At 35.7% G+C, this 144,179-nt stretch overlaps 1 protein-coding gene across 5 annotated transcripts; it reads right to left on the bottom strand.

The window, feature by feature from the left end:
* Positions 1 to 40,458: 40,458 nt before the first annotated feature.
* Positions 40,459 to 124,691, bottom strand: Nrip1 (nuclear receptor interacting protein 1). Of its 5 annotated transcripts, none has more exons than XM_076868182.2 (5): positions 124,625 to 124,691; positions 106,349 to 106,430; positions 84,905 to 85,022; positions 54,451 to 54,643; positions 40,459 to 47,703 (listed from the first exon to the last, which is right to left on the bottom strand). In XM_076868182.2, exon 5 carries the CDS (start codon positions 47,359 to 47,361, stop codon positions 43,888 to 43,890), a length of 3,474 nt encoding a protein of 1,157 aa, XP_076724297.1. In that variant the 5' UTR covers positions 47,362 to 47,703; positions 54,451 to 54,643; positions 84,905 to 85,022; positions 106,349 to 106,430; positions 124,625 to 124,691; the 3' UTR covers positions 40,459 to 43,887. The 5 variants fall into 5 exon arrangements, with proteins under 5 accessions (XP_076724297.1, XP_076724295.1, XP_076724296.1 ...); XM_076868180.2 differs by lacking the exon at positions 124,625 to 124,691 and adding an exon at positions 123,897 to 124,074; XM_076868181.2 differs by lacking the exons at positions 54,451 to 54,643; positions 124,625 to 124,691 and adding an exon at positions 123,897 to 124,074.
* Positions 124,692 to 144,179: the final 19,488 nt, after the last annotated feature.

Below are 144,179 nucleotides of genomic sequence, written 5' to 3'. Positions count from 1 at the left end.
GATTTTAGAGGCATATTTGCAATTTCTAATATGCATGCCCCATTTCTGGCCTTACCTTAGCAATACAAAGTCACCAAGCAGATGGTAAAATGTAACCAATGATTGGGATTCCATTCTTAATCAGTGCCCCTGTGCCAGCAGCACTGCTGGGAGCGTCCTGGGGCTTCTATGACAGCGGCATCCCTCTGAGCAGAAATGGAGCATCCTGGGAAAAGATGGATAACTTGGGAGAAGGACAACAGAAAGTTATTTTAGTAGGACAGAAATGAAATTGGAAATAGAAGAACCCTAGGTCCTATCCCTCACATTATTTTGGGTATCAGGGATTGAACTCAGAGGCACTCAACCACTGAGACACATCCCCAGCTCTATTTTGTATTTTATTGAGAGACAGGGTCTTACTGCATTCTTACTGTCTTGCTGTCACTGGGATTATAGGCGTGCTCCACTATACAGGCCTTTCTTCTTCTTCTTTTTTAAACCAGGGATTGAACCCCAGGGGCGCTTAACCACCGAGTCACATCCCCAGCTTGTTTTATTTCTTATTTTAAGACAAGGTCTAGCTAAGTTGCTTATGGACTCTCTAAATTGCTGAGGCTGACTTTGAATTTACAATCCTCTTGCCTCGGCCTCCCAAATCGCTGGGATTACAGGCATATACCATGGCACCTGGCGCTCCTCTGTATTGACTGTTATCTAGTATGTGTTAGTCACTTGAAGGGGAAAATGTGTTTAACTTCTTTCTCCACAGGCAGAAAACCATTTCTACAATATTTTTAGCAATGAGAGGGCAGTGTGGAGAAATGGTGAGTTTTCATAAAAGCTTAAGGTCATGATGATACACGCAAAATCTGGGGGGGAGTCGGGGAGAATGGATACCATCCTATCACAGCAGATTACTTATTCAGAAGTACTTAGCATAGTGCCTAAAACATTATATTTTTTCAGTACATATTTGACTAATGAATCAATGAATGAAAACCTAACAATTGCTAGTAGAGGCCAGATCCTTAAAACATCTGATGTCTTTAAGCCACTTGTGCCTACATGCACTGGAATCTAAATCTCTATAGTCTGTGAAATGTGACTCACATCACACCCTGACCACAGATGATTGGTCGTGAGGGAAACACATGACCAACAGCACAGCTCATCTGTAGACAGACAGCAATTCCTCACCCTTGTGGCCTGGCCAATCAGATTCTCCCTCTTAGGAATTAATTCTAAAAGATACAGAGAATTGTGGCCAAAGAGCTGTTAGCACTGGAGCCTGAGGCCAGGCAAAATAAGGGCGGGAGCAGCCATCTGGGCCCTGTGAATAATGAATAAAGCAGAAGCAGCCAGTTGGGATAAAGGGTTGGAATAAAAGCAAATTATGAGGGAAAAAAAAAAAAAGGCAAATTAGAAAGCAAAGTCTAAAAATCATGGTCCTGAAAAGCGAGACATTTTGGAAGAGGAGAAGTCTGTTATGAAAGTAGGGTTGATCCTGGCCTATGGGTTTGGTGTTCAGTTTCATCTCAATTTCTGTGGTCCTATTTTCTCTCAAATTACTTAGAGCTATTTCTATTCCTTCTGACTAAAAGGGCCCAATTCAAACACTTTTTAGAGTAATTTATTCTGTTTTCCATTGTATTTTGTCAACATTCACATTTTCCTATCTTTGGATAACATAAATATTGGTTTAGAAGTTATTTTTAAAAGTCATTTTAGCTATTTGGTTACCCTAAAAGGGCTCACATACTTTCACAAGAATTGCAAGAGAAAAGATTGATGTACAGTTCTTGTGAGTTTCTACCCAATTCAAATTTTAAAATTCAAGAGTTTTAAATTGTTATCAACCAGACTAAGAGTATTGGAATGCTTTCTGGAACTTTGAAGAAAATGTTTTGATTTACACTAAAAATATTTATTTAAAAAAAACTATTTTGTTAATGTTAGGGAGCTTTTCTATGTACTTAGCAAAATTAGCATTTGTACAAGGCACAAAAAAACATTGAGAAAGTATTTAAAAAATAGCTATCTGTTTGTTTCATGTTCACAATGCAAGGACAAAGTTGAGCATAATTTTGTTCCACATAGTTGATCAAACTGCTGGGTGATTTTCTTTCTGTGCTTTGTTGAAACAGTTTAGGAGCTCTGATGTTTGAAAGTTAACCCCTGGTACTCTGGGCTGGTGGGTGTTGTGTTTGTTTTGTTTGCCAACGGGTGTGTATGGTGCATTCTGCACATCTCAGTCACATGAAGTAGGTAATCTGAAGTGGCAGTTTTCTGTAGGACACCCAAACCTTCATCCCAGGGATACTTGGAACAAGACCAAACAGGATGAGTCACTTCGGGAAGAAGCCACCCTAACTCTGCTGCCAGTGGCTTACTGTTCTTTGCTCCTGGAAGATCTCATTAAGAAAAATTGCCAGAATGCATGCTTGATGAGGAGACCTTATTTATACCTGGAGTGTCTGTGTGACAACCAAGAACCTCTTAAGAGTGCCATGAGACAGGCTAAAAGGAAGTGAGATTTAAGTGATCTTTTTGTGACCTCATTACTTGTAGAAAACAGAACTCTGGTAGCTCTATTTTTGGAATACTTCTACTGAGATTCAACAAAACAGTTTGACCAATAGGTTGTAAAGTTTCCCACTGGGATACAAACAAAACAACAACAAAATTATCCAAAAAAATAGAAAATAAAAATAAACAACCCCCAAACAAAACTCTCCAAAGGTCGAGCAGGTTAAGAAATTTATGCTACAGTAAAAAATGGGTGCTTATGTCTTGCTTAATGATTATATATATTAACAGAACCCAATCAAATTTATACTTTTCCTACAACACATCAAATTTGACCCACCAAAAAGTCAACCTGTAGAAGTTACAAAAAAAAAAAAAAAAATCCTTGAAAATTTAGAACTATTAAAAAATTGGATCAAGAAATTGAAATCCAATTTCAAAGTGAGAGGATATGCAATGTGTTTCTGTGGACTTTTTGTAGATTGATAAGATTTTTTCAGACTCTTTCCTCTTGCAATGGACCCAACACTATTGTCATTTTCATGCTGGAGTTCAAACCCAGAGCTTCAAGCATGCTAGGCAAGTGCTCTGCCACTGTTCTACACCTCCAGACCTATCTCCTTCTTTCCTTAACTATGGAACGCCAATATTCTTAGGCCTATCTGCACTTTAATATATGCAAGTGAAATTAAAGCCCCCCACCATCACCTGCTCCTCAAGAGCCTTCGGACCTGAGGAGTTTCTCCCACCCCCAGGAAATTGTGGCATTTTCTAGAGAGTGCCTTTAGTATTGAGAAGCCAGCTGGTCCTGCTGGTTCAGGCACTCTTTGTTTTTTTGCCACAATCCATGGGGCATCAGGTGTCTGGCTGTGTTAGGCCATGGATCTTTAAGGAGAATGTTATCTTATCTAGGACAGCTCCTGTGTCCCCAGCACTACACAGCACAGAGGCACCCTCATGACACTATCTTTTTTTTTTTTTTTTTCGTGCAAGGAACACACTAGATTCTGCTCAGAAATGGGGAAAATATAAAAATTACTGAGTTTGTAGGGCTCAGAACAATTATTTGCCCTCACCCCATTCAGGATGGAGACAACATATTATTCTCAGCATTTCCTATGTTCTCATTTCCTGCGGGCCTTCAGACAGAAAAAAAAAAAAAAAAAAAAAACTTCCTCCTTTCTTCTTTCTCCTCCCTTCTCCAGATGCAAATAATACATGTAAATACATGTCTGGGAGGATTGCTGAATCCCAAAAGCTGTTCTCAGTTTAGGCTAAGAAAAGATCACTGTCTCCATCTACATTTGCTCTGTTTGAACACCAGACTTTAGTTAATAAAAATGAGATACAGAGTCACCTTTAGTCTTTTGTATTTTCAGTAAGACCAACATCAGGGTTCTTCCTACCTTGCTATCTGAATGAAAATGTGCTGAACTAAAGGTAAAACGTCAGACTGTCTAGGTTAAATGACATGTGATGTAATTCACAGGAAATACGGAGAACAGAAAGTTTCCACCTTGTCAAACAAATGGAATAGGCTTGGATGGAAAGAAAGAACAAAAATGGCAGAATAAGCACCAGTCAGGAACTTCATTAAAAGAATCAGTAGATTTTGTATATTAAAGAGATGGGCTGCAAGAATGTAATGTATTTGAACAATGTAATTTTAAAATTATTATTATTTTATTTGTTCTAATTAGTTATACATGACAGGAGAATGCATTTTGACACACTGTACACAAATGGAGCACAACTTCTCATTCCTCTGGCTGTCCATGATGCAGAGTCACACTGGCCATGCCATCATACATGGATATAGGGTAATAATGTCCATCTCATTCCATTATCCTCCTCACCCCCACATTCCCATCCCTCCCCTCACTCCCCAATGCCCAATCCAAAGTTCCATTCTTCCCTAGCCCCACCTCCCCTTTATGGATCAGCTTCCACTTATCAGATAAAACATTTGGCCTTTGATTTGGGGGGTTTGGCTTATTTCACTTATCGTGATATTTTTCAGGTTCATCTATTTACCTGCAAATGCCATAATTTCATTCTTCTTTAAGGCTGAGTAATATTCTCTCTCTCTCTCTCTCTCTCTCTTTCTCTCTCTCTCTCTCTCCCTCTGTGTGTGTGTGTGTGTGTGTGTGTTTGTGTGTGTGTAGAGATATATTTTTTAAAACAATGTAATTTTAGATCATTTGGTATTATACATGGTATATACAGTGCAAAAATTTTGAAGTGAAGAAAAATAATTTTCTGATTGAAGATCTGAGTTGGCCCATTGATTCCAAGTATGGTACCAAATAGTGAGATGAATCAGGAGAGACCCAGTAGAACGAGTGAGCCAACAGAAGACTTGCAAAATGGTAGCTAAAAGAGAAGAAAGGGAGCTAGAAGCTTGAATGAAGTAAGATCACAATAGTCATAGAAGGAGAGAGGGGTATTGAAAAGGGATGATTCCTTTTCCCGAAAGAAAAAATTATTTTAGAAAATAGCATGTGTGTTCTATAATCCTCAATTGTTACTACAAAGAGGAAAATATTTTCTAAAGCAATTAGAATATTTTCAGATTATTACTTTCAAAGGAGAGAAAAATCTCTACTCCGAAATCCAAAATCTTTTGATTCCATTCTTTCATCAGGCTATCAATGTGAGACTTATATACTATTTTCAGATGCATAATTCTGCTCATTTGAAGAGAGATGTTGATATCTTCAGCACAAACTGGATCATCTGGCTCCATTGCTTCCATGAGGTCTGAATCAGTACCACACCCTTTTCCAGAATCAATACCTAAGGATGTTTCCAAGGCTTCACAATATTATGTTGATCTAATTACAAAAGAATTGTCCTTTCTAAATTCCACTTGTGCGTGCTTGCAAGCATGCCACTGGTAGAGCACCTAGCAGCCTTTGCCTATAAAGGTTCCAAAGAAAGAGATGCATGACTAGCAACATTTCAACTTTATTATGTACATACTTGAGTCTCATATTTTTTCAATTTGTTTTTTAAAATATAGAGTATATGTTTTGAAAGTCAAAGTCCAAAGTTATAGAGATACTACGATTGTTATAAGGCAAAAATGTGCAATAAGGGGTCAATTGTTAGCATAGAAATAGACACGGTTGCAATAAGAAAAGGCACTTATGGGGCAAGTTTTCTTTCTTTCTTTCTTGTATTTAATGTAGCTATTTTCCCCAAAAGAAATACAAGGTAGTCATTTCTCTGGTAAATAATCTTTAAAACAGTGTTTCTCTATTCAGCATTGTTGAAAGTGAAGCTGGATGATTCTTTGCTTACATGCAGAGTTATGGGGTGCAGCTCTGTGCTATGAACTGTAAGATGTCTAATGGCATCCCACCTTGGGTCTTTGCCTACTTGATAACACTAACATCCCTCCTCCAAACCGTGATACTCACAAACTTTTTTAGACATACCCAAATGTGGCCTGGGGGACAAAAACTCCCCCTCCAACCACCATCCCTCTTACTTAGTTGAGAATTACTACTTGAGCATAACCATACCAATCTTTAGAATGTTTCTGACAGTGGTGTTAAAGAAGTGGATTTACATCATTGTCATTTATTAGTCATATTATTTTAGTTTTAGTACAAGTAGTTTAAGGTCAAGGCAATATATCCCAATTTATGTAATATAAATTCTTATCCAGTATGTCCCTGTTTCTTTTAAACCATATCCCTACAGTTGCCTGAAATATTCACAAGAAGAAAAATGTACTGATTATAGAAAATAAAAAATTTAATATGGCCAAATATAGCATTCACTAACTTTGTAAAGTACATCCCAAAGTATATTTGCAGCAGTTCACAGCAACAAAACTTGCTGTTGGATAAGTGGGTCAGAATTACCATGGGGGAAGCAGCACTCAAAATACCTATGGATTATTATGAGCCAAGGCAAAGCAGGAAACATTCAATCAGACTTCAGAGGTACTCCTTCCAGGCGGCTAAAGCATCACTAGTCAAATAACATTTGCAAGAAGCACAAGTCCAAATTAACCCAGTAAGCACATAGTAATACCTCAAGTGCTCTGAGAACCAGGCTGACTGTATTTAGGGCCAGCAGAAGTTCCAGATCTATTTTTGATCAGGCGTAGCTTTTAGTAGACAACTGACAAAACAGTTGAACCTTCAAATTTCACTCCGAGAAGTATGGAATATAAAATATGGTCTTTATGGAATATAAAACTAATTCCAGAGCAAGGAAAATCTTGAATAGTAAACAAACTCTGATAGAAAAATGAATAAAGGAACCCATAGTTGCCTTCCAATTTCCGTGTCAACCAAATAAGCAACCAATGAGTTTCAAAACTCATACATATGCTTGATACTTGCGAGTAATAAATAATAAAGATGATAATCATGCTGAGACCAAGTACAGATAAACTCACTCCAGCTTTCCAAGTGTAAAACCAGTTTTTCTACTCTCAACATTTAACAAATACACCTTTACACACATGTTAAAGAGGACAAAGTTTATGGGACCTTGAGAAATGGAAAATTGGCCCCATCAGACCAAACTTGTCTACATGTGTGAAGCCTGGCAAACTGTATACTCCTGGAGAAAGTGGCAAAAGGGGTATCCTGCTTTGTCAAAGATTAGGAATATGGGAATAGAGTGTGAGTGAAAGCAAACTACATGACACAGGATGACTTTTGCAAACCAGCTGTTGGAGAGGCATGACACCTAAGAGATGTTACTACCCACATGCTCCCCAGCTGCTTAGGTTTTTTACTCTAATTCATTTGAATCACAATCCCATCTTATCTGCAGTGGAGACCTGAAAACCTTTTTTCACTGACCTGATATTTATTTTCCAACTAGTATTTATTTTCATGTGGCATTACCCACCTTCCCCCCGCCTTTTTTTTTTTACTAATTATTCTTGGATGTGGCATATTTTGTAACCACCTAAGAACACACTGATCCAAAGCTGCACATTATAAATAGTTATAATCACACACATCAAAAAGTTGAAAGTAAGAGTGGGCTGAAAGGAAAGTAGGAGTTAGAGTAGGAGATAGGATAAAATGATAAAATAATGAGGAAAAGAAGTAATTTTTATGTCTAAAGTAGGAGAGAGAAGCTATTTCCTAAGGCTTTGGAGGAGGTGAAGTTCCCACACTAAAGGGGGCAGTAGATTGGAAAGCTGGATATAGATTATTTCTTTATTTTTTCTGGTAACTTCTGAAACTAGGCATTCACTGAGATGTTAAAGGTGTTAAAGCTTTTCTGTTCCTAAGTAAATTACATTGTTTATTTCTACAAAGTACAGCTCAAAACTCGAGCAATAACCTTTAGTAGCGGGAAGAAATTAGCTTCACCAACAAGGAGGCAGTTCAGGGCAGTTTGAAAGAACATATGGAACCCACAGGATAATGTCATTTGGGGCTTCATTTAGAATTAAATTCCAAAACATGCTCCACTCCTGCCTGCACAAACCAGCCTTCCAATTTCCCAATCCTGTGCCCATCCTTACTCCCTATCACCCTTCACACACAAACCTTTCCAGCCTCTTCCTCTGGATGCTTCAAATAGCTCCAGGTTAAGAAACTGCAGAGACTCCTATGGCCACCGAGAGCATTGTGTTTTGCTGATCAATTTTCCGGAATGCACAAATGGAACAAAAAGAAAGACAGAAGCACACGTTTCTTTGAAATCTCAAGTTATGCGTAAATCATTTTGTGGTTAACCCAAATTTGATGGTTTTGGAGAATTAAAGACATGGGTCAATAATCCACCATAATCCTACCTTAAAAATGCAATTTTCCAGTTTGAACATATCGCATACTAATTTGTTTCTTTTTCTGAAAATTCTGCCACATGTTGCTATTTCCTGAAATTTAACATATTTTATTTATAATTTCTATCATGTGTAAGTGGCATTTTCAAATAATATGTGCAGCAGTTTTAGTCTGTTTCCACAAATATCCTTGTAAAACATAGACATTCATTTTAAGACATAATTTGAAGATTTTAATGGTAAGTTGATAAGTAACAGCTACTGGACAACTGAAGAGCCTAAGTACAAACATATTAAGTCTTCCTTTTGGGTTTGATGCAAAATATTAACTTCTCACTCATGGTGGCTTCTTACAATAAGTTTCTTGAGGTCACCAGACTTCAGATGCTAAAAGGACAAAGGAAATAGACAGATGAGAACAGCTACGAAACCGTAGAGAAAACATATGGTGTCCATCTTGTAAGCATAAGGCTCCCTGGTATTGTTGACGCTTTCCCTGCGCTCAGAAAAGCTGGAATGAGCCAGCAGGCAATCTGGTGTCTGGTCAGGAGAGTGCCAGAAACAGGGGGTGCTGACCCAACCCTTCTGCCACAGAGAGCCCTGCAAATCCTGCAATCCCCATCAGAGTGTGGCTTTAAAACACAGTTCGATGAAATCCAAGTGTAGATAACATTTCATATCACAATGCCTGAAAATATTGTACTTTCTTTTTTTCCTTCTATACTTTTTAAAACTGTATAATTTTAAAATTCACCAATGTAACATCACCCAAATAAACTCTAAAACGTTTCAAGCACTCCAGAAATTTCCTTCATACTCCTTTCCAATCAAACTCCGTGTTCTGATTTCCATACCGTATATTACTGTCTTCTTTGAACATAATATACTATATATATTCTTTTATGTCTGGCTTCCTTTGTTCTCCATATATTTTAGAAATTTGGTTATGTTTTTGCATGTATCACTAGCTCATTCCTTTTTTAAAAAAAAATTATTTGTTTTAGTTATATATGACAGTGGAATGCATTTATGCACTTTGATATATCATACATAGATGGGATGTAATTTCATTTTTCTGAGTGTAAATGTTGCAGAATCATATTGGTCATGTAGTCACTTTTGTTGCAGAGTAATATTGATTTGTATGAATATACCTCAGTTTGCTTATACACCTTTCTGGATATGGACATTAAGGTTGTTATCAGATTTTCTCTGAACATTCTTACACAAGCTCTGTGTAGAGATATGCTTTCATATCACTTGGAAATATACATAGGCTTTAAAGTAGGACAAATATTTCTACAAAACAGTGGTAGCATGTTATCTACCAACAGTGTCAGTATTTATGTTCCTGCACAGCCTTGTCAGTATTTGGTATTGTCAGTCTCACAGCCATTCCACTGGGTGTGAAATGCTGTCTGGTCATCATTTTAAATTGCATCTCCCCAATGGCTTAACATGTTCCGTAGCTTTCCATGTGCTCATTGGCCTCATCCTGTGTAGGATGTCTTATTCTCAAATGTTCTTTTGATAAGTGTTTGTTCAAGATTTTAGCTTTTTTTTTTCTTTTTCTTTTTCTGCTATTGGGCTGGTTGTCTTTTTATTGTCGACTTGCAAAACTTTTTGTATGTCTTCTGGATATGACTTATTAATGAAATATAAGTCATAAGAATATTTTCACAATCTGTAACTTGCCTACTCATTCTCTAGTCTTTTGTGTGTGTGTGTGTGTGCGTGTGTGTGTGTGTGTGTGTGTGGTGCTGGGGATTGAACCCAGGGCCTTGTGCATGTGAGGCAAGCACTCTACCGACTGAGCTATATCCCCAGCCCTACTCATTCTCTTTTGATAAGCAGAAATTTTTTATTTTGATGAACTTCAAATATTCTTTATAGGTGGTTTCTATTCAATTCTATCTAATCTTTGCATACCCTGGGGTCTCAAAGACAGTCTCATTTATTTTCTTCTAATAGCTTTGATTGTAGATTTTATATTGAACTTTATAATTTATCTCCAAATAATTTTTGTGTATCAGGTAAGATAGGGTCAAAGTTCAATTTTTTTTTTCCCTCTAAATGGACATCTAGTTTCTTCTGCATCATCTGTTTAAACAGATTTTCTTTTTCATTAATTAGCTATTTTTTGCACGTTAGGGATCAAACCCAAGGCCTTTTGCATGCTGGGCAAGCTTACTCTACCACTGTTCCCCATTCATTTAATTTGCCTCTATAGTCAGTTATCAATAAATCTGTGTATGTGTATGTCATATATGTGTGTATATCATATATGTATATGCATATATTACATATACATCTAGGTGACTATTTCTGGGTTTTGTATTCTGATTATTATGCCCAATAATCTACACTGACTTTGTTTCTATAGCTTTATATTAAGTCTTGAAATCAAGTAGTATAAATCCATCAACTTTGTTTTTCTTCTTTTTTAAAAAAATACTTTTTAGTTGTCAAAGGATCTTTATTTTATTTATTTATATGTGGTGCTCAGAATTGAACCCTGTGCTTCACACAGGCTAGGCAAGCACTCTACCACTGAACTACAACACCAGTCCAACTTTCTTCTTCTTTATTAGCAACTGTTTGGGTGATGCTTTGCATTTTTAGATTCACTGTTAAAAAAAAAAAAAGAAAATGCTTTTAAGATTTTCATTGGGAGTGCATCAAATCTATAAATAATTTTGGGAAAAATAGAACTTTAATAATAATGAGCTTTCCAACTTGTGAATATAATACTTGTTCAAGTATTTTGAAATTTCTGTCAGTAATGTTTCATACGTCTCAGTAAAAAATCTCACTTAGAAATGTTTGTTCATCTTTGTTAGATTTATTTCTAAGGAGTTAAGAGTCTGTGGTGCTATTGTAAGTAGTAGTTTTTTTAAATTGCATTTTGCAATTGTTCATTATTAGCAATTAGAAATAGAATTCATTTTGAAATATCCTATATCCCGAGGCCTTGCTAAATTCACTTATTAATTCCAGTAGTTATTATTGTATGCCTGTGGAGTACATGGATTTTTTCATGTACACAAATAAGACCCTATTGAATAATAACGCTTTCATGTGTTTCTTTTAAATTTTATGCCTCCAATTTCTTTCTCTAGCCTCATTTCACTAGCAATACTTCAGTAACAATGTTGAATACATGCAACAACATGTTTTACTCATGGATGTTCCCTTTCTTATGCTTTTTTTTTTTTCTTTCCTGTAGATCTTAGAATCCATGCGGTATAATTTCTCTTTAGTTCAAAGAACTTCTTTTGATATTTGTTGTGGCCTAGAGCTGCTGCACACAAAGTCTCTCAAACTCTTTCCTCTGAAATTATTGCAGCTTCATTTTTGAAGAATATTTTTACAAGACATAAAATTATAGGCTGACAATTTTTCTAGACTTCATTGTTTCTGATAAGAAAGCAGTCATTATTCTTATCATTGTTCCCCTAGAGTAATTGTCTCTTTTTGTCTATTTTTAAGATTTTAAAACATTTTTATTTACAGCAGTTTGGCTATGTTATAACTAGGTAGATATTTCTTTTCATAAACTCTACGTAGAGAGGATTGGTTGCACGTCAGTGTCTTTCACTGATTTTGGAAATTTTTCACCAATTATATTTTCAATATTTCCTCTACCTCATTCTTTCCTCCCCTGGTATTCCAACTGCATACATTTTAGATCATTCGATTTTTGTCCCTTAGGTCTTACATACCCTCATCATACCCTCTGTGTTTGAATTTGGATAATTTCTATTGCTCAGTCTTTAAGAATACCAATTCCTTCCTCTATTTAGTTCAGTATTCAATAAACACACTGAATGAATTCATTTCTCATATCATGTATTTCATTTCTATAATTTGCATTTGGCTTTTGTAAAATGTTTGTCTCTAATAAAATTCTCCCTATATTATCTATTACCTAACTTTTCTACATATTGATCATATTAAACTTCCTGTTTGATAATTCTGACACTTTGGAAACATCTGTGTTTGCTTCTATTGACTCTGTCTTCTCTTTAACATGGCTTATATTTTTGTCTTTAATCACTTGTCTAGTAACTTTTTACTGTATGATGTAAAAAGGAACAGTAATGACTAGAATAAAAAAACATTTTTCCACACACCAAAAAAAGCCCTGGTATGCCCTGTCTTCTGAGTGCAAGAGTGATGAGCTACATTAATCTTAGACTGTAACCAATTTGTGTTTGGAAATTTTTTTCTTGTTTAGTTATAATCAATTCACCTCTGGCTTCAAATGATGTGAGAATAGAATAAGAAATTCCTTTTCAATGGTGTTTGGTAATTTAGTATCAGTGTTACTCTGAATATTTCTTTGTGATTTTTATTTAGTCTCCATATTTCTGAATCGTGGGATATCTCTTTTGTTTATTTATTTTTTAAAAAATATTTATTTTTCAGTTATAGGTACACTATCTTTATTTTATTATTTTATTTTTATATGGTGCTGAGAATTGGACCTAGTGCCTCATGCATGCTAGGGGAGCGCTCTACCACTGAGCCATGGCCCCAACCCTCTTTTGTTTATTTATGTATAAATATACTATACTTTTGAGTCTTTGAGAGTTCTCTTCACATTTCTGCCAGGTTGCCTGAATTTTAGCCACGGACCTTTGAATGTCTTGGTTGTACTACCTAAGGGATCTTATTGAACTCTTCCATCTTATCAGTGAAATAAAATAAAAATCACTACTCCCATGTGTATTAAGGAATAATCTAAAACTAAACAGCTAGAATGCATGTAGGAGCAGCACATATGTTCTGGTTTATGGATATGAAGGTCAGTCAAATTTGACAGGAAAATCAAATATTACTTTTAGGCTTCTTTCTATTATTGGTGTTTTTTACTCCAAAACTGTTGAATCGATTGTTAAATCAGCAAACTTTCATTTTTCTACTATAGGCCAATTTCCTCATAAATAAAAAAGTAGTGAGTAGGTCTTATTTATTAGACAGGATAGTAACACCACTTAATCAAAAAAACCATAGGGATTCCTGAAAATGATTTTATTATTTGCAATTTCCTAGTGACCTCCGGAATCTTGAAAAATGTGATGCTTTAATGCAGTAAGATACTGAAAGACAGAAAGCATGTAAATTCACAACATCTGTGGTTTAGCTGCCAAGAAAAGTGGACAAGGAGGGAGAGAAGGGAAGGACAAGGCTGTGGAGCTAGCAGCATTACTTTCTCAACCACTTTCAATGGCCTTGAAGCCAGAATTATACAGGCAGTCAGCATAGATAGGGAAAGGTCGGATCTAGGAGGTCAATTTTGAGCGAGTCTGGAAGTTGGAGATTGTCCCTTGAAGGATTGAAATGTTAATTCCTTCTTAGCCCTTCCTCCACCCTTATCAAAAACCTGCCTCTGCTCCAACCTGTTGCTAAGGTAACCTGTCCCAGGAGTTGCCTCTCCCTACAAGGGAGTTCTAAGGTTGTTAATTAATGTGTCTGGGGCTGCACCATCCTGCCCTTCCCCCTTCAGCAAATCTGTTTCCCACCTTTTGGCCACTCCACTGAGCATTTTCCAGGCCTAGTCACTTACTCAGGAAGGAGACAGATAAGGGGAAGAGGGCAGGAGAACAAAAAAAGGATACACAAAAAAAGGGCAGAACACCTCGCCTCTGGGGATACCAGGATACCAGCTATGGCCCCTTTCTCCCTCCCTGGAGAAGTCTGTTACCCCTTTTTAAATAAACCCTGCTTGATATGCTTGCCTTGGCCTGCTTCTCTAATGTTCAAACTTCAACATGTGGGAAAGCAGGACTCCTCCCCCATAACTGGCGGTAGGTATCAGCTTCACATTCTTTATCCTAGAGTTATAGCCATATAGATTGGGCAGAAAGTTCCTGTGCGCTCTCTATTACTGTGGTTTAAACAAAGAAGTTTACACTGTTGAAATTAGCCCATATCCACTGCCAAAAGTACAAGATCCAGTGCTAACATGTAATGATGCTATTTCTGAAAACTGTGTTGTAATTAAATGTCACAGTCGTGCATATATTTCAGACAACTCAGCATTGGAGTCAAGTCAGGTCACTGATAGAAAGTTCTTGGTCAATGATCCCATTAAGCATATGAAGGGATGCTTTCTCTATACTCGAAATGACTTCATCTTCTCTAAGGATAAAACTACCACATGATCCCAGAGGATGTATCCTTGTCCTCATGAGAACTCCATTAAAAATTAATATCTTAACCAATTACAATAAACTGGAAGGATATTTTGCTTTTATTGTGGTTAAACTTTATTATAATGAGAACATTGCTAGGAAGAAACATCCCAAAATAGCTGGGTATAAGGTCAAAAAAAACCCAAAATACAACTGAAGGCACCTTCTCTTCACAATTATCTCACAATAAGACATTAAAAAAAAATGTGGTCCAAGATTGTTTGTGGTATATGATTTACCATGCCCATATTTGTAAAATCCTATACTGAAGGCTAAATAGCTTTTGAATTACAGTATTTCCCCCAGACTTGATGGGGGTAATTCACTTTTGTAAATTCTTTTCATAAGGGTGAATTTTATAATAAGATACACCGAGTGTATATTCATATCTTCCATCTTGCTCCAAATCATACAAAGTAACAAAATAGTTTGTGCCTATAAAAAGTGGAATCAATGTACGACATATTTTGTGGAATTTCAGAGAGTGATCTCATACAATCACGTGTTCAGCAAGATAAAACTGGATGAAATTATAGGCTAAAAAACCCGCAGGAGAAGCCTGTTTTTGAGGCAAGAGCTTTTAAAATCTCTTAAGCCTAGAGTCCACAATTCCAGGAGTGAAGAGCAACCCCCAAAACATTTAGAGAGTCATGCACTGGAAAACTCCTTTTGGAGAAGTAGCCCAGTCTTATTTCTTCCTTTATCTTGGTGCTATAAGGGCTTCACAACTACAGTAGAGTATTGAAGGTGGAGAAGACTCACAGTGCCCGCTTGGAAGAGAGGTGAAAACTCTCCCATTTGGAAGAGAAGCTCCCATTCCAAATATTTCCCCCATTCTTTGGAGGTAGCTTATGCTAACACCAAGGGCACATGAAGGGTGAGTCTCAAATATCAAAGCTGTAGATGTCCAAGAAGACTTCAACATTTTACGAGAATCAATAATATAGAAGCTAGGCAAAAAGAATGAATCCCCTCACCAGTTACTTCGTAGCCCTTCAGGTGACATCTCCTTCCTGTGGAGGAGGAAAGAATAAACGAAGTTAACCAAAAGTCATGATATGTTCAGTTGTACTTGAAAGAGTTGAAAGAGATTTCCTTACATAAATGTATCTCCTAGAGCTCTTAGAATTAAATAAATACATAAAGATATAAAGATAGATACGAGAATGGCAATACTTGGGCAATAATAATGCTTTGTGGTGAGTTAGTTGGTTAAAATATTGAGCTGAAACATATGGACCAAAGGAGGAGGGAAAATATAAGCATAGAGTTAAGTGACATGAAATGTACATCAAGAAACTCCTGTAATTCCATACTCAACCAAACTGGCATTCAAGTCAAAGAGAATATAAATACATATTCAGACAAGCAAAGCTCCACAGTGTTTACCAAGCTAAGCAATCCCTGAAAGACTTTCCTGACGATGTGTTACCGAAAGCTCCGTCCTTGTCCCTGCTGCCAATTCATGCCAATTTAATAATGAGGACACTGATTTGAGAAAAAGGAAAAGAAGATTTATTGCTTTGCTAGCAGAAAAGGGATCACAAGTCACAGAGGCTGTGATTCCACCCATCCGGGAAAACAGAGGGCTTTTGAGGAAGCTATTGAAAGGCTACATTCCAGGTGTGCCCCGACTGGGGGTTCCAGGTGTGCCCTGATCTTGTGTGAAATTCACTTGTTAATTTGAGAGATAGTCACTTCCTTGTTCTTCTGGTGACATCTCCTTCCTGTGGAGGACTAATTACTCAAGGAAATCTCATTCCCCTCCCCGCAAGTTAGGAAGGGGAAGAGGGAAAAGAGAAAATAGAAAAATCCGTCCTTTTAAGATAAGCAGCAAGGGGTATATTCAAAAGGTGAAGGGGACCACTGTTAACAGACGGATACCAACAAATATGCGACACTCCAAGAAAGGGCATCATGCAGTAGGAAGTATACAAAAGAGTAGCAAGCAGATTCACAGTAGCACCCAAGGCAGTCTCTGCAGAAGATGGATGCCAGGATCCCCTGTAGACACCCAAATCTGCGGATGCTCAGGTCTCTTAAATAAAATGGCAAAGTGTTTGCATGTAACCTACACACATTCTCCAACATGGTTAAATTATCTCTAGATTATTTATAAATGCTTAATGCCATGGAAATGGTTGTTAGACTGTACTGCTTAGGGAATATTGAAAAAAGGTAGCAGTTTGTTTTTGTTTTGTTTTGTTTTGTTTCGTTTTCAAATTTTTTCAGTCCATGGTGGAAACCCATGGATGTGGAGGACCCACCATGATTGATTGTCAACATGCAATACACAGCCAAAAATAAATAGCACTGGGAACAAAACTTGCAGTTCAACTCACTCTGAGATGTGGTAAACTTAGTGAAGAAGAAGAAATGGAAAGTGAGAGATTCTTAACCTATTTGGTTAGTGGGTACTAATTAGGCCTAAAGAGCAATAGAACAATATAATTTTTTTAAAGTGTGATAAAAATTTAAGGATATTAGAAGAAAATGATCGATAGCATCTAAATCACAATGTTCAAAAACTGGATCTTAGAAAAACATAGTAATTTGAAAGGCTCATGCTTCCATTCTTTCGCGTATACTTTTGAGGTTGATGCCAAATGTAGTCATTTTCTGCCAAGAATGCACTATCTCTGCTGAAATGTTTTCTAGCTATTTGTCTATTAGTGTATTATTTTACAATATATATGTAGTATATATTGTAAAATAATGCCAAGGATTCCCTGACAACTCACAATTCTCTGATGCTACAGGAGATTATTAGATCTACCCCATCTTTAACCCTCCTCAAGCTGATCAAGTTTAATCAGTGGCTCTACCAAAATGCAGTTGAAAAGCCTCTATAAAGCACCCGTTCCATTCATTACTCACACAGTCATCCAGATTTTGTTCAATCCACACATTCTAGTTTAATCTCCAGACTGAAAAGCATTTCCCTGGATAAGACATGTATCCTATTATGCAGAAACTAGTTTTCTCTTGAGTTCCTTCACACACACATGCGCACACAAACACACACAAGTTCAGCAAAGGAAAATCACAAGTCATTTCATTTGCAGCATATCAAATATGCAGCCATAGACAAAACTAGCTTGTATTTTTCAATTTGTCCAATCAAGTGTCCCGCCACAAGGTTGGACTTGAAAGAAAAACTGGACATCTGGGGTACTCAGAGATACTATTCAAGCATTTTACCTAGATCTAGTTTTCTTTGTTTTTTATTTTCTGCTCAGTGACATAATTAGAGAAAATTTTTTTAAAGGTTTGAGAGATGGTTACTATTTCACAGATTTATGCTTTTGAAGTTAACTTCAGACCATTAGGGATATTTTAGTAAATTTAACTGTTGACTGACTATTCACCTACAATGTGAATGGCAGGGTATTTTCCTCCTGTGTCTCAGGTTTGCATTATTTTTCACTAAATCCAAATGGAACAAGAACGAAAGGTCTGCAGTGGATTTCATATAAGAAATTGAAGAGATGGGTGGTGTCTTGCTACGAATGTGTCAATGAAATCAATCTGATGCTCAATTCTAGATTTTTCTCTTCAGGGAAAGCTTTTCGTTATTTAAATAAAACAGAATACAGAGTTTGCATGAGTGAGGCAAATTCTTGGTTTAATCAGACAGTTCACAAAAAAAAACCCCGTAACAGAAGATTCATCATATATTGAATCCAGTCTTTAAGGGGAGAAAAAAAAAAAAGTAAGATTAGGAACAGACTTATTGATGCTTCCAGCAAGATCCCCCCCTTTTCATGTGCCAAAATATTTAAAATATAGAAAACAATTCAAGGGCACATAGGGGGTGGCACTGTCTAACATAACATAGAGACCTGGACGTGTGCTTTCTTTTTGGTAGCCCCAGGGACTGACTGGGGGATTCAGCATTATATCTCAAACAATCCCAGACATTGAGACCTCTTGCTGTGTAGAAAAGGAAAGCTGAAACTCTAGATGGGGCCCACTAATGTGTGGGAGTAGACCAATTTCACACAGTAAAGGTTTTTTTTTAAGATCTAATAGAAAGGTGAGAGGGTTAAACTGAGAAAGAAATGAATGCACTCAAGCACTTCTCTTTTATAGGGTTTTGCTTCGTCTCAGACATCGAATGTGTCATGCACAGACATACAGACACACACAATCGAACTCGCACAACACAACGATGCCTCCTAAGCGTCTATTTGCAACCCAAATCTATATTGCACAAATTCTGGTGATAGCTCTAAAGCAGAGCAATTATTTGGATCTGACTATACGTCAGATGTTATTTGAAGTGACTTAAGTATATTAACACAGGCTTTACAATGACCCTATTATGATCAATTTTTGCATGCCATGAAACTAAGGATCAGAGAGAGGTTAAGTCACTTGTTCAAGTTCACACAACTAGGAAGTGGAAAGTCAAGTTTTAAACTCAGAAGGTGGTCTCAGGGTCTAACTCATGCCCAGTGTACTGTAATAGCTCAGTATGCTGAACTGCTTCTCAGCAAGATTGTGAAATGACAGAAACACATCCTCTAATTTATTCCTCTAACTAAAAGATGAGAATCAAGACTGGGCTTTTCCCACAATAGGAGCTGCTTCGGTGTCACAGTAGCTGCCAGATGGAGGATCTGTACTTTGCATCTGAGGAAGGGTGAGGACAGTTCTGTGACAGTGGGACATGCCTGGTCAGGATCCACATTATTTATGCTAGGTTACACCATTAAAACTGGTTCTCAAAGTAAGGTGGGTCTGTTCCAAGATGCATTTAAATTTTTATGTATTCATTAGATTTAATCTTTAAAATCATATCTGTCATACTAGAAAATTAGCTAATTAACTTAAGAGCACCCTTGCACACATGCATACTCCCTGCTACATCCCTACTTTCTCTTTCCAACCAACTGGGACTTTTTGGTTGACTATGAAACACAGAAGTTTGAAAAGCCTGGACTCTTTCCCTGGCTCTGCTACAATATGACCTAGGCCAAATCATTTAACCATTCTGTGCCTCAGCGTCATCATCTGAAGACTGTAGGGATTTCTTCCAGATCTAAAATGCTGAGAGTCTGGTTTAATGTGTCCTGTGTCGACATTTCTATAAATTCTATAAACACTAATAGAATTAAAAAAAAAAAAATCCAGCACAGTGACAAACACCTAAACACCTGTAATCCCAGCAGCTCTGGAGGCTGAGACAGGAGGATCATGAGTTCAAAGCCAGCCTCAGCATCAGCACGGTTCTAAGCAACTCACTGAGACCCTATCTCTAAGTAAAACATAACATAGGGCTGGGGAGGTGGCTCAGTGGTCAAGTGACCCTGAATTCAATCCCCAGTAGCAAAAAACCTTCAGGAATGTAGGGACTATATCCAACTTACGCATGATTGCATGCACAGAAATTAGCACTTAGTAGGTGGTTTTAAAATAATATTCATTAAGTAGTCAGAAATGTAAAATTAATGTTTAAATGTCATATTAATCTTTAACTGTAAAAAAAAATCGTCTCAGAAAAAAGTTCCACATTTTGATCACTAAGTGGAGGAATAGTAGAAGTATTTTAACTCATAGCTTATACATTTTCAGAGAAAGATCCGATAATCATCCCTTTTTCCTCTCAAACATTTAATTTCAAAAAGCTTACAAAACCTTTCTGTCTCTGAAACTTTTTCTTTAAGTCATTGTATTAATCACGTTTCTATCATTGTGACAAAATACTTGAGATAATCAAGTTGAAAGGAGGAACCATTTGGTTTTGGCTCAGGGTTTCAGAGGTTTCAGGATTCCACAGTCAGGTGGCCGTATCACTTTGGGCCTTTGGTGAGGCAGAACATCATGGCCAGGGCACATGGTGGGGCCAAGTGTTCATCGCATGGACGCTAGGAAGCAAAAAGAGAGAGAGAGGAAAGGGCTGGGATTCCAATATCCTCTTCAGGGATGTGCCCATAATGACCTCACTCTCTTCCTCAAGGTCCCCTTGGTGCTACTAAAGGATGTACCATCTCCCAATTGTACCACAGGCTGGTGACCAGGCTTTTACCATATGAGCCTTGTGGGACATTTAAGATCAAAGCCATAACATTCACTCAAGACTAAAAGCAGGCCATAAAGACACCTTACACAGAGGAATACATCCTCATTGTCCTTACTCTTATAGCCCAACCTCATGCAATATAATGAAAAATTTAAATGCTATCTGGACTTAATGCATTATCTTTTCAATGGACACCCTTGTCTCACCACTACCTACACTTTATAGCACTTCTTTCAATTTGATTTGCCAATGCTAAAACTTGGGCACACATACGTACACACATTTAGTAGTATCATTATCTTATGAACTCAAAATAACCCCTTATGGAATGCTATGAAATCTTCATAGTTATTCTGTAAAATCTCTAGTTCAAATCCAAATGACTACTATCTACTTTAAACAGATATTTTGAACCTGGAATTATTAACATGAGCGTTCCCTTTTTTCCTTCACCTTTTGTTCAAAGAAATGCTATTGCCATTAAAAGATCATTTAGATTCAGTCAAATTAGTTTTAGAAAATAGCAAAAGAGAACCAGGAGTTCATTTCATACTAGCGTATTTACAAATCGTGCCTTAATAGAGTCTTGTCATGCAAAGTCCCACAACCCTGTCTTGAGGTGACTCGAGAGGATTAAAAAAGGATAATGGGATAACATCTCAAAAATCAATAAACATTTGTTTTGATATACGGTTATTGCCTGCTATATTACATTTTTGTGTTAGATGAAATGTTCTTCTGTATCTGAATATTAAAGTTTCATGAACTTGATTTTGCTTAAATTAGTGATATCTATTTTGTCCTTACTGTGTGTTTACTATCTTCAAATGATAGGGCTTGATAACTTCTACTCAAATCCATGAAGAAATCTTTTTGATGCCTTTAAAATATTTCCGGAAGAAGAAAGCTTTCCTCCCTTACACGCGTGGCTACAATCCGGATCCAAGCAAGAATCCCTTCCCACTGGGTTACCAGAAGGACCTCCTGTTGCTCCCTGCTTTCCCATAAGTCCACTTTCAATAGAGAAAGTCAGGTATTCTTGTTAAATGTTAAGTCAGGCCACAAAATAATTCTGCTTAAGACCTGCAAATAGTTACTGATTTCACTCAAAAGAAAAGCAAAATTCTTACAATGACTTCAGGGTCCTGCATGATCCACTGTGTACACACACACACACACGCACACACACACATACACACATACACACACACACATACACACACACACATACACACACACATACACACACACACAATACACACACACACATACACACACACACATACACACACACACACACATACACACACACACACACACATACACCCATCTCCCTTTTGCTCCAAGCTCACTTCTGAGCCACACTATTCTCCTTCAGGCAAGTTAGATTACGCCTATCTTAGGTCTTTGCAGGGATCACACCCAGTGCCTGAATTGTTCTTCCCTTAGATCACCATGTGAGTCACTGCTCATATGTCACTTTCTCAAACTTTACTCTCCGATTTGCAACTTCACTTGAGTCCCCAAACTGAACTTCCTAGTCCTTAGATCTTTCTTCCTTTCTCCCAAGAATGTCATATTTTCTAATACTGCTTATAATTTACTTATTTTTTAAGGCTAGTGATGATTTTCTATCTTATTTACTACCCTACTGAGTATACCTCTGTGAGGATAGAAACTTCTTATGTTTTGATTTTCTCCTATATTTCACGCATTATACATGGGATAGTACAGCACATCATAAATATTTATTGATGAATGAATAAATGACAATGACCTATTACGTATTAAAAGTCTAACCATTAACATTTTTCACAAAACATAACTCCATAGGTAAGTTGATGTCACTAATTTTGTGAAATTCTCTTGGTCTTCCCCTCATCTTCATTGCCTCATACCTGCAATATGGCTGCTGCTGTTCCAGGTATCTTACCTGTGGTTAGGGCAGAAAGAATGAGAAATGAGAAAGGACGGTTTTGCCCAAGAAAAAATAAATACTTTCTTTCCCTTAAATTCCCCTGCAGACTTCCAAATGGCTTAAATTTCACTGACTGGAACTCCATCTCAGGGTCAACCTCAGTTACAAAGAGCCTGAGAAAGGGCAAGAGAATTCCCCAAATTGGTTTAAACCACTCAGGAATTAAATTTTAGATGAAAACAGGACCAAGGTTTCTACTAAGTTGTGCCTAAAGGGACAACAGTGGGGAGACAATTAAGAAGCTGTCCTAGTCTTCTACTGTGAAAATTGCAATCTGTTCATTGAGTTAAGAATAACACAGAGAGAGAAATAAAACATTATGAAAGAGGATAGGAAGTGTTTATGCATTGAAGTTCAGAGAAAGAAAAAAAAAAAAGCAATGAGTCTGAGATAGTTAATATAAGGTGTCACAGAAGAGGTTGTTCTTGACTTTGTCCTTGGGTTGGGGGAGCCAAGTCAGAAGGACATGGGGTTGAAAGTAGGATGAGGGTAAAAGAGAGAAATCAACGCCACCAAATAGAGACAAAATTCAAATTGATCAATGACAGAGTAAAATAAAATGAGGCAAAGTTTTATACCAGCCCTTAAGGAAATTTAAGCTGCACCAAGAAAACAAACTGCATGTCATTTAATACCTCCCCACAGACTCTAAGGCTTTCGGGGGTGCAGTTGAACACCTTTGACCTATCCCAATATTTGCATTATAACAATGAGGAAACTGAGGCCGAGAGATGTTAACTGATTTCTCTAAATCTACGTGATAGGGTTAATGGCTAAGACAGGATTGAAGAGTCAAGATCTTTCTATTACATCAGTACATTTTCCAAGTTTCATTTTAGAGTGAATGTCCTCCCTTGCCATAGATTTATCACCAAATAACAAGATCCAATTATTTTCATCCTAACCTTATCGTGTGCAACTCTAGCTGAGTTGCTAATGAGTAACAAAAATTTATTCAAGGTTTGGATCAACCATGTTAAAGAAGAGTGCTCAGACATGTATCAACACACTCATGGAGGGACTGGCTAAGAATAGTCAGTGTCTACACAGCTGAGTGTATCTTTCACTGCTGATGGGACAGCTGTTGAATAAAGAGCTTTGTTTCCTAGAAAAAATATTCAATTATCAAAAGGGCACATTCATTTGCCAGCTGTACATTGTTAAGATTTTCTAATATTTGAAAGTCATAAAGGTTGCTATACTTAAAAAAGATATTATTGAACATTACTGTTCCTCCAATGAAATTGATCTTTCACTATTTATTCAACTATTCATTCAATTGAACTCATTGAAGAGAACTGCACTGCAAATATTTAAATGGCTCTTGTTAGCGTCAAAGTGAGTCAGCTTAAGTAGGCTCGGAGCTCCACTGGTACAGTCTGAAAGCAAATATTCAGAATAAAGAGCCCAGTTTAACTAGGGGACACCAGACTCAAGCAGTTCCATTATCGACCAGACTCTAAATTCACATGGTCTGTGCTTGAACACGGATATGTCCCATTTTAAATTTAACAAATGAAGTAACTCATCAACTAAGAAGGTGGAGAGGAGAAGGGGGAGGGAAACGCTAAGTCTGAAGCGTTAGGAAAAGAAATCACAACCCACTTTTCCTTCCTGACCTCAGGCAAATAATTGACTTTGGAGCCAACAATGACCTGCTTAGAGCTCTTTAGAGTGTCAAGTGCCACCTGGTTACATGTCATTGATCATGTAACAAAGCATAGGGAAAAGAAAGGTTAGGTATTAGGGGAAAAGGTATATATCAATTTACATCCTGAAATCTCCAGTCTTTCCCAAACAAATGTAAATCCTGAGATGCATCTGACTCATTCATTTTGAAAACCCAGCAGAGCCTTTCCTGGACAAGTAGGACTGATTAAGGCAACAATAACTCTTGCTTTGCTCAACTGATTTTCTAGATTGAGGTGACAAAACTGCTCTGGCAGAACCCTGGTCTTGCTTCCTTTCACCTACAGAATTAAAATGCCCCTCTGGTTTTGGTGCTGGAGAAGCCAGAGAAAATCCAGCAGAGGTAAGGCACTGGGAGCCTAAAGGTCTGAGCACCACAGTTAATTACTTATGGTGTTATTTATGACTTTTCAGATTTAGTTAATCATCTGCTCACGACCAACTCTACCTGTGACTGTGGTTCATCGCCGATCCACTTAGCCTTCGTGAGGTCCCCTGCAGAACTGCAGGTCCAGTGTCTCTTCACCCAGGAGAGCTGGGCAGGCTGTGCTGGGTCATTGGCCTTGAGAAGTGGTAGAGAGGCAAGACAGGAATTCCAAGCAGGGGAATGGAAGTCGTAAAGGCACATTAGCACTGGAAGTCTTGGTGAAGCACCCAGAGAAGAGTGGGAAATTATGCCTAGAGAGTGGGACCAGCAGGGCTGGAGGGGATGAATGGGTGACCTGGGAGTAGGAGGAACTGAGACTAGTGCGGCAGGTCTCTGTCCGGACCGCTCATCCGCCCACTGGTTCTGGGGGTGACATGCTGTATCCCCACCACTCCTCGGCAATGCCCTTGGTCCTTGGTCGCGCTTACAGCTGACCTGATTCTGGTGACTACGTGAGTCATTTTCAGGCTTCATTTTTCTCATCATTTAGACCATCGTTATACTCAAAGGTTGGGCAGCAAGAACAGTCTATCTTGGGTGCAGCCAATATCGGGGTGCATTGTCTGTAAATATCTTAAAAGCAATAATAAAAACTAACAAAATGGATCATCTTTTTTTGATTGCAATACACCAGCAATTCCAACTTGAGTTTAAAAAACTCTTTCCCAAAACTCTTTTGTGGATCAATATTCTAAGCAATCACTACAGTTACTGTTTCATTTTAAGAATATTATTGTATGTGTATGTCGTATGTATGTGTGAATATATACATAAATGAAAATTTCAAATACGCACATTTTTATTATTATTCCCTGAATAAACATAATATACACCTGAAAGTGAATTTCGGGAACTTGCATTCACAGTCTACCCTTAGACACACAGGGACTTGGCTACATGTGTTCATTTCAAAAGTAAATTAATAATGATTCAGAGTCATTCAAGTTGGCTTTGGGCACAGTTTGTCTCCAACCCTGTGGTATACAATCCTGCAGTAAACATCCCATGTTTAATCAATAGATTCAAAATAAATAATGACAGTGCAGAGATTGTAAAGACAAAGAAACAGAAATTATTTTGATTTTGTCATTTTATGTTACCAGTGGAGGTTTTATTTGAAAAAAGTGAACGAGTACAAATTGCGAGATGTTGTTTATTGACTCAGTTCATAAATTCAAATTTAATTCATATTTGAAATAGTTTTCCAAACGTGAATATAACCTTTAAAATTGAAATTCATTTCTTTAACACTTTTTTTTTTTTTTTTTTTTTTTTGGTACCAGCAGATTGAACTCGGGGACACACTGAGCCACACTGAGCCACATCCCCAGCCCTATTTTCTATTTTATTTAGAGACAGGGTCCCGCCAATTTGCTTAGAGCCTCACCATTGCTGAGGCTGGCTTTGAACAATTGTCTCCATTTGAGTTCATTAACTTCACCTCCTAGTGTATTCATCTGGAAAACGTGGAGCCATCCTTATTGTAATCCTTTTCGTATTTCACAACTTTTTCTCTCAATCATCGAGACTGACAAATATCTCTCCTAAGTATCCCATATTATCCACTTGTCTGCACCTTAACTGTCACTGTCATTACCGCCACCACTGCTCATCCCCGGTTCCAATAGCTGCCTACTACATTATAAACAAGGAGCTTTATTCTGAATAAATCGGATTACGCTACTAACCTGCTTTCCACCTTTAACAATGTTATTGCTTGGATATGAAGAGTTCCCCTGAAGACTTGTGGGTTGAAGGCTTGGTCTCCAAGGCAGCAGTGTTCAGAAGTGGGGGCTTAGGGAAGACATTGGATCATGAGGGCTCTAACCCCGTCAGTGGATGAATCCCTTGAGGGGTCATATCCATAGTATTGTTGGGATGTGGTGGAAACTACAGGAAGTGAGGCCTAGTTGGAGGAAGTAGGTCACTGGAGCATGACCTGGAAAGACAGGCCTTGCTCCCTGTCCCTTCCTCTCATTCCTTGTTTCTGGCAGCCCTGAGCAGAGTAGCTTTCATCTGCCACACCCTTCCACCATGATGTTTCTGCCTTGGAACCAGCCAACCTGGGACTTAAACCTCTGAAACCATGAGCCAAAATAAATCTTTCCTCCTCTAAGTTGTTTTTTCTCAGATATTTTTATCCCAGAAACAAAAAGCTGACTAACACAAATAATTTTCATGGTCTTTATCCACAAGATTCATGTCAAGAGGTCTCTTTTTACCTTTATAGTCTCATTTCTCAGGCACTGTGAATACGATTTCAGTTATTTTAATGTTTGAGGTTCTCTCTTGCTTCTAAACGGTTGCTAATATTTCCATACTCAAAATTCTAAGGAAAATATTATTTCCTCTACCACTTTGGTTTGGGTGGTAGATGCTTTCTTACCACACCCTTTCAGAACACAAAGTGGCAGTTTCTCTCCCCATTAGTCTATTTTCTTATGGAGTGGGTACTGGGGATTGAACCCAGGAATGATTTATTACCGAGCTACACCCCCAGTTTTTGTTTTGTTTTGTTTGAGACAGGGTCTCACTAAATTGCTGAGGTTGATCTGGTGATCCTCCTCCCTCAGTCTCCTGAGGAGCTGAAATTGTAGGCATGTACTACCATGCCAAGTTTCCCTATTATCTGTAAGCAAATCAGATTTTAAATTCTAAGAACATTTAGCAGATCTGTCTTATTCTTTGTAGTTCTAGAGCCTCACACTATGCTGTTATAGACTGGGTGCTAGTAATTTTTTTTTTCTCCAATGAATGAATATATGTATGAATTGCTTTTCCTCTAACTAGAATTTCTCTACACCACGAACCATGGCTGCTTTGTCTATGGTTTACAACATCATTTGTTTCATTTTGACTTATTTCATTCCTAGAGAACTTTTCATATGCTTTATTATTTATAATCACATTAATGATTTATTTCAGAATGTATTGAAGTATTAAAAATGATATATGCTAAATGAAATCTGGCAGGTTCCTTCTCCCCCCGCCACTTTTTTTACACTCAGGAAGAAAATGGGAGTATCCACTTAAAATCCATCCTATGGTGATAGAATAACAACCTTAGAGTTGTGCTTCTTGTTTTAAATTCCCACACCAACAGAGCTGGTCATTTAAAGTGTCTTCTGGTTCTAAGCTTCAAGGGGGAGGTGTGGAGTAGATATTTTTTTTTTTGCTTCCAAATGAAGAGATACACAAAAACTACCAAAATCAAAGCTCTTTCCAAAGGAAATGAGGATGCCTTCATCTCTGAAGAGGCCTAACTGAAGTCTAAAGGCAAGGACAAGAGAGTATCTCGTCATGTCCAGGCAGCAGAGGCTTCCCTTCATGCTTATATCCACAGCAGTGCTGCCTCGGGTCTGATGTTTACATAAAGATGAGAGGCAACTGGATATTCTGGCTGCATGCTGGCCCAAGGCAGAGCTGACAGCAGCAGGTAACAGGCACCTGGACGGGGCTCCCCACGGGCCATCGGGGGTTCTAATCAGCTTCTCTTAGCTGGCAGATTTTGAACAGTGGGTATGTTCCAAATGTGTCAGGGCATATTTTTCAAACATCACTGCAGATTCATTCGTTATGTCTTGCCTTTTTTTAGACCTTGACAATAAAGGGACAGTTTTAACCAAGGAGGGGAAAGAGAAGCTAGTGCACACTGATGTTTTATGACATGCCAGGAGCCACAGTGAGATTAACCTATTTCTTTAGGATCTTTGGGACTCTCTTATCTGTGACTCCTTGTTATTTTCCATTCCATGACTACAATTATACCTCCAAAGTGGGGAGAGTCAAACTATACTTTCATGTGTATGTGCTCTGAATTCCTGCATATTTCAAAGTGCATTTCACAGGGAGGCTTTTTGAGGAAATACAAGGCTCTGTACTCTGCTCCAGCTGTTGATATAGATGTGGTGTGTGTGTGTGTGTGTGTGTGTGTGTGTGTGTGTGTGTGAGTATGTGTGTATGTGTGTGCATGGCATGTGTGCATGTGTTCCAATTTAGAATATAAATACCTCAAGCACAAGGATCTTATCTTTGCTTTATTATTCTCCACAGGACAGTAGACATTCGATACTTAACAAATTTTTACACACACATAAAAAAAGACAAAATATGTCCAATATATTTTGTGTATGTTTCCTAGAGCCTATACCTACCCTAGGAAGATATTGGGAGCATTAAAATGGACTCCTCTGTAGTTCATTTGTTTTCTACGTCGTAGCAAGGAACATTTTAGATTCCTAGGGCTCTTTAATACATCACCACAAACAACAGAAATTTACTGTGGCTTAAAACAACAGAAACTCATTTTTACACTGTTCTAGAGAATAGACTTCCTCAGTTTCAGTTGATCAAAATCAAGGTGTGAGCAGGGCTACGCTCCTGGGAGGGCTCTAGGACACTCTGTCCCTTTCTTCTTCAGTTTCTGTTGGTTGCTGGCATAACTTCTCACTGCTTTTCTCTTTTTTTAATTTTTTTACTCTAATTTGTTATATATGACAGCAGAATGTATTACACAGTTCATATTACACATATAGAGCACAATTTTTCATATCTCTAGTTGTATACTCACTGCTTTTTCCTTACAAGAAGACTTATGAAGGCAGCAGAATACAACAGACACTAGTATGGCAATATGTAAATCAATAGATGTGCAACTGATGTGATTCTGCAATCTGTATACGGGGTAAAAATGGGAGTTCATATCCCACTTGAATCAAAGTGTGAAATATGATATAGCAAGAACTATGTAATGTTTTGAACAACCAACAATAAAAATTAAAAAAAAAAAAAAAAGAAAAGACCACAGGCAAACAAAAAAAAAAAAAAAAAAAAAAAAAGGAAGACTTATGATTGCACTTGAATCTCCCCCATCTAAAAAATCCTAAATGTGATCGTATCTACTAGTTATCTTTTGCCATCTAAATAATATTCACAGGCTGCAGGGATTAGAAGATGGATGTCCACTTGGACCACAGTAAACCTTTGCCTTGACAGTCAACTGTGGATGGTGAAGGCCATGTGAAAGAAAACGTCTTCTGGAGTGCAGCAACTCAAAGGAAACCGAAGATGAGAGACACAAGCTATGCTAAAAAGAATTATGCTCAATAAAAATCTCAGGCTGAGCTTGTGATCCATAAAGCAACGTGGAGAGCGTTCCTGGACTTGAAAAATAATTGTTCTAAATTTTATGAGTCAATTGTTTCAAGTTTGGATTTTAGGTCCCTTTTCTAGAGAAACAATAATACTTAAGATGATTTTTACTCTAGAAAACGAGATGAAGCTCATTAGATGGAATTGAGGTGCATAAATCACTTACTTTTTAATTTTTTTAATTTGTAAATATTTTTTTAGTTACAGATGAACACAATACCTTTATTTTACTTATTTTTATGTGGTGCAGAGGATCTAACCCAGTGCCTCACATGTGCCAGGCAAGAGCTCTACCACTGAGCCACAATCTCAGCCTAAAATCATTTACTTTTGTTTTCTAAGAATCTATTCTATGGCAATAATCAGAAGTGCAAAACTGAAAATGTGTGTGCAAAGATATTTTTAGTAACATGTACCGTAGCATAAAAGGTAATAGGAAGAAAGAACTTGAATATCAACATTAAAAAATTTATGATATGTATGATGTTCCAACATATAAAGTTGATGTGAAATTAATGTTTTTATTCTTTATGTTTTTGGTAGATTATAATTATATATTATGGATTCATTATGCCATATTTGTACATGCGCATAACATAATTTGATCAAGTTGTTGATATAAGATTATTAAAAACATGAAAAATGTGCATATAGCACCTCAGTGAAGTAATGGGAATATTTGTTTCACTCATAAATCTGTAGTTTTTTCAGGGCTTGTTAGAGACACTCATTTCTACTAGAGTTGACATCACCTAAAGCAGCTTAAAGGCTAGAGTCATCTGAAGGCTAGCTCATTCACATGTACAGCCTCTGATGCCAGTTGATGAGAACATCTACACACAGGGTCTCATTGTGACTGAGCTGTGACCAAGGCCATGTTCCCAGGGGTCAGTCTCCTAAGAGTGAGAGCCAGATAGGAGCCACATCACCTTTTATGACCTAGTTGGAGGAGACTGGCAATGTCACTTTTGCCTCATTCTATTCATCAAGGCAATCACAAAGTCTGACCAGTTATATGTGGAGGGAAAAATGAGACCTGATTTGGTATGGAGAGGCAAAGTTTTGACACTAGAAATAATGTGTGGCTATTTTTTAAAAAATAGAATCTGCCACATAAAGATACAACTACATACAGACCATAATCCTGACAATGTTAAACACAAATGAATAATTGTTAGAATATTAGAAGAAAGCAGTAATAGCATTTTATATTAATAAACATAACTGAGCTGGGATTGTGGCTCAGTGGTACAGCGCTTGCCTAGAGCGTGTGAGGCCCTGGGTTCGATCCTCATAAAATAAAGATATTGTGTCCAACTACAACTGAAAAATAAATATTGAAAAGGGGGGGAGTAAAATTTAAAAAAATAATAAAAAGTAGAAGTATAGGACATTTTTATTCCCTTTTCTGTGTATTTTTCTGAATTTCCCATAAGTTTTATGAGCAAATGTAGTTGTGGTGGTTTAAAAATATAAACAAACTTTTTAGAAAAGAGATATATGAATAGCAGTTTATAAAAAAACTCTCATATTTAACCCATCATATGATCCCTGCCACAATCCAGTCAATGAGGGTATTGAACTCTTTTTTCAGACCAAGAACTGAGACTCAGACAAGCTCACACCTGATTTGTAGCGGATCTGGACCTTAAGTGCCAGGAGTTTGATTCCAACGTCTTGTTTTCTACTTTACTCAAGTTTCTGTGGTTTCTCCTTAAAAATGGGTTGGAAACTGTGTGTCATGCTGTATTGGACAATCTTTTCTGCCATCTTGTTCCTCATCCCACAGTCATAGAAAGAGGATTCTTCCTCTATTTTCATGCCACCTCTCTTTTTCCCCCAAGAAGTAGGTGTTGAGAAGAGGGAGAAGACAAACCCTGGAGACGCCTTTGAAAAGGCTCAAAGGAAAGACAGACAACAAAGAATACAGAAAGATGAGATAGGAACTTTGGAGAGTTCTCATCAAGTAATATAAGGAGTACCAGGACAATTCAGAGATCTGCTGAGTACAGGCTCAAATAGTACTGGTAGGGTCTAGGTTGTGGACCACAGTGACACTGAGTTAAGACAAATGATAGAAAAGGAAGCAAGAACAATTTTTCTCACAGTCAACAGTTTAAGCAAGGAAGTTTCTCGAGATGGACTATTCAAGGAGTGAATACCTAGTTCCAGAAGCTGTTCATCCATAAATATAGCATTTTGAGAAGGTGGGATTTTCAGTCACAGAAATTATATTTGTATATAAAACTTATGGGAAATTCAGAAAAGTATGTGAAGAAGAGAAATCTTGAAGAAAAAGTGTCCATTTAGTTTAAAAATGCAAGAGAAATTAAATGAATTAAAATGATCTCAACCAAAATTGTCTTCTGAGTTTTAATTTGCTTCAGCATATGTTTAGGTTCAAATGGAATATCCTGTTTCAGAAATAAAATTTAAAATAAATAATCAAATAAAGTAAAGCAATAAAATCAATTAATAAAATGGATATGTACAGTTATAATAGTCTTACACTGGAGCCTAGATGAAAACAACTCATCCTCAGTCAGCGTCAGCAATGCCAAACCCCAGCAATCACTTAGACCTCCTGCGCATTTTCCTTCCAGTAACTCTATAGAGCTTATCTTACAAACTAAGCTTTTCCTTCTGGACTAGTAAATATCATTTGAATCAATAAGACTAGTTAATTTTAGATTCCAACCTATGGTCTATAGTCTGAGGAGGGAGGGCAAATATTAAAATATAATCAAGTAACATTTGTATAACTTACTGATTAAAAGATCATCATTCTATGTGCCATAAAATCAGATATTACAAGAATCTAATACTAAATGCTATTCAATATTTTGGATTCTTCCTTCTCCGTGTACACTCCATAATGACATTTCCATTGATTAATGTGATGTGAGAAATGTTAAGTCTTTCAAAAGTCATTGCTCTTTCCTCGCTCGAATGATAAACATGTTCAGATACTGGGGTCTCCACCCTCTTGGATGACAGAGTGAGAATGAGGTGGACCAGAGGGTCTCAAGATGGACAGGACTGAGAATATAAAATAAACCTTGTTGTTCTCCCTGAGAGTTTACTGTGTGATACTGCAACGTAACAGCCTATCCTGAGGGATGCAGCCAAAGCAAGGCATGGATTCGAAAATGATGGTTAAGCTTTTCTTGAGTAAAGGAGTGTTGGGAAGTCTAAATTATGGGCGGGGGGATGATAAAAACAAAGGAAAGAACACTTATGTCCACACAAAAATCTGCACAATAATATTTGTGGAAGCTTTATTCATAATAGCCCAAACTTGGAAGCAACCAAGATGGCTTTCACTTGGTGAATGGGTTTCATAAATGGATTACTATTTAGCAACTAAAAAGTGAGCTAGTAAGCCACAAAAAGACACGGGGAAACCTTAAATGCATATCACTAAAGGAAAGAAGTTCCTCCAAAAAGGCTGCATAGTGAACTGATGGAGTCCAATTATATAACACTCTGGAAAAGAAAAAAAAAATACTATGGTGACAGCAGAGTGAACAATGTTTGGCAGGTACTTGTGGTAGGTCAGAGCAGGGGTGGGTGGAACACAGGGCTATGTGGCAGTGAAACTGTGCTATATGATGCTCTAACATTGGGCACACATCACACATTCCTCAGAATCCACACAAGGTATAATATAAAGAGAGAACCCCAATGTAAACAATGGACTTTATTAATAATATATTAATATGGACTCATCAGCTGTAACAAATACACTACACTAATCCAGATATTAATAATACAAGAGTAACTAAAGAGTGTATGGGAGATTTTTGCTCTTTCTCCTCAGTTTTTCTATAAACTGGAAAAAAGAAAAAGAATGCTTTCACTGTACTAAATAACAAAGAATGATTTTCAAAGTGAATATGTAAATACCAGTAGGTTGTTGTATTGAGAGCTGATCTGGTGCATTCAGCTGTGGAATGTTTGATGAGCACAAAGAGTTATGCATCTGAATATTATCTAGGAGAGCAAATGAAAAGATGAACAAAATTCTTGAGCAAAGGAGAACAGAAGATTCAGGGAACTAACACATTAGTGATAAGATGGAGGCAGAATAGGCTTTAAAAGCAGCATGTGATTTAGATCAGAAAGCCAGAAATATGCCAGTCCATGGACAAAAATAATGCCAAATCACAACATTGCTTAAGCAGGTAGCCCTGGAGGAATGTGGCTTTGAGCATACACTCATTTGGTGATCAGCAAGGAGACAAGCAGGGAAGATTCACTTCTGAAATGGGAGTGTGAGGAGCCCAGCAAATCCATTCCAACGAGTGACAGGTAATTGATGAGAATTTAACAAAAATAAACACAACACTGAGAACACTTCCTAAGGACGGACAGCTACTGAAGAAACATTTTATCAGAAAAAAATGTACTTCATTTTGGCAAAAAAAATAAATAAATAAATAAAGTGAGAGTCTATGGCACATTTTTGTCACAGCAATGGAAGGCTAAGAAAAGGTTTATGTTGGTTCATAGTTTGAGGTTTCAGGCCAGGAGCAGTCAGTCACATTGCTTTGGGCCTGGGGCAGCTCATCATGTGAAAGCATTTGGTGGACAAACCGAATACCTCATTTGCGGGGGGGGGGGGGGTCTGGGGACCCAGTGTCTCCTTCAAGGGTATGACCCCCAAATTTAAAGGCCTCTCATTAGGCCACACCTCTTAAAGATTCTGCCACCTCCAAATTGTTCCAACCTGTGACCAAACCGTGCATGGGCCTTTGGACACTTTCTAGATCTAAACTATAGCATTGAAGCTTGTTATTCCTATAGAGTCTGTGGTTTCACATCACAGTTCTGCAAGTCTGCCCCTTATCCAAGTGTGAAGAGATGCTGGAAGTAAATCTGATTTGAAATATTTGGGCTCACCACAAACTCCTTCTCGTCACTGTGAGACTCAACGTATGATTACCCTCCATGTAGTTAAGATTAGATGCCTTCTTGGTTTTCTCAACCTGGAAAGGTGCTTACAGAAATGTAATAGTTTAGGAGTCCCTTTACCCTCAGCAAAAATAAAGACACTGTACTTCAAACTTCCCTGTCCTCTGAAATACATCTAGCTGTTTTCACAGACCCTCTAGTTAAATAAATACCCTCTTGAAAATGTCTGCTTTTTTTTTTTTTTTTTTTTTTTGTAGTGTGGGGGATTGAACCCAGGGCCCTGTGAATGTAAGGCAAGCACTCTACTAACTGAGCTATATCCACAGACCAAAAATGTCTGCTTTTTGATAAAGTCAAGGCCCTAAATTCGTTTTTCCCCATAGCCTTATACCGGGTAGAAATCACAGTGAGTCATGTTTATCAGAACTATTTGGTTAGGGAAAGGACTATTTCTTTATCCTGAAAAAGCTCTAGATTTAAAATCTTCATTGCCATTTTAAAAGATTTAGAGTACAAGAGTGATTTCAACCAATCTCTTGGGTGATAGGGATAAGAAATGAGATTTTAGCTAGTTGTGGTGGTGCACACCTGAAATCCCAGGGGCTTGGGAGGCTGAGACAGGAAGATCATGAGTTCAAACCCAGCCTCAACAAAAGTGAGGCACTAAGCAACTCAGTGAGATCCTGTCTCTAAATAAAATACAAAATAAAAAATAGGGTTCAGTGGGTGAGTGCTCCTGAGTTCAATCCCTCCCCCCTCAAAAAAGAGGTTTTTCCCTACATAAATAAAATGTAATAATTTAAATATCAAATGTTTATTGTGATTAATTTATGGCATCAGAATACAAGAAAATTATATCTATCAGCCCAGCTCCACAGATAAAAAACAGATGAGTTTCCACTTTCACATCCATTTAATCACCAAAACCTGGTGATTTGGTCAAAGTAGGTAAGTTATACGTTCAAAGCCCTCTAATGAATGAATGCTCACACTGGACACCTAGTTAATATTTGGCACTGGCTTCTTGGATTTCCATACCCTCAGGGACCCAAATTTCCTTTAGGGATCTGAAATAGCCTAATGTTAATTTCAACTTCTAACAATGGTGAGGGTCTTACGATCAAGAAATGAGTTTTACCAAGCTCACCAGGAAAGTATATTCTACCTGAATTTGATTCTTGATCATTTGAGAGACTGCAGTACTGCCAAACATGACATATTCCTAAGCCAACTGTCAAGAGTGACCCTGAATTCTAACTTCAGGCCTCTCAGCACAATGGTGGTTGGAAAGGTTGGTACTTGCCTGCTGAGGGCAAATCATGCAAGATGTTCTTGCTATTGTTTGTAGAATGATACAGCAGGTAATTAGATATTTATGGACAAAATCTCCAAAGTTCCCATTCTCCTTTCAAGAACCGGCACCTCTCATCAGAAATGTTAAGTAGAGATTGCATTTCTGCAGGAGATTTGAGAAAGCAAGAGAAAATACCTGTGCTAACCCAGGTAGATTTGAAGGCCCAGGCTAGAGGCAGCTGGGGAGATTTGGTCTTGTTTCTGGAAAATGGATGAAGCCAGACCTTATAAGTTACTTTGTTTCCTTCCACAGACCAAGGAGAAGTTGGGAATTTTTTTTTTTTTTTTAACTGAGTAGACAACACCTTTTCTTTATTCTCTGGACATCCATTTACAAACTGCTGTGAATCAAGACATGTACTAGGTTTTGAGTGTAAAGAGATTAAGAAGACATCCTTTTTGCCTTTAGAAGGAATACTGTAATTGTTAGCCATTCTAATGAGTGTAGTAAGAGTGACTTCCACAAAGCATTATGGAACTCTGGACTGAACAACGCACTGTGCTCTCCAGCAGTGAGCCACGAAGGACTTCTTTGAAGAGTTAATACCTGTCAGATTTTAAAACTGAATAGAAATTTACTAAGCTGAGAATGGGAACAGGGAAGGCAAAGGAAGGAGGCACTTCAGGCAAAGAACATTGCATGACTGAAGGCACCCACGCCAAGAATGCAGGTGTACACAAAAACAGTGAGTTCCTATTCAAAGGTTCTTATTTGCATGATTGAGGATGATGGACAGAGGGTATTAGAGGGTGGGGAATGAGATGAAAATGTGAACATGCAGGCAGAGCAAGAAGACCTTGGAGAACATGGAATTAACTGCCTGAATTAAAATTAGACATCAATAACATATCAGTGTTGTTGTTTTTTTAATTAGAATAATTTTAGCTCCTCCGTGTAGATCAATCATTTCCTACAGTTTTCCAAAAGAAGTATTACACATTTTACTACTTTGACAGGCTCAAAAAGACATCTGAGTGTGAATTTCATAAGCAATGAAAAATCACTGGAGAATTTGAGGCAGATTTGACAGACTCATACTTTAGAATGATTATTCCAGCAATGGTGTCTATTACAATTGGGGAGGAGAGAGACAAAAGGCAGGCCAAGTAGATGCTGGAGCAAGAACAGAGGTGAGGTACGATAAAGCTCTGAGTGAAGGCACAGATGAGCTGGAAATTTGCAACAGATGATAGTGGCTACCATAATAAAGTCTGCTGAGGACCAAAAATTTTTAGAAATGAATGCACCTTCCAACAAAGGGAACACGAAGTAAATTGGGAGGAGGAATGTGTACTGAATTCAAAATTAGGACAAGTTAAAATTCAGATATTGTAGTTGGACAGGATGGATATTCACAAGTGGACAATTAAAAGGACACTTATACAAATAGAAGGAATATGAGTTAAAGTATGGGGTGTGGGAAGACAGGCTAGTATTGCCAAAGATATTGATGGAAAGAAGAGGGATCTGTAATAGCAGAACACAGTTATGGTGAAAGAACCTGTTAGGAGACAATAGGAATGTAGCATTATGAATAGGACTCGAAGATATTGGGTGGTAAAAACCAAGGAGATCACATGTCTGTGACTTACCCAGGCCAGAAGGGAAGGTAGTAGCAGGACTTGCTCCAATTCTGACTCAGGTTTGCCCATTTTTTGAGCAATTCTAATTTCTAGTGATTGTTATATTCTTATTACATACCTTCCAGCAAACCACTAAGATAGGTCGGAAGTTTGAAGCACTGTTGAGCATCTCTACTCCCGAAATAGACACATCAGAGTGGACTACAGCAAGAAATTTCTCTTTCAGGGTGCCAGCTACTCTGGCAGGTGGACCTGACTTAATAGAAAGAGCTGGTTGAAGCAGTTCCACAGCCTCCCCTGCATGCTCATGTTGGAAGATCATGATGATTGTCTTTGTGAATAAATGGCCAGATTCTAATGGATGTATGGAAAGAACACTATACCTCTAAAGAAACACTTTATTGTAGAAGTGGGGCAAGAAAGGCATGGGATTGTGAGGGTAAATGTTTAATAGTAATAAGCACCCAATTAGAGAAAAGACAGAGGAAGGCCTTAGCTGGAAATCTAGAGCTTATTCTTCCCACTGGTATTATTTCTTCAGTCCCAAAGGGCCCAGTTGTATTCACATTTAAATCCCAGCACTCTCAATACTTTTTAAATGGATGACAATTCCCCCAAAAGAAAGGGAACTAAAAGGGAAGAGCAAAGTTTAGAACAGAGGAAATGCTTATCATTACACCTTGATTTTGAAGGGGATTATAAAGTTATGAAGAGGAAAAAGGATGTCTCCCACTTATTCCCTCAAGGTTTAGCTGAACACATTTACAGAGGTGACACTTGGGGATATAAAACAAGGTAGTAAGAAAATTTACTAGATCAAGGTAGAGGCAAAATGGCAGGTAGGGCTGGCTGGCACACCCAATGGCTGGCCAAGGACTTCAGCTTGATTTGCTGCAGAGGCAGCCCTTCAGTTGCGGGAGAAAATTGTAGTTTTCTAATTACAAGAAAATCGTCCTACTATTTCCTTGTATTATCTTATCAATTAATTAAGGGAATATAAAATCTCAGGCACTTCCTTTTCCACATGCATTCTTAAAGGTGATCATTTTTCTGCAAAAATGAGCAAAACATATGGTCCAAAGGGATTGTACACGTTTTTCTCAAAGTTTGGAGCCCATGGTGATTAAGTTTGGTAAAATAAGAGGAAAAATAGCTTAAAAAACTAGGTCTTTTTGTCAATACAGAATCTGTAAAAATACTTTAAAATGGATCAAAAATCCTTTTCTATTTAACTATACTATTTTAGCTACTGATAGAGTGTAGACACGCATGAGATGGCTTTAAAAGTACAACAGAATTTGTGGGGTTTAATTTCCAATTGTTCTGCCACCCACTGAAGAGTACACTAATTTTTTTTTTTTTTTAAAAGCAGGGGTCTTAAACTTACCACAAAGAGGGTATCTTGAAAATAGGAAAATTACTGAACCAACCATTAAGAGAACTGGAGTATTAAATCAATGCTATTAATATTAATATTTAAAAGGTGAAGAATTGTTAGAAACCTTGTCTTAAAACTCTGTGCAGTAAACCATTCCTAAAAGTGAGCACTTCAAACCTATTTTCTGGAGTCAAACAAGTCAAGGTTTAGTGATCCCAAATGATAGAAGGCAGTATTTGTTGATGAAATCCCCACATTGGATTAATGGGCTGCATAGCATGAGGAATTATCTGATTTGATTTTTAAAATTTCTGCATATTAAAGTCAATAACACTTTTATAGTCAAAAATTGCTGTTCTTTCCTTAAAAATCCCTCACAGGAAATGCATTACTTGATGTAATTGTCATGTTTTTCCTTATCATATAAAGAAATAAAATATAGTTGTGCACCTCATTCTGATGGTGCATATGTACATATAGGAGGATCTAATTTTCCAATATGCTAATAATGTATTACAGTGGACTATATTTCTATTACTTGGACATGTTATTTTTTTGAGATCTTAGGGATCAAATCAAGGGCCTTGCACATGTAGGGCAAGTGCTTTCCCACCAAGCCATAGCCCCAGTGTATTTGATCATATTTTAGATGTGTATAAACCTGCTGAGAAAACCTGCATGGATTATAACGGGACTATTTTAATGCCAGAAAATGGAACTAATCTTTGGGACATCTTCCACTTGTTATATTAAGGTCCTAAATATCAGAGCACGTATACAGGCCTTTTTTCCCCCTAAATAAAACAGTCTCCATTACTTATATATGTGTATGTATGCTCAGGCACGCACACGTACATATGTGCATGTGCGCACACACACACACACACACACAAATTCCTTTTGGAAAACTATTACAGACTATTTCTCCTACTTAAAAAACTGTACACTCTGAAAATTAGATAAAAAGCCATCTGATAAAATCTTACCTTAAAACAAAGTATGTCTAACCAACTTTACCTTTAAATATTGTACAAATTCTTTTCTGGTTAAAAATATCTAGTGATCATTCAGATACCGGATAATGGGAGGCTATAGGTTGATTGTCTTTTAAAAAAAATTTTTTTTTAGTTTTCAATGGGCCTTCATCTTATTTATTGATACATGGTGCTGATAATCGAACCCAGTAACTCACATATGCTAGGCAAGTGCTCTGCCACTGAGCTAAAACCTCAGCCTCTGATTGTCATTTTGAGGTGTGCTTTAACTGTCCTGTTTCTAAATGCCCTAACCTCCCACTCACTGTCTTCTTTCCCCACTTAGTTTTCTAAAAAGGGCAAAACAACTTTGAAGACCTACTGTCAGTTTCATGACCTGGAACTTTTCTGTATAGGGAAAAAGCTAAAACCCAGAGAAAGTCAACAGAATAACAATCATTTCAAATCAGAGACAATGCATTTTTTTTCTCATTTATTCAAATTCACTGCAGGAGTAAACACTAAAAGATTAAAAAACAAAACAAAAAATTCACACTGCAGTATGTACAGTTTCATGACATCACATGAAGAAATTAAATTTCTAATAAAAATGACAAATTATATTACTGAGCAGGTTGCATCAAAGCTGGCTGTGTAAACCCCAGATTCTTACCATAAACGGTAATGTGCCTGTATTCCAGTATTAACAAACACTGGCAGACACCTGGTATAATATTATGTTTCCAATGGGATTTAAAAATTCATGAAAGTAGTTGCGTGAATTCTTTATGTTGAAAAGTGGTTGACTCGATTAAAAAAAAAAAAATTAAGACCCTTGGATTCAAAGCACATTCTTTCACAAAGCTTAAGCCACAGAAGTCATGTCCAGAAATGGAATACTGTCATGTTAGGATGAACATCTGATCTGACTTGTTAAGACATTTTGCCAAATGCACAGATGCACAGGGTCCCCCATGCACTTTTCATGCAGCAGGTAATCACAACTTAAATAAAAGGTTTATTCTATACATTTGTCCAGACTTGCAACTGTATACATACATGCACAATTTTTAAACCTGTCTGATTATATTTACACTTATACATGGAATATACAGGAACCAAAGAGATTAAAAGGCTTTTCTGTTGCATTAGAACAATACAAAATATGTATTTTTCATTAAGGAAATCATTATTTACATCACCTTTAAAAACCAATTTTAACATCTTCATGTAACAAGTCAATATATATATATACATATTACATATATATATATATATATAAAATATATACTCTCACCAGTTTACTCTTCTGTAAGATGCAGTAGAGAATAAACAGGTAATGCTACCTTACTGATGTCAACGGGAGCTGTAGTACCCTTTCACAAATGACTTTATTAGGAAGAAACTGCCTCGGTATCTAAAATAGTCCTTGAAAATGTGTGTATGTGCATCCTTGTATCTATATATGCATAAATAAATTGAATTTATGGATGTATGCCCTTTCTTACTGCTCTTCTTTAAAATCATTCTAAACTCAAATTGGGGGACATTCTCTAGTAAATCAGAACAGTGTTCTTTGTGGTCATATTTATTTCTGTTTTACATATTCTCATTCCTTTGTTAACAACAATAGAAACAACCAACCCATCAACCAACCAACCAAACAACCAACCAACCAAACAAACAAACAAACAAACAAAAATAAAAACAGCAATGCTGGCTCTGGATGCTCTTGTCCCTGACCTAAAAGTCACTCCCTTGTAAAAAGTCCATTCTCCCTAAGAGAGAATACTAACATTTTTTTCTGACATACACCTAATGTTCCAGACCTTTCACAATGCCTGAGAAAAATGACTTGCTGAAAAGTTTGTTTCTAAGTGTAGACAATGAGATTGTCACAGAACGGATACAGAATAGACTAACTATATTCACTGGCCAGTGAAATCTTCATGTCAGAATAAGCAGATGCCTTCATCTCCTTGTGATGCAGTATATTTGCTCCTATTACTGTATAATATATCCAGTAACTATTTACAAATCATTTTGAGAAAAAAAATAATCATTTTAGCATTTTAGAACATATTAGGAAATAACAACCTTTTTAATACAAAAATTTTAGAAACAATTTCAAGTAGAACAAGTTCAAATACATTTTCTTCTAATTAATAGTTTTTATACAGTAATTTTTGATGGGTTAGTTGCTAACCTGGCTCACAACTGAAAACAAAAAATATTACCTGGTGAATGAACTGTGGATTATGAAAACCGAACTTAAAAAAAAAAATAAGACTTGTTTTAAGACTAACATCCCATTGGCTCAATTACATATTAAGTCCTTCCACAACCCTTTGGATATCTGCTTTTAATTACTATTTATAACAAATAAATCCAATGGAGTTATTGTGTACATTTTCATGGATATGTGCCTTTTGTACTTTTTTGCTAATAAGTCAATCTGAGTTTAGTTCCTTTCTTGGGTTTGAACTAAATGTTTTAATCTTTGTCAGCACTGTTCTTAGGACAATGGTTTTAATAGAAGATAAGGATGTATTCAGGAGAAGTTTTCAAATCATCCTGGAATCACCTGAGTTTGGTAAGTGGCCCTGTTATTCCATCCCTAAGGCTAATTAAGTAGATGTTACTCATTAGAACACATAAATAATAGATTTTCCTGAGATGTTGAGCCAGATATGAAAGTTGTCCCCTCCACCCAATTTTTGTGTCATAAAAAGTATTCTGAACCCGATTTCCAAAGACATAACGGCAATATAAGAACTATAATATTGCAAATTTTGAGTTGACGTATGACTACTGGGGAAAATATAGGCATCATATAGTTTCTTTACAGACTCATGTTCTGAGAAAAGTCATCAGCAATGGTTCTCAAACATCTAGGGAGCATGTTAAGATGCAGATGGAAGATCCCAAGTCCACTCAGCAGAGATCCTTGTTTTGTAGGTCCAAGATGCTGCCTATGGATCTGCATTTTAAAACAAGTGCTCTAGATGATTCTAATGTAGGTGGTCTGAGTCCAGCTTTAAGAAATCCTGGTCATAAGACTCACAGGTACCACAGAAATGGTGAGAATCAACTTTTACAAGAGATGGCGAAAATTGTCCAAAGAAAAGCCATTTTTTGCTTCTGTTAAAAAAAATTTTTAAATAGTCAACTATTCAGGAAACCACCTGAAGATAAATGTTAACTTTCCTAATTCTGTAAAAGGAGTATTTATTTAGTAAAGTAGTTAAAATACAAAAAATGGAAATCTGCCTTTTTTTTTAAAGGATCTATCAAACTTCCCTCAATTTTAATCAATTTTTACTAAATAGTACAAGGTTTAAAGAAATGTATATTGAAAAGGTCTGGGTGGGGGCTGACACAAAACCCTTTCTAAGTGTTTAAAAATAAATATGTTTTTTAGCAAAAGTGAAAAATGTAAGCATATTTTTTCTGACTTACTTTTGAATTGGATATGAGATGTGAATCATCACTATTTTTTTTATTTAATGATTACCCTTTAAAGAGTTTGAACTTTAAAAACATGTGTTATGCAAGCTGACTTCTGAAATGCAAAATAAAGTACCCTAATGAAGGCAAAAGGCAGCAAAATGCATTAATCCACTATGGATGGAATTTTACATTTTAATGTATGCCTCTTATTTATGATTATAAAAGAATTTCATTCATAGGCTACTCACAGTTGTTTTCTGGTGCATACAGAAGTGTTAAACAACCAGTTTGCTAGTTCAATAGCTTCCTCATGACATCTAATGTTAAGCAAAAATTAGTATGCATATTTAAACATCACCAGTAACCAATACTTTTCAAAATGAAAAAAAGTTTCAATTATACCATGCTTTTCTCAAATCATGCTCTTATTTATACAGATCTCAAGTTCATACTAAGTTTTAAAAAGATCCAAAGCTTGATGGCAGGTTCATTTTATTCTGATTCCTTTTTTATTGTTACCACATTTCCCAGAAGTCCATACACCTCTCCATTTGCACTGTGTGGGTGAGAAGCATTATTTCCCATATGGCTATTATAAGGGCTTCTTAAATTAAAGAAAGAAGCTTTAGTTTCTGCAGCAGGAAGTAACTCTTCTTTGATTGTAACCTGTGAGACACTTTCAGCAGACGAAGGTTCCCTCCATATGTCCTTGTCCTGTGTTTCTCGGCTGGTAACAGAATTGCCTCCTTTCTGGAGCATGTAATACAGTATTGGGTTAGTTTTGGTCAGTCTTGGAGAGTCTTTTTCATACTCATTCTTATCCGCATCTGTGATAACCCACTTAATGGGTCCCTTCTCACTGGGCATGGAACACCCATTCAAAAGCCCAGATTCTGGTCTAGACCCCACACAGCCCAAGTGCTCAGGGAAAGGAGGGCTTACAGGAGATTTTACCATTCCTGGGTATGAAAATGTCCTGTTGTCCATGCAACTGTTGGGCTGAGAGGAACTGTACATCAGTCCATTTAAAGAAGAAAGGCTAAATTCAGGTTTGTTATTGGTCACATTGTTTTTGTGTCCTTTCTTTTTACTGTCAACAACCGAGTTACTCCTGTGTGGGGACAAGTCTCGAACACAGTTTTCTGAGAGAAGCAGCTGTTTCAGAACATTGAAGCTTTTACTCTCTCTGGCCCAACTCCTATGTTCACTTTCGTTGGCTGAACCATGACCAGCAGGATATTTAAATTCAAGATCATTTCTGCTAAATTTCAGCTCCTCCTGGTTAAGCAAGGATCCATAAAGTACTTCTGGAGCACTGTGATTATTTGCAGCATCAACAATGTTATTTTTCATCTTTTTAAATGGACTTTCTAATGGCTCAGTATAAAGCTTCCTTTTCTTAGGGACCATGCAAAGATTCTTTGATTCTAGTGGTGTCAGTTCACTATTTCTGTGACTCTTGTCCAGATCATCTGCCAGATAACTCTCTTGATTCTGTCTCAGCAATCGGCTTAACAGACCATTCTTTGAGAAAGAAAAATCCTGAGGTGAAACAGGCTCTGATTTAAAGTCCTCAGACACTGGTAAGGCAGCTGCACTTCTCTGCGTGGTGGGATTCATACCTAAGAATGGGCTGCTCTTCGCATCATGGCTCAAGTGCACATTTGTATTATGAATATGTAAGTCATCACAAGGCTCAGATTTTATTTTCACCATCAATATCTGTTCACTTAAAGCTCTCTCTGTATGTTCCTGAGTACTTTCATCTCTTACAGGAATTTTTTCTTTCTTTTCACTCTTACCTTTGTTGGGATTTCCCAGAAGCAACTGGAGAACAGTACGTCTTTCTAGCAGATTTTCTATCTCAGAACCAGAAAGTCCTGGTTCCGAAACTGCGGGTGGATTACTGAATGCTATATTTTCCTCAACTGTATTTGTTTTATTTGACAGCAAAGGGCTATTTAATCTATCAATTATACCCACAGGTTTATCTGTGCTTACACTTAACAACTGTTTACTGGGTCTCTGCTCTTCCGCTGCCATGGAAGACTGCATTCCACACTGTGCCAAATTCTGTAACAGTTTACTGGCACTAAAAGTTGCAGAATTTTGCGCACCTTCATTTTGAGCTGGTTTCTCTCCTTGTGATTCTTTGCTTTTTGTAAGGTCCATCAAGTGGTTAGATGTAGTATTTGCCATCTTTTCAGACTGAGTACTGCAGGCATATGGTGGAGAATTCCATTTGATGACCAGAGAGTGTTGAGAAAGATTGATGGGAGACTCTGCTTTGGCCGATGTGAGCAACGGTGGGGTACTCACTGGAGTAGTCCTGTTTGTACTGGGGCTTTCTATCACAGAAGTCCTTGTATAATTCTGAGTACTGAACTTTGTCACATCACTGTGTACTCCCTGAGGGCTGGTGATTTTTTCTACATTTTCTTCATTTTTATGGCCAAGTAGCAATTGAAGAAGTGTTACTTTCTGGTGTGAATTTAGCTTAGAATTATTTGAGGTATCATGATCCTCTTTGACGTCTACATCAGGGACTTTCGGATCCCAAGTGTTTAGCAAGGACTGAGTTAAATTATCGAGAGAAACAGGCTGGTCAGATTCTGGTTTTTCAATGCGGTGTTTGCAAGACAAGTCTATGGGAACACAGTTGGAATAAGAACTTTCATCACCGCTGCTGTCATCTGTAAAACTAGGATTGTTGTCTGAATACTCATCAATAGTTGTGGGAGTACTCCCATCCTCAAAAATGCTTCCCCTCTCATTCTGATTATGTCCATTCATTGGCTTAGGTATGGTCTGGCTTTTAAGAAGATGTAAAAGCAAACTATTATTAGCAGCTTGTTTTATGTTGTTTCTTTCCAGTGAGTTCTTATAACCTGGAGTTTTGGGAGAAGAAGGAACAACACCAATTGGATTTTGAAATGTTGTAGCGTTACTTTTGCTAGCCACTAATTTGCTTGATGTTCGTGCCTGACCATTGAGATGGCTTGACATTCCTTTTGAGATCTGGAAACTGCCTACATCCTTCTGGCCATTCTCTTGTAATCTGGCCATAGCAGCAAGTCTTTCGCTTGCTGCTTGATTTGCATTTTGTGTTTTTAAAGCATGTTCCCGAGAATACTGCTGCAGGTGGGCTTCACTGGAGAGGAGTAACGCCAATTGGCTGCAGGCAACGCTAGGTTTAGGTGAGGTGGCAGGACTAGCTCTTTTTTCCACCATGCTTGCAACAGCCTGTAATCTTGCAGCACATGACAAGGGCTCACCCATGACCTTTGTTCCACTCTGTCCAATATGATGAGGCGACTCTACAAACCTGTCTCTGATGAGGTTTTTAGTTACATCAGGAAGATTGGTATCTGGCTTTTGATCTTTAGCTTTACTTTTTTTCAATAAAGTTTTTAAGTGACTTGATGCAACACCATAGCACCTTAAATCCTTCTCTACTTTTAAAGAATCATGACTGAGGGCATATCCTTGCTCCTTGAGGCTCTGCCTAATTTGTTGTGACAGGGCAACAGTCTGCAGCCTCGAGCTGAATGACTGAAGCAAAGAGGCCAGTAATGTGCTGTCCTGTTTGCCTTTAGGCACATTGTCAACCATGCCAGCTAGCAAAGCTTCCTTCTTTACGTTTAAATTTACGATGGAATCAGACAGCCTCTTCCGCTTTGCTGCATTCCAGTCCTCAGAAGACTGCAACAGTCTGGCTTTTTTGAGATGCAGCATGCCAGATCCCTGGTATGTGTGTGTATTGACAACTGGACCATTACTTTGACAGGTGGGAAATGCACTGCCAGAAATGTTAAAGTTCTGATCTTCTTCATTGTGCCCAGCAGACTTTTTGTCAATGGCAGTACCTGATCCCCCTGCAGCCTGATGCATTAGTAATCCTTCTAGGTAAGTTAAAACAATAGAATCCTGATGCACATCAGAGCCAAGCTCTTCTCCATGAGTCATGTTCAATAGAAGTGTTCACAAGGGCTTGGTTTCTATTTACTTTAAAGGTTGATTTTCTGTAGGTGAGTGAGATTCAACTTTAATAAGTGAGTATCAGTTTATCACCTTCCATAGCAATCAGGTAGAGAGGTACTGTTACATTCTGACCAAGATTTCTTCTGGCAATGACAAGATAAAAGGCAGGTAAATTCCAATGCAGTCTCTCCAGAGTTGATCAACTTCTAAGAAGCAGAATTCCTCAATACACAGGTCTGTAGTAGCAAGCAAGCAGACAATTCTTAGTGAATATATTGCTTTTCCATCTTCATCTTTTGTTCTTCATTAAATGCAAATATCAGTAGTCTAAAAAAATAAAAATAAAAATCATTAAGTAGAGGCAAAGATAGGGTCATGCTATAATACCTATAAGAAAAGAATATAGCACTTACAAGTTTATATGTGCACATATACCTATATAATATGCACATATATGCATTGTAGTTGCTTCTTTAGTAATTAATGCTTCAGTGTTTTATAACTGTCTTCTAAAGTCTGCCAAGCTTTTGATTTTTCATACGCACCTTTCTGCAAAGTAATATGAATGCTAAGTTTCCTTTACAATTTTATACCTCCATTAGGGAGCTAGAATTAGTGTCCTTACATTACTATGCACTTAGGAAGAAACAAAAGCAAATGTGCTGGAAAAGAAAGAGATGTATGTGATATGGATTCATCTGATAAGTATGATGAGTGGCTGAGGCCAACAGAACACATTCACTTCTGACATTATTCCCCAAACACACCAGACAATGAATAACTAATTTTTAGAATTTTTCAAAAAAAGAAAAAAAGAAGGAAGCATTAAGAAGTTGAAGATTATTTTGTGGGCCTGTGTACTTATGACAGTCTTAATCATATTTACCATGACTTTAATATTAAAGAGAGTGATTCTTAAGAAGCTCATTCAGACATAACCAGTGAATATCTGGGCCCAACAGATATTTTCTTAATACTTAAGTCAATGTACAAATAATTCACATAATTATTTATAAATAACTTACATAATTATTTATACACAACCCCATAATTTTGTTCCAATTTTTAATAACAAAAAGCGTCTAGCTTTTCTGTTTCTTATTTTTATACTTTTGAAATTCAAAATGTTACTTTTGAAAATGAGATCATATTTTACATTGAAAAGAGGATAGACTTCTTTGTTCTATAATTGCCAAATATTTTTCACTTTTAGATTTATGAACATCAATTACAGTGATAGATCCAAGAACTATTTTGTTTCCATATCACCTCTCTCTTTACGATCTTCTTTACACCTGCTGTCAGTACTTGTACTTATGAACAGATTCACTTAAATTTGGGTATTCAACATAAAGGATGAAATAATAATTTCATACATCATTCAAGTTAAAAAGGGCAATCAGGGTTGGGCATGGTGGCACACATCTATAATCCCAGCAACTGGGGAGTCTGAGGCAGGAGGATCATGAGTTCAAAGCCAGCCACAGGAACTTAGCAAGGCCCTAAGCAACTTAGTGAGACCCTGTTCCTAAATAAAATATAAAAAGGGCTGGGGATGGGCTCAGTGGTTAAGTACCCCTGGGTTCAATCCTGGTACAAAACCAAAACAAAACAAAACAAAAAACCCAACAAACAAACAAACAAAAAACCCCTATACTGTTCTCTCACTAATTCTTGAATTGGAGAAAATCCATTTAGGATACTGTCATATGAAGATAACACCTAGCTATGCTGCTTATACAAGTCAATGGCAGTGTCATCATTCATGTCTACAGTGCTATTAGTCTCTTTGCATTCACCTTCTGTTTGAAACAGCTCCCCATGTCAAGTTTCTTCTCTAACATTCTGGACAGAAAATAAAAAATTGTGAATACTCAATTGTATTTAATAAAAACAAAATTCAGGCTTTACCTCCATATTATTTTTACATTCTTGAAAGCTGATGCAGCATTGTAAAATATGCAAAAAGAACACTGAAGATGGCATCATAGTGAGGATTCAATGTTTTATTCTATTAAAAACACTTTCACTACAATTTTTCAAAAGAAAATAATTCACATATTATGATCTTTCCTACCAGTTAGAAATGTTCTTTTTAAAAATTCTTAAAATCTCAAGGTCCAAAGAAACCCCGATAATTCATCTCTAACTACTTAACAATATGAAAATTATAAACTAAATCCTTTTATTAGTTTTGAATTATAAGCATAAAAATCTTTTAAATTTGATAAAACTAAGATTTTACTGATTTATTAGCATGAAGCATGTTTGGTGAGACATTTATTAAAGAAACCAAATAATAAAAGAATTCTATGGAATCTTGACCATATATAGACAGATTCTAGGAAAATCTAAGTTCAATATACAGATTAGTTTAAAGAAATTAAATCTTAAACGTCCTGTAATCAGCTTGAATTACAAGAGTGTATTTTTCACAGGGGTGCACTGTATGTCAGGGGGTATGTACTTGAACCATTCAATGACTAACCTATATCCCAAGTCCTTTTAATTTTTTTGAGACAAGATATTATAAATTGCCTATCTTGCTTTGGACTTGTGATACTTCTTTCTTAGCCTCTGGGGTGGCTGGGATTATAAGAATGCCAGCCACCCCACCCAGCTGCACTTAAAAATATAATGAAAGATACATTTACTAGAATTACTATATGTGGGATTGGTTTTGGTTGAGAATAGGTAAATAATAACAAAAGTTTTTCTCTAGCTGCTTTTGGATTCAATCTTACCTGCAATCAAATTCTCCCTTAAAAACACATTTAAAGGATGTCACTTGGAATGTTTGAGGAATATTTCATGACTTCCAATTGTTTCTATGAAATCTTCCCCAATTTTTTTCTGCATTATCAGGTATATCTCTTTGCATAATAAGTTTAAAGGGATTTCAGCAATGCAACTTCAGGAGCATTTGGATTCTTAGTTTTAAAATACTAAAAAATCAGAAGGGTCACTTAATTGTGACACTCAATAACAACTCCTATTGGGCAATATTACATATTATATGTGTGTGTATGTGGGGGTTAGGTACTGGCATTAAACCTAGTACTCACCTATCACTGTGGATTGTTTCATGGATGGTTTTTATATAATGCTTTTATATATAAAAAAGACACTGAGAGATTTCACTTAATATTAGTAGGAAAATATTAAAGTATAAAGAAGATTCCAAAGTCCTAATTATTGAACTTTTTATTTAAATAATAGGGATCCAGGTAAAAACTTTAGAGAATTAAAATCTTAACAGGAAACAGAAACTCAAGATTAATTTAACAGCAGGATATAACACCAAACATTTTACCCAAATGGAAGAATGAGCTTTCCAAACCAAACGACATGAAAAATTAGAATACCTAAAAAACAATACTTCAATTTCTTAGAAGAAAGGAAAAGTAACATTTTAGATAAAGACTCTGAAGCTTCATTAAAAAGTGAAGACTGCCAGGAGCAGTGGCTCACGCCTGTAATACGCACAGGAGGCTGAGACAGGAGGATTGTGAGTTCAAGGTCAGCCTTAGCAAAAAGCAAGGTGCTAAACAACTAAAGTGAGACCCTGTCTCTAAATAAAATACAAAAAACAGGGATGAGGATGTGGCTCTGTGGTCAAGTGCCCCTGAGTTCAACCCCTGTTTACCCCCAACCCCCAAAAGTGAAGACTACAGTGAATTCCTTATTCAACAGACTCACAACAGATGAGCAAAAGAATAAGACTGAAATTTCATTTATTAGAATATATTTCTAGTTTCTTGAAAAAATTAATCAAAATTAGTATGTCTTTTGATAGTTAATACATTGGAATAATTCAAATTCTATCTTTGCAGTATTACCTTCATCAAAAGTATGGTTTTACAGTTTAATGGGTATCAAAAAATTAATCTATTTAAAAACCTTCTGCTAAGGCTGGGGTTGTGGCTCAGTGGCTGGGCCCTTGCCTAGCGTGTGCAAGGCCCTGGGTTCCATCCTCAGCACCATATAAAAATAAATAAATAAATAAAATAAAGGTATTGTGTCCAACTAACTAATATATAAACATTCTGCTCAATTTAGGGTCTCAATATGAAATTTGACTTTGAAAGTTTCTTACCCTCTCCCAGGGGCTCTCATTTTAGGTATATAAATACTCTGCAGAGAAGGTAACATGGAAACCACTGACTGATGCTGCAACAGGTAAGGTAGCCACACAATTGCTCTCCATCCCAACTTGAGGGACTTACATAATTTTGCCCTGGGGAAAATATGCTCCTAAATTCCAAGTCCATCAGCTTTAACTTGCTTATCAGCTGCTACCACAGGAGTAACACAGTGCCATTCACAACCTAGTAAAAAAGATAAGGAGACACTACTGCTTGACTTAAGTGTTCAAAAAAAGGACAAAAACATATAAAGATCTCTTCAACTCCAAAATTTTATTCCCATGATTCCAATTTGGCAAACTGTAGTTATAAAAATGACAAGCATTTTAGCCAGAAAGATGATATACTGTCAGAGTTGTGGGAAGAACCCTCATCAATCTGTTTTGTTGTGTTCTTAGCGAATACTAGAGGAAGCAACTGGTTTTGTAATAGCCATAGACCTTACCTGCCCAATCCTCCAAAAGTCACTTATCATCACTATTTTTTTAAAGTAGGTCATAAAATTTTAAGTACATGTTTATTTAAAAGCTAAATATGTACTTAAAGTCAAACCGGTACTTTTGCTTACTTCATAAGGATTGTATACTGAATAAAATACAAGGAAATAGTAAAGAATTAGGATCCTTAAGGACATAGATAAATGCAAAAGAAAGATGGAATAATTGTCCTGGTGAAAGAAACAAATATCCTTATAGTTGATATAGCAAAATAAAAGTGGAGAGGGCTTCTTTGCTCTGAATTAGTCTCAAAAGGCTTATGTACATACAACAAATTCAAAAAACATACTATTTGCTTTATTCTGCCTTTATAGTTTCTTTAAAAGAATTAAATTAATTTTAACTATATTTTTTTAAACCCAGGAAAAAACTAATTTTTACAGAGAAGTGAGATTCCTCATTAGCATTAGTATCTATTCATTGTCTTCTTTTCTTAATAGTTTCTCTGAAAGAATATAAATTAATAATTATTTTGGTAGTACATAAATGTAAAAGAAAAATAGAGTCTAAATCTAAAACTAACAGCTGCTTTCTATGAAGTTTCAAAATTACAGTATTTTCTAGTCTCTATTAAAATAAAAAATATAATGGAAAATGGTTCTTTCTTCTATTGGAATTGTTTTGAGTGTTTATAGTATATACATACAGGGACATCCTTTGAATGGTGAATAAATCCAATTAACCTCAACTATGGTTTCCCTATCCCTAAAATAGATTTTGACATACAGACAGAAGCCCAAGGTCAAGGTCACAGATCATCAAGAAAGATTACCAGCAGACTGATGTAACAGCTGGCATTTGATCAAAGCTCCTAGGGTTTTTAGTACACTTAGCAGACATTCCTCATTTACTCATAGGGTACACTCTGTTTTAAAAATACTCCTCCCACCTTAAAGATTTTCATTGCTTTTATTATAATGTGAGTTCTGCTAGTACGGAATCATAGACAAAGAAGAGACCTGTGTGTTTGTTAGAATTTTGAATTTTTATGTGTGTCTATGTATGTATGTATGCATGCTATGCATATGTACATGCTATCCATATCTGCATACTTGTAATAAATACTCCTGGCCATGTTGTAATTTTGAAATTAATGTAATTTATAGATCTGTAGAGGATATAGACCATACTCTTTCACATCTTCAAGCCTTTGCTCCAGTTGAGGTTGAAAGTAATAGTATGTTAAAACTTCTTCCTAAACATACAGATTTAACTACAAAGTCCTGGTTCAACCAGAAAAGTTTTATGCTGTATCCATAGTCTTCCATGCCAATTTCCAAACCATACACATAGGGGAAGAAACTTCAGTTATCATCAAGGGATCAAGAACAATAAGTGATTTTAACTGAATATATTATTGAAGAATTCAATTAGCTAACAAAACCGTGCCTTTGTTGCAGTGTTCAAACAAGATAATGAATTTATTTTAAGTTGCACTGTATGATAAATGTTCTTGCTGAAGCATTCTGATCAAGAAATCATTTCCTTTTTTTCTTTTCTTTTTCTCATGATTCTGGGGATAGGATCCAGAGTCTCACACATTCCAGGCAGATGCTCTATTACTGAGCTGCATCCCCTGATATAAAGAAACTATTTTAAGGATTAATAATACTGTTGGGGCAAATTTATACTATAAAAGCTTTCCTTGTTAAACAACTATCACCTGCTATACTTTACACAATTTGCAAACTACCTATGATACATAGACATGTAAATGTTCTCAAAATAAAAAGGAAAATATCAAATCAAATTACCAAATTAAATATCATGAGAAAGAAACTTCCTTTACTATGCAGAAGTAGACTGTAGGTATACTGAAATTACGGAAAATGGATGATAATCTGTACATTAAACTTTGATCAGAAACTCCATTGACATTCTTTTTGAAAACAAACAGAATTCTTTATAAAATACACTACATTAAAGTTTTTTTTTTTTTTTTTAGAGGAATCACTTATCAATTGACAAAAAAATATTCTTTACTTGCTGCTATCTGGGAGAAAATGCTGATTTGCTATGAATGGACCATGTACTTTGATTTTCCAGAAATGATAAACATTATGTGACATCACTCTTGCCAGTACTGGCTCAGAACAGAGTTTTAGATCAAAACTTTCAGCAGGATATGGAAGATAAGTGTCTCTACAGACAAAATTCATGGACAAATGTGCACAGACAGCAACAATATCTGTAAAGGGAAAAAGTCAATAAAAATGACAAGGTCCCACTACAGATAATTAGTAAACAAAAACAAATAATCTTATACACACAAGTTCCGTATCTTTAAATATTAGCAAATAACATTAAAATATGCTCTTCAATTAGGAAGATAAAGCTACTGGTACACCATCACTGGGCCATTACTTTAAATGGTTTCACATATATTTAAGAAATTTTCTTGCACACTTTCCCCTGACCTCTCTTTTGCTCACCTGTGTATATAACCAAGTGTTTGAAGTAATAAACTCAGTTTAACTGAAGAAGTAACTGTTAATCAGAGATCCAGCTTTGTTGTGTCCAGGTTTGACGTGTTCACTCCCTACAGCAGTGATGGCTTGCCACAGCACCCACGACACAGAGATACAGATGAGGTAGTTGGGAGCTTAAGAGGAGGACTCCAGTGAACTGGAGGAGAAACAGGAACAGCAGAAGTCTAAGTAACATAGGTCAGGGCTTTTCTGACTTCACTGGACCAAAAATACTTCAGAACAACATTTTCTTGAACACTTAGAATCATCAAAAACAAATACTTAGTATCTATTATTCATATAATTTCATAAAGTTAGATCATTTTAATACAAAAGAACTAAATACTTTAGCTTTAAAGAAATCTCGCATCGCTTTTCCAGGTTGGTTAGTTTTTTGAGATAGAATGATGGTGTGTGCAAGTATACATATACACTATACTGATCAATACACTGCTTAGTAGTTTAACTCAATATCAATTATTTAAATCCTTGTATCAATTTCTTTCTGTTTATACTCTGTTTTGCCATTTGCTCTTTACTGTATTTTCAATTATAGTATTTATATAAAATGAATATCTATATTTATATCTAGATATTTTAATGGTAAGTAAGGATGTAAGAAAGAAACAAGAGAGAAACAGGGTAATACAGATGAAGAAGCAGATTCATCTACTTACTGGCCTTCCTCCCATTTGTCCATCTAATCCCTATCATTATCATCATTTAATGAAATATATCAGAACAAAAAATGCTTAGAGAATGATTTAATATATCATGATTTGATATATTAAATCCCATTCACTTACAATCAAGCTAAGATACATCCTTTTGGGGTTTTTTTGTTGTTGTTGTTGTTGTTTTTGGTACCGGGGATTGAACTCAGGGTCACTCAACCACTGAGCCACATCCTTAGCCCTATTCTGTATTTTATTTTAGAGATAGGGTCTCACTGAGTTGCTCAGCGTCTTCACCATTGCTGAGGCTGGCTTTGAACTCGCGCTTCTCTGGCCTCAGCCTCCTGAGCTGCTGGGTCTTTTTCATTTCTTAAGTCTTGGCTGAGGACACATCCCCTCTTCAGGAAGCCTTCCCTAAACTATAGACTAGGGGTAGATTGTCTGTGCCTCTATAGCATTCAGGGAATCTTTCAATCATTCCACTTACAAAAGTGCATTTTGGCTTTTGTCTGCCTACCTCCTGTCTACAGAGTAAACTCCTTATGGTCAAGAATTAAGTCTTTGTCATCTTTATGGCCCAGGACAGGTAACCTAGCATTCCCAGTAGAACATGCAGGAATTCAACCTCTTGGAGCCTTAGTTTACAAAAGAGGTGTGGAGGGGAGGGGTTGTGATCCTAAGGTAGCTCAAGATTAACTGTGTGTGTGGTACTGGGGATTGAACCCAGGGTTTTACACATGACAGGCAAGTGCTCTACCACTGAGCCCCTTTATTTTAAGACAGGGTCTCACTAAGCTGCCCAGGCTGGCCTCAAACCTGTGATCCTCTTGCCTCAGGGTGCAGCTGGGATTATAGATATGTGCCACCACCTCCAACTTACCTCTGATATGATGTTATTTCTAATGTTTGGCTTTTAAACTTAAGATATGTTTTTCTCCTAACTAAAAACTAACAAAAATGTACAAAATTAAAGAGTAATAAAGTTTCTTTTTTCATCTACAGGAAGTTCTGTGGATTTAGAAAACATGAGTGACTAATATTCTGGTAGAAAAACAGAAGATTTATATATTTTAAAAATACATATTCTTAAAAGATTTTCTGCTTTAAAAATAAAAATAAAAAATAAAAGATTTTCTGTATTTTAAAAATGCATATTTTAAAGGATTTTATGTTTATGTAAGAGACATTTATTTTAACATTTGTTTATAAAGCATCAATCATATTCATTTAGTTCCTTTAATTGCTGTTTTCCCAGTCAAGGTTAGTGAGATCTAATATACACAGAGAAGGTATCAAGATGAGGAGAGGGGATGGGGGGATAGGAAGGATAGTAGAATGAAACAGACATTTATATCCCATCTGATTCAAATGCATGATATGTCAGGGTCATTGTACTGTCATGTGTAACTAATTAGAACAAATAAAAAATTTTTTTAAAAAATGAGTATGTATATTTCAAAACACTGTTACCATTAAATTTTTCATATACTTCCTCTATAAAGAAGACAGGTAACACATATTTAACACTGAAATATTATTACCTTGTGAAGATTTCCTTTGATAGAGTTATATTAAGAAATTAAATATCACATCAAAATATATTATTCCCTAAAACCAAACATATTTTTAAAAATAATTATAATAAAACAAGGAATGTAAGCCTTTACGAAATAAAGGTTTTTTTTTTTTAAACTGTATTAACCACAATTGATAGCAGGTAATAATTGTGCACCAAAGAGTTTCAACCCTTTATATTATGTGATAAATTCTAGCTAAAGCTGTTCTTAGCATGATTATTTTTCATTTGAACCTACATTTGTTGCTGACATCAAGTGTAAGCTTTCATTTCATGGCTAAATAAGAATAAACGTAAACTAAAGTGATCCAATTAGAAAATGTAAAAGTAATCAAATTACCTTTTATTCTTTTCTCCCTCAAATACTAAAGACTGAGAATCCAGGGGCACTTTACCATTGAGCTACATCCTCAGTTCTTTTAAATTTTTGATTTTGAGACAGGATTTCACTAAGTTGCTGAAGTTCACCTCAAACTTGTAATCCTGTCTCAGCCTCTGGAATAGTTGAGATTACAGGTGTGAGCCACTGCACCTAGCTGTAATTATCTTTTGAAGACTAAACCTGAAAGACTCAAGCCAGATTCAACAAAAACAAGTGTAATCCATGTAGGTCTGCCTTGAACACTAACACAGGACAAGTCAACATATCGCCATGCCTTTTGTACTACTTCTTACCATGCTGGCATGTTGCCATTAACAGAAATATAAAACCAGGGAAATCACTTCTTTGACCTGTATTAAAGATTAAAGTTCAGGTGCACTCTTAGTTCTTGTCATGGTATTAAACATTAGTGTTTCTCAGGTCTGAGAAAGCTAAGAAGTCATACGGGTTTGGAAGAGATCTAACTTTTGATACGAATAAGACTGAGAAAACTCAGTTTTCTAAAATGTATAGCAATACACTCTTTAATATGTATTTAAAACAAAACATTTCTTATTGTATTCCAGAAGCTATTTAGGCATTTGTTTTAAGCATTTGGCTATCAAATCAATATTCCTTGACTATCATTATAAAATGGATTTGTAAGTACTTTATTCACTTGGATTAATAATTCATTTTTAAAGCTAAACAAACATCCCATCCTCCAGAATACTAGATAAACAACTTCGTAGGACTTGTATAAAATTTAAGAACGGCTGTTTTTTTTTTTTTTTGGTACTTGGGATTAGACTCAGGGTACTCAGCGGATGAACCACATCCCCAGCCCTATTTTGTATTTTATTTAGAGACAGGGTCTCACTGAGTTGCTTGGTGCCTTGCTGTTGCTGAGGCTGACTTTGAACTTATGATTCTCCTATCTCAGCCTCCCGAACCGATGGGATTACAGGTGGCCCACCATGCCCAGTAGAAGAGCTAATTCTTATGGAGTGAAATCTATTTTTCTCTAATGGGTCTATCATCACCTATAATTTTCACAACATTATGGCTTATTAAATGATTCTCCAAGTATGACAAAAGCACACCATTTAAAAGTTAGATGAGAGGTAAAAGACAATCTCTTATTAATAAATCAATTATCTCAAATGATGCTTTTTCCCCCTCATAACCTATCTGCTAACTCTGGTTGCCCAGTTTATTTCTGAAAACCTATAGTGACCATCAAGTGTCTTCTAACGTGGTTATCTCTTGGGATAAAATGGTTCTGGGTTCAATTTCTGGCTCTTTCTATTATTGACTAAATCACTTTAACTTGGGCAAGTTAATCACTCTTAAAGTTTTTATCACCTATAAGTGCACAAAAATGAACACTTATTTCATACAACCATCTAGGGAATGTATATGATCATATTTATACAGCTTGGGCATAGGACAGTGCTAATAAGGGTTGTCCCTTGTTCAAATAATTTGCTCTATATTTGTACAACTGTAACAATATAAAATTCTTTCTTGGACAGAGCTACAATGTCTCTTTAGTCTGATTATTGGTCCTTTTGGGGAGTTGGGAGACTAGACAAATCCTTCAGTTGCCTTTCAAACATTATAACATAGGTGCTGTGTTCCACTAACTGGCTCTCGCACCACGATAAGGTTTAGATAAGACAGTTAAAACCCATCGTTGACAGGAGCCTAGCAAAGGGCAAACAAAAGAAGACAAATGTTCCTGGGTTAGTCTGTGGTAGGTGCTGCAAAGATATAAATTGTTGGTTATAAAACCTCTTGGGGGCTCTCTGCATAGATTGCTGACTCCTACTAAATATTCTATGCACTTAGAAAGCTCTGCCTTTTCATGTGTGCTTTAAACCTTAACCCTTCCTCAAATGAAATACCATGTTTTTTTTTTTTTTTTTGTTTTGTTGTTTTTTATTCTCCTCATTACTAAACAAGGGCATTAACGGTCAGAACAATTAAGTGACTGGTTAATCATCCAGTAAGTAGCTGATCCAAAACCAAATCATGATCTTCTGAATTTTAGTCTTTCCTATTAAATTGCCACAGACAATAATAAAAATGGATTTGAAAACATTTGATAGATCACACACGTTTGGAGAACTTTGAGAATTTTAGATTACTTTTCATACTCTAAAATTTTGTCTCTGCTATTTTAAGTCTCTTGTTTTTATTAGAAAGGCCACAAAGTACAGTAGTTACAAGAACAACCTCCGGATTCCTGACACTTCAATCACCAATGAATGATTTAGGTCAGTTTACTTTTCCATTCTGGGACTCAATTTCTTTAGCTGTAAAAATGGCATAATAGTATCTACCCATAAACCTATTTTATTAAATAAAATGTATAATATCTAGCATTTTCTAAGCACTTAATGAAATTTAAGTATTCTGTTATTTATAGACATAGAACTAGATGAAAGAGTTTTCTTAACATTTTTCAGCTTGCTTGTCATCCTATATGTTCCTCGATGGTTAAGACTATTTTTGTCTTTGTATTCCTATGCATGATACTTTAAGTATTTAGTACCCTCTGTGTATAATGTGAAAAACTAAAAAAAAAAAAAAAAAAAAAAAAAAAAATTGGGGCATGTGAAATAATTTACTTAAACTAGCTAAATCTTTAATTTTATAATCTTATAAGACAGAAAAACTTAAAGCATGGAATAACTTCAAAGAACCTGTTCACTGACCCTCAGGGGACTGTATCAACTTTGCGAATCTGACTGAAACAGACCAGTCATCTCTGTTCCTTAGAATTGAAATTCTGAGAAAGACAGAAGACTTCATTAAGGGTGGCCATAATGAGACATTTCATAGGCAGGATAGAGAGGAATCAGTATACTGAGAGGAAAGAAGAAAGCAGGCGTGCAGTGAGAAGCAGAGATGAAGAGGGTAAATGAAAGAGAGAAGAGCAGCAAGTGATTGGGGAAGACTGCTTTCAAGGAGGTGCAGAGCAAGCCTGTCACCGGGTTCCTGTCAAGCCTGTCAAGGGACTGCTGCATGCCTCTATTATATCCCCTAGTATTTAAGCTTGCTTGCGGGGGCTTCTGACCATGTCATCACAACATCATTATGATTCTGTACTAACAATAAGGATGCTAAACTGCACCTTTTATTCATGGTCCTAAAGAACTCTGTAAATATCAATGCTCTTTTTTCTAATTTTTCTATACTAAGCTTCATGTCATGGTTAAAGAGCAACATGTATCTCTGAATTTCAAAGGAGGTAGGCTAAACTCGAAGAGGTAAATAAAATGCCCAAGGTCATTCTTAAGTTTGTAGGGGCAGAGCTGATAACAGAATTTCATATTTCTTATTCCCAGGGGCCTGCACTAACCAATAAACCAGCTGCTTCCCTTGATGGAACTAAAGTATGCCAATTATCCAAACTGTGTAGGAAACATTGACCAAAACAGGGGTTAATTGGACATTGGTTGTTTTAATTCCATAATCAGCTCTTTCCCTGAGCTACCCTGGGAGTGAATAACATATCTTTTGCAGGAATGGGAAGGAGGCCAGCACAGGCCATCTGGCTGAACATGTCCTTTCGTCAAGTTATCCCTACAGCTGCGTGAAACTTACTGAGGACTTGTTGAAGAACTTTATGGTACTATTTTCCCTCTATTCTATTAAATTTAAATGTAGGTAAATTTTTATTTCCAATACTAGCCGACAGTATCACTGATTACGAAGTTGTTACACATACATGAACAGTAATGGTCTGAGCATGGGTGCATGTGTGCACATAGGGACGAGTGGGTGCTGGGGAGATGAAGTCTGAAAAAAAAAATTTTTTTTAAATTGAACTCAGTCAGGGGCATTTGACCACAAGCCATATCCCCAGACCTATTTCATATTTTATTTAGAGACAGGCTCTCTCTCAGTTGCTTAGTGCCTCGCTTTAGCTGAGGCTGGCTTTGAATGTGCCATCCTCCTGCCTCAGCCTCCTGAGCAGCTGGGATTACAAGCTTGTGACACTGCACCTGGCTGAAAGGTTAAAAAAAAAAAAAGTTGCATATTCAAAAGGAGGGCAATTCAGATGATGGCCAATAGAAAAGAAACAAACCAATTCTTTACACATGGAATCTACAACAAAATAATGGTCTTCCTGTTAATCAAGGGAAAAATAAGCTGTGAAACAGCACAGGTACCTTATTTCTTTACTTCTCCCACTTCGTAATTTTGCTAATTGACCACAAATCTGGACTACTAAATTCAAGAATACTTCTTAATACATCAGAATCAGATGCACATCTATAACATGATTTTAGTGCCACTAGCCTAAGAGCCACTCCAGCCCATAAGCGCTTATTTTTTCCCTACTATTCCTTCTTGCTTCCTGATTTCTTCCTCTTCTTTTTTCCATCTTTTAATTCTTAAGGCTTAAATTACTTCTACCTCTCTTACTTATGAACACTTCAGGTATTCAGAACTACAAAAGATCCTGACTCTGTCAGGAAGGCCAAATTCTTTATGTTGGGAATGGTCCAGTGGAGTGAGATGGTGTGACTGCACTTAAACACCATTATAAATGCCCAAGTGTGAGTCAGAGCTGGTTGATCATACAGCGATAGATTGTACAGCTCTGAACAGGGTTCAAGAGAACCTTGAGCATGAATGGATGAAAGAAAAGCAAACTCAGAGAGAACACCTTCACTCAATATACAACCTCAGTACTATGTCAACCAATCAGAAGAGGAAGCAACAGCAAGAACCATACAAGAGGTGATTGTATCTTAAGGGAGACGTTAGCATTTAAGCTGGTATGTGAGCAGTTATGGGAAATGAATTACTAAGTGAAGCCCAGCATAATGGTTGGGTGAATGCTGAAGTTGGCCAGCAAACAAAGACGGGATGGTACTTTCTCAGAGGGCTAGATTGCGAAATATTAGATAAGTGGATCTTGATTCAGCTAACTTCTACCATCCTTAGCCCCTAATTCTAGTAGAAAATGAGCATAGCTTCTAATAGTAAGCAGCCTGCCATCAGAGTAGAATCCAAGTTTTCGGTAAGGTTGAGGAGATTACCCTGGGTCAGGAGAGGTCAGCTGTACCCAAGCCCTCTAGTGCTTCTATTGTTTCTTTTCATGGTGTAAACCACTGCGTTTTCACATCTCCAATTCTTCTTAAACTCTGGCCATCGTGGTCCTACATTATAGCCCTAGCCCAAAATGTTTGAACAACGGCCTAAAAGAAGGAGTCAGAAATACTAATTATTCTATGGTGGAATAATCAAGAAAAAAAGGCAGGAGTTTCTATTCCTGTAGTTCTACAACTACTTCTCACTCAGTTCCTTCCTCTTGTCATTAACAGGAGGGATGGGATCAACAGAGGAAAGATGAAATCTGGCCATGCGGTCCAACTCTTGGCACTCTGAAGCTGTGAGGGATTTTTAAGAAAAAAAAAAAAAAAAAGCATGTGATTTTCTATTTGTGCCTTACTCTACTCATTTGAATGCACACGTTCCAGCAAGATCCTCATTAAGATTCTGCTGCATGATCCTGGGCTCCAGTAATTTTACCTCCATATTTTAGTTATTTTACCACCATGGTATAAAGACCTTATTAAGAATATTCCTAGTACAGCTAAACCTAATCACTCTGCCTTTCTTTGCTCTACCTTTTAGGACTGATGCTCCTTTCAGGACTAAGTATATATCCCCACTGTAGATGGACTTAAGTGTCTTATTTCAACTTCCTTCTTCTCTACAAAAAGAAAGACATTTTCAAGTGTCACTCCAGATTCGTTTGCATTTGATTTTTTACCATGGATAATTAAAAGAAATTAATTAAAATATATGTATTAAATCAATCACATTTTCAAAAAGTAAACTGGATATAAAAAGTAATATACTTTTCTATGGAAAGGAGAAAATAAAAGGAGACAAGGGGTTCACCATTGTATTTACCTACCCTACAACATCCCAAGAGCTCAGATATGACAAAGATTCACAAAGATAACCCCCAATATGAAACTGGAAGATGACTATAAAAATATTGTCCATTTACATTTAAGATGGTAAGAAACCACATCTAGGATTAAAAAGTTGTTTTTCCTTCAATAACTTTTTTCTTTTTTCCCTTCTTTGACTATGTTTTCTCCTCTATTCTGAAGGTCTTACAGAGCCCAAAGGAGCCCCATTTCTTAAATAAACCACAGAGGTAAGGATATCATTTAAACAACATAACCATAAATTCAGTTTGAGTGTGGTTTATAATCTATTGCTTGAAATGGTTGATAAGTTTCTGCCTTCCACTTATATAAAAGAGTATCATTCAAATTTTCACAATCAAAAGCTAACTATTTTCTAAAACAACAATAAAAATATCCCAGTAATAATCATGGGTTTGCCACAAAATAATTAGCAAAGTTGATTTATCAAGAAGGGTGCCTTCCCTCGAAAAAAGTATGTGTATTACAGGAAGCATGACACAAAGGGGAGAAAAAACTACTACCTGATATGTTAAAAACATCTACAGTATATACTAAAAAGAAGTACCTAAATTTGGCAATATTTTTCTTTCACATATATTTAATAGCATAAACATTATGAAGTAGAACTGGTTGGAACCTTTGTTCAGAATAAAAGGCTTAAGTGGAGTTCTACGTAATCAAAAAAAAAGGAAGAACAAAAATGAGATCAGAACACATATAAATTAAAATTTGCCTTGGATCTCTACTTTTAACTATATAATTTTTTAAAAAGGGCCAGCAGATAGCCAATACTTGCCAAATCTTGGCAAAATTATAATTGAGAAGAGTAAAAAAATTGGTTAACTATCCTTAAAAAAAAAACCCCAAAACACTGTTCAACAATCCATTTTTAGTTATTATAAAACTGTTGATATGAAAAAAACTTATGCAATTCCAGAGGGAAATTCTGTATTTGGTACTGTTAAGTATTTATATCAGTGATGAGCCTGGAGACAAAAGATTAGAAATAACAAAATCAAGACCAGTAATAACAACAAAAAAAATGGGGCTGAGAAAACTCTTACACTTGACTTCATAAAACCATTTTCCTGTATTGGTTACTCACAGGACTAGATATCACTATAATCCACCAATTGTCAATCTGAACATTTTTTTTTAATCTTAACAATTTAAAATTGAAATCTAACAATTCAGATTCTCTGCGATTCACTTTTGAAATAGCTTCATTTTATACTCTCCAACAATTTTCACTATAAAAAAATCCCTACATTTTCATTTCTAAAAGATACAGGGAACTTAAAAACCTAATAATGGGACTCCTCCCCCTGCTTTGTGACTGGGTGAATCTGTCTGAACCTCAGTTTAGTATGTACAATATCAACTTGCCTAATAGAGAAGTTGTAAAAATAAAAGATGAAATGTATATACAACATCCAATACAGTGGTCCTTGAAAAATAGTTCACTTTTTGGCTCATTTTGCTACTTATATCTGTGATAGATATCTATAATGGTTTATATAACTGTTTTAATTTGATATCTAAATTAGAACTATGTTATATATTTTATTATCCCTTGGTAGTTTCTTATAAATAAATATCCATGATTGCTGCAGTCCGGCTGGGCACAAAATCAGGAGCCACTCACCGCCTTGTAGATTCAAACAGCAATTCTTTATTCCCGAACTCACACCAGCACTCTACAAACACGTTCTGGGCAAAATCCACACTCACTGGGCTCTGAATCCCAAATACTCTCTGAATCCTGCGGGAACTCAAGGCGCCTGAGGCAGCAGGATACTCCCTATTCCCAGCAGGAATCACCTTAAACCCGGAACACCCTAAACCCGGATCCGCCCTGGTCCTTGAGCAAGGTCACCTTTCATGCAAAGTCACTGCAAATGACCTGAGTCCACCATGGAGAGTCCTTCCTCTAAGCAACATGGGGTAGGCTGACAAAGAAATTGTCAAGCGTCATTCCTACTTGGCAATGGCTCTCAGCACATGATGAAGTTTAATTTATAAGTTAGGCACTATAAATAATAACTTATTTATAATAATAACTTATCATCAATCTTAGCAACCTCAGGATGATTTTTTCCTTTCCTTATTAAAATCAATAACTTTCAATTTTATACTTAAAGGAAGCACTTTAAGTCTTCTTTGGCATACCCAAATTGCTAGCATCACTGTGCTTTGGGGACACTATTAAGCAAAATAAGGATTACTTGGACACAAACACACAATGACAATTTGATAAATAAGATGGCTATTAAATGAATAACAGGAGGATAGGGTATGCAATGTGGACACACTGGACAAAGAAACAATTTGTGTCCCACTTGGGATGGAATAAGATTTTATTATACTACTAAGAAGAATGTGCAACCTAAACTTATGAATTATTCTGGAATTTTATACTTAGCATTTCCAGAACATAAGTGACCTTGGGTAACTGAAAACACAGAAAGCAAAACTGTGTATTGGGGTGTACTACTGTAATCCAAAACCTTGTATCATCACAGAGTAGTGTAATTAACAACAATAACAACAAAAAACAAAGACTTAACAGTTATTCCAATTTTAAATTAAGTGGTGGTACTATAAATACAGCCTCTGATCCAAATAAACAAATGGCAAATTTAAGTCGCACTCATGCATACAGATACATACATTCATACTATATGAAAAGCATTCAGATAAGCAGAAATTCTAATATATACTTGAACGATTTGAGTTTTAGCATAGGATCTATCAGTACTTAAAATATTTACTGTGGTACCTTAGCTTAATTACTCTAAAAGTCTCAAAAGTTTTTTTTGTTTTGTTTTGTTTTTCCATAAAACATTAAAATAAACCCGATTGCAGAGAAGCGTTGGAAGGATTAGAGGCTGGCCTGTATGACAAAGTTTCTTTAACAACAAAATACCAAATAATTACTTGAACCAAGCCATTAAAAACTGTTGCAGTTTGTCAAAACTCTTAAAATTAAATCTTTAAAGTTATAAATGATTTTTAAAGTATTACTATTTCCATGAAATATAGTGTTCTAGATGGTTGGCAGAGATTTAATGTTTTATAAGAATTTTAATATGTCATGAATATGATAAAAAGATAATTCTTACATATATATAAACCCAAACCAACGCATATACCCATGGCTTATGAAATTCTATCAAAAAAGACAGACTACTTTATCTGACAACTGCTGCGATCACTCATTTAGCTGTGTCTATATTTTTATTGTACCAATTTCCTAACTGGCTCCCCTCCAACACAATCTCCAAATTGTAGCCAATGCTATTTGTAATGGTGAACCCCTTGATTAAAAACTCATAATGGTTTCCCTTTTCACTTAGAATCGAGTCTGAATTCCTCTCTAGCCTAAGATCTAGAAGGCATGGCATTAAATGTCTCCAGTGAATCTGACCAACCTTATCTCATGCATTCAGTCTCTTGCTTATTACCCCCTTCTAGTCAGGCAATGCCCAGCAGAAATGCAATGAGATACCTACGTGCAATTTTAAATATTTAGTAGCAACACTTAAAAAAAATTAAGAAGGTAAAATTAAAGTATATTTTGTTTAACCCAATTTATCCAAAATGTGATGGTTATCAATATAAAATTTTCATGGTAATTTATATTTCTCTCGTACACTGGCATGTATTCATTTTACCCTTCTGTGTACTCAGGTAGGGAAAGCCACATGTGGCCATTTTGTCTCCTGAATGGCACAGCTCTAGCTACCTAGATTTCCTTTGATCCCAGAACATGGATGGAGCTTTTGTGCTCTCAGGCCTATGTATATACTTGGCTCTTCCTGTGACTGAATCCTTTGCCTCTTTCCATAACTCAGTTTAAATGTCACTTAAGACAAACCTTTCCCAATGGTCTTTAATAAACCAGTCTCCTGTTTATTCTTTGCAGAGCACCCAGAGAACACAAAACTTCTCTCGTTCAGTAATTATTTTTTCTTGTTTACCTGCTTTTCTTTCCTTTTTAAAAAAAAAACATTTATCACCTATCTTCCACCAATAGACTGTAATACCTATTACATGAGGACAAGGACTACTTTTATTCTATTCACTTTGAGCATGATTGAGCCATTAACTTTTTGCTCAATAACATGTCTAATCATGTTCCTTGTCTGACTACTTATTTATATACATAACTGGGAAACAAGTGGTAGGCAGGCATATACACACACACACACATAAAATTCGTATATATAAATTATGTAAACCAAATAAAAATGCTTATATGGTATAACTGAAAAATCCTTATATTTAAGAAATATGTCTTATAAATATCAAAAGAAATGAGTACTTTGTTTAAAATTATAAGTGTTATCTAATGAAAAAGTTAAAACATTGTTTAAACTGAATTCAAATCATAAGGTATGTTGAATATCCCTCCTCTGCTTTTCAGAGAAGATTATCATGCTATTACTCCATTTGACATTTTCTCCTGTGAAGTCAGGTCACCCCAGTATCCTAAAGATTTACAAAAAATAAATAATAATAATAATAATAATAATAATAATAAAAATAATTGCCAAGAAATTTTTACCATTAAAAGGAAAAAGCAAAATATGGAAACAACTAGTGACACTTGAAGAAAGCTAAAAAAGTTTAGCTAAAATTTAAACAAATTAAAATTTACCCTATCTGTTCTGGCCTCTCATTTTCCAAATCAATTACTATATTCTAAAGGAGGAGTCATGATTCATTAAGACATTTTACCCTTTCAGGTGAAAAGGTGGACAATGAGAATTATGCAGTGTCAGGTACAGGGACATGTTTCTGTAATCCCAGTGAATCAGGAGGCTAGGGCAAGAGGATCACAAGTTCAATTGAAGCCTGAGTGACTTTCAAATAATTGTCTCAAATTAAGAGTTTAAAAATGATGGGATGCAATGCAGAGGTCAAGTGCCTCTGGGTTCAATCCCCAGTAATGCAAACAAAACAGAACAAAATTTTTTTTTAAAAAAAGTATGCAGTTTGATACATATTGTTATAATCAATACAAATAAATTCAATATTAATAAAAGTTAAATAACTAACCAAGATAGTACATACTAAGGGAGAGGAAATCATATTATTAACCACAGAGCATTTGTTAAGTTAAAACTTGTGAATAAATTAATAGGTTCAAAACAGGAGTAAGAATTTTATTTACCATGCTATAATAAATATAAGATGGAAAGAATGTATCAATATTTCTGAAATGCCAAAACACCTCTAGTACATCATATTATAGTGACTTAGTCAAATCCTCTATTATTAATAAAAGGAAAAACAACACGTCAGAAGAGGGAGATGGCTACCTTATACTCACACACATGAACCCACAAAGAATTGTCATATAAATCTAGGTACTATATGTGTCTTCTCAGAAACCTGAAGAGGTAGATATAGCAATCATCCTTATTTTGCATATGGAGAAACTGCACTGTAGAGATGTTAATTTGCTTGTAAACTGTGGCCCACTATTGAACTAAAGGGTCAGGGCTAGAGATATCTTTTTCACTAATGGGGTAGAAAGGGCTAGAAACAGTTGTAACTGCCATCCCTATGACCTGTAAGCTTATAAACTTAGTTGTGAACATGAGACAAGCTCCACCTGTAATCCACACTTCCAACGTTCACTAGTTTCCCCAGAGCCTCCATGTTTGCTCGGTTTGGTTTTTTAAGAGGATCCCTAGCTCCTTATTCATTTCTTCCCTGGAAATAAAATCTAGTCATAATCTCAGCCCAGGTGGATGAAGGCTTGACCCACTCAACTAGTTTTGTCAGCCCTTGAACTGGGCACTAGATTTCTGGATCAAATTCCTTGGATACCTATATGACAATCTGAATATTGCTTGAATTTCACAATTGAGCATTTAATTATCTTTGAAAGAGGTCAAGCCCAGTTGGTATCCCCCACCCCCTCCCCGGAGGTCCCCATGGTTAGCTGCTTCCTTCCTTAGTCTAGTCATGACTAAACTAATAAAGAGAGTATTGCCCTAAGATATAAGTATCTAAAGTAGTTATTTGTGACTGCATTACTCATAAATTTATTTTAGACAATGTAATTCTATATAAAAATCTTTTGAATTTTTATATTATCTAATATTTTGTCACTCATTCTTGGCACAAAAGAATACTGAGTCCACATCCACAGGAAACAATCCACAACTCTGTGTGTGTGTATAATAAATTCTACAGGTGTTCTGGTTGAGTAATGTTAACATAATGTTATTTTAGAAGTTTTAAATGAAATAGAGTTGATACTATGAGGGAAAAATAATCTTCTTTGTTTCCCTAAAACCAGGAAGTTTCTGTTTTGGCTCTGGCTCAGGTACTAACCAGCTTTATAAAAGTGGCTAAGTATAAACATATATAGTGTTCTCATCAGTTAAATGAGCTATTGATACTAATTTTCAAGGTTCCTACTGCTCAAAGGATCCCAGTTTAAGCCTAACTAATGTGGAATAACAAACAATGAAAAGTTTGCTTGTTAAGTGGGCTTAAAAAGTGACACCCACATAGAGTTGTTATCTATGGGCAACTTTAACTTCATGGATTACTAGTCGCCAACGTATCAAATATTTGTTTTATCTCTCCAAGACTCAATCTACCTAGATCTTTCTAACTAATGTTAACATACAATTTTCTCGAATGGTTATAATAACTGCTGATATTGATTTGTTAGCATAATGGATCAAACGTCACAAAATGAAAATGTAAGAAACAGATTTCATAGCTTTAAAAAAAACAACTCAGCATCACAGATCAGCATCTGAGCAAAAAGAATGGGGGCAATTGAAAGTGCAGAACTCTTAAGGTACACTTTTGGAGGAAAAACAATTTCAAGCTCAATCACTTAACTATTCTGGAAAATAAAGTCTATATACCTGGTTCTCAGGTTGGTTTTAAAAAAATGAATTCTTGTCCCACCAATGCCCATAATTCACTTAAATGCACACAGCACAAGCTGAAGTTATAAATGGGGAAAGAAATGTGGGGAGTGGGGTGAGCATCTGTTATTCACTTTTTTGACAAACATTTACTGAGCAACTATTATATGCCAGGTATGGGGTCAAGCATTGTAGGTAATTTGGTAAACAAAATAAAGTCCTTGTCTATTAAAAACATCTCCCATTGCACCCACAAAATTAAAAAAAAAAAAGCCAGAAAAAATATAAATTTTTCTCTATCCTTTATTTTCTCTAGTTAATTAACCCCTCACACACACAAATATACACACAAAATACACATGTCAAGTATTTCTTTTGAAAGGTTGAAAGATTCTAAGGTTTTCAAAATTTTAGGGTAACTTTAAAAATTAAAAACTAAACAAAACTGGAAAGATTTTAATAATTTTTATTTATAAAATAAATATTTTGATTCTTAGTTCTATGGTCTATTTTCCTCCACATTTTCTGATACTTTTTCCCCAATAAGGAAAAAAACCTCATAAAACTAGTTATCTAAACATTACTAATAAATTTATATCTATATTCAATTTGAAACACTGGAATTCAAAAGTTCTTTGAAACACTCAGATCCTTTATAGATAACATGACCTGAAATAGTTAATTATAATCACTGCTTTATGTCAGGGTTGGCATATTTGTATTTGTTATTAACCAGTGTTTAAATTGCTCCTCTATTTGCCCATTTTCTACAAAAGTTATCTATGAGTAAGTCTAGATCAATGTCCATAACTTATGTGAAACCTGTATCCTATCTTTATAATTACTCTATAACGAATAGTCATGTGCATGCTTAAATGAAAGCAAAATCTACTCTAAGCAATTTACAGTTATATATTAATTTAAATATAAAAATAAACAATGGAAAACAACGTTAATTCCTTCAATATATTAATATGAGCTATTTTGCTCTTTCTCTTAAATCAAGTGTTCTGATTGTAATCAAAGGATGGGGACAGGCAGCAAAGGGTACCTGCAGTTCACATGTGGTAGGAGGCTTGCTTGGACAAGAGGAATTTCTTTCTCTCCTCACAACACAGATATACATGCAACCTAAAAAGTGTTGCTACAATTACCTTTCAAGAAATCCTAAAAATGGTAAAGAGTCTAACTCCAACAATGGGTATTTTAATTATTGTGTAAAATGTTAAAATATTTATTCAATTCATAATAGGCAATCCCAAACTGTACACGATTGAAAAGCAGCCACAGAATTAAAAAAACAAACAAAAACTACATAAAAAAAAGAATGCAATTTCTTTCACTGCCAACAGAATCAAATATATAGGGTTTATACAAATCAAAATAGCCAACAAATAAAGTAAACAACACATTTATTAATTTTCTTAATATAGTTTATAAAGTAGTACACTGGCCACCTCTATTCTTTTTTTAATGAAAATCTCTTCTTTCTCTGTACCACATAGGACCTTTAAAAATACGACAAAAATAATTTGAAATGATTTCCTAAACTAATTATATCCATAACCACCTCCACGACATCTCCCATTCTGTAGTTTAAATCTTACAATAATAGCATGAATTTCATCTCTGTTTGACACATTTCAAGCAGGGAAGCAGATTAGTGCCTCAGAACACTTCATAGGGTTTCGTTATCAATCAGGTTATGTTCCCAGTGACGCCTTCAGCAAAATTATCTTATTCAAATGAACTCATGAACTAAAGTAAACAAAGCTGTAGCCCACAGCTGACATACTTTTCATTCATTTATTTCCTTTTTCTTTACTTAGAGTTAGAGCAGCACGTGCCATAGAAAAAGTGCACCTTAAATATTCCTGGAGTGTCACAATATGTAATACAATAAAACAGATTACAGCCCTACCTTTCTTTCACAGCAGTGGTGCCAAGCACAGGTACACCGGAGCAATCAATTTGTTCTGCAGACAGTAAGGCTTTCATAGAATACTAATGCAAAAGCTCTTTTCTTTCTCCTTTGCCTTGACTCCCCAATGCCCAGGTCCCGACCAATACAAGGAGGAGGGCGGTGTGTCTTCTGCTGAGATAACCACAACTACTAATCAAGTATACGTGTACAAGGGCACAGGATTAAACCTCCACCAAGCTTGAGTCTTGAGAGCAGCTAAACACATGCACAGCATGGTCAAAATTAAACAGGCACACACACACACACATACACATGCCATGAAAATACAGATGTGTCTACTTCAGTGAACTAATTCATCACACTTTACTACTCCTCGTTTTTTATCTCAGAAGCATAAAATTACCTCCTGTTGAACTAAAGACTTAGATCCAACAGTACTCAACAACAATTGTTTTTCCAAAAATGAGAATCATGATTCTTTGAATTAAACATTCACTATTTTTAAAACAAAACATTTGTATCAATTGTAATATTTAATACAGTTCTTATAGACTTATGCTTTCAAATATGAATATAGGGTTAATAGACTCAGCATGTATTCTTATGACTTCACGTGTAAAAATGTATTATAACAGCTTCAGTCTACTTCAAAAAAAACCACGCTCATTACTACTCATAAAAAAAATACATAAGGGTTTCCATTTATCTTGAAGTTTTTACACTAAGTGTAATTTTATGCTATTTAAAATTTTTTTAGGTCTTAAAATGATCTTAAAAGCATCTTTAACACTTTATAATTAGGGTAACAATGGTATATTTGATCTAATAAATCTAGAGATTCCTTTCAACTAGATATTTCACTTGGCTTATTTTTCTTCCATTCAAAATATGATGAGAAAAGTTAGATATTTTTTGACATCACACATTATCTCATTTTTGGAAATTAAGACAGGCAAATTAAAAACTATTGAAAAGTACTGATAGTTAAAAGGTTGCAAACTAAGCAATAATTTAAAAACATTCTAACTGAAGAAACTTATTAGGAGGCTTCCTAGACCAACTCTATTTTCATGTAAACAACTGCTTTCCACTGTTAAAATAACCCGTCTCATTCTGCACTCTTCCTTTTTCTAAAAAAAAAAAAAAAAAAAAAAAAAAAAAACCCAAAAAATAGAATCGGTTAGAACAATTAAGAAATACTAGGAAATTCAATGAAGTATTGCAATAATGTTTAATCGATACTGATGTATTTGTCCTTGACACACTGACCATGTCATCAGGCTACTGTCATGTGATATCATGTCATTTCTCCACCTGGCTCATGACCTTGTCCTCTAAATGACCTAAAGCTTCCCTCAAGTAGCAGGAGGCCCCTCCCCGCTGTCTCAGCAAGGTCGAATGGGTCAGCGTGTCCTCATCTGTAATCCACCACCATTTGTCAGCAGGGAGGCTGGAGGAGGCAGGCTTGCTACAAGGGGAGAATGCCCAATTAGGCAGCTGTCACACAAAGCATAGGCTGCAAAATTATCCCCTGTCAAAAGAAAGAGCAGCTGCGGGTGCCAATTACAGCAACCTTTCAACCCTTTAGGTACTGGAAACTACACAGAAGTAAATGAAGAACAATTAGTGATAACAAATCGATGAATTAGGACAGTAAATTAGAAATTACTAGCAGGTGAGCTTGGGTCATACATGACATTTAGGGCATACCAGACTCCAGGCAAGGGCAAGATGCACTGAATCACACTAACCATTTTCTTGCATATAGATTTGCCCTTCAACATTTCCTTTCTGCAAATCTGAAAACCTTTAAAATACCTATATCTAAAAGTATATATCTTAATGTATGCATCCTTTTTCTTTCCATGGATCTAAAGAAATTGTTTCTTGACAAGAGGAAAATCCCTCATAGTAAGTCTAGTAAACCGCTCTTAGACAATCCATCATGTTATCATCTCAGACTTAAATTTTTAAAATATGGCTCATGAATTTAAAATATCAAATAATCAAACTTAAAATACTACACATCTTTATAAAGTACTTGATCCAATTGTACTTTAATAACATTTTCAGAAAATATCTACTTGAAAAAACAACTAGGTATGAATTCTGAGAAAATTTTTCGGCTAGTATCATATTGTTGAGGTAAAATTTATCTACATGATGTGATTCTGTGTATAAAGAAATAAGTGCAGTGTGTTTTTACATGTAATTTATATAAAGAAAATATGAACCATAAAGTCAGTTCTCAGATTATTCAGCTCCAGTCCTACAGAGGTGATATGCATTATGTCTCAAGCATAGAAAGCCAATTCACTTGGATTGTATCCAATTAATGTATTTGGCAGTTAGCACTAGCAGGCAACAAGAGGAACAACATGCCCCACAGCACAGTGAGCCCACAAGGCTATCCAGTGTTTATGGACATGTTTCATCATGCCCAAGAAAGTCACACATGTTCAGAAACAACTTTCTTAAAAGTTTATTTTAAAATAAAATGGCTTTTTCCCCCCCTTGGAAAAAAGCTTTGTCTTCTATACCAATTCTTTGAAAACTCAGAAATCTGAATGATATGTGATGTAATTTCTAATGAAGCTGGGCCAAACAGCTCTACTAGACATCTAAATCACCAACTGGTTAAAGTGAAGAAGAGGAGATAAAGAAGAACTTTACTCATCATCCCCCCCACTCCCCACACACACATTATAAATAAATCACAGTTGCCAGGGGGAAAATGTGTCTGTAATTCCTAGTCCCTAAGTCAATTCTAAATTTCCAGGAGATAAATGTTATGGGGAGAAAACTTTTCCATTAAGTTTATCTGAGAATTCGATTTATAAATTATGTTTAACCCTGGTAAAAACTGGGCATTTGTAAAAATTGTCTTAAGCTTACAATGCCACCCTTTAAAGTCAGACATAAATACATGAAAGAAATGGCAAGCAGACAGGAATGAAGGAGTTAATGCCTTTAGAATTCAGTTTCCATCATACATGGGTGACTATCTCTTTAAATAATTTAAATCCTCTCCATCAACTACAAAGCTGTTTTGAAGCCATTTAGCTTTGTTCTTTACATGTGTTCTAATTAAGAAATGACCTTGTCATCACACACACCAGAAATCCGGGATTATTTCCTACAGCAAAAATGCACAAAGCCCCCAAAAAAAGAAAAAGAGGGAAGGGGGAAAAAAGACTTTTTCCTCAGTTCCTCACTAAGGGAAGTTGTTGGTTGGCTGAACCGCTGAAGCAGTTTCACTGCATAATTTTTTTTGTTGTTGAATGTCACAGGGCGGGTTAGTGTGACCTTGAGCTGCATCAGCAGCACAGCAAGGGTCGAGATGCCTGCAGGCGCCCTTGTACTGGATTTGCAAGACAAAAACCTTCAAACTGGCTGAAGGACATCTTAAATCTCTTCAAAGGTTTTCCGAACTAATCTGGGCTGCTCTTAGCAGGATCTGTGCCAGTGTGAGAAGCAAAATTAAAAACAAGGTCTTTGACAGGATGTTGTCTCCTCTTAACCCTTCCCAAGCAGAACAGAACAAATTACAAGCATTTGGGGGAGATGGTTTACCTAGAAGCATTCTTTCATAACAAATTATGTAAGCAAGCAATCACAAAGGATGAGGCAGCTATTAGTTCTCAAAAGTAAACAACCCTTCCATTATGCTTATTAAAGAACTCAGGTTGAATTTTTTTCTTAACCATATTTTAGAGTAGTGAATGTGAAACTTAGAGCTCTATTTGTATCTTTTAGATCTGTAGCAAAGTGACAGGTTAAGACTAAGGAAATACTCCTATAAACATTAATTTCTAGAATTCATTTAAAAAATAAGCTTTTAGCTGGTAAAATCATGAATATTCTACATATTGCATATAATTTACTAAAGTCAAAAGTAAAATTATATCACATAATTACTAAATTTCCTATTCTAGATGAGATGGATATATAAGGTTGATAAAGGGAAAAAATGATCATAATATCAAAAGTGAACAGAAGCTCCACAGAGTAAAGCAACCTCAGTCTTATTATTAAAAAAATCAGAATAAAATTTTTTTATTATGTTTTTATAGTTCCAACCCATGGGCCAAGAGAAAGTATTACTGCCAGAATAAAGTTGTCATGGTTTGAATGTGTCTTCCCAAAATTCACCAGTCAGAAACTTAATCTCAAATTTACATGCTAATGGTATTTGCAGGTGGGGCCTTAGAGAGATAATTTGGATTAGATAAGGTCAGGAGAGAGAGGCCCCCATAATGGCATTAGTTGCTTCCTAAGAAGAGCAACTGGCTAGCAAGCTTGTTTTGCCACCTGATTCCCTCTACCATGTTACAATGCTGCAAGAGGCCCTAGCAGATACTGATTAAATACCAGCACCATGCTTCTACATTTTGGTCTCTAGAATCATGAGTAAATAAACTTCTATTATTTATAAATTACCCAGCACTAGGCATTTTGTTATAATAACAGAAAATATACTAAGACAAGGGTGTTAATAGTCCAGTAAAACAAACAGTTATAATACTTAAAATGCAATATTCTAAAATCAGCGCGTCTCCATCTATAATATCAGTTTGCTACCATCAGAGGCAAAGTATATCATGAGTAGTTCTAAAGAGTAGTTAGTGTAAGATATTTATTTAGGTTATTTATTAAGGTTCAATGGGTTACAAAATATTCCCCTTTAAAAAATAGAACAAATAAAGATTATATTGAGTTTCAATCACTTTCACACACTTGAATTTATTTGGACATATTTTCCCAAATGGCACAGGAAAAGGGGTAGCATGATAAATACGTAGTGACTACATAATACACGAGCATGCATAGTTCATGTGATCTCTTCTTTAGTCACCAAGTAAAAGGACAAGAAGTATATACTGTGCTAACTGCTATGAATGGAATATTTAAAAAGTGCTCTAGGAACACAGTAGGCTATAACTAGGTTTTAGTTCATGTATGTATGTTCAGGTGGCAGTGAGTGATGGTTGAAGAGTGAGGGCTGGCCAGGCAGAAGAGAATGGCAGCTATTCTAAGCTATAGAAATAGCACGTACAGGACAGAAAAGAGCTCGAGTGATGAAGGAAGGCTGTCCAATGTGACTGCAGATTAGGCTGGAAATACTACTGGAACCAAGGACTTTGAGTCAGGGCCATGCTGAGGAGCTGATCTTTATCTGGTGGGCAGTGAACGACTTGTAAGTAATAATATGATTAAATGCATATTAAAAATAAAAACAGAAGCTGTGGGGTTGTTGATGGCTTAGAGAGGAGAAGAAATTGTGAACCAGTTAATGCAGAGAAGAAATCACATTTGAAATAGGGCAAGGGAAGGAAAGTTGAAGAAAAAGCTTTGAAACAAAGAAGGCTTGTTTGAATGCTTATGAAGCAATTTGTTGGTGCTATTAAATGAGGTGCTATTTAACAAGGAAAGATGAAAATTATTAAAACAATTACCTCAAGTCTATATGTGTAAAACATGGTTAAAATAATTTAATACAAAATTTTAAGAAAAATAATATTACTGTAGACATACTTAACAGAGACAGAGTCATGTCCCATTTAAAATCTGAAGTTTGTACATCCTAAGTATCAATATTCATTAAGTATTAAGTGAGAGTTTTCTTAATAAGACAGCAACATTTACCTTTTCAGAATAGTATGAGGGCTATTTCCTTGGGCTATAACAGCAAGATGCCTGGTTTATGTTATAATACAGTCACTAGAGACAAGAGTTTTATCCAATGCTAATGAGAAAAAAATTAATTCAGCAAACATTTACTGAGCGCCTACTATGTTTAGGACACAGAATTAAATTATAAAAACTCCCAACATTCTGTGAGCACCAGGCTGCTATAGATTATCACTTATAATGATACTAAGTCCTGAAATTCCAGCTCACACCATGACATCATCATATGATAAAAAGACAACGAATAAAAAGAGCTGTTAGTAAATCAAGTCTGACTAGCAGCCATCTTGGTTTTCCCATCCCGCTGACAGGTACACAATGCATTCCCAGAACTCTCAGGGAAGACCCAGTACCCATGTAATTTGAAGAGTCGTTAAATACCCTAGAGACTGACTGTCCTGCTAAGACCTCACAAAGAATTTAACAGAGTATCAGCCAAGGTAAAAGGGTAGAGAGTGACAAAGAACTGGAGTCACTAGGGCCAAGTAAATATCTGCCAGAGAGCAGACTGTACTCTCAGAAAAGGAGTGCCAGCATTGGGGATCAGGTTGAGGCAAGTAGAGGGGAAGGTCACACAAAGGAGAGAAGAAAAGACTTGAAGGCAGACTTGAAGGGAAGCCTGTCATGCCCCCAAAAGAAAATATCAACTTCATTATGTAAAATCATTACAAAAATAACCAAAGCTTCAAAACCTCTGAAGTAAGGAGTCTTATCACAAAAGAAGGATTTAGAGCTCCTAAGTCATAAAAAAGGGCTAGCACTTGAAAGCTAGGGTTACTGACAGAGCATAACTAGGAATGACCTTACGAGTATCCACAAATAAAATGACTTCTCCTTGAGTAAGCAAAACCAACACTAGTAATAAGTTCCAGTACATTCTATGTATAGACATTAATAGAAAAATGGGTAATATGATAAGGCTTGAAGATGTTAAAAAATATTACTAATCTACATATATAAAAACTAGATTATTGAAATAAAAATATAGAAGATTCCGCTGACAATTAGAAAAAATGAATTCCTATAAAACAGCAAGTCTCAAAGTAAGGTCCTGGGACCCCAAAAGATTCCCACAATCCATTCAGGAGGCATAGGAGGTCAACAATAGAATATTAGAATACTAAAATGTTATCTGCTCTTTTGGTATCTTTCTCTCCTGAGGGTACAGTGCAGTCATTCAGAGGTTATAAATGTGTCACTGCTTTGATGGCTAATGAAATGCATCCTTGTTCATTCTTGAATTTTTAAAAGTTTTTTCTCAGTTTAAATTTCTAAAACAATGTCAGGTAATGACTCTCATAAACAAAAACGCTCTTGGATCCTCCATGATTTAAGAATAAAACCCTGAGCTATATCCCCAGACCTTTTTAAAATTTTTGCTAATTTGCTAAAGCTGGCATAGAACTTGGCAATCCTCCTGCTTCAGCCTCTGGGTTGCTGGAATCACATTCCTCTGTCACTTCACTGGGCTATATTACCTTCTACATTAAAGTTGGAACAAGAAAGTAAACATAACTACAGTTTAAGAACTGTTCTTGGTCCATTTAATAATCAAGAAGTATAATTTTGTTTGTCTTTAAACAATTGTCAATTTCATGAATTTCTACTATAACTATGTAAGATAATAAATGCTCTTAATACGGAAAAGTCCCCAGGATCCAGCTGAGGAAATTTTTTTTTTTTTTTTTTTTTTTTAGTAATGGGGATTGAACCTGGGGGCTCTTTACCATCAAGGTTATCTCCCCACTCTTCCCCTCCCCACTCTCTGACATAATCTTGCTCAATTGTTGAGGGTCTTGGAGTTCCCTAATTTGCTGAGGCTGGTTGCAAACTTGCAATCTTCCTGCCTCAGCCTTCTGAGTCACTGCTATTAAAGGCATGTGCCACCATGCCCAACTAACCTTTCAAAAAGATTAGGTGGGTAAGGACAACTTGAAATAGCTTTCATTTTTGCACAGTCACTATTCTGAATTTACCATACAAGAAATAACAAATCTACAAATTTGTTGAAAGAAGCAGCTACAAGGGTAAGTGATAAGCTAGCGTTTAGTGGGTTTAATAATATTGTCAGGAAAAAATACAATCAACAACATAGTGAGATACTTCTTAAGCCAAGACATGAACAAAATGAAGAAAGCAAATGAAGCACAAATTTTTTAGGAAAAACATCAGGAGACAAGGCAGAAAACTGTTTTTAACGTATATACTGTACAGAGGTGGCATGTGAATTGACTGGAAGAACAATCAAGGTTTCACCAACTGAAAAAGAAGCTTTAGCATTCATTGGGGAATAATAAGAGGAGCATCACTCTAAAAAAGGAAGCATGGCAACATAGTTTGCTATTGAAACTTTTTGTAATCTCATAGGACTAAAATTTTCAGTAATTAGAAACTTTTATGGAATGTGACAAAGTAATTTGATGTCTGTTGAGTTTAATGAACAATTTGGACTTATATTCTATGTCTTCTGCTTAATTCCCAATCTGTCATAGATAGAGGCTTTTAAAAAGTACAGTAAAAGTGTACTTTTTAAAAGTTACTAAAAATAATGAGTTACTAAAATAATGAAATGAAATAAGAATTGTAAACAAAAATTGAACCTTCCTTTTAGATATTTTGAGATGCACTAACTTAGACAGTCCGCAATACAGCAGGGAGGGTGCAGAGTGGGGTGCCAGGATATTTCAAGTTAGAAGTTTCAAGGTAGAAGTTTGCCCTGGTGTAACTATGAACAGTCCTATACATAAATGCAAAAACAGACTTCAATGGGGGTTAAAAATTATCAATGTATTTATCTCAAATCCAGAAAGGGAAGATTCTAGTTACCTAAATAACATGCATAATAAGCTCTTCCATTAGAATCACACCAATTGCAGATGTGCAAACCACAGACCACATGGATGAAGGGCAAATGTACAGAGAGGAGAATATCAGGTTTAGCACTGTTAATTTAAAGTGAAGGACCAGGATCTATGTAAGAAGTGAAAGTAAATAGTCAGTTTGATCAGCAAATTTTTAATTATTTAAATTATTCAATTTGAAACCATTCATGAAAGAGAAAAAAACATGAGTTGATAATGAAAGTATAGTAAGGATTTTCTACCCAAAATAGTAGTTAGATTAATTTAAATATTAGGTAAAAGACTTAAAGAGAGTCCATTCTTTAAAGATATCAAATTGTGAAGAAATGCCAATCAGGTCAATGCTTCCCATTGTAAGGGTAGGTTAGGATTGACTTAAGGAAGGCCTGTTGTCTATGCGCATTTTGCTATTGAAAGTATTACATCATTTTTGATTAGAGAAGTTACTCAAATAAATTGGACTTTTAGGAAGATCTGGTGGCTGTGAGAGATGTGGGCAAGGACATCAGTTAAGAGGAAATCACAAGGCTGTGAAATAAGACAGTTGGCTGTGAGAAAGGGAATTAGGAGGGGATGGAAGCAATGTTAGAAATTGACAACACTTGGTTTCAGCCAAGCATCCAGATTTTCTTACCAAGGTTGTCTACGAAGCCAGGGAAACACCAACGAGACAGCCAACTTGGTTTATGGCAATTAATTCCAACTGAGGTGACTTAATAAGATTAAGGATTGATCCTGGTTTCTCTAGTACCATGGTCCCCCTGAAAACTTGAGTTAGAAGTTTAAACACTTACTAAAAAGTGCTATTTCTTAAACAAATAATTTTACACAGTCCAATTATCAGTGGTTTTCTTTCCACACTTTTATTCCCTTGTTAGTACGGTACAGTAAGATATTTTGAGAGAAAGACACACACATTCATGTAACTTTTGATATAGTATATTGCTATAACTAGTCAATTTTACTCTTGTTATTGTTAACCTCTTACTGTGACTAATTTATCATAGGTACATATGTATAGGAAACATAACTATAGGTATAGAATGCTGTATTATCTGTGGCTGTAGACAACCAGTGGGGGCTTGGATTGTATCCCACGTTCTTTGAGAAATATTTTCTAAAGTGTGGGGAAAGCATTTCCATGAGTTCATTTACTTGACTTTATCAATGTGGCAACACAATTGTTAAAACCAGTTGAGTCACTGGTTATTTTTTTATCTTTATATAGACAGATAACTCTATGTGGAACATAAGTTTTAACACTCAAGATATTTGTTAAAATAGTTATCAACAGGCTGGGCACAGTGGTGCACGCCTGTAATCCCAGCAGTTTGGGAGGCTTTGGCAGGAGGATCAAAGCCAGCCTCAGCAACAGTGAGGCCTTATGCAACTCAGTAAGACTCTGTCTCTAAATAAAATACAAAATAGGGCTGGGGATGTGGCTCAATGGTTGAGTGCCCCTGAGTTCAATCCCTGGCACCCACCTCATCCCCCACCACCACCAAAATAAACTTATCAACAATACAAACAAGCTAGGGAAAAAAAAAAAAAAAAAAAAAGTATTATAAAGAATTCTCTGCCATGTGTGGTAGTGCATGTCTACTCAGGATCACAAATTTAAGGCCAGCCTCAGGAACTTAGCCAGGCCCTAAGCAACTTAGTGAGACCCTGTCTTAAAATATAAAACACAAAGGGTTGGGGATGTAGCTCAGTGGTAGAGTGCCCCTGGGTTAAATCTCCATTACCCACGCCCCCCACAAAAACGGAATTCTTCCCAGTGAAAACTTATGGCACATAACCATAAAAACTCCTTTCAGTGGGAAAAAATCAGTATATTCAAGAATTTAAGCTAAACTGATTCATGGTCAATTACCTAATTCTACCCAACTTCTTTTTTGTCATCAATTTTTGTCAACATTGGCTAATAAATATTATACACTGAAACAAAGAGAGCACCAAAAAATATGAAAATAAAATAAAGGGTAGAATTATTTTGTTAGTTACTAGACAGGTAACTATTTCTTTCAAGAGGAGCTAACAAGGAGCAAGGGAAATCTGGCTACCTACGATACTCAAAAGCTATGTAAACACTTCATATTTTATATGGCTTGTAATATTCATTAACCAAATTCTTTTCTTTTTCTCCCCCCAACCCTCCCCTATGTTCTCTCACTCAAAAGGATATTACTGTTCTTAAAAATGAGTGTTTTCAGAGTGTGACAATACAACAAACTATAGAAAAAAACTCATAAAACACATTAGTTCAAAGTCTTCAATTTGTCAGAACCAGTCTACCAGATCCTACTTTGGGGACATGGTTCACTGAATATTAAAAAACCCACTGAAAAGACATATTTGCCCCAACATCTTCCATGCTTATTTGAATATGGGCCTCCTCATTCAAAATGAGGAACTGTTTAACAAAATTCGTTTTACAAAAAATACACTTTACCTATTCATAGCTTTTAAAATCTTGAAAAATTTTGAATATACCTAAAGCATATAGAAAAATCAATTCATTTTTATGTCTTAAACAATCCTTTTTATCTAGAAGAAATATCTAAATTTGATTATTTTCTAAGAGCAACTCATTGGCTATATATCTTTCCTGGATGACTATCTATGATTTATTTATCCAACTATCACTAAGTGATTGTTAGTTACCATTCTGGTTATTTGGTAAAACAAAGGTAATTACAAATTAAGAACAAACTAATTATATCGGCTCATGGGAATGCATGTTGTTATAATATTCACTTTAACAAAATTTAAAGTTGAGAAAGGAGATTAATATTCACTATGTTTCATCAAATATATAAAGCAGGGCTGGGGTTGTGACTCAGCGGTAGAACACTTGCCTAGCACGTGCGAGGCACTAGGTTCAATCCTCAGCACCACATAACAATAAATAAAATAGATATTGTGTCCAACTACAACTAAAAAATGTGTGTGTGTGTGTGTGTGTATATATATATATATATATATATATATATATATATATATATAGCAGATTTCAGACTATCAGCAAGTCATTAATGCATAATTATACTTCAATCAATGAACTTGTAGTATTTACAAATATAAACCTAGTTGATGTAAGTTCCGACTTAGAGGAAAAAATACAGGAAAATGTGAAAAGCAAATACCAACCAAATAATTACTAGTAGATTTAGGCAGTCTTTTTAAAAGTAATATTTTAAAAACTTTTCTGGTTAAATTATAAGACGATATAAGCATTAAGGAAAGCAATTAAAATAACTTCACAGGTAGGCATAGTGGTACATACCTATAATCCCAGCAATTTGGGAGGCTGACAGGAGGATAACAAGTTCAAAGCCAGTGTCAGCAACTTATTGAGGCCCTAAGCAATTTAGTGAAACCTCATCTCAAAATAAAAAGGACTGGGGATGTAGCTCAGTAGTTAAGCACTCCTGGATTCAATCCTTGGTACCACAAAACAAAACAAACAAAACCCACAAATTTATTATTGGGTTTTCTGAATTTAATCAGGATAGTTCAGGATAGTAATGAAAAGGGGAGCTTTGTCACTGGACAAGCATATTATGGCTACAGGTGAAGAACACATTGGGTTCAAAGTTACCATCCCCTTTTTGAAACATCATGGTCAACTAAAACAGTGAATTTTAGGATGCTGTATCTGCTATCTCTCTTCTGATCAAAGTTTTCAGTTAGCTGGTTAAAAGGTAACTCTGCACAAGTAATTATGGGAACATAAACAACCACTATCCCTTTTCCCGATTGATATGAATTACTTCTGCCCACGAATAAAAACCATTAAGGTCCAAGAATGTAAGATCTGACAAATTTATTTAAGTTGTAGCAACACTAGAAAACGGGCATGTTAATCTGAGTAGAATTAACTACTCACTCATCTCTAGTTCACTGCCCACCTACTTGTGCTAATTCAATTGCTTTATCATTTCCCAGGACTGCCTTGTAAGAGGTAATCACTTTACATAATTATAAAAGGAATCACACACCTACACTGCAATGAATCCACATTAATAAAACAAGTTTCTTTTTTCCTTGAAACAATAATTAACTTTTTATCTGAAACCAGATTTCTATTTCAGGTTTTATATTGACTATCCACTTTCTGTGGATTTGGTAAAAACAAATTAAGTATCATCAACACAAATACCATTTCTTCTTTCAAGCTCCAAAATCCCTCTCTCCAGTAGTAATTCACTCACTGAATTCTCATGAGTATATTTTTATGGCATTTAACCTCCTTTACTCTTGATTACCTTTATTTATTTTTATTTATTCTTTCTTTGTAAGTTCCTTAAAAGTAGGATTTTTAACCACATTTCCTAGTGAAATACTTCACAGAGATAAAGCACATATCTGGTGTTTTTAAGCTAATGTACAACTAAGAAAAAAATGTGTAAAACATATTAAAGTCGTAATAATATTAAGCCCCATGGACTCTCGAAAAATACTCTCACCGTTTGTCTCCAAGGTTTGAGCCTCTGCTTTCTGAGAAAGGAAATCAAGAAGGCTGTTGAAAAGCAGCTCTGATGTCATCTGGAGCCTTCTCAGGTCCTCCTTCAGTCAACTCTGCATCTTAAGAAGAGGGAAAGATAGTTTGGAAACTATTCTACACCAGATTCAGGAATATCTTTTGTGAAGTTCAGTAAACTCTTCTTGTTCAAGTTCAATGCAGAAGGAGCCATTTGACAGAAAAATATAAATTACTTATGAACATTAGTTCATCAAAGGAGAGCAAAAGATCCTTGCTTTTCAGATAACATGTTTACTTAATTAATGTTTATAGTTCCTAGGTTCTGCATATTAAACTTTGTTAATTTCAAATTTCTAAGAGTGTTCTGTTAAATCAATTCAATTGTTACATTAAAAAAATCCTTAATCCATCATAAATATATATTTCCAAAAAAAAAAAAGGAAGAAAAAAAGACCTATAGTTTCCCTCATATTTTTTCAGTTTCAAAATACCAGCAATGGAACAGGGCATGGTAGTATACAGTTCTAGTTAGTTGGGAGGCTGAAACTGGAGGATCACGTAAAGCCCAAGAATTCCAGACATGCCTGGGAGATAGCATGGAACCCAGTGTCCAAAAAAAAAAAAGAAACACCAAGAGAGAAAAGAGAAGAGTATCAATAACCAACAGCGTACTTTTTCCAACACAAAATCTGGTAAGAAATATTAAATGCCTTATGCCTTATATCTGTACAAAGACATACTCCAATATCTGAAGTAAATCTATTGTATTTTTAATAGCTAAAAATTGGAAATATGTATGCCCACTAATAGGCGAAAGAATTATGGCATATCCATACAATGTAATTTTACTATTCCACAACAATATACTATGCTATATTAATGATAATAAAAACATGGATGATTCTTAAAGTAATTATCCTCAGTGCAAGAAATGAGACAAGAAGATACATATCCTCTGCAATTCTGTTTGCATAAAATTCTAGAAAATGCAAATTAATCTATTGTGAAAGAAAACAGATATGTGGTTTTGCCTGAAGAAGGGAGGTACAAAGGGAGGGGGATCAGAAATATGTGCTGTTTTAAATTGTGGTGTTGGTTTCATGGATGTGCATGTCAAAAATTATCCAGTTTTATACCATAAACATGAGCAGCTTATTGTACGTCAATCACACCTCAATAAAGCAATAAAAACATGGATCAAATGCCTTAAAATGTTTTATGTTCCTTGATATAGCAATGGCAATTCCAAGTCTATCATTTATCCAAATAAAAGAAAACAAGAAGAAAAAGAAAAAAAGCTTACTACAGCATTACACACCTATGATCCCAGTGATTCAAGAAGCTGAGGAAGGCGGACCACAAGTTTGAGACCAGCCTCAGAAAATCAGTGAGACCCGAAGCAACTGAGTGAGACCCTGTCTCAAAAACAAACAAACAAAAACAATAATACTGACAATGTGTAGAAATATTTAGCTATAAAGATGTTCTTTATGGGGCTGGGTTAGCGCACTCGCCTGGCATGTGCGGGACGCTGGGTTCGATCCTCAGCACCACATAAAAATAAAATAAAGGGGCTGGGGATGTGGCTCAAGCCGTAGCGTGCTCGCCTGGCATGCGTGTGGCCCGGGTTCAATCCTCAGCACCACATACAAACAAAGACGTTGTGTCTGCCGAAAACTAGAAACTAAATATTAAAAAATTTCTCTCTCTCTTTCTAAAATAAAATAAAATAAAGATGTTATGTCCACCAAAAACTGAAAAATTCTCTCTCTTTAAAAAAAAAAAAGATGTTCATTATGTACAACATTTCTAATCGCAAAAAAATCAGAAAAATCATTAAATGTCAAAGTAAAAACAATTAAACTAATAAATAAGTAAATCATGGAATATTATTACATCATGGGATACTATGTAGTCATTAAAATATAGAAGAATATTAAGTTAGATTAAATGATATACATAAAGTGATTAAAATAGGAAACAATGTATTTTCAGCATTGTTGAAATTGTTTTAAAATTATACAAAATAAATTCAGTGATTATTTATGCATTTAGAAATATTTTCATTCATTTGATTTATAGTTTCTAATTCTTTTGCAATAAGCATATATTGGTTTTCTAACAAATAAAATTGAAGAATGAGAACAGCAATAATCTAAAAGTGTCTACTCTTTCATACAATATAAAACAAAACACCTCTAAGAAGCAACACATGTGACAGATGTAGTTCTGGGCTACCATGCCATCTCCACCAGTGATCTACTAAATATACGGGAAAACAGAAAAAAATGGGAGGAATCATTAAATAAGCTACATGCTTTTCCATTGCCAAAGAACATTTGTCACTCAGCAAAATAAGCACAGAAGGCATTATCCCATTTGATAAAAGGGAAATAGGCACTAAGCAAGGACCCAAACTAAAGATCCTGGACACAGACTGGACCTTGACTATAAAATTCTGATAGAAATTCTCAGAGGAGTAGAAAACAATCACTTTTCTATTTATACCTACAAGGAAGTGATTCACACATGAACTTAAAAATATCCAAGTTTGTAATTATATTAGTACTCCTATTGGAATGTGCCTGGACCTTGGGAATTTCCTTAATCCCCAATCCCCAACCTTAGAAGCCAAACCCCAGGCAAGCCCCTTGTCAACATTATCTACCAAACAACTGAAATTCTAGAATTGTTCTATTTTCACTGACATTTCCTCCTTTATTGAAAAATACCATCATCATCATCTTGGAGCAGTACTGGGGATTGAACCCAGGGATTTTAACCCTGAGCGATATACATCCCCAGACCTTTTTAAAATTTTTGCTAATTTGCTGAAGCTGGCATAGAACTTGGCAATCCTCCTGCTTCAGCCTCCGGGTTGCTGGAATCACATTCCTCTGCCACTTCACTGGGCTATATTACCTTCTATATGAAAGTTGGAACAAGAAAGTAAACATGACTACATTTAAGAATGCTGCAAACAGTAACCTCTTGTAGGATTTAACTTAATGAGACTTCACTACCTTTCAGCTAGGTCATTTTTGGTATAGGTATAGAAAAAACCCAGTCAGTAAACAGGCACATTCAATGAAGAATGCTGCCAACATCTTCAGAGGAACATTATTATTAAAGAGCTGGTCAGTGCCTGCAGATAATGCCCTGAAGCCTAAGAAACCTTTACAACTGCTACTCTTAAACTCTCCCAGGACCAAGAACTACTTATTTATCTAATGATAGCCACCCACTTCTGAGCAGTTACTATGTGCCAAACATAATACTAATAAGCCTTTTATGAGGGAACTATTATTATCCCATTTTATAGATGAGGAAATTGAGTTTAAGCTACTCCAAATCACAAAGCTAGTAAGAGGCTGAGTAGAATTCAAACCCTGGTAATATTTTACTTGGCAAGAAAAAACAAAAGCAGCAGGCTCAGCAGTTATTTGAAAGACAAATAACTGACTTTCTCTAATGCTATGCATATACAATGGTCTCAATTTACATGGTACATAAAAAAAACCAAAAACACTAGATACCAGTATTTGATGAAGCTCATTAGTCTACATTTTCCATCTAAGGAGTTAAAAATATTCTAAATATATTCACAATTTGTGCCTGTTATTCTGCCACTTTCTAGAATTGTTGGATTTAATGGTTTGTCTTTATTAAAGCATTCTTATACCCTCTCCCCTTTAAGCTCAACGTATGACCTCATGAAGATATAAATTTTACAAATATTTAAGTAATAAAAGTTAACATAAGTTAATATAGAATAAACTACTCTCACAGATAACTTCAATGTTTCTTAAATTAATAAATGGGTAAGTTTAATCTCTCATACAAGTCAATGAAACTGAATGTGTTAGATATGTTTTGAATCATGACAATAGAAATCTTGTCTATGAAATGAAAATGTTTAAATAACAGTGTCATACTTATATCATAGAAATGATATGGCAAAACAATCAGAATATGATGTTGAAAAAGCAAGATACTATTCACTTTTGTTTACTGTTAAACAAATTAGAAGCTTAGGCACTATGTGCTGGAATTACAACATGAAAAAGAAACCCTCAGTGTACATCCATGAGAAACAGACAAAAACAAGGAGACAGAAAATTAAGAAAATAATAGAGGCATTTAAACAAGACACAGAAAGGAAGCTACCTTACATAAAAAAAAAATACGGGAAAGCTTCTCCAAGAAATAACATTTAAGATATCTCAATAACTGAAACCCTAACCATAAAAACAAAATAAATTAAGTGAAGAAAACTTCCAATAGAAGGATTAGTATATGCAAAAGACATGGGGGATGGTACTTGCCTGTTCTAAGAACTGAAAGATGACTCAGTGGGTAGCAATGAGCAAGGAAGAAAATGGTAAGAAATGAGATTAGAGTAAGCATAAAATGTGAACTCAAATCCGTTTTATGTTACATGTACGTTACTGAACACTCATGTATACACACAGTACTAAAAAGAAAAAAAACCATAATATAAAAATTGATTAATTCTAGATGAATAGTTTTGGTTTTGCTCCTTAGTATTTCTCACACATCCCAAAACTCAGTTGTACAAATATTACAGTGAAGAAAAAAACAGGATTAGAACTTTTAGTCCAGTACTGAATCAAAGTGGTCTAAGTATACTGCATCGTACCCAAATTTTAGGGAGAAATATTCAGTCTTTTACTTATAATTATGGTAGTAGCTGTAGTTTTTCATTCCCTTCTACACCTAGTTTTGGAATTCATTCATTTGGTTTCATTACAAACGTGCTAGCTCTTGTCCCAATTCCTTTTCTGCACCTACTGGGATGCAGGATCATGTGGGTTTTGTCCTTTATTCTAGCAATAATGTATATTAAGAGTTTCCATGTTAAAGCAACCTTTCCCTTCTAGGATATATGCCTTTACCTAACATCACACTAACATTGAAAGACTAATGCTTTCCCCCTAACATCACAAAAAAGACATGGATGTCTGAGGTGAGGCTTACTCAATATAATAAAGCAAAAAATATAAAGACACATAGACTGACAATATCTTGTGGGCTGATACTTTGAAGGAATCTTTAAACAACAAAAAAAGAACTTTTAAAATTAATAAGAAGGTTAAGAAAGAAAGGTTGGTTAGATCCAAAACCAAAAATCAACAGCATTTCATGTATATGTTAGCAACAGAAGTGGATTTTATTCACTTATAATAATAGCAAAAACCAAAACAAAACCTTAAGTTTAACAAATGTGCAAAACATATACACTCTAAAGTACAAGATAGCTAGGAATAGTGGCACACTCAACTCCAGAGGCTGAGACAGAAAAAACCACAAGTTTGAGGCCAGCCTGGGCAACTTCACAAGACCCTGTCTCAAGGTGAAAAATAAACATGGCAAGGGATGGTCAATTTTTTCCAAATTCATCTATCAAAATCCACCATAATTGTTTTAAGCCAGGCCTGGTACTGTATGCCTATAATCCTGCTATTCTCCAGGCTGAAGCAGGAGGATTACCAAGTTTGAGGCCAGCCTGCACTCTTTAGGGATACTCCATCTGACAATAAGAGGGGCTGGGAATATAACTCAGTGGTACAGCACTTGCCTAGCAGGCGTGAGCTCAGCCCTACGTTCTCCCCAGAACAGGCGGGGGGAAGATTAATGTCAAAACTTACTATAAAGCTATGGAGAAACCAAAATCATGTAATACTGGCATAAAGATAGAAAAATAGATAATGCTACAGAATAATCCCCATAAAAACTCTCACATTCATGGTCATTTTATTTTTGACAAATGTACCATAGCAATTCAATGGAAAAAGAATGGTCTTTCTAATAAATGGTACTGAATAGTTGAATATCCACATGCAAAAGTAAATAAATGATTAAGTGTAAACCTTTATTTCACAAATTAGTTACAAAAATAACAACATTTGTTTGGATCATAATCTGAAGCAATAAACTTCAAAACTGAAATAGCTCAAAAACAACAAAGCTTCTAGAAAAAGAAACAGAAAATCTGTGAACTAAAGTTAGGAACAACAACAACAAAAAGTTAGGAACAAATCCTTAAATATAACAGGAGCACAAGCCATAAAAAAGAGAAAAATTGAACTTTATCAAAATCTTTAAAAGATATCCATTAAATGAAAAGTAAGCTCCAGAATGGGAGAAAATATTGTAACTCATATACATATAATCCTTACAAGTCAAGAATAAATTAACCACTTTTTTAAAAATGGGCTGAGAATTTAAGAGATATTATATGAATGTCGAGTCAACACTTTAAAAAAAAAGAGAGAGAGATGGATGTTCATCATCATTGCCAGTTAAGAAAAATACAAATAAGTTCTCACTGAAATTTCACTACGAATCCACTATAAGTTATAATTTTTGAAAAACGTTGAGGAGGACAGGGAGAAAATAAAACCCTCCTAAATATTGATGTGTACATAAGATGGCATAGCCACTTTGGAAAACAGTTAGGCAATTATATATATGTATATATAATATAAAATATATATAATATGTATAATAAAATATATTTATATATATATGAGTACGTGTGATATATATTATATACATATATTATATATATTATTACATACATATATAATATATATCACACACACTCATAATGACCCAACAATTTCACACATGGATAGCTAAACAAAAGAAATAGAAACATCCCCCAAACTTATATGCAGACGGTGATATCTCCATCAATCACAATAGCCAAAATTGTAAACAAACCAAATACCCACCAACTAGCAAAAGAACATAAAGTGGTAGCCAAATAAAGGTATTGTGTTCATCTACAACTAAAAAACAAACAAACAAAAAACAAATGGAATAAACTATTCATAAAAACAAACTCAAATATCAGAAACATAATATTCAGTGAAAGAAGCTAAATAACAAAGCATATCGATATTGTATGATTCCATTTATATATAAAATATCTAGAAAAGCTAAAGTGCAGGATAAAGCAGATCACTTCCAGGATCTGCAGGAGATGGGAGCAGATCTTGTGAATGAGCATGAAGGAACTCTTTTATTTATTCATGTATATCTTTAGTTTTAGGTGAACACATTATTTTGTTTTTAATATGGTGCTGAAGATCAAACCCAGTGCCTCATGCATGCTAGGTGAGCACTCTACCACTGAGCCACAACCCCAGCCCCTGAAAGAGCTCTTTAAAATGACCAAAATGTTCTAAACCTGGACTGTGACAATGGTTGGTTGCACACTTGAATCTTCACCTCTTTCATATACTGTTGGTAGAACATACTACATTGGTACAGCTGCTACGGAAAACAGCTGAGCGCTTTTAAAAAAATAACACAGAATCATTGTATTGCATTTCAATCCTAAAGTATATATGGTAGGGAAATGAAAATTTATGTCACATAAAAACTCATATGCTCATAATAATCAAAAGGTGCAAACATGTATCTATCAATTGATGAGAAAACAAAGTGAGATAAATTCACACAACAAAGTGTTATTTGGCCATAAAAAGCAAAGAAGTACTGATACATGCTACAACAGATGAATCCTATTATGCTGAATGAAATCAGTTACTAATAACCATCCATGTATTGCATTATTTGATTTACTTGGAACATACAGAACAGGCAAATAAACACAGATAGATCAGTGGTTGCCCAGAATTGCGATGGGGAAGGATGGGAATGGGGATTGATAGCTAATGGGCACAGGGTTCCTTCTAAGGATCAAGACATTGTGAAAGTTAGATGATGGTGCTGGTTGCATATAAAAGCCAGAAATGATGAACTAAACAGTTTAAATGGATGAATTTTATGACATATGAATTATATATCAATAAACTTTAAAAAGAAGACAATTCACCTGATATTTATTAAAACATTTATTTAAAAGGTTTGGGGCTGGGGTTGTGGCTCAGTGGTAGAGCGCTTGCCTAGCATGCGTGAGGCACTGGGTTCAATCCTTAGCACCACATAAAAATAAAATAAAGATGTTGTGTCCACCGAAAACTAGAAAATAAATAAAATAAATAAAAATAAAAATAAAAAAGTAATTTGCAGATCAAAAAACTCGAGTTCTGATTTTACTTATTTGTTTTTGAGCTTGTTTCACATTTATCAATAGTTTATGAAGTATTCAATCAATTGCAGATAAATAACTTTTTAAAAAGTAAAGCATTTTTAATATACCATTAACAAACATAATAACATTTAAAAATTCAACATTAAAACATACTAAGGAACAAAAGTAACAAAAATATGTAAATATTACATGTTCTATATGAAGAAAATGTATTGGAAAATGTTAGCAAAGAAACCTAAACAATCTACTTAAATGGAATGACATGCCATTCTTATGACAAATATTTGATAAAATAAAAAGACAACATCATTACCCTACATACATGTGTGACTGCTCATATGGTGTGACACTACATTGTGTACAACCACAGAAATTCAAAGTTGTACTGCAATTGCGTACAATGAATCAAAATGCATTCTGCTGTCACATAAGCTAATTTAAATAAAGTAATAAAAAAATAAAAGGACAATATTCCCAAATTGAAACACTACATTTAGAGTTATACCAATCAAAATTCAAGACAATCTATAAGCTGATTCTAAAACATCCATGGAGCAGCAAAAGCCCATTACAGAGATAGCATCCAAGCACAACAAGAATATATCAGGGCAAGGTTTTCTTAGGACATAAAAGGGCTAATTTTAAAGCAAGAGATTAATAAATTCAAATACACTAATATGGAAAACTTCCATTCATCAACAAGAAAAATGAAAAGATGATTTACAACACCCCAATACAAGTAGCCATTCCCCCAAAACCCTTAATATTCAGAATATATGTATTTATGTGTGTATTCTATAACATTTTATTGAAAAACAGATAAAATGCACAAAAGGTCACTCTAAAAGAGGTGTCAGACTCAAGCAGCATGAAGCAGGTGTTCATGGTGGAAGAGATGGTATGGTACAGGGTTTAGAGATCAAGCCCTCTAATTTTTAAATTCTGTACTGTATTTGTAATTTTTCTGTATGTGCTGTTTTAAATTTTTAAAAATATAAAAACTACATATTTGCATGCACAGTACTTAATGAACAGTTTTTAGGACATAACAGATAAAATACATGAACAAGCATTTCATAAAAGAATAATGACAGTGGTGAAAAAAATCACATGAAAAAATGTTTGACTTTATTATTAATCACCCTGTCACAAATTAAGTATCATAAAAAGATGCCATTTGGGTCCATTAAATTGAGAAAAGTTATCAAACAGGAGCTTCTGTTATATTACTAATAAAATGTGGATAAGTTCAATGATTTTGGAAAACAATTTAGCATTATTTCATATAATTGAATATGTTCTACACTTCTCTTGGGTATATATCCTACAGTCTTGCACATGTGAAGCAGAACACATGAAATAATGCTGACTTAATGTATGTATAAATATATATATATATATACATATATGAATGTAAGTACATCGTGTATATGTATAATAAATGAATCAATACAGATAATCAAAAACAACCAACAAAAGCACAACAAAATATATGTCCATTAAAACGAGAATAAATAAATGCACAATGAAATATTATCCAGCAATTAAAATAAATGAACTGTAACCATACAGAAAAAGAAAAAAAAAATTAATAATTTTTAAATCAACATGAATAAAAAAGAAAATCTTGGGAGACTATATACAGATTACTACCATTTTCACAAAACTTAAAAGCACAAAATTAAATAACGTTACTCAAACATACACGTGAAAGAAAAAAGTATTATTAAGAAAATAAGTGACTAATTTAAACTTTAAGAAAGTGGTCAGACTGTGCTGAGAGCCATTAGCCAAGTAGGTATGACAATTTCCTTGCCAGCGTACCCCATGTTGCTTACAGGAAGGACTCGTGGAAATGGACTTGCCTTGGACATTTTGCAGTGACACTGCATGTAAGGTGACCTTGCTCAAGGACCAGGGCGGGTCGGGGTTTAGGGTGGATCAGGGTTTAGGGCTCTCCTTGGGTTTATTCCAGGTTTAAGGTGTACCTGTTGGGAATAGGGCGTATCCTGCTGCCTCAGGCAGGCCCGCTCCAGGTGAGTTCTCCAGGGATTCAGAGGGTATTTGGGATTTTCCCCCAGAAGGGGGATTTCCCCAGAACATGTTTGTAGAGTGCTGGTGTGAGTTCGGGAATAAACAATTGCTGTTTGAATCTACAAAGCTGTGAGTGGCTCGTGATCTTGTGCCCAGCCAGACTGCGGCAAGACTGGTGAGAGCAGCAGGTTCAAACAAACTCGAAAGAAAAGTCACAATCTGATGCAATATTAGTGAAGTTCTGATTCTGTGTTTACTGTTGGTTCTTAGGGCATCAATTTAATATTGGGCTTCACAATTTAAATACAGGTTGAGCATCCTTAATTTGAAAATTTGAAATCTTAAAGACTCTGAAATCTGCAACTTTGTGAGCATTGACATGAGTTTCATATTTTGGATTTCTGGATTAGAGATGCTCAATTGGGTAATGTTTATGCAAATAGTCCAAAATGCAAGAAACTCCAAAACCTAAAGATTCATAGAGGTGACACTCAAGTATATTCTTGTTTACACTAAGTGTTACATAATAATAATAATAATGGTAATAGGAGCTTTACTTAGTAAGAATCTTGTTTAGGTAAGCATCTCAGTAATTTTCATATATGAACAAATGCTAACTGCTAGGCAATACATTTTCTTCATTTTCCTTTTTTAAAATAAAAAACAAAGGAGAACACATATACTCAAAATAAGCTGAAAGTAGACTTGCAGAGAAAAACTTATATAGCTTGTTAGAAGAATGAGGATTCATTATACTATCATTTTGGCCTGAAAACTAACACCAATGCTTGCTTACTTTTCTTGCCAACAAATTTTAGAATGGTTTCATGGGAAATGGGTCATTTCATAAAAACCCCTTAAGGTGAGAAATAGGTATGCTAGAGTAATTCAATATGCTTCAGATTCTTAATGAACTGCATTTATTCTATAAATCTAAACAGGCTTTTCTTCCTAGCTGATCAAACAGGCCAGTAATCATAAACTAACCATGACTGGCCAAAGTGTGATGAGAAATGCCTAATCATCTTGAGCAAAGTTTCCTTTTATTATATTCAATAAATATAACCTCTTATATTTATTATATACTACTTTTGTCTCAAAAAACAATTACAATTCATTTTTACCAACAACCCTGCTTTATAGGTAGTGTACATATTATTAAGCAATAATTACTGAATACAGAACAATTATCTTTAAAAATTAAAAATAGCTAAAAATGCTAATGATATTCTATATCTACTTTCCATTTAAGTATTTCATGAGTAACTAGCACATGAAAGGTACTTTACACACAGATTGAAAATCTTAGCTGTATGCTGCATTCTTATCAAATGCAAAGAAGTACAATAATCTGGTTAAAATTTCTTATTTAAAAAGAAAGGTCAGAGAAAAGCAATTCCTCTTGATAAACACACATAAAAATGTTGAATTGATTTTGTTGGCTTGGATTCCTATTTAATGATATGCATGAATGCTATAATATGCTGCAAAATATTAGAAAGCTAGGTGAGGTAGATCATCTAGTTGGCAGTTGCATACATCCTTTAGAAGGGTGACAGCAACGTGCCATAGTGAAGACAAACATAAAATGAAGTCCATACCATTGGTTTTATGGTGTATTTACTTACTATATTTTTACAAGCTTTAAGACTTCAGAATTGAGGGATTAATTCATAGAATAAATATATTCAATATGCAATTTTAAGACTAGAATAAAATAACCATTAAATATATATTCAGCATAAATGCTTTTTTGAACACTTTAAAATCACTTTCAGTATTTCCCCTATTTGTTAAATGGAATACAAAATACTCAATCCGTGTAACAATCTATTTTCTATTCTCATTATTATTCTTTTAATTTGTATTCTATTAAAAGTCATTTTCTATCATTAATGGTCATTGTCATACTTTTTGAAAATAAGTAGTTCTATCATCAAAAATACTTCATATAAACAAATATTTCTTTGATACTTTCATTTGGATGTCTAAAGCATCTCAAATTTAGCCTATCAACAACTGAGTCCCTGTTTATTCTAATCTCAGATTGTATCAACCCCAGTCTTCCAATTGTTCAGGCCAAAAACCTGACTGCCACACCCCGTATCCAATTTGACAGCAAATTCTCAGGGCTTTATCTAAAAATATCCAGAATCCAACTACTTCTTACTGCCTCTATTCATGTCATCTTCATCTTTCCTGGATTATTAAAATAGCCTCCTAATTGGTTTTCTTCGTTCTATGTTTAATGCCCCATTGATCTATTTAATACAACTGCCACAGGGATTCTTTAAAGATATTATATTGGGTTCTCTTCTGCTCAAAACTGTCTAGTGGCATCCTAAACCCTCTAACCTTATTTCCTATGGCTCTTTCGCACTCATCCCCCACCAGCCACAGGGATCTCAAATACTTCCTTTTCTCAAACATCGACATCACTATCTCCCATACCAACTCAGTTTTCACTTCTGGGTGAAGCTTTCCCTGAACACAATCTAAAATTTCATGCCCCCTACCACAGATTTTCCATACCACCTTCTCTGTTTCAATTTTCATTAGCACTCATTAATAAGATACCATAAAAGTGAACTGCTTCATTGTATCTATCTCACCAATAAAATGAAGCTTCCAGGAGGGCAGCAATGCTTCCTCTATCACTCTTTTACTCAGTATTTTATTCCCAGGGCCTTGAAGAATAACTGGAATACAGCAGGCACTCCATTCATGACTACATTTCATGTCTCACAGGAGAGTCTCCAGCAATTAACATAGCTATGTGAAGACACTATGGTGGCCTCTTCAAAGACACACTTTTTCAACCCTTATTTGCTGGCAGAACATTCACTCTTCTCCCTCAGGAGGTGAATCCTGATTAGGTCAAATTACTCATTTTGACCAATTATGTTTACTCTAATCATAAGGGGCTTAGGCATGGGCATGTGACATAATTTTGTCGAGTGAAGTTTACTGGGAAATGTTTTCCTCACTTAAAAAAGCAAACAACAACAAAAATAAAAACAGCCTGGGAAAACGCCCACCTTGCAACAATGAAGAGTGCCACCGCCAAGCAAAGGACAAGGGAAAATGTCCTGTGGGTCAGTCCTGATAACACTATTATGACAATTAATTGTTTGTACTCTAAACTTTCTGGTAGGTAAGATGATACATTACTTACTATTTAAGCATCATCTTTTATTACTTATATTTTAATTAACATAGAAATACTGTTCAACCATTCTGTTTCCTTTAATATGTTATGTCAAACTAAACTGAAGGTGGATTCATTCACCTGATGGAAGTCAGGTGCTTCTACCTTGCCCACCGCTTTTTTTTTTTTTTATGCTGTATGCCTATAGAACATGTCATATCACAATAAAAACAATGTATTTTGAGCTATTTTCTGACAGTAATAATGTTATGAACAGTGTGGCTGTTCTTAATGGAAGAAGTGAAATATATGACCAAAGCAAATGCAGTCCAAGTGTAGAAGTTTAAAATAATTTAAACAGTAAAATCATGTTCCAAACCACTATGTGCCTAGCAATGCTCTGCAGAATGATAAATACTTATCCAAAAGACAGAAAAAAAGAAGGGAGGAAGAAGGGAGAAAGAAAGCTGGATGGTAAAGGGGAGGAAGGGGGTATAAGACTAATAAACTCAGGGGATGATGAATTAAACAAAGGTAATTATGTTCCCTTTGTGTGTGTATACACTCCAGAAGGCAGTTAGGGGATACCATTCACTTGAGACATTCTCCTTCAACTCTGAAGCAATCCTAGTCCTAGTGAGTCAGTGATGGTTTGAGTCAAAGGGTTTTGATTTTTAACTCAAACTACTAGTAACAAAGTCAAAACTGTAAATGTCTAAAACTGTAACTCTTCAAGTTCCCAGTATAACTTAACACGATATAATGCCTTTCCATGAAAGTCCAACAAATTTGAAAATTCTTATAAATTTATTAATGAAATGCTCCTATCATCGAATAACTTATTCTAGAAATAATAGGACAAAATAAAGAATATTAAAAATTTTAACTACAGAATACACTTAATATCTGTAATATATATGGTAAATAATTATCAATGTTTATTTGCTATTATTTTCTAAAAATTATTTGGATGAATTATGGCTCTGAAAAAAACTTACTAAAAGGAGACTTTTACATCACATATATTTTTGGACATTCTGTGGCTTTACAGTGTTAATACAGGCTTAACTTATACATCTTCTGTGCCTTCTGCGCAGAAGAAAAGGGAAGATTTTCCTTTGAAATTTTACATAGTCTCCAACAATAAAAATTATTCTGTTGGTAAAACTTCAAACACAGTCATTGGATCAATTTACCTGAGACTTTAGTTCAGAGAGGATACCTGATCATCTTAAGGTTGACTATATACTGATCTCAAGTATAAGCCTTACCTCCTCCTGGTCCTTACCTCTTCCTTGCTTCTTCTTTGGGGTTCTACAAATACAGGAAATAAGGCAGAAGCACAGAAGACGTATAAGTTAAGCCTGTATTAACAGTGTAAAGCCACAAAATGTCCAAAAATATATGTGATGTAAAAATCTTTTTTTATAACATATAAGTTGGTCTCTGTGACTGCTAGAAATTCAAAAACGGGTCACAGGGAACGCTGAAAAATTAAACTGAACATCTCTGAATTTCCTTCTCTTAATGTAAACCAACTGAATAAGCACTACTCAATTTTTTTAAAAATAAGTATTTAATTACAACATTTTATCAGTAACCATGACATCAAAAAAAATAATAACTACATTCCCCCCAAAAACAGTCAAAGCTATGCATGTGTAAGACATGAGAATAACAAAAATAATTAAAAACTACTGCATACTATGGGCCAGAAACTTCACAAACAATCCTATGAAGTTGTCCCCATTTTACTGAGGAGAACCCTTGGAGAGGTAAAGTGATTTGCCTATTATCAATAATAAATAAATGGAAGTATTAAGATCACACCTAAACTGTCTGGTCTGTTCAAAACCACCACACCACAATGTCTCAGTCCTTGTCAACTTTAGTCCACTTACATATAACATTGGTTTGACTCAAATGTGGTGTCCTAAAATCTAAGTGGCCTCAAATATACTTCTGTACCCTAATGATGATGCAATATGGAATATAAGTTTTAAAACAACTACATGGTAGGTTATTTGCAGTTTTTATAATTAGCTTTTATAAAGCAGATGCAAATAAATACCAGTTATTAATATTAGTACTAAGTCAAACATTATCACATTAAGTCATTATATATATAAATCAGATATTAATCAATTTCACAGATGAGGCTCAGAGAAGTTGAATAATTTGCAGGTAGATCTGGGATTCAAATTCAGGTCATTGTGTTTTTTTTTTTTTTTTTTTTTTAAACACGTTCCACAAACACTACCCAATAAAGACTTCACAGTGTCACACCAATTGCTTTGGTAATCAGATTCCTGATCATTTCCTGAGAAATGGACAATCTCTTTATAAATCATTGGTCAAATATTCCATGCCTAGGTCTATTCTAAAGACACAAATATAATTATAAGTCCTTGCTGACCTCACTAGACTCTCTAAATAAAAATATATATCTAGGGTAGTCTAGCCTCTGGCAGTTTCTATTGCCAAATTCACCAAATACATAACTTTTGTTACTATTAGGGCATAAACACTGTGAATTTTCCTTACAGGAATAAAGTCTATGAAAACCTTTTGTAGGAAAATATTCAGGACATTTTAAGTATCAAAAAGCTGAGAAAATGTTGATGCTTCAAAATAAATCTTGACCCAGTAAGAACTGGCACTGGGCATTTTATTTTCTTGCAGTCAGCAAAACTTCAAACCTATAAAAATTCAAATAGTAGTTAAGGGCATGCATTTTGAAGTAGTTCCATATGTCGTGAGTCACTTCCAAACTCACTCTTAATATTAAAAACTTTTAAAACCTCAATATGTGGGTAGAAATCACTTTTATAACCTATTAACTGCCATACAATGAGAGGTAAAATGAGTCTGTGTGATATTTTACGAATTATTTTCCCTGAAAACAGTTTTCCCTGGGGGAAAGAATGAATAGTATTACTGACCGTGATGCACCCCCTTGCTTGGTAGTGCAAACAAACTCAGAAATTATTGTTCCTAACCCTGTACTGATCTAGATCTTTGTAAAAATACAATGAAAACCAGTTTAATCATCCAACAAACATAACGTGCAAGTAGATAGGAGGAGAGAAGAGTTGGAGGAAGTGGAGAATTGGGTCAGTAGGTGGCAGATCATAACTGGTTCAAACCTGAATTCGAAAGCATGGACAAGGGGTTTGTGAAAATTCTTAAAAGCAGAGGCAAAGAAAGAAAAACAGAAAATGAGTGGAAGAAAAGGTCCTAACTTACAGAAGACTATACTACTGAGTTTAAAAACTTATTTTGGTTCTTTTAAAAATGCATTCAAATTAACAATATTGTCATTAACACATTATCTTTTTAAGAGTACCATGATAATAATATACTTTGTGTATTTCCTTATTTTTTTAACATAATGTTCCTAAGACATATGTTGTGCACTATTTTACAGATCAGGAAACTGAAACCTAGGTTAAATGATTTGGTAACAGTCTATGTGGAGATCCAGGGCTCAAATAATCTTAGTATTCTCATGTCAGCATTTTGCATAAACTGTATTAAACTGTGGCTATCACTGTGGCTGCTTTTAGTGTCTACACAAGAAGTTAAAGACAGAAACAGTCTAGTCTGCCCTTTAATCTGTGAGTTTTGCATTTAAAGATTAACCATCCCTGAATCAAAAATATTTGAGAAAAAAAGTGTATGTTCTGAACACACACAGACTTTCTTTTTCTAGTCATTATTCCCTAAACAATAGAGTGTAACAACTACTTAACAAAGCATTTACATAGGTATTATAAGAAATCTAAAGATGAATTAGAATTAAGGAATCACATAAGTCATATGCAAATACTATGCCATTTTATATGAGGAATTTGAGTATCTGAAATTCTAAAGAAGGGACAGTCTTGGATAATGAGGGGTGACTCACTAACTCCCTTTACCTGAAGCTTTGGTTTCCATAGATCCAGTTTCCTGAGGTCAACTGAAGTCCAAAAATATTACATGGAAAGTTCTAGAAATAAATAATTTATATGTTTTAAATTGCATGTCATTGTATGTAGCATGGTGAAATCTCAATCCATCTCACTCTGTTGCATATGAGATGTGAACCATCCCCTCTTCCAGAGTATCCACTCTGTATGTACCAGCTGCTCATTAGTCATGCAGTTGCCCTCTCATTTATCAGATCAGTTACTAAATATCACAGTACCTGTATTCAAGTAATGATTATTTTACTTATTAGCGGCCCCAAAGTACAAGCAATTTGTATATGTCAAAGAAACCATAAAGTAATTCTTTTTAAGTGACAAAGTAAAAGTTCTCTACTTAATAAGGAAGAAAACAATCATATGCTGAGGTTGCTAAGAAGCATAGTAAGAACAGATCTTTTATCCATGAAATCATGAAGAAGGAAAAAGAAATTCATGCCAGGTTTGCTATGAAACCTCAAGCTGTAAAAATTATGGCCACAGTGCATGAGAAGTGCTTAGTTAAGATAAAGGCATTTAATTTGTATATGTTAGGAAAAAAAAAATCCCAGGATATACATAGATCAGTTTCAGGTATCCACTGGGGCAGAGGCGGGGATTTAAAATATATTCCCTGTGGGGACTACTATATTCATTTCATAAGTTATGCTATAAAAGAAAGTCAGCACGCTGATTTTAAAACCTTTGGGTATAAAGTGAGAAATGGGATAGCTGGGCCAAATGGTGGTTCCATTCCAAGTTTTCTGAGGAATCTCCATACTGTTTTCTATAATGGTTGCACCAATTTGCAGTCCCACTAGCTATGTATTAGTGTATCTTTTTTCCCACATCCTCACCAACATTTATTATTAGTAACTTGATAACAGCCATTCTGACTGGGGTGAGATGAAATCTTAGAGCATATTACAGTGACATAGCAACATCAACTTTTTAAAAAATATTTTTAATTGTAGATGAACACAATACCTTTATTTATTTTTACGTGGTATTGAGGAACCCAGTGCTTCCACATATGCTAGGCAAGCACTCTAACACTGAGCCAGAACCCCAGCCTCACATCAATGTTTACAAGCAGTTCAACTGACAATAGCTAAACTATGGAACCAACCTACCCTTCAACAGATGAACAGATTAAAAAGTATATATATGTATATATATATACACACACACACATATACATATATATGTATATATAAAACTTATATATGTATATATTAATTATATAATATAAATAAATGGAATATATAAATAGCATATTACTGAGCCTTAAAGAAGAATGAAATCGGGGCTGGGGATGTGGCTCAAGCGGTATCGCGCTCGCCTGGCATGCGTGCAGCCCGGGTTCGATCCTCAGCACCACATACAAACAAAGATGTGTCCGCCGATAACTAAAAAATAAATATTGAAATTCTCTCTCTCTCTCTCTTAATAACAAAACAAAAAAAAAAGAATGAAATCATGGCATTTGCCAGTAAATGGATGAGCTGGAGAATATCATGCTAAGTGAAATAAGCCAATCCCCAAAAACCCAAAGTCCGAATGTTTTCTCAGATATGCAGATGCTAATTCACAATAAGGGGGCGGGGAGCTAGGGAAGAATAGAGTTACTTTAGATTAGACAAAGGAGAGTTGGGGGATGGGTAGGAAGGACAGTAGAATGAAACAGACATTACTACCTTATGTACATAAGCTGCGTGACCAATGTAATTCTACATGTACTATCAGAAAAAACGAGAAATTATACTCCATTTATGTTTATGAAAGTGCATAAATGTATTCTGTCATGTATAACTAATTAGAAGAAATTTTTAAAATTTAGAAAGAAAGTACAAAATTATATTCTTGATTTGCAAGAAGAAGAAGAAATAGAAAATTAGCAAGATACCTCCATTTCACAATAGCCAAGGTAAGAAGAGGTTACACTATTTAAAGGCTTAAAACCTAGAAAAATAGCATTGTGTGGTCACCAGACTAAGTTTAAATTATACGTGACTTTCCAAGAAATGCTGTAAGATGATTTTTACCCTTAATATAAATGTATAAGAATACTTAAATAAAACGATAACTGAAACTTACATACAGTTAAGAGTATCTATTTGACTACATAAAGTTACATACAGTTCAATAAAAGGTTTTTTTAAGTATTTTTACAGAGTCTTACACATTATATTTCCAAAAGAATTACTTAAAGACAAGAGAATTTGTCTGTTTAATACTCTTAATTCTAAGATGATAATGATAAACTCATAAATGGATAATTTACACTGGATTTAAAAGTGTAACAATCTTCTTCATAACTGAGCTTTAATGTTTACCTTTTAAATACTTACCTTCAATTTAAAAAGACAACTCTAAACACTACAAAATCCAGCATTTCTGATCATACAATTTCTTTACAAATCAAGTACATTTGTAAAAATGAAATTTAACTAATATTGGGGGTTTATCTACAAGTTCTATTATAGTCTTAATTTGCTTATTTTAGTTTCTTATTTGTTTTTATCTTTCTCCTATGACTGTTAAGAGGGAAAAGAAAGTGCTGATTTACCAATAGTGAAAAACCTTGAATATGAAAGACAATTTCTATTCTAAAAATTCAAAACAATATGTTGAGGAAGATGAAAAGAAAAGAAAAGAAAACCTATGTTCATTTAATCCTGGAAATTCTTACCGTTTGACAAGTGATTAAGAAAATTTGTAAAATTGATTTGTATTATTTCATGTGAATATAAATCATGAATATTCAGGTAATAAGGTAAAAACTACCACCTTAATAAATACATTATTTTATTACATAAATTTATGCTTCCTGTCTTCATCTGTTTCTATTCCAAGCAAAACAGCTAGCCTAAGTTTTTAAAAAGGAAAGCAGGGCTGGGGTTGTGGTTCAGAGGTAGAACGCTCGCCTAGCATGTGGAAGGCCCAGGGTTTGATTCTCAGCATCACATAAAAATAAATAAATAAGTAAAAAATAAATGTATTTTTTTAAAAAAGGAAAACACTAGACAATCAGATCATGAGGGCACTGCCTTCACGGCATTAGTGCCCTTATAAAACAAAAGAAAGCAAAATAAAAGGCCCCAAGAGGTCCCTGGCCCCTTTTGCCACATGAGGTTATAGTCACAAGACAGCTATCTATAAGAATGTGGGCCCCTCATCAGACACTGAATCTACTAGCACTATAATCTTGGACTTCCCGGCCTCTTAAACTATAAGAAATAAACTTAGAACTGTAAGAAATGAACTTTTAGTGTATATAAGCTACAAGTCTATGGTATTTTGTTATAGCTGCCTACACATTAAGGTAAAAATATCAAAAGCACAAAGCAGTAAGTTTCTTGATTACCAATCTTCTTTTATTTTTGGTACCAGAAATTGAACCCAGCGGCACTTAATCACTGAGTTACATCACCAGTACTTTTCATTTTTTATTTTGAGACAGGGTCTATGTTGCTTAGGGCCTCGCTAAATTGCTGAAGCTGGCTTTGAACTTGTGATCCTCCTGCCTCAGGCTCCTGAGTTAGTGGTATTACAGGCTTGTGCCACTGGGCCCAGCAGCAATCCACCTAATATCCTTTCTTCCCAGTTACGTGTCACCTACTACAGGATCTACAAGCAGATCAATTGTAAGGCTACACCAATCTAAACATGGTGAAAATGCAAAGAGAGAACTTAGTACATGGATCTTCAGAAGCAGACACATGTGGCATGGTTGAGTTATGTCCATGGATCCTATACATAGATCTATAGACATATAGGTAGCAGCTGATCCCTACTCTAGATGGTAGAGCTACTGTAGGCAGAAAGATTCTAAGATTGCCTAAATGTTTAATACATACTTCATACTATCTTAAAAAAAGGAACTTAACACATTTCATTTTCAAATCAAGGCATTCTTTAAAATAGTTCTATACTTTTCAGTGTAGGTAAAATATGAACAATTTAGATGATTAAAATAGATAAAACTGGTTTGATCTAAATCAGAATCTTTTTACTTGCTTACACAAAATTCAGATTTGTCAAGACTAAAATACATTCTTCTTCTCTGTGACAAATGTCAAACTAGTTTATCCATAACTGAAAGCTAAAGAAAAATAAATAACACAATATGGCATAAAAGTCTTACTTTCCTATCATTGGAAAGGCTTTACTGAATTTTTAAAAATGAAGCAATAAGACAAAATACAATACCTTCTGGATGTGTTTCTCCCAAATGTTAAAATAATAGGTCCTGAGAACAAAGTTCTGAAACAGTTCACAATCCAAATATTCCCTGAAAATGAAGAGAAATATGCATTACTTCAAGTGAATCTTACCTCAAAGAATTTCAACAGCTCATTTTAAAATGGAATTTAATTACTCAAATCTTTACGAAAAACATTAAAAAACATGTATTTCGAGATAAAAAGTATTTTATACATGCTTTCCTTAAGCACAGTTATTGACTACATCTGATGAAACAACCTGTATTATAAGAATTATTCATAAAAATACACTGTCTTTATCTTAATGTAAAAATTGTCACCTATTCTCAAGGATATGAGAAGCTAATGTCAAGAATAAAGAGAAATTTCCCTCAAGGATTTTGGGAGAAAGAGTCCCCAGATTATCTGACAGTCATCACAGTGTTTGCAACACATTTCTTCTCTAGACCAAAAAGAACAAGAAAATATCAAACTCAGAATGAGAACCTCTTAGATAAAGAATGACACTGACATAAGAAAGTTTACATGTTCAGAAAAAAAAGAATGGATGAAAATTTTTGTCCAGACAGAGACAGTGTCTACACTTTAATATTGTGGTGGCTGAGGAAACTTTTATCTTGAACAAAGGCCAATGGACAGCAAAGCTAGCTGGTGACAAGGAAGGTGTGATGCTCACTCCCTGATCTCTCTATAGCACACTCCATTTGCTTCAGCTTGTACTAACTACTCGGCTAGAACTCTTAAATTCCTAGCCCATAACCCATGATCAGTTCTCAAGGACTATAGCTTTGACTAAATAAATCCATAAAACTGAATCTAACCTCCCAAAATAGCTATTTTTTATTACCACTTCATTTTACCAGGGCCCTTCAGTCTCCTTGAAATCACAGAGAGGTACCAATTTTTTTTTTTTTTTTAAAGTTATGCTCCCTGAACATCCCAGCCAAGTAGGCTTTTCAACCTAAATTGCTTGCTCTGTATCATGCTGATTGTTATTCTCCCTGTGACCGTTGAGCCCTTATTCTTCTTTGATTCCCTCAATACATACTGTGGTACAAAACATATGTGCTTACTAAATATCTGCAAAATTCAATTAAAAGAACATGCTTATGTAAAAACAATTACCACAAAAGGAAAGGAAGGAAGTATGTGGACCAACAACAATGAAGAATAACTGTCTTTATTGTAATTACTTCATTCCTATAAGTCCGCACTCACTCACAGTTCTTCTTTAGTAAGATTTCAAGTATCTACATCAGTGCTCTCCCAACTGTGACTATATGGCAAGTCTCCCTTCTGCCCACATGATGCTGGACTCTAGTACCAGTGTGAGATCCTGTACCACCTGGCGTGGCTACTGGACATTAACATAAATCATAAACACAAGTACGTATATCAGCAATGCCAAAGACACCTTCCATCAGCAGCAAGAAATGTTACCTATATGTGTAAATTAAAGACTCCCAAAATCATAACCAAGAGCAGAATATTCCCAAGATCTTAGAAGTAGACAAAGGGTATCTCCTTAAAAAGAGTTTAGAAACAGAAGAAAAAAAAAAAATGAAACTCTGAAAAGACATCCAGGTGATTGGGGGAAGGGGGAAGCACTATCATTTCCTATTAGGACACTACTTTTTCAGCAGCTAAATAAAAAACATTACCAAATCATTTTATGTAATAAAATTTAACCTTATTTTGACCTTCCTCATAAAGCAAACAACTCTCTCTATCCAATAAGGTTCCATCTGAACTATGTAAGATGATAAGCAATACCTTAATTGCATTCATTTACATGACTTTGAAACTATTCTGGGCTGAAGTCACTGACTGCAAGGTCACTGAATACAAAAAAGTAGAATGTATGCAATTTGTGGAGGAGGAATGATCCACTTCACAGTGTGAAACACCTTTTCCATCCCTCATTAGAAGATACCAAATGCTTAATGCAATCAACAGGTGCAGACATCTCTATTTAAAATATATCACACACAAAAATCTACATACACATTGAGAAGATATGAATAAACATGTACATTAAGAATATATTTCAATAAGTAGATAATATAGATTATGGCTTTCTTATTAATCCGACTAAACAGAAGCAAAAAAAATGCCCTTACAGCATTTAAGATCAAAACACAAAATAGGGCCATTATTTTTTCCATTGTCATACAAAAAAAATTCTAAAAACTAGAACTCAGATTATAAGGCTACAGTTTTAGGGAAACACTACAAACACAAGATGTTAAACATATTAAGAATTTCTGCTTTCATTTGTATGACTACAGAATCCTATGTTCAAGGAACTGGCTTAGAGAAGCATACTTTACATATCTCAAATCCAATAATACCACCTTAGTAAAAAAAAAAGGAAATACAACAGATTGACAGAAATTGCGATGTGTCACAGAGGATAATGTGCATTCGAAATCTCAAAATATATTAAAACACATAAAAACAAGTTAACCGCATAAAAAGTTACCATTAATAAAATTCAATTCTAACACAAACTAGATATCACTGGCATTTGAGCTGGAGAAAAAGGAAGGAAACCAAAAAAGCATAAGATCTATGATCTTCGGTACTTTAAAAATGTTTATAGTATTAGCACAAATATAGAACTTCAAGTATTTATTTTAGGTTTAATATAACATCACCAGGAGATTCATTGAAGAAGCTCTGTCCATTAAATTAGGTACATCTTCCATATTTAATTTACTACCCAAGCACTTTTGTATTAATTAAGTCAATCTTTTGCAATTTAAAAATGATTTAGTCAATGAGAAGCAATGATATTATAAAACTTATGCTTCTTCATCTTCTCTCCCTACAGAAAAGGCAAGACTTTTGTCAAGTAACTATGTCTTAGACAAAAATCATTTCAATTGATGCTTCTTCCCAGAGAACAATAAGTATGAATACATATTTAAGTAACATATTCCTAAATAAACTCCAATACCTTGTTATTTTGTCCTTTTAAAATTAGAACCCAAATCTCTCAATTTCTACCTATAAACCAAGGCAATACACTCTGAACTAGTTTAGTTTCAAAGTAAATGTATACATATAGTTAATAAAATATTAGTTACTATTATTATCTATGTACAACTTTCAGTGACCACATCTTCTTTAGGTATTTTAATTTTCTTTCTATAAGAAACAATTCAGAATCAGACATGGAACTTTGTAACTATGTAAGAGGAAACTCCTGGCTCACATTCTTTGACAAGGATAAGAACCTGTGGGGCCAACCAGAAGCTTCCTCTGCTGTTTCAATGTTATTATTTACATTTGTATTTGAACTGAAATCTCAGATTGAAGACACTCTTCCGATAAAGATAATATTCTTTTTCTTACAAGCACGTCTTTGCCCACCCCAAGGTACTGAGTGCTTTATATATATATTCCTGAGTTCATCAATTACGATAATTTCTGAAGTTCTACTTCATCCACATAATATCATGATTTTTCCCTTGCATATTAGAAGATCTGAAGTCAATTTTTATAACCACAATCGAGTCTCTGAGTATATTTAAATGGGCTACAATCTTTTACCTGAAATAAACTGTTTTAATGGCATCACACAGCTTCCAATGAAGAAAGAAATAGGCCTAAATTTAGGTTCAGCTACATTTCAACCTCAGGAGACTATAGGAAATCCCACCTAGAAAACAAGTATGCATGTGTGTTGTTCATATATTTTATTTCTTATTTTCTGTATATTACGATGTTCTGATATCTGAAAGACCTTCCTGGCTGGGTAGAGACTATTCCTTTGGAGGCAAGACAGTTCTTAGAGATTCAGCAAAGGGCTCAGCCCCCAGCATGCCTTTGATATGCAAACTAACCAGTCCAAACCACACCTCTTTCTTCTGGCTCACACACCCTAAGGGGCAATATTACTTTGCCTTCACAGCATCCAAGGGCCAGGAACCAAGCAAAATATGGACCACACCTAGCTGTTAGTTATTAGTTTAACAGTAAGTTATTCAAAAGTATTATTATTATATACTAATATTTTATTACTATTATCATCTACACATAGCTTATTCAAACTAGTGAAAACCTAAATTTGATGACCCTGCACTGCCTCACTCTTCCAGGAGATTCCAATAAAGGACACAGCCTGGGCTCTTCCCTAGTGCCTCTTCACCAATGCTTTTCCATGTCACCTTGCATGGCACGGTATGGCATACTTTCTAGGACCAGAAATTATAATAAACTTTGTTTTTCTGAGTCTCTGTGTCTCCTTTTGTGATTGCACCTGACTAACCACAGAGAACACAGAATCGTGTGTGTGTGTGTGTGTGTGTGTGTGTGTACCTGCATGTGCAAGTCTCTCTTCATTTCCTCATTTCCCTTTCCCAGGTGGTAACTGAACAAAACATTACACCTTTCAAATGTATGTAAGGATATGAAGTTAAAGTATCCATCAGCTTGACAACCCTAAGTTCAACCCTCAGTAACAAAAAATAAAATAAAATAAATTTATTAATTCTGTACAGAAAATTAAATCTTGGACTGACAATGTTGCTTAGATAACATAAAAGAACAAAGTGACTCAAACTATAAGGAACTGGTCAAAAAGATTCCACAGAATTTGAAACACCTGCGACAGAGTATATTAATGCATAATTTCATCTGGGAAATATTTTTCTTCCTCCCTCACCTGTTCCCCCACCCATCTTGCATTCAACTCTATAAACAGCAGTTATCCCCCATTATAAAACAGTCGACGGTTACAACAATGAGCCAACCAAGAAAGAACAATATTCTATAACTGACATTTACTGCATTGGCCTTGGACTTCTAATCTTTACCAGACGGGCACACAAATCAATCCATCAGCTCATAAAGGTGTGCTTTTTTAACCTCTAAAACAGATGGGATTGGCCAGAAGTGTCTGGCATGTCAAACTGCTAATCACTGCTGCCCTTTGCACAAAATAACCCACTTAAGTTGAGGCATGGTTGCACTGTAACCGACATTAGTCTGTGGGAAACCCATTTAACTGTCACACACTCCTGCCACTCCTGCTCTCCCTTAATTAAGCCTAATGCCTTATGCTTTGACCTTTTGTCCTAGCCTATTAACCCTATCTAGTACAAGTTCAATTATGTTAAACTAAAAACTTTGCTGTAAAATATTAAATGGCAAGCTCAAAAAATCATAAGGGATATCCTCCCAGCCTTAAGTTCTATGCACTCTGATACTCAATGCAATAGAAAATAAACCCTCAGTTTTACAGTAATGTTGATTTGTACAAAGTTAAGAGGAACCAAATTGTCATTTTAGTTCAACCTCCTTATGCTACAAAAGAAACTGAGGCCAGAAAACATTAAATGACTTGTCCATTTCATAGCTTTCCCACAACAAAGTCATGCTAAAAACCTATCTAATCCCTAGCTCTAATTCTTTATTTTCCATGGTATCTCTGGATTAACAGTTCAACCACCCAGCATTAAGGAGCTAATATTTTTACCACAAATTATTAACTTTCAGCATCCTTTAGAATACATTAAACAAATAAGCTTAAAACAAAATAAATGGTGACTTCAATACAGTTTACAAGTAAATTTTCCTTTCTCTTCCCACACACCAAAACTTTCTACCCCACACTCCATCTTTTTCCCTTTTTAAAAATAACCATGGCCAGGCTGGGGCTGTAGCTCAGTAGTGAAGCGCTTGCCTCACTTGTGTGAGGCCCTGGGTTCGATCCTCAGCACCACATAAAAGAAAAAATAAATAAATACAAATAAAGATATTGTGTCCATCTACAACTAAAAAAAATATTTTAAAAAATAAATAAATAATCATAGCCATTAAAAACTGCTAAATCCTGAAACATTCACAAAGCAATATGTACAAACAGAATTATTTTCTTTCTGGTGTTTCACTGAAGATACAGAAAGCAATTACAGCTTGTTACTTATTTTCTCATAGGACAAATTCACAGGTACATATTTCCAAGATATGTCTTCTTTACACCTATATACACATGGATTGTATATAGAAAAAAACAAAAACTAAAAAAAAATTATCATTCACTATAAAATATAGTGAAAACATGTTATTAACACAGAGATATTAATAATTGCGTATGCTATTCTTTTCTCTTTCCATTTACTTCACACAACCAGTTAAAAAAAAATTTACCATTCTTACTATGACACAGGAAGCAACTTAAGAATCATAACATAAAATTTAAAAATGATATGGCTGCTGTGAGGAAATGCATATTAAGTTTAGATTTTCAAAAGGCTTAAAGTAAGATTTTAATTTTATCTTTTTTGTTGACTGCCCAAAGGCTCATTTTTACCTATTGTCAGTATTAACCTATATTGTCAGCTTTTTCTTTTAACAATCCTAAACCTTACAGGTTTAAGGTACTTACCCATTATATGGAACATGTAATTTTGCAAAAGTAAGATCATCTAGAATTGTGCTAAAATAACGAATAGGCCCAAAGAGAGAAAATAATACATTTTTTGGTGTGGCTAGGGTCTGAAAGATAGGGTACAAGAGCTTAAAATCAAGGTGAATGAATTCATGTTATTAGAATGACACCTTTAAATAAAAGCATTCTCTGGCATTATCAGGAGGAAAACAAGGATGTATACAATGTGAAAGATGCAGATAGATAACTGGCCAGAACTAAACAACTACTTGTACAAGGGCAACCGCAAATTCAGTCTCATTCACCTTTTTCATTACAAACTAGTTTAATGAGACATCATGTCTTAGTTATAAGTTTTAGTTGTATAAAATAGAAATTAAATGTGAGTGCCTGCTGAGGAATCCAATGGTAGGAATATCACACTAATACACAGAAGTTCATGTACTCATAACATACGAGCTGACACTAATAAACAATGAAGGGAAAAGAGCTCCAGTACTCAGCACCAGAGCTGGTAAAAGCACAAGATAGAATACACCACAAAACATAAATGTGTTCACTTTTCTATCCTTTTACTTTAAACATTAGTCCATTAGCTTTTTCTTCTTTTGCTATAACTTATAAGCACGTGAATACATAGAACGATATGAGCCATGAGAGATGTTTTTCAAGTTTACAAAAAACACATAAGGTAATGTTTAGTGAAAATCTTTGTCTTCACAAAACAGAAAGCTAACTTCTTCTTGATACCCTCTAATTTCTAAGGTTACTGAACACCAAAATTAATTCTAGACAGAATTTTAAGATGTCTCCACCCACCTTCCCAAGTGGTCAAATCCAATGCAATTAAATGAATCAAGCTAATAGGTACTTGTGAAACTGAGGAAACTTTTTGGAAGACTCTGAAATGTTTTGTTTCATTTTCTTACCCAAAAAGAAAAAAAAAATCAATTAATATTGCCTCTAAAGATTGTGCTAAACATATTATCTAATATAATTGGTTTACTTTTGAAGAAATTTATTTTAAGACAAATGATTTCAAGTGCCAATTAATTATAATGTTACCAACAGTTTCACTTTTTTCCTCAAAATTTAATGACTGGAAAGACAATGATAAATTTTAAGGAAGCATTATTATTCCTTTTGGAAGTATTAATTTAAATAGACTAAAGAAAAATGTAGAAGAGCTCCTTTGTAAGTTGCACATAACAACAATAGCTATTATATAAAAATATATAAAAGATCTAGCCCTGAGCCAGATTTTACCAATAATTAGGATTGGTACAGTTCAATTCAACAAATGTTTATAGACAGCCTTGTACCCACTAGGCACTGGGCACTGACACTACACTGCTGAATAAGCTCCTATTCACCAAGCTTACAGTCTACTGTGGAAATCAAACATACAACTGTAACTGTTACAATCAGGGAGCACATGAAGCTGAGAGAAAAACATGATCTTGTTAAGAGGATTGGAGACTGTAGTAAGCCTCTAAATTCTTGCCCACTGCCCCATGAGCAATAATATTCCTGTCATTTTGCTTCACCAAGGTCAGGCACATGACCAGTCTGTAGCCCATACAAATGGCTGCAGTTAGGTTGCCTTCCTTTTGCTCTCTTCCTGGGGGTGTGGACCCAGGTACACTTGGTTCGAGGCACATTACCGCCACTGTGCTACATAGTGGTGTCCCCTCATCTTATTGATACCTTTCCACAAGATAATGCAGGCATTATGTTATCAACTGAACCAAAAGAACCAAGTTCTCCATTGATAGTTTTAGAAAATTACTTGTCAGTAATAAGTAGAGTTGGCTGCAAGTGTTCTGGTCACTCCAATAATCTGTAAGTGCCTGACTGAATTAATCTATAAATGGGAAGTTCCCCCACTGCTTTCAAAATAGAACTGATAATGTACAGAACACATAACAGAATTCATATACACACCTATACTATAAAATTCCCCTTTAAAATTCTCAGCCTAGAAATTATATCGCAGTTCTAGGTACCAGAATTATGAAATGAATCCTAAGACTTCTTGAGACCTGAAGAAGAAAATTAGGTACCAGAACAGGGGTGATGTAGTAGGCTCCTTCTCACCCCCCTTCTCAAGACTCAGTACCAATTCAATTATTACAGTTCCTGCCCCGGGCTTAACTTGAATTTACTGCTGGATCCACCAGAAAGGTTATTAACCATTCCTTGACACCTGGTACACAAACCTTTCTTTCTAAATCAGCCTTAACCAAAATAAACAAATATGAAATCAATCAAGATTTGACTTCCCATTCTGGGTCTACCCAATTGTTTAGCTCAACGACTTAATTTTCTCCTTTGTAAAATGCATATAATTATTGTTTGGGAAATTTTAGATTAACAACAATAACAAAAACTATTGGAAAATAATGAATCATTCACCTAGTTATATCACATGAATTCCCCTGGCAATTAAAAAAAAATTTAAAAAGACAGGTGATAAATTATAAAATTAAGGGAAAACAGGGTAAAAAGGAAACAAAAATAGAGAAAGGAGGATCAAGAGGGAAAAAATGGTGCATTAAGTTCTAAGAACTTTTTAGCATTTTAGCACTATTTGATTTATAATATATACTAAGGGCACTTTTCCATAAGCAAGATGGCTCTATAAAATGACTTGTTTGATAATAAGGAAGTGGGACAGGATTCCTCTAAGACAAGTATGCTTAAATTCATAGACGCAGAGCTTTTGTTAACTTCTCTTCCAACTGGAAAAATTCAAAAGATTCTATAAAATTATTTCAATTTATGAAAGTTCAAGCAAAATAAGTTCAAGGGTTTTTTTTTTTTTAAGGAAATAAAGAAAATGTGACATTGATCCAGATCTACCAAGTATTACCAGAGAGCAGCTTTCCAAGAGAACTATGCACAACCTTGGTTGTGCCTTAATAATAAACAACCAGACAGACACTGGGAAAGAACCAGATAGATAGTAAATTAAAATTCTCATTTCAACCCTTATGTTTGGCATCACGTATTTAAATTTTTTTTAAAAAGGCATGTACTGGCTAGGGAATTAATATAAATACACATTTAAATACATATCTGAAACAGAAGACTTTTTCCCTATATTGTTCACTTGGACAGTATCTCTCTTATTTGGCAAAAATATAATATATTCTCTTAATAAAAGATAGAAGCAAAACATTTCCTATGCAGCTTTCATATGAATCCTTCTTTTTTCCAAAATGCACTTGCCAAATCAAAATATAAAGCATACTAGAAAATATTACTTATGTGCACCTGCTTATTCAACTTGTGTCTACAATATAGTTTCAATTTGTATTTTTCAAGGTCTGGGGAACCACTCCAATAGAGTGGTTTTGGGGTTCTAAATTCCATAAATTTTAAATGAGGCAAATAAAAAGAGGTGGGGAGGTTTATAACTCCACTTCTCATGGCCTCAACAATAAAAACACATACCTGGTGTGTACTTAAAAATACAGTATGTGCCACTAACCTCCTTAAACTCAAATGTCTCCTTCCTCATCACGGTCTATTCCCCAAAGAAAGCCAACTACTCCTCAGTTTTCTATTTGTGCTTCCTTTCACTATTCACAAATGCACTATTGATTTCTTCTTTGTAGTATAGACTGGTTTATTAGGATAGCATAGTTTTTAACAAAATTATTATAGGTGAAGACAGGGCAATAAAAAATAATCATGCTGACAATGGTAAAAGTCAAGAGTTGTACCTTTTCAACAGAAGAGCTATGGCTCTGAATTGCTGTTTCTTGAAGTGGACAAACCTAATTAGCCTTGGGAACACCTGAATTAAGACCACAGCAAGCTACTTTAATGAATTATATCAAGAAACATAGTTGCTTTCACTGCCTTAAAGAACACTGCAATAATTTTGTAGTATACCTTATAAGAGCCAGCAATGAAGGAAAAAACATCCATACAGCTGCCCTTAGTGGCCATGTTTTCCTCTAGTGACACACAGGCACAGGAGACAGGACAGCTCTCTGCTAGAACTAACTAAAATGCTGCTGAATCATCAATTGGCAAAAAGGTGCCTTCCCAGTGAAATCGGTCTTTGAGAATCCAGGCAGGGAAGCTTGGATGGGATGCCTGAGTTTTGTGGCTATCAGGTGGGAAGCAAAGTTTTTTAATGACTTCCTGAAAATCAGTTGGTGAACTGCTTTTTTCAAAGGATGGCATATTCTCATAGAAAATCAAATTAATGAAAGTAGCTGTGTGACCTCCGGCAAGTTACTCTGGGATCTTTCAGAATGGGTTTATCTATAAGCTAGAGAAAATGATACTAGGAAACTACCCCTCTCGTTCTACAGATGTTATTTATTACCCAAAGAGATAAAAAGACTTTCTTTTTATGTATATGTTGATTTTGTAGCAGAACCTAAACTAGGAAAAGAATCATGAAATAACAAAACACAAGTAACTATCTATCTATATATATATATATATATATATATATATGTATATATATATATATATATATATATATATATATATATTTAGTTGTCAATGAACCTTTATTTATTTATTTATTTATTTTATATGTGGTGCTGAGAATTGAACGCAGTGCCTAACACATGCTAGGCAAGTGCTATACCACTGAACCCCAATCCCAGCCCACAAACAATTATATTTAAAATGTTTTTCAATGATCAAACCTGAGCCTACATGACCCATTGTGCAAATATTCCCTTTAGGGGAAAAAACTGCAACAGGGATTAATTCCCTCTGAGAATATTTCTAACTTCACATTGGGAGTGTTTCATATATTTCCAAAAAAGTTTTCTTAATATCCTCCACTTTCTTCTGTCCTCCCTCCCTCTTTCCCTTAATTTTTCCCCCAATGTGTAAGTCTACCCCTCTATTATAGATTTACTATGAACTCATAAATTCATGAATGAAAAAAACTTAAGGAAGTGTGCTTTTCACCATCCAGTTACCATCTCTTAAACATTTCATCTCTCAATTTCTAGAAAGATTTCTCAAGACAGAAGTCCCATTTTTATTCTGAACTTCTGATTCTCAAATTTTAGTAGTGCCCCATGATGTGCCAGAATCCAACCATACTGGGTCCTTAAACAACCACAACATTACAATACTATTCTCATATAACTTCCTATCTTACTACTGCCATGTTACATTGTTATCTGGCTTTTTTAATGAAGAAACATGGAACATGTTTAGGCAAATTCAACAATTAAAAGCATTTAACCATAAGCTAGTTTAGCCACTATGTGACTTAACTAAGCTATTCTCTTACTGTCTACAGCTAATCACCAGCCTTTATCTAGTTCCCTCACACAGCCAGTTAGAATATAAAGTAAAATAACCAACACAAACTACTAACAACATAAGTTCTAAACTCCTTAGTTCCTGAGTTGCCCTCAATCCCTTGCTGGAGAAGAAAATTCCGGGTTTGAAAATAAGGAGTAGCCCTGACTACCATTTAACAGGTGACTGAGAAATGACTTTCTTAATTAGAAGTCCAAGGGTGAGAGACTCCTTTCCCCCAAAGCTCTGGATAAACACCAGCATCAGGTCAATCAGAGTTGTTCTGTCCCAGTGGTATCTTAAGCTGGTGACTCAAATTCCTAGCAGGTTTCTAGTTTAATATTTCTTGAAACCCTAGGCTTAGTCACACAGAATATAAGGCAAATAAGGATCTCTTCCTTTTATCCTTAAAGGTATTTTTGCTAAATAACACAAAAGTTAAAGAGGTAAGATGGATGTTAATTCAGAGCTTTTATTCCCTGAGAAATAAGAAATTAAAAATTTTCTGGGGACAGTGAACCATGGTAAGCTTGTAGTTTCAAATACAACTATTAATACTGTAAAAGAAGCATTTATTTCTATTTCCCAGTGTCTTAACAAAACCCTTTCCCCCCAACTCTGTTAACTGAGAGTAGAAGTAAGGGTAGGAAGGAGAGAGGTAGAATAAATGAATGGACAAATGTCATAATCATTTTTCTAGTCAAGTTTCAACATATGCTGATGTTCTTCTAAAAATCATTTTAACCAAACAAATAAGATGAATCTTAATTTATTTAACAAATAATTATCTATACTATCATCTTCAAGAACACACCATCTTAAAACCTGGCACAGTTTTTTTTTTTTTTTTTTTAATTTAAGACTACTAAGGATATAGTGGGGACCAGTTTTTCATAACCCCAGTGAGTAATTTTTTCCCTCCATTTTTGAGTTGCCAACTTTAAAAATTTTTCAATCTATTTCTTATTATATTACTGCTAAAGTTCTAGGCTAAATATCCTTTGCATAATTCAAGGTATTGATTTTAACAACATTCTAATGCAATTGTAAGATATTATCACACTTTAAAATTTTTTCTTCTGTTTTATGAATTTAAGGCAAATTATGTTTCAATTGTATTGATAACCCATAATACCACAAGTTCCGTAATACTTTACTTGTAATATTTGCAAGAAAGCATTAGTTCTATTTGAATTTCAAGGTTCTATGACTTGAGTATTTACTATTAACAAGTTTTAGAAATTAATGTAACTTTCTACTACTCCTCTCAGGGCCTGAAAGAAAACTTAAAACTAACTTTCATAGCTGTAGCAAAATGAAATGAAAGTGTACTTCTAAATAAACTTCCAATCTTTAAAACTCTACATATTTCAGTATCCATCAAATTGAAAATTTAATTTCAAGTAAGAAAAAAATAGGTATACAGCGATATAAATATTTTCAAGAAAACGCAATAAGACCACGGGTCTCTTAGGTCTCAATTTTTCCCCCTACCTTGAATAATAAGATAATGTTCTTAAAGAAAGGATCTTTCTGTAGTTGTTTATCAAATTATCTCTATCAGAGGTCCCATAAAAGAATTATCCAGTTTACTACCCAAACCTCCGCACTACCACTGTTTTCCATGTTGACAAAGATCCCTGGAAAACTACAGATCTTAAAAGAACAGATCAAAGAAAAGGTGATCTAATATTGATTCATCTTTTCCAACTCCTGGTTTCATTGTGGTACCCATTTTTTATCCTCTATGTTGGATGTACTTGAGATATTTGAAAATAGAGTGTGCTATGCACTAGTGGGGTACTTGTTTCTCTCCCTCAAACGACCATTATTTATATACTATTGCTGGCCCCATAAGCAGGAATCCATTACCATCAGCAATTCATGTCCCCGCTTCAGCATCAGATGCAAACAGGATAGGGAAACAAGATCTCTCTCCTCCATTTACTTTTTGTTCAGTCCAACCTCTCGACATAATCCTCAGCTCCATTCTATTGCTCTGTAGGCTTCATCATCTGACACTCCTGGTTTTCACCTTCTAAAGTCTTGGTGACCATCCTAGTATTATATTTCTGATTGTGGTGTTATCTAAATCCTACTGAATGAGTTTGCTCCTCTCCCATCCCTACTGTCTCCTGAAAGGACTGCAATTTTAGGAAATGAAACCTGAACGATTCAAACCAGACTAAAATTCCAACATCCTGAGATCTACCCTATTGTAGTCTGTTGAAAATGTTTTCTTTATCTTTTCCATAGTAGTCAAGATTTTTTTTTAAATAAAAACATTTCTCCAGTTGGAAGAAATAAGTACACAGGTCTTTACTAAGAATAGCAAATACTTTTTCCTTGGTCATTACCCAGACAAAAGTAAATCGTTATTTTAAAAAACAAAATCCACTCTTGATTGTGTATCAATCACCTCAAAAGGCAGATGAAAAAAACACATGAGTAAGAAACTTCACTCCACCACAGACAAAAAGCAAAGCTACAAACTAAGGCAATTTTCAAAGAAGAGAAGAAAACATCCAAAGAAGTTGTTTAAGGGAAGGTGGAAGAGGGAAGGGGTAAAAGAAACCAAACTCTTCACTATGAACCTACACTTTAAAGCTGTGTCAAACAATCTAAAGTCTAAAAAGCAAAACTAACCCTATCGCAATTTAAACAATTTTCTTGATAAAAATTAGATGTTTTAAACTTAATTTGAACAGAATTATCTTTTAACTTGATACACAAAATTATTATTCTTTCCAGAACACTCAAAATAATCTTTATGTTTTAAAATTAGAAAACTAATCCCTTTAAGTTCATATATCCTATGCCACTATAATTTAAAATTACTTGTCCATCATGGCCTTTTTTAGGGCCAGTATGCATGGAATCGACACGATCAATAATAATAAACTTCTTCCCACTCATTTTTCTAGCAAGCCAAGGAATGGCATATCTCCTTATCTTCCTATTTGTTCCATTAGATTGACATATTTTGCCTCATCTGTCACCTTTCATAAAACTCTGCTTTCAGAGATGACTTAATTCATTTTTAGTTGTCCTCAATGTTCTAAAATAGTGATGTTTGACAGAATTAATACAGTGCTCTAGTTCTCTCTGTTCAACTGGCATTTAATTAAAGATTTTGGAGGCCATCTTTCTCTGAGACTACACTCTAAAGGAGGAACATTACTTCCTCCTTGGACACTCGGGCAACAAAACTGCCTCCCAGAGGTCTTCCATTTAGCGGGTTGCTTAAATACACATCAACTACCAGCAAAATAGATAACTGCTGTATTTAACACAGATTTCACTCTTAAATCTCTGAACCATAACTCTTTATAGCTTACATTCTCTCTAACCTTATGAGTTTCCAGAATATCTGTAGCTGTAACGCTCCCCTGTATTTTTATCATAGCTTTTGTTCTACCTGGATTTCAGAAAGACCTACTGGCATTTAATTTGTAAGATTTCTTGAATATCTGATAACAACACAGAAAATCTTTTGAGCAGTCAGAGCTACCTTGAAGCACAAGCTGAAAATTCCGTTTTAAATTCTTTTGAATTAATATCTTTTGGAGAATAGCCCATTCAACTTGGTATGTCACACTTTTCTATTCTAAAGGTGGCATGGATAATTCAAATTGGCACTTGCTATTTATCACTTAAATAATTGTTCTCTTGGATGGCCTTTTGAAAGCCTGCACTTCCTAATCATTTTTTTACTATATCAGACCACAAGAGATGTGTCAATTTAAACAAACTTCAGGAGCAATAAACTAACAAACAGACTCTAGGTGGTGGTATAGGTTATTTTTTTATCACGTTGTTTTGCTCTTCTATCTGCACGAGACAGAGGGGCCTTTAGCCTCTTCTACACATGTCTTTATTGTGAACTCACATGTTTTAGGATGTTTAAATTAGGAAAATGCAAGTTCTACAGAGTTTGAAGATGCATGTAAGAAGTGGTTTTAAGTCAGTCATGTGTTCCTATAGGCATTAAGTCTGACTTTCAGCTACATCAAAGGCACCGTAAGAACTCATTTGTGTAAAAACAACAAGGAAAAATCCTTTTTAAAAAATATAGACCTGCATGGACACACATCTAGGGCACTTCTAAGGGTAAATTTGGAAAGCAGTATTTCTTCACCAAAGTATGAAACAGCTTCAAGTAACCAATCCTATAGCCTGAAGGGTAGTAGCTGCTTCATTGATTGATTCTCCTTCTTTGTCTCCAGGAACTAAGTCCAAACAGAGAAAGTTAACTATTGGTGATGTAGCCACTACTCCCTAAAAACATATAAACCCTATGGACATTACCAAATCCTCTGGGCAAAACCAGAGCTGACTTGGAAGTTGAAACATTTCAACAAGCTCTAGGCAGCAACTCCTATTTAGGGGCCAGTCAGATGAAGCACCATTTGTTTAAAAAGTCTACTCATTTCACTGTCTCTTCAACAAAGGTAGCAACTGATGATTAAACATTGAATAATCTCATCTGGAAGATGCCACCCACTTGCTAAACCCATGATTCACTAATAAGCAGGTTCAGTGCAATTCATAAATAATGAATTAGCAAAGCCCCTGGCTTCACAAGTTCCCCCAAGAAATAGAAAGTATATTCAGCATAGGTGTATGTAACCCCATAATTATTTTTACTTTGGATACGTATAGATAGCCTCTCTTACTCTAGTTTTTCCCTCACAATCCCACACTTAATTATTTACACTACAGGAGACAATCGTCAACCCAAGTTCCACCAAGTTAAAAGTTCTTGAACCTAAGTCTTAATTTTTCCCAAAATAAAACGTCCCATTAAAAACTTTTTTAACGTATAAGCATTTGCAATTCTGCTTTTATTTTTTCTAACTACCTTCGGCATGCAATTAAATAACTGATGTTATAGAACATAGAAACTCATGAAATGCTTCAGAGATCAACATGTGTCACAGACTCCCAGCTTGTCCGCCTCTAAAACAGTTGATTCCTTTGTTCCTTCAGACTGGACACCAACTCTTGATTAAAATTTAAGAACTACTTTGGAAAGGATGGAAAGTCTGTACCATATTTCCATAAAACCCTTCCTAAAACTACAATACTCAAATAGTAGCGAGGACACCGGAGAGAGAGAAGCAGCCTCCCGGACTTCCACCGGGCTCACCCTACACGCGAGCCGGTTCCTGGCTCCAGGGTAGAACGAGGGCCGAGGCCTCGGGTCCAGGGAGCCTCACCCTCAGGAGGCGACGAGCAAGTGCCGGCAGGCCGGCTCTGAGGCTGAGAGCGATGTCCCTTTTCCTATTCACTTTTTCTGGCCGGGAATCGGCTGGCACAGGGCAGGGAGGCACCCGAGCGAAAGGCGGGGAGCTGTGCCCGGCGCCACCCAGGACGCTGCTGGGCAGCAGGATCGGCAGCCGCGCGGCGAGAAGCGCCCGGACTTGGGGCCAAAGGGACAGCAGAGCGGGGCGCGACCCCAGACCGGTGGCGCGGCCACCCGAGTCGTCCCCGCGCACGGCGCAAACGACACTCGGCGGTGGCCCCTCCGCCCAGGGCTGGCACGCACGGGCAGGCGAACCCAGGGCTAACTCTACAACTTGCGGCGCCGCCGCCCGGACCCCGAGTTCCCGGGGTGATTAGGACCCGGGAGGAGAGGCGGGATTTCCCCGCCAACGATTCCTCGCCGCCGCCGAGACCTCCCCGCCGCCAGCGTCCGGTCCCCTCGCGGGCCGCGCTGCCCTCGCCGCCCCGACGCCCCCGCGGCCCTGCCGGCCAACGCCAGCGCCGCCGCGGGCCGCGCTCCGAGGCCGTTTCCGGCCGCGCCGGCGGCCGCTCCTCCGACTCCCCCCCGGTCGCGGTCGCCACTCACCCGAGGCCGCCGCGGCTCCAAGCCTCCGGCTCCGTCAGGCTCACTCCACGAAGGCGCCCCGCCGCCCCGTCCTTCCCCGCCGCCCGGCTAGCTCTTCCCTCCGACTAGCTGCGCTACCGAGCGCAGCGGCGGACGCGAGGCCACTGGCGGGTGCGCGCGGGCGGGCGGGTGTGGGGCCGGGTCGTCCCTCCGCCTTCGCAGCCGCCGCCGCCTCCTCCTCCTCCTCCTCCTTCTCCTCCTTCTCCTCCTCCTCCTCCGCCGCCGCCGCCGCCTCCCGAGTTCGGGGCTCTGCTGCAATGTCTGCGAGGCTGACTTTGAGCGCCTCGCTCGCCGCCCGCCCGCAGCCGCGCTCCTCCCTCCGCCGCCGAGTCCGCCGCGGCCCAGTCCCTCCCCTCGCCGCTCCACGCCATTCAGCTCTTCAGCCAAGTTTCTTAACCCTTTTTTTCCCCTCCCTCCCATTGTCACCCAGGCCGGAGGAAGCCTCTCGGGTCCAAGCAGCTCTCGTGAGCTGGGGAACCCCTTCTGTTCTGTTTTTTTTTTTTCTCCCTCTTCTTTCTCGCCCGCCCCACGGATGGCTGGCCGTGGTTTCAGGGCCCAAAGGCAGCGAGGGGACCGCGTTGGCCGGGAGAGGTGGGTGCTTGGCGCGCCCGAGCCGTCCTCTTTGGGTCCTGGCTCTGTCCAGCCGCCTGGACAGCTCCTCCCTGGGGGCCAGCGATCGTTCTCCTTACCCAAAGCCCAAAGGCACGCGTTTGGAGCTCGGCACGGGATCTGGGCTCCCTAGACGCTCCAGGATCCCTCCCCGCCTGGGTGCTGGCGCCTTAAGTGTCTCCCTCCTCCCATTTCACCCCACAGCACGCGTTCTCTTGGCTCCCTTTCACCCACCACAAAAATCCCTCTTCTTGTAATCTGTGTCCTGCTTTAATCTTGGGGTACACGGGCACTATAACGCTAGGTCACTCTGTCCCCACGTACAGCACCGGGTAGGCACCCAGTAAAAAAAAATGTGGAGTACTCGGAGAGGAAAACTAGGAAGGAGACCTGAGGAGCGCCCGCTCAACCTCCCTGGACGGACGTAGGACCCAGGAGCAGGGTTTATCTTCTGCTGCTTTGTCACTGCGAAACCTCCAGCGGAGTCCGCCAGCCAATCTACACCATCCCCGGGAAGGATCTTACCCAACTAGACAAGGCAAAAGGAACAGGGCTGCTACTTTTCAGCAGCTCTCCTCGGTTGGGTATCCGAGTAAGAAATAACAATTACATCACGAGGCCGGGGCTTCTGCGCTGCGAAGAAGCCTCTAGGTTTCCTGCAGCCTGATCTCGCTGAACCCGCCTCTAAATTGGGGCGGGGGGGGGGGGTAGGGGGCTACGGATTGGTGAAGCGAGAAAGTGGAGGGAGGAGAGAATCTTAAGAAACCATAATTTCCTCTTCTCCTTGTATTTGCAGTTTTAAAAATCGTATCCTCAGCGCCCCCCAAACATCTAAGTAGAACTATTAACACCACCCCCCAACACCTCCCAGATGTCAGGTTTCTTTTTGACTCTAACATCTAGCATTTGGTAGCTCGCCACGAAAAAAATTACCCGGGGAAATGAGTTCCGTTGCCGAAATTGTTTTTGCTTGACACAAAAACGATAAAGTAAGGCTTAGTCTCACCCCAAACTCTGAAATGGCATGCCTGTGTTAAAACACTAGATGAGACAAACGAGTGGATGAGGCGCTCCATTCTTAATGGAGTGTGTGTTCATATCCCTAAGCATTTGGTAGCATTCGGAAATAAGAGTTGCTAGTGCCCTTAAAAAACAAAAATTATCCAGTCATAAAACTGTATTCTATGCCTGTTATGTAATGGTTGTATTGTGCATTAAACATTTCACTTAACCTTTACAAATATGAATGATTTTTGGAATGCTTTCTCAATCATGAAAGCAGTTTTTCAAATTGATTCTTCATAAATTTAGCTTAGCTAGCACAGTACTGGGCACATGGTAGGTGTAGTTTACTTAATAGTGATGGCACATTTTTAAACACTTTTTACATCACCCTAGTGATTCAACTATGCAATCTGTTGCCATCTAATATAGTTTAAACCTCATATAATAGCATATTTGCATATATCACAGTTCAAAATCTGCTTAAGGCAGATTAGTAAAGGCTGCTGTTCTATAGTGTGTCATTTATTTAGGATTGATAAAAATCAAACTAGTCCAATTAAATGATCAGCATTATTAGAACTCGGCCCTGTGGGATGGGGATCTCAAACTTTAAAAAAAAAAAAAAAAAAAAAAAAAGCTTAACCGTTATACAAGGATATATTATAAATGTTAACATTTTCTTACACAGTGTATTGGATTTTATTTAGCATTTTCTTGAAAAATTAGTGTTAATTTCATTAAAAGTCTATCGTGAACTCAAGAAATACTTTGATTTCCTATTTTATATCAGGCTTCTTCCCAAGTGTGAAAGACTTTCCCAGGCGGTATATAAGCTATAAATTGCTGCACTAAAGAACTCCAAGATGCTGTAACTTACTGATGATCTTTGCCTTTTGTAGTTCTTCCCCATCTCCACCCCTTGACTGACAATCTGCTGTCCTTTCTCTGTTAACAATATTGTTGCATTTAGCATTGGCAGCTTCTACTCTGATAATACAGATAGCCTCACTTGACACATTCTATCTAAAGTAAAATGAATGGATTCCATGTAAGGGAATGAAGTGCTCACCAAAGAGCAAGGTGCATGCACCTTGCTTGGTGCATAGACATTGGGATGACTATTTGTGGACTCTCAAATGTTGATTTTAAGAGCATTCTTGTCTCTTAACCTACTTTTGGATCATTGAGATTGCCCACCAAGCCAAGTATTGGTACTGCCTTCCAACATTAGTGTTAAAATCCACTGCCATATGTTAGATGGCTTACCAAAGCTGCTCACTTATTAATTTATCTTCTCAACCTCTCAGAAATACAATCATTGAAATTCTGAGCTCTTTTTGATAGTACATTAGTGTTAAGTAAATTGTATACCCCTTGCAGAATTCATCTTAATTTAATCATGTTAATTGTGTAGAGACTGTTTTGTTCTTGTGTGTTTTTTTAAAAAAAAAAATAAAAATCAATGCCTAAATTTCCAGCCTAAGAAAATCACTGCAAAGATATTTAGACATATATGTAATATAATAATGCCTAGAGAGTAGTTTGTATGTGAAACCAACTCCCATTTAAACTATTTGTGATGTGAAAAAGATGCCATTCAGTTTGTATACTTAAATATGTGAGTACTGTTATAAGCCTGTGGTTTCTGTGAGATCAGATGCTATGTAGTTCAGGTTCAGTATGTCTGTCACAAAGAGTCTGAGAAAGATACACTTTGGATATGTTTTCTAAATCTCTCCTGTATGGCATTTTCCTTACCATTTGAAACTGTATTTACTTGTCAGTATCCCATCCCAGTCTAAAATGTGAGTAGTACAGGCACAGGGTCCATTTCTCTCTTATTCACTTTTGGATATCTCCAACCATATATCCCATTAACAGGAGATACTCAGTAGATATTGGCCAAGATGCTGTCAGCCCTGAGGACAGGGTATTGCTATTTGGAGTATGGATGTGGGGAGAAGGAATTCAGAAAACATTTTATAGAGAAAATAACACTTTAGCTGGCTATTAAAAGGTAAGAATTTGCCAAGTAAACAAAGTGGGAAAGGGGTTCTCTAGACAGAAAATAGACCATTGAACAGTAGAAAGGTATGAGAAAATAAAAATATGCATTGAAAATGATTGAACCCACATTATACACTGTAGAGTGAACCATGACACCTGAGGGTAAAAGATGTATATAATTGATTGTATGCAAATGGAACCCCAATAACCCCATAATACTTATGCTATCATTAGTCTCTTGAGTAGTGCTGCTCAATAAAAACAAAGTGAACCACAAGTATGAGCTACATGCATTATTTAAAATTTTCTTATTGCCACATTTATAAAGTCCAAAGAAATAGGTAGTGTTAATCTGAATAGTGTATTTTAATTAATATAGCCAAAATATTTCAATATGTTTATAACATACAAATAGTTAATTGGATATTTTACATTATTTTATTCTTTAGAAGACTAAATCTTCAAAATCCAGTGTCTTTTATACTCAAAACATCTTGATTTAGACTAGTATGCAAGTACTCAGAAGCTACATGTGCTTGCTGACTACCATATTGAGTAGTGCAGCTCCAAATAATATAAAGAATATATGAAATCTGAAATAGGATAGTCAAAATTTTTTTAAAATGAAACCTGAATGTTATAAAGTAAATTTGGTGTCCATTACCAGTGTTTAAGTATACTATGTTAAAAAGCCCACTTTTTTAATATTTATTTTTTAGTTGTAATTGGACACAATACCTTTATTTTACTAATTTATTTTTTTAATGTGGCGCTGAGGATCGAACTCAGGGCCTCACACATGCTAGGCGAGTGCCCTACTGCTGTATGTAGGCTTTTATACCAATTAGAGAATCAGCAAAGTTTACATTTTATGTACTGTGTCTTCATTAACCATACTGTAGTTACAACTACTCCCATCTCTATTAACTCTGGTGGTGGACTGTAAATGTAAACTGTCTTTATGGCAGAAATAAAATGCTATAAATTTTGGGTTGAATAAGCTTTAAAAAAAAAAAAAAAAAGTCCTAAAACACAAAACTACCTCTATGCTAGTTACTGTTGAGCATCTTTTGAGTTGTAGAAGCCCAGGGAATTGCTTTTTAATTCCTTCATGCCACTTATTGTGGACAACAAAAATCCACCCCAGCCTTTGTTTGAGGCAGTCACCTATCTGAAGCTATAGCAGTAAGGCTATGCTGCAGCTCTCTCAGTACTGAGACAGGTCTAAGGAACTAAAATGAAGATATTTAAACACATGCTCTGCAGGTTACTGTGCAATTTCCCCTAATGAGATTGGAGCCTTTTTATTTTCAGCAGGACTTGAATGCCAAGAACTGGCAGAACCAGGGCACTCAATTTCCACACTAAAACAAATCCTGAAAACTAGAACTAGATCTCAAAAAAAAAAAAAAAAAAAAAAGTCTGAAAATGATTGCATATGAACAGTTGAAAGTTGCAAAAAAAAAAAAACAACAAACAAACAAACTGTTTTTAAAAAAACCAGATACTTCAATGAAATGCAAATATCTTCTCATTCCTTCTCAGAACAAGGAAATATCCAGAATGGTTAAGGGGTTCAAAAAGCCAAGAAATCCCAGTGAAGCAAGGAAAATCTGTCAATTCTGATGACATATCAGTTTAACATGTCCAAACCTCTGAACATAAATATTACGTGGACCTTAACCTTCTATGTAGAAATGAGGCATGTAGCTCTCATTAAGTAGTCTTGTCAAAATGAATACAAGCCGGGCACAGTGGCAGATGCCTGTAATCCCAGCCCTTCAGGAGGCTGAGGCAGGAGGAGGGAGAATTCAGTCAACCTTAGTAAAAGTGATGCACTAAGCAACTCAGTGAGAACCTGTCTCTAAATAAAATACAAATAAGACTGAGGATGTGGCTCAGTGGTTGAGTGCCCCTAAGTTCAATCCCTATTCACAACCCCTACAAAAAAAAAAAAAAAAAAATAGAAAATGAATATCAAAGTTTTTTTGGTGTGTGATTTCAACAACATATATACATATTATGAATCAATTCAGTAAAAGCATGATCTTGTTAATTTTTGAAGATTATTTTCAGATAGTCTTCAACTAAAGCAAAATACATGTCTGCATTTCCAAATTACTCAGAGTTCCATGAAGAAGACGGCTATAGAGAAAGATGATGTATGTGTTTACTATTTGTGAAATTGTTTGACTGAAAAATAGAGACACTGACATACCTATTTTAGATTGGTTTAAGAAACATAAAAATTTTACATATCTTTTCACAACATCAAGCCAAAATTATCTTTACCCTCAGTACACATATGCATATTCTTGAGCACACAGAACTGTGCACTCACAATCCCTAATTTCTATACAATTCAATAGGGAAAGAGTAGGCTTTATAACAAATGATGCAGGGATAACTGGTTACATGCATGTAAAAGAACAAAACCACTGTAGTCCTTCCTACCATGTACAAACATTTGCTCAAAATGGAGCAGAAATCCAAATATAAGAACTAGAAAACTCTTTGAAGAATATATAGCAGTAAGTCCTCATTACCTTGTGGGCAAAATCTTCTGTGATATGACACCAAAAGAACAAGTGGAAAAAGAAAAAAATAGGTATACTGGACTTAAACATAAAGCATCTGAGCTTTAATGAATACCATCAAGAATATGAAAAGGCTGGGCATGGTGGCACACACCTGTAATCACAGCAGCTTGGGAGTCTGAGGCAAGAGGATCTTGAGTTCAAAGTCAGCCTCAGCAACCTTAGTGAGTCCCTAAGCAACTTAGTAAAACCCTGTTTCAAAATAGAAAAGCCTCCAGATGTGGTACAATGGTACAGCACCCCTAAGTTCAATCTCCCCTACCAACAAAACAAAATAAAGACTATTAGCATTTGGTGTTCTGTCCTCCCTCTTTGGTTTCTCAAATGAACACACAATGTTTTTGTACATGGAAGAGGTTCACTGCCCTCTCCAAGTGAAGAAGATCTAAGTCTCTTCCCAATATATCATCAAATCTATTGCCCAAGATTCCTGAGTGCTATGCAGTCCTCTCCAAGAGGCCCAGATTGTGGTTCCTTGTAGACTGGCAACCAATGAACTACCTTTTTTCAGCCATGAGCACATTTAGATTTTCAGTTGTGAAGAAGGAACCGAATCATTACATTAAACCTGTCCATTTGGGAAAGGGAGAAACTAATCACCATTTCATAATAATTATCAAACCTACTAAGCAGGAACAGCCTGGACTCTCTGTCCTAGCATTGCATGAATTTCTTTGGTTGACCAAACTGGTAGACCTTGATTTTTTTTTCTCTTCAATGTTCTCTTTTTGCCTTCCCATTGTCATTCTTGGATCTGCCCTTGGGAAGTTCAACTTGACAGTTTGACTCAGTAAATATATTGAAGGTAGGCACAGGAGAGGATAACTTTCTTCAAGGATTTTGAAATATTGCAACACAGCATTGTTTTAACAATCACCAACTGTTGCAGACAAAGTTTGAGATTTCTCAGAGAAGCCAATATCTTCAAGCATGTAGCAAGCTTGATTTGTTTCCATTTCATTCCATGTACAAGCTTCCATTGTTGCAAGGCTTTCCAGACATGGTTTTAAAGCCTGCAGATTCTCAGTTTTTGTTTAATAGTTTCTGTACTCCACCCATCCTTCTGGCCCTGAAATTAATGGTGGCTACCTTGAGATCATCTGAAATAATAGGCTTCGCGGGGAGGCAATACAATTTATCACCTCCTGCCAGCAATATCACTGCTGCTTTATGACAAGGCAAGAGTCTTACCTCCTGCTAAGCCTGCAGTTTCATGGCCACAGCTCAAAAATGTCTTCAATTTTAGGTACAGAGCAGATAACTTTTAACATTGTAAGGCCCAAATCACTGGACTCTCCATCAGAATAGTTAGCAGGAAGAATACCTTCCTTTGCCAATCTTTGCTTCCTTCCACCTCTGCTTCTAGGATAGTAAGAGTACATCTAACACATACAATTCTGCTGAAAATAGCAAATGTGAACTCCCACCTATCAACATTACAAATTTTTTCTACTATTTTCCTTAGCATTATAGCATCTTTCAGCCTGTTTTTCAAGGTAAGCAAGTAAGAGCCTAAATATTTTACTACCTACCTCATAAAAAGTGGGACCTTCATCATGTTCTGCCCAACTGTTTCCACTAAATCAGTGGTATTTGTACCATGAAGCATCCCATTTCTGATACAGTTACTACATTGACCATGGTTCTTGGTCGTAAGAAACATAATTCCTTCTTGATAGTTTAAAACTGAAATGGGATTATTATAACATCATAGATACATAACTTCGCTGAAACCCAACAATCAGGCTTGTACTAAACACAGGAGAAAAGTCCAGCTACAGAAAGGGTCTGTCCAGTAGAAACTCCACCAACCATGTGTCACCTAGAACTAATGAAGATACAGACACTGAGACTTGCATTACAACTCAATAGAACCCAAAACTTCAACCATCTTACTTGCCAAAGAACACTATAGATTCTGCCTCACAGTCTTATGTATGTGCCTCTGGTTGAAGGAAATCAGTTTCCCTGAAAAAAATCTTAGTTTCAACTAAGTGTGAGGATTGTATGTAACATTCAGCTTGCCAGCCTCTAAGAACCAGGAAAGCATGATAAGAAGAGCTTTGATAGTTGTTCAGTATGTCATTCTGCAGTATCTGTCACAGTGGCAAAAGGTTTATTTCTGAGTTTTAATTACATTTTAATTAATATCCTAAAATTTGAAGAAGACATGAAAACATTTATACTAAAATTAATAAATAACATAAAATAGTTTGACAATATATTTCCCCTTTCATCTAGGATTCATTTTGTTCTTTTTGTTGTTATTGTTGTTGTTATTTTCTGTGTATGTGGAGGGGGTTGTTGCTATTGCAGTTTGTTTGGTTTACCTTTATATTTTAAAGCCATTAATAACATTTCAAGAATGTTTGATATATATTCCCTCCTGCAGGTAAATGAACCGCTCAGTTCACGCCCATACTTTTCTATTCTAATAAGGGGCATTCCATTCTTCCAAGCTTTCCCCACGGGAGACCTAAGGAGTAAACCATGGTGTGGAGCCATAGTGGAGCTGGTATGTATATATGAGGATCAGGACTGTCTGATGGCAAGAGAAAATTTTTATTTGGAGCTAAACATGGGGTCAAATCAAGGGGGAATGCAAAGTCAAGTATCCAGTAGAGGGAAGAAGATCTAAGGTTTTAAAGCAAAGCAAGTATTATTTTAGATTATAATATGAAAAATAACTCATCTAAGGACCATTAAACTTGGGTAAATTTTGCATTAAACTTGTTTCATTATATTCTAGCTCTTGGAAAGTTGACTAACACTGTTAGTCAGTATACTACATATTGATCTTGTTGGAATACAAAAAAATATATACTTTTTCTTGGAATAGGCTCTTTGGGTTGTAAGAAAGTAAGGCTAATGCCAATTTACTTAAAAATAATAATTTTTAAGGTATAAAACTCATGGAACTGAAGGAAATGCCATCCCATCAGTACTTAGGAGACCATAGCTTTTCACCCTGGTGCTCCACCAATAATGCACTTTGATTCTTTATTTACTCAGACCCTGTTTATTGGTTAGTACTTGAAAAAGAAAATTTGATTGATCCTTGCCCAGCCAATGGAATTCTTATTTTATGGGCAAGTGTCCAGATTGGTCTCATCAGTCATCCCAGTGGAAGTGAGGAAAAGTTCACTTAGTACAAAGGAATGACATTCCCAAGTCTGTGAATAGGGTCAGTAAAACTAGAAGGGTAAGATGGGTGTGGGAGATCAATAAACTAATGTCTCGGGTACAGTCATTACCTTCTACACCACATCAATTAAAAACTGTGACACTGTAACAGCATCATTAATCTTATTTACAAACAGCTTGTAAATTAGTGCTTATGCTTTTGTATACAAAATACATTAAACATGCCTATTCTTTCACCAGTTATTTACTAATTGCCTACTAAAAACACTAGGTCAAGTTCTCTTGATATCAAATTAAAAAAAAACCTGCAAGTAGAGATAGCTAATATTTTGTTTGATTTTTTTAACGAAGATATAGTAAAGATGGGTATTAGAGAGAAAGGAAGCATCATTCACATTTTGGGAATTCTAGGAAAAATTTCTTCCTTGGAGGAAATGATTTTTGAACAAAATCACGAATGATGAGTTCACCCACATCTCTTCTTCTTATGGTCATTGCTGATTAGTTTTCATACACAAATTATAACATCTTGTTATTAAATCCTATTTTCAGGTGTTATTACCCTTCCAGGAAGTTTCATGGTTCTCAGTGTATTCATATATAGGGCTAGAATAGTATTGATCAATAGGAAGCAGATTCAGATCCCTCCTATGGCTTACAGCCTGATTTTCTAATATCCCAATGACTTAATGCACATCAGAACTTTCCAGGTGTTTTTAGTAGTAGTGGTTGTTGTTATGTCCATGGTCTCTTCCATGGTATCAAAATTAGTCTTAGACAAAGCTGTGAAATGTGCCAACATTACCATCAATATCAATACATACATTTTTCTAATTCACTGTTAGTGCAATATTCTTTTAGATGCCCAGAGGCTTCATGACAGCATTGTACATTTATGCACCAAATTTTCTCTGTTGCTAACATACCACCAATTTTTTCATGGACTCCTAAGAAAGGAGATTGCAATCATTTAAACAATAACACAGTATTTTCTTGTCACATATAATTCTACTTTTATAATTACTGAAAAGTTCACTTAAACTTATTCTTAGAGAGATTTTTAATCTTATATCACTCTGGTGTATAAGTAAAAAGACGATATAAGTAAGAGACAGTCTTAAAGGTATTCTTAAAACATTTTCACATGGAGTTTGTTTTCTAAGGACCATTTTTTACTTACTCATCAATGTCTACTGTTTTTAAACATAATTGTATTCTTTGTGCCATCAAAAAAAAAATGCTCTTGGTAGAGACTTTCTTAATAGTGCTCTGTTGTTCTTTCTGGAATTTTAATTTTTCCAAGCTCTGAGCTCCATTGGTTACGTTTTGTAGATGCACATGAGATGTCACCAACAGACAGTGAGGATAATATATATTTCCATTTCAAAGATGTTAAAATATAAAATGTTAGCCTGGCATGGTGGCTCATTCCTATAATCTTAGTCACTCAAGAGACTGAAGTAGGACAGACTGGACAACTTAGTGAAATCTTTCCTCAAAAAATAAAAGGGCATGTAGCTTGGTGATAGAGTACCTCTGGGTTCAATCCTAGTACCACCATCAAAAAAAAAAAAAAAAATCAAATGATAAGTCAGTAACATGTGACATAGAATCAAAGAGGGACATCAAATAATACTTCCAAAAGTGTTATTGTGCACATTGTGTACATTATGCCTCTTCAGTCTCAATATAATAGTGTAAGATAGATAGTGCTGAGAGCCATAGCCAAGTAGGAATGACGCATGGCAATTTCCTTGTCAGCCTACCCAATGTTGCTTAGAGGGAGGACTCTCCATTGTGGAAATGGGCTTGCCTTGGACCCAGGTCATTTGCAGTGACATTGCATGAATGTTTGAGAAAGGTGACCCTGCTCAAGGACCAGGGTGGATCAGGGTTTAGGGCGGTTCCAGGTTTAGGGTGTGGATCCTGCTGGGAATAGGGCAGTTCCAGGTTTAAGGTGGATCCTGCTGGGAATAGGGAGTATCCTGCTGCCTTAGGCGCCCGCTCCCTGAGTTCCCGTTGAGTTCTTGCAAGATTCAGAGAGTATTTGGGATGCAGAGCCCGGTGGAGGGTGGATTTTCCCAGAACGTACATGTAAAGTGCCGGTGACAGTTCGAAAATAAAGAGTTGCTGTTTGAATCTACAAGGTGAGTGGTGGCTCAGTTATTTTGTGCCCAGCCAGACTGCGGCAAGATAGATAGATAGACATTGATTATCATTTTACAAATGAAGTGCTGAATGTTCCCAAAGTAAGTAACTTGCCCCAGTGATAGACACAAGTTAATGTATAAAGCTGGAATTTTACTTGTTAATACTGGAGCATTTTACTTATACCCAGCCTCTTTCTACCATGAAGTATCTTTCATGATATGTATGATCCTTGTCATTATTTGTCTTAGAAATTCAAAGAGCTTACATTGCAATTCTCAATTTCCTACCTATTGAAAACTGCAATATAACACTTCACAAACTATGATCTAAATAAATGTTTCTAGATTTTCTGCTTTTTAAGATCAAATAATAGTTATCTTCTCCCAGGGGCAGAAATCAGCTATTTGTTTTCCAAACCAAACTTTTCTCATGTTTTTTCTTTAATCCTAGTTTATTTTACCATTTTATGATACTAGAACCTTGTTTCACCTGTTATCAAATTTACAAAAAAAAAAAAAAAAAAAAAAAACCCAACCCATATAGTTATTTTTAGTTGACCAGAGCAACAATGCAGGATATTATAGAAGAACCTTTGCTACAACTGTTTTATTTCTTGAACAAATTAAAACCTTTGTTTTCATTTACTCTTTGAGAAGCTTGCTCTCTTATAGGTTAACAGATATACCAATGGTTCAGATACACTAATCCCTGCTAATAATTGGCAAGTTATTATGTTAGAGTCCTTATGAAGAGTCCTTAGAAAATTCACAAGGAGTGAATTGAAAAGCAGAAATTTGAGACATTCTATGAGACAATGGAGGGGTTATTTCTTTCCAGCCATTTTTTTTTCAAATTTCCTCAATTACATAATATGAACAAGACATTCTAATTTCAAGATTGGCTTACCTGTGATCAATACTTTTCTCAGCCCATTTTGGAAGGAGTAGCTCAATCCTGCATCAAAGAACCAAATTTACTTCTTTCTCTCCAGGAAAGAGCTGATACATTTAATTAATCTTTCCAGGAAGCCAAAAAAGACTCTTATTACTTCAACGCATTGTATGTTTAAAGCATGTATGATTTAATCCTGTTTGAATGATGTGTGAAAAAGAATTGACATAAAATAGCAAGAAAGCTCTGAAGCGAACTGAGCTATATAATTTAAGTATAAACATTCTTAAGATCACCTTTAAAGGACTTGAAATGCATTGAGGGTGGGAGAAATTTTAGTATAGATTTGAAAACTATCAAACAGCATCTGTTTCTTTCTCCATTTTGATGAAAACATGCTCACAGGGAAAACAGTGGTTTGTCTGTTAAGTCAAACACTAATGAAACATTTGCTAAAATAATTTCTTTAATTTGGACAACATTTGGAAATAAAGTGCACTCAGCGAATCATTTGCCTGTATTTTGAGTGTTCAGAGTTAACTGAGCACAACTAAGTCTAATATGGTAATGGACTCTGCTGAAACCTGGGCGTGTTCATGTCTCATGATCTGTTGTTGTATTCTACTCCGGTGAAGAGAGATAAGTGACATCATTGTCGCGGTATTTAAGGTTTCTGGTTGGCATATCTAAATACCATGAGCCTGTATTGTCCTATTCCATATGCCCTGTTTCTAAATATCTTCTGGATCAAAGGCACTATGACTCAGATGAGTAATGACAATTAATGATATTAATCAAGTCATCAAAAACGTCAGTAATTAATGTTCATATACTGTGCAAATGCTCTTCGAATTAACCTGTGATAGTTCATATACAAACACAATACTTCTAGGATGTGGAACAAAATAAATCCAGTAGACAGTAGTAGTAGAGCCTATAATCCCAGCTACTTAGGAGGCCGAGGCAGGAGGATCAGAAATTCAAGAGCAGTCTGGGAAATTTAGCAAGACCCTGTCTCAAGATAAAAAGTAAACAGGAATTGGGGAGGTGGCTTGCTAATAGAGAGCCCCTGAGGAAAATAAAACAAATGGTACAAATTAGAAATAACCTACACTGTCACAATATGCTATTATTTTGTAAAAATTAGACTGTTGTAGCTGGGCACAGACGCACATGTCTATAATCCCAGCAACTCAGAGGCTGAGGCAGAAGGATGGCGAGTTCAAAGCCAGCCTCAGCAAAAGCAAGGTGTTAAACAACTCAGTGATAACTGTCTCTAAAGAAAATACAAATAGCTCTGGGGATGTGGCTCAGTAGTCGAGTAGCCCTGAGTTCAAGTCCCAGTGCCTCCCTGAAAAAAAAAAAAAAAATTAGACTATTTTAGAAATCGGTTCTCATTTCCGAGCTACTGTTTAAAGTTTATGACGTATATGTATTTGAGTGTATGAATGTATGTACACATAGCATACCCCCCCACACACATATTACAATGTGCCTTTTTGCCAATATCCAACATTCACAACAACTTAGGAAAGTAGCTAGTATACACAAATAACACAAAAGTAAAAAGCCATACCTTCAGCTTCTCAGCCACTCTGTAAAACTAAAGCTTCATTCACATGAACAAGTATGAAAAAAAAAATGACCTGCATCTGCCCTTCCAGAAGATAGAGCAGCTAGGGTGTCATGTTGAAAGCCTTCATTGCTTTTAGGTTTTTGTACTATTAAAAGAAGAGCAGAGTGGTGACCTTATTTAGTAGCTTTTGCCATTATCATAGCCTGAGATGGTCTTCCTTTTATTCTTTGTCTCTAAAGATCTTTTCTACTTGGAGAGTCAGTGCAAATAACATCTCTATATAAGATTTTCCTTTCTGTATAATGTCTCCTAAACTTTGTCCGGTTCATATTGATTTAAATATGGTCACATTTAATATGCCCTTTGTCTTGTTGGAGTGTAAGCTCATAGAAGGCAGGAAATTTTTTTTTCCTTTTTTCTTTTTGCTACCAGGTATTGAACCTAGGGGTGCTTAAGCACTGAGACACATCCCAGCCCTTTTTTTATTTTGAGACAAGTTCTTGCTAAGTTGCTTAGAGCTTTGCTAAGTTGCTGAGGCTAACTTTGAACACTTGCTATACTCCTAAAGCAGGGACTTTGATAGATTCAGAAAAAGCTAAAATAATGAAGGCAACATTTGAGGTGTCATAATGGAGATGCGATGGGCCATGGTAGAGGTAGTAGTGTTGAACACCAAGCAAAGAAGATGTAAGAGAAGTGGAGTCGGAGGAGCAGTTAGTGACATTGGTTTAGGTCCCAGCATTAAGAACATATTTAGATGCTAGAATACATTTCCATGTCTCCTTCCACATCACTGCCAACTTCTAGAATAGACTTTTGGATTATAGCATTGCAATTATGTATCTTTAGAATATATATATGCACACACACACACACACACACACACATATATATACGTTTATATCTATCTATACTGTCATAGAGGCATTACTAAAGTTTACTCTTTGACATTATTTGCTTGTATCAATCTGTCCTCATCCTGACTAGAAAAAATAATTTCCCATGAATCTATTTAGTTGAGGAACAGGAACTCAAACAATTAAAATGTCAGAGAATATCCCACACTCCAGTTAATTGTTAAATGACTATTTCTTTCCTTTTGGCCAAGTATTCCTGGGGATTAACATGGTTTCCAGGACTCATATAAACTTCAATAAACATTTGTTAAGTGAGTGACTAATAACAAGTAATATTTACTTGGGGTTTATTTTATATATATTAGACATGTGCAAAATAGTTTATAAATATTGTGTAATTTAATAGTATTATTAATACTATTCCTATTTTATGGATAAGTGAACTTGAACTTGAGAGACTGAATAACTTGTTTAAAGTTACATAGCAAGTAGTTGGTGAAATTGGAATTTGAGCCAAAGAAACCTATACCCAGTGCCAGAGCTCTATACCCATATATTGTATTACCTCATTATACTGAGAACACACAAGAATGAATGATTGAATGTTGCACACTTGATAAGTGGCAATCATTCTCTAGGTTAATGGTGTTTCCAGGACACAAAGCTGGTTAACGCAAAAACCAGGGCCCAGGGTACTGCCCATCCTTATAAACAATTTGTTAATGAAACAGTAACTAATTTTTGCTTATTTTTACTTGAAATTGGATGACATGCTCTATCAAAATTTTCCAACATTATTTTTAAACTTAACACATCTACATGATAAAAAGAAACTTAAGATGACGACTACTTCAGCAAAGAATGATAAGCGAAACACCAGATGCTACATATTTTCAACGGCAAAAATATCACTAGAAGCCAGCTGTATCTTCTAAAATTTCATGATGTCATCGTATGGCTTCAGGATCTATTTAGTTGGTTCATAATCTTATTAGCTTATCTCTGCTTCCAGTCATGTTCTAGGCCTTAATTGCACAGGTTTGTTTATAACATTGTTAAAATTAGAGGTCTCATATTTCATGTAAGAAGCATCTTACAGGATAGTGCACAAAAACTTGCCACCCTGAACAATACTTAGTGACCCATTGCAATCTGATGTCACCATCCCATTTTTCTGAAAAGGTCATTGCTTCCTGGCATTGAGTTATCACACAAGTGACTCAGAGTTTTTGATCTTGTTCAACTTTTCCCAAGAGTTCAAGTCTAGGACGGTGATTTCAAAGTGTGATGGAAGCAAAGTGTTTCAGTTCAGCAAGTTTCAATGTCACAGTGAAATTTACCATGTTTTCCAGGCATCAGTTACACTGCCTGCACAGAGATTTCAATAATATTAAGGGTGGAAATAATTTGGCATTTCCCACACTTCTATACGGAATTTTGTTATCACATTTCATTGCACTACCCCAACTTCATTCACCTTTTTATTAGTCTAGAATCTGCATTCTTCTACATGTCAATATTTTCCTATCCCCCAATTTTAAATAAGTCAGTGTCAGATATTTTTTAGAGATCCCAAAGAAATAAAGTTGAAAGTAAAACCACTAATATTTATTGCCCAATATAAAGGACTGCTTCCCATGTCCCTAACAGAGCTAGGCTGTGTGTTGGGAACGAATGGCAAGTTACCTCCATAAGACACTAACCTATCTGCATCTACTAGTTTGTTAGATAAAAACAAAACCATCTTTCTTTCCCTCAGTGCCTTCTGTAAATAAAATCTATTTAATAGGACTCTTCTCTGTCCTAACTCAATCAAAACTGGTTGAAAGGAGGGAAAAAAATTTTTTTTTCATTAATAAGCTTATGTAACTGAGAAGTCCAGGAGTAGGAATGTGCTCAGGTAGGGCTGATTTCACCAAGATCTCAAAGAGAGTTGTGCAATTCTTACTTCTCTCTGGTACATGTGGCAAGACCCAACTCTTCATCATGTTAGCTTCATTCTCAGCTTCATTCACAGAGACAAGATGGACGAAACACGGTCCAACTTAAAAGTCCCCAAATTCCTAGTCCAGCAGAAAAGAGCTAATCTCATTCCTCAAATTTCAACAGAAATTTTCCAAAATCTGTATAACTAGCTTTGATTGGTCTACTTGTGCCATGAGCTCACTGGGAACCAATTCCTGTTGGTGGGAAAATGTGATGCTCTGGCACCCCACCCATCCCATCACAGAACTAGAGTGCCCCTCCAGCCACCATAAGGCTCATTCCTGTCACCCTTGTTTCTGATGGTAGTCCTGTCCATGGTCTTGGAAGGCCCAACCTCAGCCCAGGTTGCCCTCGATTTTTTCAGCACCTTGGAACACTTCCTAGATATGCTGAAGGAGTTTGGAAATACCCTGAAGACAAGGCCCAGGCACCGTGGACTACATCAAATAGCAACATTCCTGCCAAGACCTGGAACTGGTTTTCCCAGGCACTAAACAAAGTGAAGGAGAAACTCAAAGCAACCTTCTCCTCAATGCCTACAGGACAGAGCTTAAAAAATAGACTCCCTCCATGATGCCCTAGGCCTCACCCCTTACCTGCCCCACACTAATAAAAATACTATTTAAAAAAAAACAAAACAAAAAAACAAAACAAACAAACAAACAAAAAAAACAGGAAAGGAAAGAAAAAAATGTGATGCTCTAAAAGGCCAGTTCTGGGTCACATTTAACTTCAGCATTCAGGGTTCATTTTCTCCACAGAAACCATAAGAAGACATGAAGGAGATTATCCAAATAGGAAACAGTAATCAAAATGGGTTGAACAAATATTGAGCACCTACTAAACAACAGTTACCCACTGTTGTACCATTTCAGTTATCCATTCTATTCCTATATATTTTTGGATATTTTCTCTTTGTCTTTCCAACTCTCTTAAAAAGCACATTAAACAATTGTGTCTTTTTTTTTTTTTTTGGATTAACTGCTTCTGAGGAGTTAATCTTACATCTGGCCTTTTTGATGCCATTGGTTTATTTGGTTAACATTCTGAGTCCTGACCACATTTCAACACCTGCTATTGCATTTGTTTCTTCATTTTTTTATTGTCCATATTCAAGGATAAAAGTTAGAAAGTTGAATGAGTGGTCAGTAAGCATCTAAGTAGTCTTTTTGCAGATAATAATTTGGGGGGATAGCAAAGGAGAAAAGCCAGTTTTTATTAGTAAGTAGAATGCATTGATGTAAAAGAATTAGAATGAAAAGAATAATAATTACTTATGCTTATTAGAACAACTCATTTTTATCACTACACTCAACCTTTTCATAAGGTCTTTTTTATATGTGCAATTAAAAATAACAAATAAATTTATTTGAGTTTTGCCTCCCCTTTATGACCATGCCCACTGGAGCTGTTAATGAGTAGGAAAATGATTAAGTGGCAGGTGGCAGAGGAGTTAAGGATGTGAATCAAAGAGTCTAGATAATGCACAAGCTCAATAGTGAGTGCTAAATAATTGATACATGGGTATATACAATACATAAACAGAGGACACCGACACACAGAGCAAAATGCTGTTGTTGCCTAAAGGTCTCTGGTTACCTGCTACCATCCACCAATAACGACTTTTTATATTCAGTTCTTAAAATAAAACAATCCACGGTTCTGAAAATGCATGATCTAAAATGAATTCGTCTGGAAACCTTTGGATATACTTTTGCTTTTCACTTGATAAAATAGCCATTAGATAAGAATAAAATGGGCAATAAAGTGTGTCTCATTCATTTAAACAAACCATTATCTATACCTATTATTAGTAAGATACAGTTTTTGAAACATCATGTCTGCATGTAATATTATATAAAGATAGACAAAGTATACAAGAAAAGCAAATCTGTCTCCCAGATACCCAGTTATCTACAGAAAAAAATGTACTTGTTTCTTAAGTATCCTACTATAAACAATCAGAGCATTTGGAAATATATGTACATCTACAAACATAAATGTATTATTACATATGTACTTATAAGCACACTATGATACCTTACTTTAATAATGGTATTTATTAAGATTTTCTAATGGTTAAATTACTAACAAAGACCAAGTTTCTAATATGAATTCTTACATTTGGAAAAATAACATTTCAGTGGCTATGATAGTAGACATAAAATAATTAAACCAAAACATCCGTTGAATAATAAACATATGAAAAGAAATACAAATTTAAAACCCAATAAGAAATCATTGTTAGCTATCAAAAAAGCTTGATGAATTTGAATAACATCAAGAAAACAGTAGTAAAGTCTATAATGCCTGTGCTCAATTGCTGAAACCTGAGAATCATTTATGATTTTTATCTCTGTTCCATCTACATTTAATCTTTCCTTAATTCTCACCATGTTATTCATATATATTCATATATGAATTACATGGTATATACATATTATATACATATATATATGTATATAATATGGAAATATATGATATATTTCCAGAGGATGTGTCTATGTTGCACCGGATTCCTGATTCACATAAATGGTAAGAAAATAATTTTTGTTTTAAGTCACTATGCTTTAGGGTAATTTGTTACATGCAGATATATATGCAATATCCATCCAATAGGAACTTTTTAAAAAAATATACCTTATTTTGCTTATTTGTTTTTTTATGCGGTGCTGAGGATTGAACCCATGCAAGGCAAGCGCTCTACTAACTGAGCTACAACCCAGCCCCAAGGAATTTGTTTTTTATAGTCATGGTACGATTTGAACTTTTTAATTGATTATTGTGTTATTGATTGGATGTCTGTTTTCTCCCCTTATCCAAGAAAGCAAGAATCTTGTATATTTTGTTCCAAAAATATTGATATCACTTTTCATAATCCTGAAATAAAGGAATAAATAAATGAATTGATATTCTGGATGGGCAGCTGAGGCGAGTGTAAACAGGTATAAGCTCATTGTGAGTTTATCACCTTTACATCAAACTCTATACTCTTTATCACTCTATATACTTTATCACTTGTACTATACAAACTCTTTGAATCAGCAATTTTATTGTTAGGAATTTATCCTGCAATATAGAAATTTAACTAGAGTAATGTTTATTGTAGTTGTGTTTACAACAGCAAAATAATGTCAACAACTTGTATTTAACAAGTAAGTGTTCCTTTTTGGCACATCCTATGTATCCATTAAAAATAAGGACATAAAAATATTTACCAACATGGAGGCTATTCATTATAGGTTACTGAGTGATGCAACCAAGTTACAAATCAGAAATATAACAACAGAGCATGTTTACTGAATGTTTAGTGTGTGCCAGTCACTATAACACACCTGTCAGGTGTGATCCCATACACACTCACACATCTACACACACACATGCAGAATTAGATGTTGTGTGTGTATGGATGTGTGTGTGT

The sequence above is a fragment of the Callospermophilus lateralis genome, chromosome 10, assembly GCF_048772815.1.
Source record: "Callospermophilus lateralis isolate mCalLat2 chromosome 10, mCalLat2.hap1, whole genome shotgun sequence".
Lineage (NCBI taxonomy): Eukaryota > Metazoa > Chordata > Mammalia > Rodentia > Sciuridae > Callospermophilus > Callospermophilus lateralis.
The sequence above is the reverse complement of the archived record's forward strand: the minus strand, read 5'-3'. Positions and strand labels throughout refer to the sequence as shown.

Coding starts and splice junctions, on each gene's coding strand:
- Nrip1 (XM_076868182.2), bottom strand. CDS start 47,361: ATGACTCATGGAGAAGAGCTTGGCTCTGATGTGCATCAGGATTCTATT.